Here is a 112016-nt window from a genome sequence, read left to right on the forward strand (position 1 = left end):
GGAATGCCCTGTCCCCAGACAGCCACGTTGCTCAGATGTCACCTCTAGATGAGACATCCTATTGACAAAAGCTGCATCCTTCCAGCCCCTTCTGCCCTATTTCTCCCAGGCACTTCCTGTTTCTAACAGATTATATAACTTCCTGTTCGTGTGGACTGTCTGTCTCCCTCCACTGAGCGCAGTGAGAACAGGGGTTCAGCCCCTCCACTGACTGCATCGGCAAAATGCCTGCACATAAGCAGCGTGGAGTGAGTGTTACATGAGGGAAGGAATATTGCACTTAAGAAAGGAAGTGGAGAACACTGTTTGAAGTATGCTGGCATTACATTAAAAGGCAAATAAATTGTATTTACTTGTATCACTGTAGTGTATCCCTGGAAAGACTCCAGTGGGTCGTACAGATGAGGACAGTCCGTTGGCTGGGGACCAAGGAGCGAAGGAGACAGACTCTCATACGCTTGGGATTTTACTCTATGTGCATATATCATCTATCTGGGAAATAACTCAAATGAAAAAAACATTTGGAACTCAGAGAATACAATAACAGCCTCCATCTGGGCCCTTCGGGTCAGCCGCCTCTCCCAGACACCTCCTCCTCGCCGTAGTCGCGGCTAAGACAGGACTCTCGCTGTACCGCTGCAGCAGAGTGCCCTGCAGGGACAAGGGATGGACACGCCTCCCGTTTCCTGACCTTCATCTGCACAGCTCTGAATCTAATGATGCCTGAATATCACAGGCTGGCTTCTAGAGCTCATGCTACAAAGTTAATTTCCGTAATTAATGGCTGTGTAAAGGCTGACCTGAGTCACGGAGCTTCTGGGAGCTAGTTTCTGTTTGCAGAGAGAGGCAGGCGGGGCTCGACGGGCCTCCAGAGGCGTTCGTGAGATGCTACTCGCAGAAGCGAGAAGGTAGCTTCGGAGAGAAGCACAAAGGAGGGGATGAGGGCACTGGCGGTGTTCTCCTGGTGAATCCACGGGCACTCAGTATATTTTTGGTCTCACAGGTGAACATACCTGCTGCACAGAATGCTGTGTGTATGCTTTCAAAGATAAGAAAAAGGAGATTGAAAATCAGACAATGGAAGGACGATTTTACAAAAAGACTCTGTAACCGAGGCCTGGGAGATGAGCTCCCAGCTTTGAGAACCTGCTTGATTCAGCTCCCTGATTTCACAGGGAAACGAAGGCTCACATGTTCCAAGGATTTGCCTAGAGAGTCGGAACTAGACCTGGAACCCCCAGCCCAGGGCTCTCCACACCACCTTCATAAAACGCTCAGATGCTCTGGGTTAGAGAGACCTTCACGACTTGGTCCCCTGACAGCGGTAGGGGTGGACCTTCATGGCATAATTCGGGGTCCACGGCACAGAGATCGAGGCCAGTTACCTTCGTCTCAGAGCTGAATGTGCTGGAGGCTGACGCTTGGCCCCTTATTAGTGGGTTTCACTGCTAAGGGCCCAGGCCGTGGGGTGAACTTCCCTGAGTTGCTTAGCTTCCTCCTGTGTCTCAGTTTACCCCACTGTAAAACGGACTGTATACTTCAAGGGGTTTTTTCGAGGATCACATGAGATGGTGGAAGTACTTTGATTACGAACCTTGACTCAAACTCATGAACCATGCACTTCTTCTACACTTACGGAAACCTCCTGGTATGTCCCTGGAACTGGCGGGGCTGGGGGCGGGGTGGGGTTGTGCTGTGGAGCACGGGGATGGAGCCAGGCCCGACGTGGGCTCCAGCCTCAGGGCCGTCTGCCAGGGGAAACAGAGAAGTAAGCAGAGAATCAGAAGGGGGAAGCCCGCGCTGGGGTAACAGCTCTAGGATCACTTGCTAATTTGGAGTTGGGGAGACGCTGGGCTTCCTGGAGGAAGAGTACGCCAAGCTGCGTCCTGAAGGACCAAGAGGTGGCTAGCAGAGTGTCACAAGCAGCCCAGCAGCAGCAAAGAGTTGGCGTCTGGGGGAGTAAGAATCCAGCATGGGTGGAGGAGGCCATCACCCAGGGCCTCCAGTGGCAGGCTAGGAGTCTGGACTCTGTCTTGAGACCAGCGGAGAGCCCTGGGAGGGTTTGGCGCAGGTGGCAGCTCAGTCTGGCTCGCTTTCAAGAATTACCGCTCCTGCCAGCACTGCGTTGAGCCCGCCGCAGGGTCCGACCTGCGTCCTCACGAGCCAGTCAGCTTGCTGAGGAAGGAGCCGAGGCTAGGGCTAAGCAGTCCCGGGATCAGGCCTCTGTGATTCCGGGAAAGCTGCAGAACCTCTTTGAGATGCTTGTCCGTAAAATAAGAGAATGCATCACCTCCCAGGCTTACGCTGAGAATTAAAGGCCTGCCAAGTGCTCAGTACAGAGAAAGGCGCACACAGTCACTTGTCTTCCCTCCTGCATTACGAACAAAGCTGAGCCCGCCTTTGTTCCCCCACAGTAACCCCGGAAAAGAGCACCAACCCCACTTTACAGCCAGCCCTGGCCTGGGGCCGTTTGCGCCTGCGCGGTGGGCGGCCCGGTGTGCGGAAAACTGCCCAGCGGACGCCGCCCAGGGTCGCCTGGCAACCGGGTTGCCTGGCAACGGGCGAGTGCTACAGAAACTCACGCGCTGAGGCAGGTGAGCCGGTGGCCGCAGATTGGGGGCCCCTGGGACAGGGGCTCCCCCAGACTCACCCAGGCCCGATCAACAGAGCCCGTGCCCCTTGGAGGGTGACAGGCGCCCAGCGTTTCCTGCCCGGGGAGCCCCGATCCCAAATGGCCGGGTCCCACCTTCTCTTCCATCCCCACCTCCTCGCCTCCTTCCCTAATTATCTGCTGCCAGGAATCCAGGGTCCAGTTCACCACCTCTCTCAGTGGGGTGGATTCGCACAGGGCTGGGGCTTGTCACTGCCAACGAAACGCAGTCACAACCACCATCCGCGTAATAACAATGGCAGCCGAACCATCTATGCCCTGGTGAGCTATGCTCCATTCTCAGCGAATATGCCAACTCTGGGTGGGGGTGGGGGGTGGGGGGATACTATCCTCTCCCTTTCAAGCTGCTTGTTAAGGGCCATCCGTTGGCTCGGGTCTTAACTTCTTAACTTCTCAGCCACACTGCTTACAGTTGCTCCAAGTGTGTGTGTAGTAAGAAGTAAGTCACACTTTACCCTTGATCCCTTCTCTGTGGATGTGCTGGAGGCATCCGACTGTGGGTCCCTGATGGGTGGATGTCCCACACCTGGATTAGGACGCTGGCTCCTAGCCCAGCTCATGACCTCCAAGGCTCCTTGTCCTGAAACCTCGGTTTGCTCCCGGGTCATAGAACTCCCCGCCTCCTCCTGGGGTAGCTGAGCTGCATATTAGGTATTGCTGGCGCAGGATAACCTCTAAATGGAGCTGTTCGATCGGCGTTTGCTTGTTTGACTTAGTGTGTCTTCTTCTTTTTTTTAAATTCATTTTCATTGGAGTTTGCTCAATTTACAACGCTGTGTTCGTCTCTGCTGTACCGCAAAGTGAACCAGTTTTACACAGACCCACTTTTTTTAGATTCTGTTCTCATACAGGCCATTACAGAGCACTGAGTGAGCTCCCCTGTGCCACCCGCCGCGTCCTTATTAGTTCTATAGGGGCGCATGTATGTCAGTGGCAATCTCCCAATTTATCCACTGCCCCCCGCCCCCACCCACCCAGTTACCTTTTTTCCATGCCTTTGTCCTGAGGCCCAATCTATATAGTTATCAGGAGAACACTGAAGTTTGTGGTCTGGGCTGCCACTTACCTCTGCTGTGACCTTGAACAAATTCCTTCACTGCTCCTAGTCTCCGTTTGCTCATCTGTAAAATGGAAGTAAAAAAATGCCAGATCACAGTAGCAGTGACGATGACGTCTGGGTTCTTTTAACCAGCTGTCTGCTTGGAGCTTTGCTCTGAAAGCTCCAGAGTCTCCCCGAGAGGCGCGGGACGATGGCGGACGCCAAGATCTCCACGTACCTTCCCCCCAACGTCAACCCCACTCAGGCTGCCATTGCCTACGGCTGCCGCGCGCTGCCCAAGCTGAACGAGGAGCTGCAGTCGGATGACTTGCTGACGAGGCAGAAAGCCCTCATGGCTCTGTGTGACCTCATGCATGACCCCGAGCACGTCTACACAGCCATTAGCATCGGTGAGCGTGTCGCAGCCCAAGGGACCACGACTGGGGTTGGGGGGACAGACGCAGAGCAGCTGGAGGGTGGGGGGTGGGTAGGTGGGGGGAGCTGACCTGGCCCCTTCACAGCAGCCCTCCCAACCAGTCAGTGGGTCCTCAGCTGGATGCCACCAGTGGTCAGCCCCTCTTGCCAGGACTCAGCCCGGTGGCCACACATTCTCCAAAGAGGCCTGTTCATCTGTCTCGTTCAGAAGGCTGTCACGGAAGCTGGGCGCGAGCCCTGCGGACGCCACACAGAGGTGGGGATCTCTGTCCATTCCCCCCACACTCCTAGCTTCCCGTATACATGGGGCTTCCCCGGCAGCTGCCAGTGTGGGAGATGCAGGTTTGATCCCCGGAGAAGGCGGTGGCACCCACTCCGTGCTCTCGCCTCGGAAGTCCCGTGGGCGGAGGAGCCTGGTGGGCTGCAGTCCATGGGGTCGAGGAAGAGTCGGACACGACTGAGCGACTTCACTTTCACTTTTCACTTTCACTCTTCACTTTCATGCACTGGAGAAGTAAATGGCAACCCACTCCAGTGTTCTTGCCTGGAGAATCCCAGGGACGGGGGAGCCTGGGGGGCTGCCATCTACGGGGTCGCACAGAGTCGGACACGACTGAAGTGGCTCAGCAGCAGCAGCAGCAGTTTGATCCCAGAGGGGGCCTCAGAGGCTGGGTGGAACTTCGGCAATAAAGGCTGTGATTTAATGAGCCCGACTCCGGGCCGGGCCCACGACGAGCATGTGCACGCCCGTGTTTATCTCAGTCCTCGTGGCACTGGCCCGGTGAGGGAAGGCGCCTCCTCAGCCCAACACAAAAGAAACGGAGTCTCAGCAAGAAGGACTGTGAGGCCAGGGGGCGCCCCACAAAAAGGCAGGATTTCTAGGCGCTCGATCTGGCGTGCCACGGTGTAACCCTTGCAAGGGTATGCAACAGCTGATGACAAGATTGGAATCTGACTTCCGGTCTCTCCAAATAAAAGGGGTCTTTTGAACCCCGGGGAGGGCCAGGAGGGCTGGCACCAGCGAGCGGCATGCACAGAAATCGGGGGGCGGTGTGGAGACAGGGTCCCTGGGGTGAGCCTTTCTGGTATCCAGAGGCCCTGACAGTGACTCTGAAGCACTCGGTCGCCCACACGGCGTCCCCACGCCCGCAAGCAGTGGAGCCCTGGTGCTCTTGACCCCAACATCGGCACACCCGTCGACTTCCGGGTCAGCCGTTTCTGAGCCTGGAGGACACTCATCGGTCCCTCTGCCCCGCAGGCTGCCTGGAGAGCCTGAAAGCCTTGCTGAAGGACACCAACGACCTGGTGCGCATCAAGACCACCGAGGTGCTGTGCGTCATGGCTACCCACAACGTGGGCAGGTGAGCCTCGCGCCCGGGCCCCTGCCCACGCTGAAGCTGCCGCCCTCACGAGGGGAGCGGATGGGTGCGGGGGCCTGGCCCCGTCACTGCGGGGAGTTACAGCTTATGGAGCTGACTTACTGTCGGGGAGACTCGGGGTGGGCACCCAGGCGCTGAGAGGAGAGGCCTGGACACCTCACTCGGGGCGCAGGGAAGGGCCGGGCCACCTGGGGGACCCCCGTGACCTCCTCCTCCCAGAACGAGGCTGACCTCAGGCAGAGCACAGCTGGGCACTTCCTGTGTGCCGACCCGGGCCAGGCCTCACACCGAGCTCTCTCTTAGGCCCGACCGCAGCCTGGAGACCCTCACCAGGCATGACCAGGCCCAGCAGTGAGGGGGCTAATCAAATGGAATGGTTAAAAAGCCCGAAGGGGGAGAAAAGCCGGGAAAGAGGGCCTTCTCCAGTGGCCCAGTGTTTCAGCCTTCACCTTCCAATGCAGTGGGCGTGGGTTTGGTCCCTGGTTGGGCGGCTAAGATCACACGTGCCTGGTGTCCAAAAAACGGAGACATAAAGCACAAGTCATAGCGTAACAAATCCAACCAAGATTTTAAAAATGGTCCACATTAAAAAAAAAAAAAAGCCAGGACAGAAACCATATATCCCCTTCAACACTTGGTCTGAGTTTGCCGCCGTGCGAGTTGTGTTCCCTGAAGCAGCAGCGTCACGTGTACACTCCACTGTGTCTGACTCCTGCGACCCCGTGGACGGCAGCCCACCAGGCTCCTCTGCCCGTGGGATTTCCCAGCAAGAACACTGGGGTGGGTTGCCATTTCCCCAAGGGGTCCTCCTGACCCAGGGATCGAACCCGCGTCTCCTGCGTCTCCTGGCAGGCGGGTTCTTTACTGCTGAGCCACCTGGGAAGCCCGACCACCACAGATCAAACCTGTGCCCTCGGCAGTGAAAGCTCGGGGTCCCGACCACTGAACCATCAGGGAATTCCCCACGCAGTTCATCTTAAGCCCAAACCCCTGAATGATTAGGCAGCCGCCAATCCCTGTGCCCAGCAGACCAGGTTTCCCGTCATCTTTTCAGCTTAAACCACGCCTGTACCATCATGAATCAGTAGCTTCGCTTCTTTAAAGTTAACCAAGAACTCAGACATTAATGAAGTAATCTGCAGGCCAGACCCTTCTAGAATCTTTACAGTCATCTCCCTACTGTTTCAGACGCTCATTTTTAAGTATTTCCAAAGCATTCAACTTTGTTTTGACAAGGAAGTTTAAAAAAAAAGAGAAACCCAGAAACTAACAACTCTTCTCTCATAGGATTGGCTCACAAGCATGCTGAGTCCCCTCAGCCATGTCTGACTCTTTGCGACCCCATGGACTGTAGCCCACAGGCTCCTCTGTCCAAGGAGGTTCTCCAGGCAAGACTCCTGGAGAGGGGTGCCATGCCCTCCTCCAGGGAATCTCCCCATCTTCCCCACCCAGGGATCGAGCCCGAGCCTCCTCCGACTCCTGCACTGCATGTGGGTTCTTTGCCGCTGAGCCGCCAGGAAGCCCTCGAATGGGCTTACCTGATAGTTGATGAACGTATGTCATTATAACGACAAGCACAACCGGCTCACGTGGGTTTGGAGGGACGGGCCTGGATGGAGCACAGGTGTGTGTCCGGCAGGTGGAGAGAGCACAGTCAGCCCAGCCCAGTGCTCAGGGAGGTCGGCCTCTGGCTTCTGTCGCCCGGAGTCCTCCACCACAACTCAGGCGGGCTCGATTCCAGGACCACCGCAGCCTCTGCCTTCTCCCCAGAGGCTGCAGGGATGCAGTCTGTCCCAGCCGGCCCGGGCTCAGGCTCCAGCGGGTTGGGGGGGGGTGCGGACCCCCTGCCTCTAGGTTCTTATTGGGTCCTCTCCGGGCACAGCCTTCAGTTCAGTTCAGCTCAGTCGCTAAGTCGTGTCCGACTCTGTGACCCATGGACTGCAGCACACCAGGCCTCCCTGTTCATCACCAACTCCCGGAGTCTACCCAAACTCATGTCCACTGAGTCGGTGATGCCATCCAACCATCTCATCCTCTGTCGTCCCCTTCTCCTCCTGCCTTCAACCTGGCCCAGCATCAGGGTCTTTTCCAGTGAGTCAGCTCTTCACATGAAGTGGCCAAAATATTGGAGTTTCAGCCTCAGCATCAGTCCTTCCAATGAACACCCAGGACTGATCTCCTTTAGGATGGAGTGGTTGGATCTCCTTGCAGTCCATGGGACTCTCAAGAGTCTTCTCCAACACCACAGTTCAAAAGCATCAATTCTTCAGTGCTCACTTTCTTTATAGTCCAAAGCTCACATCCATACATGACTCCTGGAAAACCCACAGCCTTGACTAGACGGACCTTTGTTGGAAAAGTAATGTCTCTGCTTTTTAATATGCTGTCTAGGTTGGTCATAACTTTCCTTCCAAGGAGCAAGCGTCTTTTAATTTCATGCCTTGGCCATGTCTAAATCTGACTTTTCTTCCCCAGAGAGGGCTTTTTGGAGCACAATGTCATCCAAGCCCTGTCCTTCCTGCTGAGTGACCCCCAGCCAGCCTGCCGGGAGAACCTCTACACGGCTTTCAAGCACCTGGCCCAGGTGCCTGCAGGTAAGCTCGCCATGGGCACAGAGGCAGCCCAGGGGCCCTTCCCCCGACGGGCACCTGCTGTGCGGATCACAGTTTACAGCACGTCATGCTTTTATTGAGATGCAACATACCTGTTAAATGGGACTTCCCTGGTGGCTCAGATGGTAAAGCGTCTGCCTACAGTGTGGGAGACCCAGGTTCGATCCCTGGGTCGGGAAGATCCTCTGGAGAAGGCAATGGCAACCCACTCCAGTACTCTTGCCTGGAAAATCCCGTGGATGGAGGAGCCTGGGGGGTTGCAAAGAGTCGGACATGACTGAGGGACTTCACTTCCACTTTTCACCTTCGTACCTGTTAAAAAGGCTGACGTTGTACATGAACGCTTGATTAACTTGTACCAAGTGAGCCTGCCACTTCTGGGCACCGCTGCTGCCCAGATCAAGAAACGTGCCAAGGGTCTACCCCCTGGAAGTCGCCGCCCCTCACCCAAAAGTCGCCGGTTCAGTTTGTCTCTAGTTTATTAGGCCGTAGGTTGGTCTGTGCTTCTTTAAACTTGCATGGGGCTTCCCTGGTGGCTCGGACAGGCAAGAGTCTGCCTGCGGCTTGCAGGAGACCCGGGTTCGACCCCCGGGTCGGGAAGACCTTCTGGAGGAGGGCACGGCCACCCACGCCCGTGCTCTGGCCTGAGCCAGTGGACACAGCCTTAATGTTTTGCCCCTGGCTTCTCTGTCGCTGCTGTGTGGTCGCGTGTGGCTGGTTCTTGCCAATTTGCGGTGCAGCGCGGTACACACGCTGTACGAGGGGACTACAGCTTATTTATCCCTTCTGTTGCCCATGTGGGTTTTCGTTGAGAATGTGTGAATTGTTTCTGGTGTGTGCCAGCCGAGAATACAGCGGCCGCTAACAGTCTAACCTGTCTTTCGCCGGACACGCGTATGCGTTTCTTTTGGGATCCGCCTTGCAGAGAACTGCTGAGCACAGACAACTGTACGTCCCGCTTTAGAAGGTCCTAGGAATGATTTCCTAAAAGAGCTGCGCCAATATGCGTCCCCCCACAGTTGTGCGAGGGAGCCCCGGGCGGCCCATGCCGTGCCGCATGGGGTCTTTCGGCGGCGCTGGTGGGCAGGTGCTCGTGTCTCATTCTGGTTTGCACTGGTGCCTCCCTGGTGACGAGAGCCCTGTAAACACCCTCTTCCGAGAAGCACCGGAGCACGTTTTTAAGGACGGAAGACCCCAGCCCCTGGGTCACCACCCCTCCAGCTGACCACTTCTGCTAATCCGATGAGTCCAGGCCCACCACCACCCGCTGACTGACCGCGACTAGAGGGTGGGGATTTGCGTCAGGGTGACACTCGTCCCGTCCCGTGACGCAGTGAGCGTTTGTAAATGAGAGGCTCGTTCCGAGAGGCAGGAGGCCGGCCTTGGAGGGAGGGCCTTAAGCCTGACCCAGGCCTTAAGATGTCAGGCACAAGGAGTCGGACGGGCTGGGTCCATCTGCTCTCCCCTGGAGCCCCGCGCACCCCGGGACAGGCTGTCTCCTCATCGGGAAGGGAGGCTGATGGGACTGTCCCCACCTCGGACGCCCACAGCGAGGACCGAGTGGGGCGCTGCCTGAACCCGGGCCCAGAGACAAACGGCCAAGGGAACCAGTCAGTACAGAGGGGCCGGCTGAACGGAGCAGAGCCCTGGGGCTGCGACTGCCGCCGTCGGGGACCACACCCTCCCGCAGCTCGGCCAGAGGGCACAACCCCAGGGGGTCTTTTTAAAAAGTCCGCTCTGGGACGACCCTGGGGGTCCAGTGGTTAAGAACCTGCCGTGCAATGCGGGAGACTTTTGTTTCCATTCCTGGTCGGGGAGTTAAGATCCCACGTGCCATGGAGCAGCAAAGTCCACGCGTGTGACTAGATTCTGTACGCCACAACTACCACCCAACACGGCGGAATAAACACACAAATCAAAGACCCCCCGCCCCTGACCCCGGCCCACGTCTTCCTGAAACACCCCTTGCCTAGCTTCTCCTGGGCGACCACGCTCGAGGGCTTCTGGGCGATCGGGGCGTCTCCAGGAGGAACCAGTTCTGGGGCTGAGCTTCACCTTTGCTCACCGTGTCGGGGCACCCCTGCTCGGGGTGTGGCGACAGGGCACTTGCCGTTCTCACCCAGGACTCGTAAAGTTACTGTGACCTCTGTGAGCATTTGGGGGAACAGAGAGGCAATGATAACAAGCATCAGGAACCACCGCCACCTTTGCTGAATCTTAACATTCTACCACCCTTCACATTTGCTTGAGATTTCTGCTGAAAAAGGTACAGTCCCCTGTGAACCGCAACACCGCCCCCCACCCAGCATACTCCCTTCTGCCCTCCCTGGAGCCGAGAGTGGGTTGCTACACCCACAACACACGTCTCTGCATATTACCACAGGCGTAATTATATACACTGAGCTTCCCTCGTGGCTCAGCTGGTAAAGAATCTGCCTGCAGTGCGGGAGACCTGGGCTCGATCCCTGGATTCGGAAGATCCCCTGGAGAAGGGAAAGGCTACTGACGCCAGTATTCTTGGACTTCCCTTGTGGCTCAGCTGGTAAAGAATCCACCTGCAATGTGGGAGACCTGGGTTCGATCCCTGGGTTGGGGAAGGAAATGGCTACCCACTCCAGCATTCTGGCTTGGAGAATCCCATGAACCATACATGGGTCGCAAAGAGTCGGACACGACTGAGCGACTTTCACTATCATGAATTATATACAGATCTTGCCTCACCTGTTGTAAAAGCTGTATATAGGTGGATCTTGTTGTACGTGTCTGCCTGGTACTTTAAACACCAAATGCCACGACTAGGGATGTATCGACGTGTGTCACGGGCTCTGTTTCCTGACTGCAACCTCCACCTGCCCATCCCGTGTTGGAACCTACAGTTATTTTCAGTAAACTCGCCCCAGCCTGGCTGACCTTGCGTGTGCTGGTTTCCCCTGGGGATGGTGTCATGGGGCTGCAGATACAACCCTTCTCAGCGTTCCCGTCCCGGCCAGGAGGGCCGGGCGTGCCCCCTCATTGCACGCTGCTGGCTGCATAGCCTTAGCTGTCGCTGACTGTGGCTCTGCAGAGGTCCCCAGGCTGGCAGAGGGGTGTCTTCTCTCCAGCCAGAGCCTCTTGGGAGCCCGAGTCCATTCTGTCCAGTTGTTTGCTCGGCGTCATCGATTCAAGGGAGTGTTTCATTTCTCCCAGATTCTACCCTTAGCTGGTCACACACAATGCAAACACCATGTGCCAGGCGGTCTGATAGCTTTCCACTGTTTGTTCATTTGAATAAACAGTTACTTTGTATTTAATAAAAAGGGCAGTTATTCACCGGAATGGTAGTGAGCTTCCCTCAATCTTCTCCTTTGTGGCTTTCGCTGGGGGGTGCCATTTAAGACTTTGGTGCTAAGAGCTCATGGAGGCATTCTGTCACGGTTTCTTCTAAAAGTTGAGGGTTTTGCTTTTCACACTCAGCTCGAGAAGGGACCACAGTGGATTTCTGTGTGTTCTGAAGCTAAAAGGCCCTTAACCAGCCCCACACTGTCTTCCCACCTTCAATACAGAGGCGCTCTATGGCCTCCTGCAAATTTTTCTGAAATTCACAGGGGCTAGGCTCACCCAGGGAGCAGGGAGGCCAGAGTTTCGCCCTTTATCTCAGGATTTCCTGGGCGCTCTCATCCTCTGTGACCCGGGGACACTCTGGGGAGGGGTCGGCGGCAAGCGGTGGGCAGCCTGGACGGAGAGAGGGGGGAGGGACAGGGCGCGTGGCGGGCGCCCCGGGAGGACCTTCTGGGGGCCCCGAGCGCCGGCCTGCGGGGCCGTGTCCCGGGGCGTGCCCTCGCTGGGGCCCGTGCCGGGGGGCTGAGCGGGCGAGGGCCGCTGTGTCTGGTACCCCTCCCGCGGCGGCCGGCAGGGGGCGCCGCAGGACCGGCCACCGCCGCGCGGCGGCTCCGCTTCGCGGGGCCCGAGTGACCGGCCGCCGCCCTCCCCGCGCGCGCACAGCCCGGGAAGCGCTCCCGCCCCTTGGGCGCTCTGCCGACAGGGGTCCCGAGCGCGGGGCCGGGCCTTCCTGGAGTCCCTCCTTGGGGCCAGACAGCGATGGGGGCTGCGTCCAGGGGAGCGCGGCGTGGGGTGCGCGGGCGTCCTCAGCCGGACCCTCTCCCCGCTCAGGGCCGCCCTGCTTCAGCTCCAGCCGCCTGTCCCAGCCCCCGCGCTGCTAAGCCTGGGCCTCTCGGCACCGCGGCTCAGCCCGTGCCTTCCCGGGAGGAGGCGGCTCCATCCTCGCCAACGCCCCAGCCCTGCCTGCCCGGCAGAGGGGACTCCCGAGGCCCCGGCCGTGGGTCTTGGGCCCCCTCAGCACAGGGATCAGCTGGTCAGAGGAGGAACTGAGCGAGTAAAAGGCTGTCGCAGGGAATCTTCTCGCCTCCTTGAACGCATCAGGGCAGGAGGCAGACGCCTTCTGTTTCCCTCCAGTTGTGTGCTTTTAGTTAAAGACGCTCACAGTGAGGCTACGGCTCTTATCCCCGCTGGCAGGAAAGCACAGAATAAGCCTCCAACAGCTTAACTCGCAGGTTCTTCTCATACAAAAGCCTCCCCCGGGGTTTCCACTGCTTGGGGATGAGCAGGAGGCCTGCACACACTCTGCGTCCCTCCCTCGGGGCATCGGCCCGGTCCTGGGTTTGGGACGGCGCCCTGGGGTGGCTCTGTGCACCCCCATCCCCGGGCCCCTGCTGCAGCCGTTCGGGGGCAGAGCTGAGCAAAGATCCAGGCCTTGGGAGGCACTGGCCCCCAGCCCCCTCTCTGCCCCTCCTGGAGAGGATGGCTCCGCCGCCCCCACCCCCGACCTTGGGCACGTTCCGTCCTCTTGTCAAATGGGTCACCACTGACACCCCAGAGGACCCCGCGCAATGAGGATGACCTTCCCTGAGGAGCGTTTCCCACCCTCGGCGATGCCGCTCCCCACCCCGCCGAGTCAGCCGGTGCTGGGCTGGGGACCCTGCTCCGCACCGCCAGGCCACCCTGCAGGGATGACTCTGACCCTGGACGTGGTGTCTTCAGGGCAGAGAGAGTCCAGGTGACTGAGCAGCTTGGGCTGGAGCCCCCACTGTCCCCAGCTGCAGCCCCTCGGGGCACGCAGGCGGGCGGGCCTCCATCTCTGTTGGGCTTGTTGGTTCTCGACGTTCATCTCCAGATGGTTTTTCTAAAGGCGTGCAGGAAGCGGGCAGAGGGACCTGGGCACGGCCACCGTCCTCCCTGACCCTGCGCCGCACACAGAGGACTCGGGGACGAGGCCTGGCTCATTCAGGGTATTTTATTTTCATAAAGGAGACAATCTCGGACTTTCGCGCCATCCCCCGGCTCCTCGCGCCCCCTCGACAGTCCTCGGCTGCGACTCTGGGCACCGACCTCGGGCTCAGGGTCCCGGATAAGGGATCAGAGGGGGTCCACCCAGCGAGGGCTCTGTGGGCAGCCCTCGGCCGGGGCCATCCACGTGGCGGGGGGTGGCCCCACGGGCAGGAAGGGCCCCCCTCAGGCGGCCCAGCCTTCACAGGAGGCCGGCTGCCCCTCAGGCCTCCCATCCCTTCACACGCGGAGAAGCCACAGGTCGTTTCCCGTTTTACACACCGAGACACCGAGCTACTGCTCATCCGCTCCCGTGGTGAAGGGCTTTCTGTGAACACAGCACATTTATTTTCTGAAAGAAAAACGAAGCGGAGGCCGCACCAGGGACGAGGGGACGCTGCTCGGGCCTATGTACAGCGCGGCCCCGAGGCCACCGCCGGGCAGACGGACAGATGCGTCCAGTGACGACTTTGACACTCAGCAGCCAGGACACGAGGAGGGCCGCCCGGGGGGGTGGGGGGGAGAAAAAACAGGTTTTGAAACTCTGCGTTTAAAAAAGAATATTCAACTGCATTGGAAATTTTCTGTATCTCTGCGAAACACCACGCGATTTGCCCCCCACTCCGAAAAACAAAGGATATCAGAGGAAAAAAACCAGGGTTCGGTTTTATAAAACGTCCGACTCGTAGGAGAAAAGCGGGAACCCAGCGGGCCGCGCCACGTGGGTCACCGTGCGGCTTGCTGCGTGTCCCCCAGGCGCATCTAAAAGGGTGGTGAGCGGCTGGAGGGCCAGTCAGTGCTGCGGCTGGCCTGGGGCCCGGTGCCCGCGTGTGCCGGTGGGGGCGGCATGGCTCCGGCCCTGGGTCTCCTCCCGGGGAGCCGGCCGCCCCGGCCCTGTGGTCCCCCGCGCGGAGCGGGGCCGCGTCGGGAAGGCAGAGTGACGTGGCAGGAGGGCCTGGGGATTGGGGGGCGGACTTGGCGACAGCTCCTCAAGCCTTCACAGACCTCAGCCGGGCGGGGAGCCTGCCGGTCTGCAGGGAGTGTGTGTGTGTGCGTGTGTGTGTGCACGCGCGCAAGTGTGTCTACCTACCTAGCAACCTATCCGTGTATAGTCGTGTTTGCAGAGCCGCGGGGGCCGAGGGGGCGGGCTGGGGACGCGCTCCGGCCCCGGCCCCCGCCTTCCCCCCCGGGCTGGGCCCCGCCGGCCCCTCAGCAGAGGCCGATGTACTTGAGGTTGTTCTGGATGATGACGTCGGTCACGGCGTCGAACACGAACTGGATGTTGCTGGTGTCCGTGGCGCAGGTGAAGTGTGAGTAGATCTCCTTTGTCTCCTTGTTGCGGTTCAGGTCCTCGAACTGCCGCTGGATGTAGACGGCGGCCTCCTCGTAGGTGTTCTGGCCGCTGTACTCGGGGAAGCACACGGTCAGCGGGGTGCGGCGGATCTTCTGCGCCAGCAGGTCCTTCTTGTTCAGGAAGAGGATGAGGGACGTGCTGACAAACCAGTTGTTGTTGCAGATGGAGTCGAACAGGCGCAGGCTCTCGGCCATCCGGCTCTGGGGGAGGGGCGGGGGCGGTCAGCACAGCCGGCCCGGCAGGCCCCGCACGGCCCCTCAGGGGTCGCGGGCCCACGCACCTCAGGGCCGCCGGCCGGGGACCCCCCACCCCTCCCTCCCACAGGCCAGCCCCCGCCTCCCACGGAAGACTGTCCACGCCACAGCCCCCTGCAGCGAGCACGTGGTCAGCCCCGCCTGCAGAGGGTGGGCCGGTAGGGAGCCTCCATCCCGCCAGGCATCAGGCCTCACAGAGTCTCAACGTGCAGGAGGCCTCTGTTCCTAAAAGGCGCCAGGGCGGAACTGGGCCAGCCCAGCCCCTGGTGGCTGAGTGCTCACCTGGTGCCCCACACACAGGAGCCCTCCGCCGCCCCCGAGGAGGTGAGGACGGCCCCCCGGAGCCCCGGTGACCGCAGTGTGGCCCAGGGGGCCCCTTCCACCTCCCCAAGAGAACCAAGGATGTGCGTGCAGCCTGCGGGCTCTGGAGGAGCCCAGGGCCTTCACCTGCTCCCCCTGCCCCCCCATAACTGATCTCCTTGCTCCTAAAGGGACACCTGCGGGTGGCGAGCTGCCCTGTGTTTTAAGACGCACAAGATGAGTGTCCCAAGGGCAGGGCCAGTCCAGAGCTGAGCTGTTGAGCGAAGGACTGTTCTGAGCATGCGCAATGAGCAGGGACGCCCTGCTGACCGCCCTCGACCTTATCATCCCCATTCTGCAGATGAAGAAACCGAGGCCGGGAGGGGCCAGAAATGTTATCCAAGGCCCCCGGGCTCGCTGACCCTCCGGGGCAGATGTGCAGAGCTGCTGGCCCCAGGGTGGGGGTGCCCGGGGCCGCCCTCATCTCCCAGAGGCCTGGCCCTCTCAGACGTACAGGGTCTGATGGTATCAGGGCTGACAAGGCACCCCTCCCCGCCACCCCCTCACCACGGAGACATAGACTCCAGGCCCTGCGCTCCACCTGGGAGGCTGGTCTCCCAAACCCTTCCTGTGCTTTCGTTAGAAAGAGCCTGGTGTCAGGTCTTGGGGAGGGTGTGTTGGGGGGGGTGATCATGTGTGTTGGGGGGTGATCGTGTGTGTTGGGGGTGATCGTGTGTTGGGGGGTGATCATGTGTGTTGGGTGATCGTGTGTGTGTGTTGGGGGTGATCATGAGTGTTGGGGGGTGATCGTGTGTTGGGGGTGATCGTGTGTGTTGGGGGGTGATCGTGTGTGTGTTGGGGGTGATCGTGTGTTGGGGGTGATCGTGTGTGTTGAGGGGTGATTGTGTGTGTTGAGGGGTGATCGTGTGTTGGGGGGTGATTGTGTGTGTGTTGGGGGTGATTGTGTGTGTTGGGGGGGTGATCCTTCCCCAGACAGAAGCAGGATGCCAGCCCCCAGCGTGTCTGAGAGCAGGATGGAGTCGCCCTCGCCGTAGCTGGTGGTCCAGGAACACAGCCTGCCACTGGGCAACGAACGCTAATGGGTTCCCGGAAGCCGCATGGAAAGGACCAGCGGCGGAGCTGTCTGTCATTTCACGGGAATGATGTCTTAATCAGGGTGCTCCCGACCCCAGATCTCACACGTACAATAAACAACAGATGCGGCCAGGAGCACGTATTCACCAATCACCGAGCACACACTTGCCGAGCACGTCTCTGGTTGCGGGCGGATGCCGGAGCCCAGAGACCGGAGGCCGAGCGGCCGGGGGGCCCTGCGTGTGGCGGGGCTCCAGGGTGGCTGGGCCAGCGCGGGGCAGGGGCAACAGCTGTTGGGATATCCAGGCATCTGGGCCCTGCTGGGTCACCGGGGTGGGGGGAGACAGGCGGCTCCTGCGTCCAGCCCGCCTGCCGAGGGGTCACTTGGGGCTCTGCTGGTTCACCCTGCAGTGGTGGGGGGTGGGACCCCGCTGGCACGAGTGCGGTCTGACCAGCCCCTGGGCAGGAGGGAACGGGGGCCCGCCCCCCCGGGGCCTGCCCACCCCCACAGGGAGGGTACCTCCCTGGCCAGCTCGCGGGGTCTCTGGCCTCTGGGGGGGGAGGTGGAGTGGACATGGAGGGCCAGGGCGTGTGGGCCACTGGCCACCTGTCCGTGGGGGCCCGCAGCACCTCCTCCCACCCCAACAGCCCCTCCAGGGGCCCCGGAAAGCCCGGCCCGTCAGCATCCCCGCACCCTCTGCCACTCAAGCTGGCTCCCCTCACACCTCCCCCGCCTCCCGGAGCAGCCAGCACCCTGCTCTGCCAGCTGTGTGTCAGGCCCGCTGCTCCCCCGGCAAAGGGGGCTCTGTCGGCCGCCCTCCTCCAGAGGTTGGAGGCAGAACGGGACCCCCATGGGAAGCTGAGAGGCCCCGCGCTGGGCACCAGGGCCTGTAGCAGCCATCATGTGCTGACTTGGAGACGCAAGGCCAGATGTCCTGGGGCGGGGGCAGGGGGGAGGGGCGGCACCTGATGGCCAGGAGGGGGCGGCAGGGTGCAGCCCGGTGCTCGCTCGGCTCCTTGGAGCCCAGCACGAGGTCCTGGCCCAGGAGGGCCCCGGTCTGCCTGCTGCAGGACCAGGCTGGGGTGTTTGTTCTCGGGAGCCGTGAACCCAGCTTTTCAGGCGGGGAGACTGGTCTGCAGGCGTGAATGAGCTCCATTCACCACAGTGCCAGGCACTGAGGGCGCCGAGGGCGGGGGCTGCCAGCGGGGACGCCTGGCGGCACCTGGCTCAGTGGGCCGAACGGGGAGGGTCCATCCGGGGCTGGACGTCGAGGCGGCACCGGCGGTCCTCGGGGTGTGAGGGCGCTACTGGCCACAGGACCGTCGGGGGGGCCCATGCTCAGCGTGGCACTGACCGCCCCCTCCCCCACGGCCTGCAAGGCAGCTGAGACCCAGACAGCCCTGTGCCCTGGGTGGGAGGAGCCCCTGGGACCTCCCTGGCCCGCCCTGAGCCCTGCTGCACGGGTCTCCTCCGCTGAGGACAGGGCGAGTGGACCCCGGCCTCACACCCTGTCTGTCCCGAGGTGCTGGCAGGGGCACCGGCGGGGGGGGGGGGGGACCCGTGTCAGCTGCACCTGCAGTTGTGGAGACAGGCTTGTCACCCAAGTCGGGGGCTGCAGCCTATGGCTGAGAGTGGGCTGTGTCGTCTCCATGCAAAGCTGCAGAAAAGTCTAGCACAGCCTGGGGGTGCTGGGGGCCCTGCTGGGAGGCTGCGGGTTAGGGGGGCAGGCAGAGGCTGCCAGCCGCCTGGCCTTGGGCTCCACAGGAAAGGGACCGGGCCCGGATCGCAGGCTGCGCGGCGGTTTGAAGCCCTGGGTTGCCCCCGACCCATCCCCCCCAACCCCGAATCCACTAAAGGTTCTCAGCCTCTGCTGTGAGTTTCCCTTTGGGCTCCAGTTTGTCGTGAGTCAGGGGCGGGGTGTGCTCGGGGGTGCAGGGCCCGGCTTGTGGCTACAGTCCTCAGGCTGAGGGGCGCAGGCAGGAGGGCCCCCTGGGGACAGGGAGGAGGCGGCAAGAGGCAGAGGCTGGAGGCCTGGGGCTGCGACTTAGACTTCCGGTCCCAGGGATCGCGTGCCCCCTGTGGACAAGTCCATGAGCCTGGCTCACCCTGGCCAGCGTGCAGTCACCACCGCCCTGTGCAGACGGGGGGCGGGGCAGGCATGGTCCCGGCTGGCCTGCCCACAGGGGGCCTGGGAACGCCCATGGCCCCTCGGGCCCTTCCCACCTCCAAGTCTGTGCCACCAGGGAGGCTGAGCGCAGTCCTGCCATTTCCACGGCAACTGGGGAGGCAGCCTCCACCCTCAGGCTGGGCCAGGCGGCCCTCTTGGAGGGGCACGGAGGCCCGGGCTGGCTGGCGGCCAGGCGACACTGTCCACCACCATCTACTTGCTGGCAGTGGGGGAGGGCACCTGGGGGTTCAGGAGCCCTCGTGGCCCCCCGGGGCACGGGGCAGGGAAGGGGGCGGTCCTCCTGGGGACCTGCTGCTGGTGGTCGGGGGACGGGGCAGTTACTGCAGGGAGCCCTGAGGCCGTGTTGGCCTCGACGGCCGCCCCGCAGGCTGGGCCTCGCTCCTCTCCACGGCCCCCGTTTACACCACGTGGGGGCTGGGCTGAGGGCCCCTCTGCGCCAGGGAGAGCCTCTGACAGCCAGAGCCACCTGCAGTCCCCGCTGGCCCACACCCTAAACCCTGCTCCCAGCACCTGGGGAAAAAGCTAGACAACTAGGTCGCGCCCAGGCCGATCAAGTCAGCGCTGCCGACGTGTTCCTCCCGCAGGGCCAGGCGCCGGCTGCCCCGGACCCAGGACTGGGTTAGCGAGGCTGATGGGCGCCGGAGCCCTGTGGTGTCCGGGGCTGGTTGGCGGGGGCGGCTGCAAGCCACGGTCGGGGCGGGGGCAGCGGGGCAAGCAGGCCGCCCACCGCGTCTTCTCCTGCCCGGATCCGCGAGCCCTCGGAGCTGCCCTGGCCCTCGACCCCTTGGGGACTCAGGGCCAAGACAGCGCGGTCCTGCCAGGGGTCGGTGCTATGGCCCCAGGACCCGACTCCACGACTCCGTGTGCCCTCTGCCGGGACCCTGACCCTCCCCCAGCGTCTGCTGCCCCCTGCAGACAGGCAGCCCGGTCCGGGTCAGGGGTCAGAGTGGGGGTCAGCGAGCAGCACTGGGATCAGCAGTCGGGGGTGGGGGTGTGCTCGCCCACCGGGCACTCACGGCCCTCGGACCCCCACCCCCAGGGACCAGAAGGGGGCTCCGAAAAGGGCCCGGCCTGCCCCCACCCCAGAGGGTGGCTCCCTGCATCCTGGGCGGGCAGGGGTGGGCGGGGCGGGGGCGCTGGCCCCACAGGCCTGGGGCCATCGACAGATGTGGCTCTGCGGGGGGCGGGGGGGTGTTGTGTTCTGGAGGCCTGTCCCCTGCCCGCCCTCCAGGAACAATCGTGAGGCTCGTGGTAACCGTGTGGGCAGGCCGGCCCCTTCAAACAGCAGGGCTGTTTAAACAAGATAACAGGCTGCGGGGAAGCTGTGCTCAGGCCCTGATGGAGCAGCTCGCCGGCTGCCCCTGCCGCCCCGCCCAGCGCCCCCCGCCCCAGGAGCAGGTCCCGGATCCCCCCCACGGGGAGGCTCCGCGAGCTGGGATGGGCCATCTGCGTAGGGGGCCTTAGAGGTCTGCACGAAGGCGCCCTCAGCCTCCCAGGGAGCCTGGTCCCCGGACAGGAAGGAGCTCGGCCTGGGTCCCACCGGGGCGCCTCAGGACAGGCGAGCTCGACCCTCACAGCCACAGCCACGTTGGCCTGGGGGCGCCCCGCGTCCGCGGGGGCCAGGCGGGGACAGCCCACGGCCACACGGGCAGGCTGCCAGCCCGCTCTCAGGACCAACGCGGGGGCCCTGCCCACCCGTGCAGCAGGAGTCCGCGTGAGTGGCCGGACACACTCATCAGGGACCCCCTCTCACGGAACCTCAAGGGCCGACGGGGTCTCAGAGCCAGAGGTGGCGGCTCCTGAGCCCACGGGCGGCCGCAGGGCCCGGGCAGGGGCCCGGGGACAGCGGGCGGGGAACGAGTTAGGGTCGACCCCCAGAGTCCCAAGGCCACGCGTGGAGCGCTCGCCCTGATGGGCACGGATCCCCCATACGCTGTCCCCGCCCCGCCTGGAGTCGGGCCCAGCAGGGGCGGGCGCTAGCCTCAAGGAGGCCCAGGCTCTGGGTCCCACCTGCCGTCACATCATCTCCCCTCGCCCCCAATGCCCTCACCCTTGCCCTGCAGGGAGCACGCCTCCTTCGAAGGCCCCGTCCTCCTGGCTTTGGCTGAAATGAGACCTGCCTGCCGCTCGTCTTTCTTAAACTTTGCGGGCTTGATCCACATGCCCCTCACCCTCCGAGCGTCTGTCACCGATGAGAAATTAGCCAGTGGCGGGACGCATGTGTGGGCACGCCTGGCCCACGTGCAGACCATTGCCACCACCGCGGGAGGGCCAGCGGGGGGCCAGCAGCCGGCCTGGGACCGGAAGGGGGACCCCAGGGGCCCAGCCTTCTTGCCTGACGCAGCCCAGCAAGCGGGGCTCCTGCAGCCCTGGGCCGCCCCTCCCCGAGCGGAGGCAGTGGGTGAGGAGGCATCCCAGTGGGGAACCTCTGCCCCGGGCCGACAAGACGGTTTCAGAAGTGCTCGCCCTTAGCAGGCACCTGGGTCATGACCGCCCAGCACTGGCTTCTCCATCAGCGGGGGTGCGGGGTGGGGCTGGGCCAGGGCCAGACAGAGCCTCTCCTGGGAAGGACGCCCACGTGTGGCCAAGGGCCTCCCGAGGACCCTGGGGCCAAGGCAGGCCAGGCCTGGGCGGCGGCCGGCGCTCTACCCAGGATGCTGGCACCGTGGCTGACCCCAGCCCCCGCCCTGCAAGGTGCTCCAAGCCCCGCAGCCCCCTGCCCAGGGGAGGCGAGGGGGTGAGGGAGCCGGGCGGGGCCCCGTGTCTGGTTTCCAAGCCACAGTCCCCCTGAGAGAGACAAGACGTGCCCTTCAGAGGTCACCATCTCCCTGGTGGGTCCCTGAAACCTGCCTTCTCCAGCTGGGACTCCCTGGATCACTCCCTGGGCTGAGTCGGCAAACAGGAGTGTGGCAGGAAGCTTCTGGGCTGTGGGGTCACAGTGGCTGTGCCTGGGGCCGGGCTGGAATCGCATGTGGGGGCCCCGCCCAGGCCCTCCACAGCCCTCGGGGACGGTCCGTTATCCCGCCCCCATGGGCTCTCGGCTGTCCAGCAGGGTGCCCTGCCTTCCCTGGAGCCCCACACCACCCCAGCAGGGCTGGGAGGCCCCGGGGGGGACGGGCCCTGTGCCGGGGCCCCTGGCCAGCCTGCTAGGTATGGGCATCAGGGGAGCACCCAGTGACAGCGTAGCCTGGCACCGCCTCCATCCCTGCCCGGGGTGGCCTCTGGCCTTGGCGATGCCACACCGGGGGGCACTTGCAGCCTGACCCTGGCAGGCCTGAGCCAGACTGCGGGGGGCAGGGGAACGGCAGAATGGCCACCAGCGGGCTCCGAGGCTCAGCTCAGTCATGCTGTGATGGGCTGGTCTTGACCTTGATGGCGTCGTGCTGCGTGGGGGCCCAGCCCACCTGTGCATCCAGCTCTCTCGTGTGAGAGAGAGGAAAGGACGTGGCCTGGGGTTCCCATAGCCTTCCTAGCCAGCACACCAGGCCAGGGAAAGGGGTCCGCACTCCACTGCTCGGCGGGGATCTCCATCTGAGCGCCAGCCCCAGAGCCCCAGGCCCCGCGGGTGCCAGAGACAGGCGCCGGGAATGGCAGACGTCAAAACTGGGTCCTGTCCCCGAGTCACAGGCCTGTCGCCAGCTTTGCAGGTGGGAAGGAGGGGCTGGACCCTCATGGCCGAGGCCTGCCCTCCTGCCTCCCGGGGTCCCATCCTCCGGCAGGTGAGCTGGAGGGGGCGGCTGCACTGCAAGCACGGGCCGCCCGGTCGCCGTGCCAGTTTCCTCCGGCTGGCCACAGGAGGCCTGGGCCTCCTCGGTCAGGACTGCTGGCAGGGTCGCTGGAGGGCAGCAGAGGTGCGCAGGGCTGCGGCCTGGGCGAGCCTCAGAGGGAAACTCAGGGCAGGCCCCCGGGGCCCGCTGAGCTCAGCTCCAGATCTGAGGACCCGAGTCCAGTGGGGAGCCAGGTGCGGGGAACGGGGTGGGGCGCCTGCTCTGTGGGGGGGACTCCCTCCGCGTCGCTGACTGTATTCAGACCTTAACCCGAACACTGGGCTGTCAGAGCCGGCGGGGCCTCGGGGGCCGCCCCCCACATTTTGTCAGCACCAAGGCCACCGAGGGGGCCCCCCGGAGGTCTCAGCCTGCTCCCTGCAGCCTGTCCTTGGTAAGCACAGGAGCTGTCTTGCAGCTCTCGGGTCACAGAAACCCTTTGAAAGAATAATAACCTGCGTCTTAAGCCCCAGGGCCGCTCTGATGAGTGTGTGTGTGTCTGTATGTGTGTGTGTGGAGCAGGACAAACATGCTCAGAAAGTTAATTACCCCACTGGCCTGGCGGCTGCGAGCTGGGAGGGTCCTCTGCCCCGAGGTCCCGCTGAGCACAGACACGCTGGGGGGGGACGTGGGCGGACAGAGCTAGGGGCTACGGAGGCCTGGTTGTGACGGCCACCCCAAAGACCAGGCTGTGGGCTGGACTCCCCCGGGAGGCCCCCCAAACCCCTTGGTCCTGCCTCAAGGGGCTGCCCCCGGCGAGCTTGGCAAGGGGGAGCCCCGGCCAGCACCCCCAGCTTCACCCCAGGCCCTGCCCCCAATGTTGGGCCCTTCTGCCCACACGCTGGTCTCTGGGGCAGGAGACCCCCCTGGCTGCTGCTTGGGGCTGCCTCCCTGCCAGGCCCCACGGAAGCCAGTCTCAGTCTCCAGAGGCTGCGCCATGCAGTCCCCGCGTGACCTCAAGGGAGGAATGGGGGCTTGTCCTCGGGCCAGGGCGGGGGAGGACCCCAGGGCTGGCCACGAACACGCTGACGGACGCAGCAGCGCCCCCGGCTCCCGGGCGGCCCATCTGCACACAGCATCGATTTCCCTGCCTGCAGACAGCGTGAACCGCTCTGGCAAAGGGCCGTCCCCCAGCAGGGCAAACGCGAGCAGAAATGACGTGTGTGGCTGCAGGCCCAGAACAGGGCGGCGCTGAGGGGTCAGGGGCGGCTGGCCCAGCTCTACGAGGAGCCGGTGGCGAGCACCATTGTTCACTGAAGACGGAGCCTGCTGGGCAGGGACATGGGGGAACCACTGCCTGGAGGAGGCGGGGGCCGTTTAACATCCACCTGGGGGGGGCGGGTGGCCGTAGCACCTGCGGATGTCCGCGGCATCACCGCTCTCACCTGGCTGATCTCAAGCTGCTAATGTGATGTCCACTGCCTCAGAGGACGGGGCTGCAGCGTAGCGGGGGGCAGCCCTGCCTACAGAGCCCAAGACCTGGCAAGAGGCTGACCCCGACCCGCCTGTGAGGCAGAGGGCCCCAGCCTCAGATCCGAGAACACGTGGACACCCCCCGGCAGAATCCACCAGGTCACATGGCGAAGGCAGAGCGACCTGGGGTGGAGGGAGGGGGTGTATCCCAGCTGCCCTGCTGTGTCCAGTGACGGCCTCGGGGGCAGGCGGGGGGCCTCCAGGGTCATGGCAAGAGGCAACCCCCATGGAGGGGCAAGTCCACAAGGACCCAAAGTGAGCAGTGGGGCTGGAGGAAGGCCCTCTGAGCGGCAGGCATCCTTTCGTCCAGCTGACGGCTGGCGGAGGATGGACTCTGGCAGACGCTGAGCGCCAAGGGAGCAGGAGGCAGGGGCTCTGGGAGCTGAAATGTCAGCGGGCACATGCCCACCACCGGCTGCCTGCAGGCGCTGGGGAGGCTGACCTGCCAGGGGAGGGCCGCTGACCTGCCGGTGGGGGGGGCCGCCGCGGGTGCTGCCTCTCCACCCGCCCTGCCCACCCCCAAGTGAAGCCCAGAGCCTGCGAGCAGAGGACCAGATGCCCCCCGCCACCAAGGGGGGCCGAGACGAGGGCTGGGTGGGGGAGCAGGAGCCCCAGGCGATGCCAGGGCCGGAGGCGCCCAGGTGGAGGCGGCCAGGGCCCATGAGCCCTGGCAGCCGCTCCCGGCAGCGAGCGTGCGACCGGCCCCGCGGGCTCCCTTGGGAGGGGTGACGGGCCACAAAGAGACAGGGCCGGGCCAAGCACGCAGGAACACCTGCGGGGAGGGACAGTGTGGCCAACTGAGCCCTGTGCCTGCTGCAGCTGGGGTGGGAGGCGCCGTCACGGCCCCGCCAGGGACTCAGGGGGTCCTGCTTCCAAAGTCGGTGCTGCTAGGGTGCGCCAACCCCAATAGCCGCTCAAACCCCCCAGGCCCACTCGCTGTCCGCACCCTGGCTCCCAGCCCTGGGCCCACGATGGCGACCTGAGCCTCGGGCTCCCCGTCTGCGGAGCTGGCTGGGTAAGGGCCCTGGAGGCTGCATCCAGGCCCTCCCAGGCTAAGCTGGGCGTCGCCCACGCTGGGCCCCCCCCTTCTGGCCACGTCTGTTGGACAAACACCTCCTGCTCTGCCACCAGCAGATGCTGGCTGCTGGGCCACACTCCCGGCGGCACTGCTCTGCAACGACGGTCTTCTTACGGCAGTGAAACGTGAGCCCTTTCGGGGCTGAATGACAATGCGTGGTGTGCGGGTGGCGGGTCATAGGACTTGCAGGACAGCCTGGAGCGGCCCCCCTCAGCAGCACCTGCAGGGGCTCCCTCTCAGCTGTGCCCTAGAAGCCAGGGCCCCCGACATTGGCTCTTCCCGATCCTGGCCACGTCTATGGCATGCCACTGTGTGCTGGTCCCTGCCAACCATCTGCGGGTAGGGAAAGGCTCCCCAGGACCAGGAGGGACCGCTAAGGCACACACTGACCCCTAAGAAGCATGTCCCTGTGTCCCCTGCCCGAGATCCTCAACCCAGATGACATGGCTGACCGGATACTGCTGGGTAGTGGTGGGGACACCAGGCCTCCTGCAAGGAGCCCTGTGAGAAAGTGAAAACACCCCTGGGAGATGTGCCTGCCAGGTCCCGGAGGAGGGGCAGAGTCCCTAGGCAGCAAGAGGGTCTGCAGACACAACAATCAGCTGTGCCGGGTTGAGTGCCCCCACCTCAAACCCTGTACCCCGGACACTCGGACTCACCATGGCATCTGGCCCCACCTGGGCCTCATACCCACAGCAGGCACATGGCAGGCGTGCAGCAGGCACACAGCAGGGATACAGCAAGTATATAGTAGGCACAAGGCAAACATATACCAGACATATAGTAGACACGCCAGAAGCAAACAGCAGGCACACAGCAGGTATAGAGCAGGCACACAGTAGGTATACAGCAGGTGCACAGCAGGTATACAGCAGGTGCACAGCAGGCGCACAGCAGGCGCACAGCAGGTGCACAGCAGGCACACAGCAGGTATACAGCAGGCGCACAGCAGGTATACAGCAGGCGCACAGCAGGCACAGCAGGGCAGAGCAAGGTATACAGCAGGCGCACAGCAGGCCACAGAGGTATACAGGCACAGGCAGGCCAGCAGCAGCAGGTATACAGCAGGCCAGGCGCAACAGCAGGCACAGCAGGCGCACAGCAGGTATAGAGCAGGCTCACAGCAGGTATACAGCAGGTGCACAGCAGGTACACAGCAGGCACACAGCAGGCGCACAGCAGGTATACAGCAGGCGCACAGCAGGCGCACAGCAGGCACACAGCAGGCACACAGCAGGCGCACAGCAGGTATACAGCAGGCGCACAGCAGGCGCACAGCAGGCACACAGCAGGCACACAGCAGGCGCACAGCAGGTATACAGCAGGCGCACAGCAGGCGCACAGCAGGCACACAGCAGGTATACAGCAGGCGCACAGCAGGCACACAGCAGGTATACAGCAGGTGCACAGCAGGCACACAGCAGGTACACAGCAGGCGCACAACAAGCCTGCTGACAGCCCACAGCCCACAGCATGGCAAGCCACTGAAGGTGCTCCCGTGAGAACTGACACCTCGCGGCTGCCTCGCCTGTCCCTTCTGGGGGCCCCGCCAGCGAGGCTGGAGCAGGCTGACAGCAGGGTGCTGGGGCCCAGTCTGTGGGGCACTCACGGGGGCACCTGGGGGCTGTCCAGGTGGGTGGGCACCCGCGGGGGCCACAGCTGAGCTCCTCATCTTTTCCACCCTGATGGAGGCCGGCAGCCAGGCGGTGGGGGGGGGGTGCGCTCCACAGAGGGTGGGTGGGGTGGGGCGGCCTGGCTCAGGCCGGTGGGCTCGGCCTCTGAGCTGTCCTCATGCCAAGACAGGGACCCGGGCACCAGCGCCGGCCCATGGCGCCCACGGGTGACGCCTGGGCTGAGCTCTGGCAGCCCAGCATGGGGGACGGGGCCGGGGCCGACTCAGGACCCGTGAAATCCTCCTGGGACAAGGGCCCGGCACCACGCCCGAGGCTGGGCGTGGCTTCTGCGACCTGCGGGCTGCCATGGTCCACGGATACCCCGGAATCTGCCCCTGCCCAGGGGCTGCCCTGCACGCGCCTCGAGCCCAGCGGTCTTGACGTCACCCTTGGCAACACGCTGACGCAGAAGCCGGCAGGGGCGGGAGGGGGCCCTGGTGGGGGGAGACAAGGCTGCAGACGCCGAGTGGGGGGCAGGGGTAGCTCCGCCGGGCCGCGTCAGGAGCCTGGCACTGGGTCGCGCCCCCTCTGGTTTCTCGGGGCCACCCGGCCTCCACCGGGGCTCTTGGAAAGGCAATGGCAGGGGCAGGGCAGGGGGCAGCCCTGCAATCCCCCTCCCTGGCAGCCAGCCCCTGTTGTGGACTCAGGGCGGCATTGTCTCCGCCCGGCAGTGTTTGTTTTCCATCGAGATACTGCTGGTGGAGCATGAAAGGTCAGAACCACTTGGAATCCAGTGAATTTCCAGCCCTGCTTGAGTTTCTCATTGAGAATCTCCTTTTCTGGTGAACAGTCACCTCCCCAGGCCTACCGAGCCCAGGCAGGGGGCAGGCTGGGGGTCTCTCGCTCCAGGAGACACCATGACGACCCACGGGCCTCAGAGAAGCCGCCTGTCCACCTGGCCATGCGCTGGGCTCAGCCAGGCGGCTGCTTGCCCACGACGGGGCCCTGGCGTGCAGAGCAGCAGTGTGTGGGCGCCTGCCGGGCGGGAGTGATGCCTGGGCTGAGACCTGATGGGCAGGGTGGGGGGCAGGGGGCAGGGCGGCCGCATGCCTCCATGGAACGCAGGGCGCCCCGGGGCCTGGCCCCCGACACCCCTCTTGACCCAGCACTCCTGCAGGCGCAAGCTCTGTGGCAGGATGCGCCGGCCGACAGCCTGGGCACCCCGCCCAGCGCCCAGGGAATTCACCCTGCCTGTCCTCCAGTCCTGGAGATGACAGAGGAGGTGGCCCGGAGATCCGGGCCTCAGGGTCCAGGGCCATGACCAGCCAGCCCCGGGGGAGCAGAACCAAGCGGTGCAAGAGAGCCGGGGGGCGGAGCCCGGGTGGGCGCACACCCATCTGGGCGGCCCCACGCCCTCGGCCGTGCTCAGCAAGGAGCCTGGCCTCACCCCGCCACTGCCCAAGACCACACGCCACACAGAAGCGGGGGTGGGCAGATGCGGGCACAGTGCTGGGAGTGAGATGGGCTGGCCCCTGGGGCTGTGGGCTGGCCAGGCCCCCCACGCGGGGATCGGAAACCTCTTCCTGCCTGACTCAGACCCTCCCCCGGTCCTGCCTGTCTTAAACCCTCTGCGGGGGGTGGCCCGGCCACACCCACCCCTGTACAGCTGAGCGGCCCCCAGCACTGTGGCTCCTGGCGCCCGGGGCCTCTTGCCCAGCTGGGCCTGCAGGGCACTGCCCAGCCTCCTTGCCGGGGGCTTGCCTCCCATCCTGCCCAGCAGCTCCCGTCAAGCCCCAGTGGCTTCAGCCCCAGGCCCAGCTGTCCCTCGGCAACCTCCTATACTTGCCCACACGCTCAAGGCTGAGCCTACAGGGCAGTCCTCAGCCTGGGCAGAGGGCCTGAGAGAATTCCCAGTCCATCCTCGACCCCAGGGATGACGCCTCAGAGGAGTTCCTTCACCCTGCGGCTGACGGATGCTCAGGACTGGGTCAGGTCGTGGGGCCGAGGTTCCCAGGACCGAGCCTGGTGCTCAGCTGGGGGGAACCGCCGCCCGGGGCCCACGACTGGCCGCCTGCCCCCCTTGGTCCTGCCAGCAGCCAGCCTGGGTCCCGCCTCCTGGGCCCCTCCCCACATACCTGCTGCCCCCGACCTCACCTGCAGCGAAGCCTCTCGGGGTGCCAGCCCCTTTCCTCCCTGCCTCTGAGGGCTGGGGGGCAGGCCCCAGCTGGCCCGCTGCGCCCGAGAACAGCAGGCACGGGGTGTGGCCTGCACGCAGCACCAAGGTGCAGGCCCCCTGGGCACCGGCCCCGCTAGCACCCTGAGGGCACCGTGGCCCAGGGCAGTCTCCCTGCCCGGGGCTGCGGGCATAGTGGTTACTTGGTCAGAGTGGGCCGGGGGTCCTGGAATGGAGTGACCACCGTGCGCCGCGCTCTGGGCGGACGTCCTGGCGGCAGGCGCGACCCTGCGGTCCTCGCGGGGCCGATGGCCGCCGGCTCCCCTTGAAGGGGCCCCCACCCCCGGGGCCGGCGCACGCCGCGGCGCGGAGGAGCCGCGGCGCACTCACCGTCTGGTTGTCCTCGTAGAGCTTCAGGTCGTAGCCGCTGAGCTCCACGCAGAAGATGATGGCGGTGACGCCCTCGAAGCAGTGGATCCACTTCTTGCGCTCCGACCGCTGGCCGCCCACGTCCACCATCTTGAAGGTGAGCTCCTTGAAGGTGAACTTGTTCTCCACGATGCCCGTGGTCATGTCCCGGGAGCGCAGGATGTCCTCCACGGTGGGCACGTAGTCGGGCGCGGCGATGCGCTCCAGGTCGTTCAGGTAGTACGCCGCGTTGTCCTCCAGGTGGTACTCGCTGGAGCGGCCGAAGCAGGCCTGCGCGCCGGGGTCGGCCCACAGCCGCCGCATGACGCCCAGCAGCTCGGGCGTGATCTCGCCCTTGCTCTCGGCCGGGCCCGTGAGCGCGAACAGCTGCACGGCGTCGTAGGCGCGGTCGGGGTTGTGGAAGTCGATCTTGAGCGCGGCCAGGGCGCGCACGATGCGCGTGAGCGAGTCGATGGCGTTGTAGACGATCAGCGGCTTGTACTCGCGGCAGGCCTCCAGGTTGAAGCCTCCGCTGTGCAGGATCTTCATCTGCTTCACCACGGTGCTCTTGCCCGAGTTGCTGGTGCCCAGCAGCAGCAGCTTGATCTCGCGCCGCTGCCGCTGGCTCTCCGAGCGCAGGTGGCGGTCGATGCGCCGCGACCGCCGGGCCGCCTCTTTCTCCTCTGAGCTTTGCCGGCATCCCATGGTCCGGCCGGGCAGCACCGGGGGCCCACCAGCCGCGGGGGGAGCTCGGACGACGACGACGATGCTGAGACGATGCCGAGACGGGAGGCTCGGGCCCGACGCGCGCACGCACGCACGCACGCAAGCACGCGTGCCCCGGCGGTGGGAGCCGGTGCGAGGCGGAGGCGCTCAGCGCGCCTCGGGCGGCGAGGCCATGGCCCGCTGCAGCCCCTGCCCCGGCGCCCCCGCTCCAGTTGGCATGGCGCTCCCGCCGCGGCAGGCGGCCCAGCCCCTCCTCAGGGACACTCCGCCGCCCCCCAGGCCCGCGGGGCCACCTCCGTCATTCCCTGTCCTCCGGATGGTGGGAGGCCGGCTCGGCTGCTGGTGGCTGGGGTGCGGCTCCCACGTGCGTGACTGGAGGGCGGGTCCCCGGTATCGATGCTGACGTCCAGGGCTCTCCCTGCAGCCCCGGAAGCCTCGATCATCCGATCATCCGCCCTTCACCTGCCAACGAGAGAACAGCGTGAGCCTCCTCCCACACAGGCCAGCAGGGCGGGGAGCCCTGGACGGGCCTGGTGGGCGGGGATGAGGAATCAGAGCCCTTCCCTTTCGTGGAGCTCATCCCGCAACCCAGGGCGAGGGGCGCACCTGGAGACACGCCAGAGACGCCTCTGCTGATGGCAGTGACTGTACGATGGGCCAATGGGCGCAGCCCCAGCAAGGCTGGCCGTTTGGCTTAGAGCAGAGACCCCCAGACGATCCCCGCTGGGCATGCAGGGGCCGCACAGAGCGAGTGCTGAGGACGTGAACACTGTGTCGGCAGCAACCACACGCGTGAACCCCGTGTGCACGTGTGCACACACGTGAGCAAGGGCCTGTGAAGTCGCCCCGAGCAGCAGTGAGCTCTAGGCTGTGACAGTTCCAGGGGCTCCTCCATTTGTGCCCTAAGAAAGGTCTGCAGACAGGAGTCCCCCCCGGGGAGCTGGGCGGGCCCAGCGGCTGCTCCCTGGTCCGGGTACTGACTCCGCCCAGCCCTTGGCCAGCGGCTCTGCATGTCTGGTTCCGGCCCAGCAGCCACCCAGGGCTCCCGGGGGCCCAGCCTCCTGAAGGTAATGCCTGCCACATTACCGGGGTGCCTGGTGGCATCAGTTCTGATTTTCTCAATTTGGGGTCATGTGCAGGCCCAAGTGACCGGCTCCCTCAGCTGGTCGGTGACAGGGACAGAGGTCACCCAGGGGGCAGGTCCCTCCCGCTGTCTGGGGCCACCAGAGACACGCAGGCCCCCCGAGGTGACCCCCACACCCCTCAGGACACAGTCCAGCCCAAGCAGGTGACGCGGCCCGGGGTCCAGCGGCCCCTCTGCGTGCAGGGCGGCGTCCGGACAGACAGCACCGACGGCCGTCCTCGCGGTGCTGCGCATAGCCTCTCCCCGGGGGGTCTGGGGGGCCCACCCGCAACCCACCTGCTCCCTCATGGGCCTCCTCAGGCCCCCGTACACCCCCAGTGGGCTCCCCCCTCCCCACCATGCCCACCCCTTCTCAGGCCTCTCCTACGGGGTTGAGACCCCTACCAAACACCACATACACAAAAATTAACCTAAAAGAGCAAAGACCTAAAGCTATAGAACTCGCAGGAAAAAGCAGAGCAAAGGCTGCCTGATCCTGGGTCCTGGCATCCATTTCTGGGGCGCGACACCAAACGCACAGACACCACCACAAACTGGATTTCATCAAAAGTTAAACGTCTTGTGCATCAAAGACGGCGTCAGCAGGCCGAGAGGCAAGCCGCAGAGTGCAGAAAACGTCCGCAAGCGGTGCACCTACTGAGCGACCAGCTTCAAGAGCATGGAGAACTCCTAAAATTCACGAGAACACACAACCTGAGTCAACGCTGGAAACGGACTTGAGGGGACGTTTGCCTAAAGGCATTCGAACGGCCGAAAGCACGTGAAAAGACGCTCAGAGTCGCTGATCATCAGAGAACGTGAATCAAACCCACACGAAGGAACCACCTCGCAAGCTGTGAGGGGAGCTACTCCACGAAGAGGGCGGAATCCCTGCAGACTGCTGCTGGGAAAGCCCGCTGGTGCGGCTGCCGTGGCAAACAGCCCGAAGGGCCCTCAGAACACGAAACACACATCTACTCCACGACCGGGTGAGCCCACTTCCGGGTGCAGGCCCGAAAGCACCAGCAGCCGGGTCTCAGCAAGATGCCCGTTCACCCGTGTTCACAACAGTGCTGTCCATCAACGGCCAAGAGGGGAAGCAGCCCCGCGTCCACCGACGAGCCCGAGGGGCAGGCAGACTGGGAGGGAAACGTTCTTCAGCCTCGAAGAAGACGACGCTCGTGGCGCGGGCCACAGCGGATGGACCTTGGGGCCACGACGCTCAGTGAGGCCAGCCTGGCCTCAAGGGCAAGCGCTGCTGTGTGATTCCCGGCGGTCCCGGCCTGGGTCACAGGCGCAGAGGCCGGAGCTGACGGTGGTGCGGGCTGGGGGCGGGAGGGCCGGGGCTTAAGAGGGAAGGCGTCTCGCTTTAGGGCAGGTTCTGGAGACGATGCCGGTGGTGGTTGCACGACGTGAACATGCTTGATGCTGGGGGACTGCACCTGTTTACACACGGTTAAAGGGGCTTTCCTGGAGGTCCCGCGGCGAGGTATCCACCTGCCAGTTCAGGAGATGTGGGTTCGACCACAGGTTTGAACTGAGAGGGTTCCGTGTGCCGAGGAGGAGCAACTACCACGCCCAGAGCCCGCGTTCCACCAGGACAGGAGCCTCCGCAGGGGGGCCCCTGCGCACCCCAACCTGGGAGGGGCCCCTGCTCCCCGCACAAGAGAAGAGCTCCCCGCGGCCAGAGGACCCAGCACGGCCAAACAGAGATGAGTGAAGACGCGTTTAAAGAATGGTTACGCGGGTAAATCTCGTTACGCCTATTTTAACGCCCCCGTGAGAAAGGTGGGGCTGCTCACGTGGCGCCTGACTGGGGTGGCCACAGGGCACCGCGGGGGTCACAGGGGAATGTGGCCGGGGGCAACCGTGCCCGATGGGTGGGCCGTGCGCGGATTGTCAGAACCAGGCCCAAGGCCCCCGAGAGCCTCCCTGCAGCTCGCGGGGTTCAGCCACAGCCCTGGGGGTCTCCACGGTGGGGCTGGCACTTTGGGTTCGACTGGGCTTCCTGGGACCCCTGAGGGCGCCTCCAGTCAGCCCAGAGGCACAGGCCCGGGGCCGACGCCACGTTCCGCCCTGGCCAGGAGCCGCCCTCCGGTCCCCAGCACCTGACACCTGGGAGTCCCGCTGTGGCGCCGCTGGGTCTGCCTGGATTCCATTGAGGCGTGGGGCTGGGAGAGGCAGGCGGGGGGCGCAGGGGATGGACTGACCAGGGAACTTAAAGAGGGCAGGACCCCGACAGGAGGGGAGAGACGCGGGCGGGCGAGCAGGCTGGCCCAGAGCCCACGGTGCAAGCCGGGGACCGCGTGGTGCGCGTGCCGACATGTGCTATGGCCACACGCACGCAGGTCTGTGCGCCGCGCGTGGTGTGTGATGAGGGCTGCACGTGGACTCAGGGCCCTCACCCACAGTTACTCACTGGGCTGGCCAGCGGGCAGTGGGGGTCTGCTGGAGACCCTCGACTGAGGAGGGCGGGCATTGGACCAGAGGCGGCAGGTGAGCGGTGACGGGGGCCCGGCTTTGGAGCGCAGGCTGGGGTGGGGTGCTGGGCTGCGCGGGGCCGGCCTGGGGGAAGCAGAGGACGCGTGGGGCTGGCCCGACAGCGGGGGGCAGCCTGCTCTCCGGGTCGGGTGGGCCGAGTGCCGCGCTCCGTCTGGGTGTGAACAGCACCCCTGGACGCAGAAGGCTCTGCACGTAGCTGTCCCAGGGCCGGAGGGGACGGCTGCAGCTGGCTGGCAGGCGCCCCGGGGTCTGGTCCAGGCTGGGAGGGGGGACCCTGGTGGGAAACGGGCTCAGTGTTCACAGGTGGACCAGCCCCGGCTCCCCGACCGCTGCGAGGGCAACCGCGTCCTCTGAAGCTCCACCCTGGCCCCCTCAGCGGCCTCACTGACCCGTTTGCCTGTGGACCCGGGGGGCCGCCTGGGCAGGACCCCAAACCCAGAGCCCACTCAGGACCCTGCGGTGGAAGCCGCCCTCGCTCCCACAGCCTTGAGAGAGATGCTTCCCCTTGGAGCCTCCCTGTTCTGACCTCGACCCCCACCCTGGCCCCCTCCCCGGACACGCCCCTCTCAGGCCTCAAGTCACAGGGCACGGGGCCACCGGGGCCAGGGCGGGGTCTCGGGCTCGGTGGGGCCCTGCACATCCAGTGCGCTGCACCCTGGACGCCCCCCGGGGCCTGGCCCGGCCCTCCAGCCCCTTGACTCCCGGTCCTGCGCCGCCCTCCCTGCGGCCGCGTCAAGAGCTGGAGCACGGCTGTGGGACGGCAGCCCCCTACTTCGTGCCCAGCGGCCCCCTGCAGTCCCCACCCCTGGTGCAGGCAGGGAGGCCAGGGCCAAGGTCACCTAGGGTGTCGTGCCCAAGCCGGCCTAAGCCAGAGGGTCTCTGGGACGGAAGACGGCTTATCGGCTTAGGGGGCCGAGGAGCCCTGGACCCAGCGGGCGGGGCGGGCTCGTCCCAGGGCCGGCTTCCTCCAGGGAGGCAGAGATGAGACAGGGGAGCCCCCGCCCCCAGGAAAGCCTGCTCTACACTGAGCCCTGGGCTCCCGGGCAGGGCTGGGCTTGAGGGGGCCTGTGGGATCCGAGCAGAGGTCATTCGCTTGGCCAGCCGTGCGGGGGGGTCAGGGGAGAACCCCAGGGCTGGCGCGGTCAGGCAAGACCGCCCCAGCACTGGGCCGCAAGCCTGACGCTCTAGAGAGCTGCGCCTGGACTGACGCCTCCATGGGGACCTGGGGGCCGTCGGCCTGAGTCCCAGCGCCTGGGGCCTGGCCACGCGCCTCTGGGCCGGGATCTCTCTCACTCGGGGCCCCGGCCCCGCCCTCCTGGACCGCGGTCCCTGCTGGCCCCATCCCCGCCTCCCAGGAAGGCCTCCCTCTGCCCCCCGTGTAGGCCCGCTCAGCTGCACTCCCACGTCCCGCGACGGGTGGATACTCGTGTCCGAGCACCGGGCCCCGTGTGCCCTTGCTGGGCCTGCCGGAGCTCGGCCTAGGCCCATCTGCGGCCCCCGCAGGCCTGTGTCCTTCGCCTGCACCCACTGAGCGCGAGCTGTGGCCCCAGGACGCAGCTTTGACCTCGGGGCTCGTGGCCCCGCCTGGCTGGCCCAGGTCCGCAGACACGTGGGGCGGTCTGCTCGCGTCCTCGAACTCAGGACAGCTGTGGGCTGGGCCTCGGGGACGCTGTGTCGCCGGGAAGCCGGCGCAGTGGGGTCCGAGGGAGGGCCTGGCTGCACCCTTGGTGTCTGGGACCCATAGGGCACGGCCTTCACTGCTGTCCCTTGAGCACGGCTCCCGCGTCCCCCTCGCGGGGTGCCCGGAGCTGGGCATGGCGCCCTGGGTGTAGGACTCAGGTCTGGGAAACGGGCAGCGCCCCCGGGGCGGCCTGTGGGGAGGGGGGCCCTCCGACCCCCCAGGACCCCTGGCGCCAACACAACCAGTCAGCTGTTCTTGTCGTATGTGGCCGCGTCTTCTCTAAGCTGATTGCCTTCTCACTGAGACATCTCTGCTTTAAAATTGCCCTCGACGTTCCTGCCTCGCAGGAAAGCCCGCGTCGCAGCTCTGACAGAAGGACCGAGACCAGCGGGGTCGTAGCTGCCAGTGTGGGGACTGCCGGGGGCAGGCCATGGGCCCGCTCCCGCTGGACAGTGGGGTCAGCAAGACCAGGGGGGGGGAGCACGCAGCTCATGGGCTCCACACGGGGGCTTTCCCCTTAAGGGAAGGGACAGAGGAGGAAGGCAGCCAACTCGGGTGAAGGGTACTTCTCGCAGCTTGGGGTCTCAGGCCCTCTCTGTGGCCCGGCGACCACCCAGCCGCCAGCATGCAGAAGGGCGCACCCAGGCTGAACCCCTCCCTGCTGGACCCCCGGGGCGGGGGTCAGTGCCGTTCCCTCGCCTCGCTGGGCATGGACGCTGTCTCAGAGAACTGCTCCGCCCTGACCCCCTCAGCCCACTTCATCAGACCACAGCCTGAGGCCCTCCCGACGGGCGACCACCCTCACCCGGGCCCGTCTGACCACTGTGGTGCCGTCGGGGGCCTGAGCTGGGTGTCAGGCTCCACTCTGGGCTCAGGGACACGGGTGAGCCTCTGTACCCGGGGCTTGCGTTCTGGTGGGGGAACCGGGGAAGGCAGTGCCATGGAGATGGGAGTAGGGTGTGTGTTGGAGAGCTGCCCCGGGGAGTGTGGCGGGAGGTCCAGGGAGCCGACGCTGGAGGAGACAGACCATCACACGGGGTGGGGGAGGCCAGGCTGGGGACACCTGGGCTGACACTGCCCGAGAGAGGACTCGCAGGGCAGTGGGCACCTGCTGGGCCTGGTTACAGGCAAGCCCGCCCCAGCAGCGTCCCTCCCACGGTTCCCCAGGGGGTGGCTCAGTGTGGGCTCCCTGGCAGGGACCCCCAGGGCCCAGAGGGCAGAAAGTGCACGCTTCCCCCCCGGAGACGCCCATCCTCCAGAGGCGGCGCTGCTGGCGCGGGAGGCGGGGGCCTGGCCGACATCACTGCGGCAGAACCAGACTCTCTGCTGCTCCCGGACACAACAGCACCTTCTGAGATGACCCCTACGTGCCCAGATGCCAGGAGCACTGGACAGGACGGGGCAGGCCACCCTCCCAGCACCTGCCCCCTGGGCAAAGCTGGCCTCCCTCAGTATACTCCCCGCTGCCCACAGCACCCTGCCCGTGCCCCCTCACTGCCCACAGCACCCTGCCCAACCTCCCACCCTGCCCACAGCACCCTGCCCACACCCCCTCAAGGCCAGGGAGACTCTGCCCCTGAGCGCCCAGCCGTAGCAGCACCTTTGAGACCTGACGCCTTTCCCAAGGGACCCTGAACCGAGGTTCTGGGGACTCCCACCCAGCATCGGGTCAGGACCTCCCCCAGGACAGGGCCTTCCTCAGCCTCGCCCGGCCCCCACCCCTCCTTCTTGCAGGCCGAGGCCCCAGGCCCTGCTCTGGACTGCCCCCGACCAGCCAGCAGGCCCCGGCTCCCTGCTCCCCGGGGACACAAGGCAGAGCCGCTCTGAGCTCAGCACCCGCCGCCCCAGCGTTATTTATGACCCCCTCCCATGACACCGTGGCTGCCTAACCTGTGGCTGGATCAGCGTGTGTGGCGGAGCCCTCACGCTTGAAGGACACTGGTTCCGCGGGGCGGGGCGGGGTGGGGCCTGTGGGCAGGTCCTGTCACTAAGGTGTCCCTCGGCCCACAGGTACCCGGCAGGAAGCAGTTGCCAGATGAACGCACCCCGCCCTTTGTACTGAGCAAGGGAGGGGCCCACTCGGGCCAGGGAGCGGCCCTCGGGGACTTCCGGGAAGCCTTCCAGCAAGGCCGGGGCGACCCCCGCCACAATGGACAAGGTGTGTGCCCCGCCACACCCTGACCCAGCCTGCCTGCGAGCCCCCGACCCAGGCTGGCCCTCAGGCTGGTAAGCCTGCAGGCCCCACGCCAATCGCCCCACCCTGAGGCCCAACGCAGGCCCCACACCCCCACCCCCATCCTGGGCACCCAGGTGCCGCGCATGGCCTTCCCTTCCTCCATCTCCTGCCCCAGAAGCGCCCAGGACAGCCAGGAACAGGACTGGCATGCCTCTGCACTTCCAGAGCGGGGGCTGTGCTTCCACCCCTGGCCGGGGGACAAAGACCCCCGCGTCTGCGCAGCAGGGCCGAAAAGCAGCCCAACGCACCTGGAGAGCGGGCCGTGGGGCCGTGTAGGGCAGGGCCCAGCCCGGGATGGGGTGGCTTCCTGGAGGCGGCAGGCCATGCTGGGGAAACCAGGGCAGCCGGCCTGGACCCTCCTCCCGGCCGCCACCCGCCGGGCGAGGCCGGGGATGGGCACGCGTGCGTGGAGGTACCACCGAGGCAACCGATGCCTGGCTCCGGCCCAGCGCTTCCGGGAGACGAGCAGATTTTGGCCGAGGACAAAGAGAGTTTGATTAATCAGAAATTGGATAATGGAGGCAACACTCTAATTATTTTTTCTTCCCGGGTTTTCTGGAGAAGTATGTTTGCACAGCGTGTCGGAGGTAACGGAGAGGGTGAGGGGGCGGCCATGCCGGGGGAGAGCCCCACACCCACACGTGCCGGCCAGGGCTGGGGGGGTGGGCTGGCTCCTGGGGGGTCACTCTGAGGGGCCCCAGGAAGCAAGGGGGGACAGGTGGGCAGGCCGGAGGCACGCACACACCTCGGGTCAGCTGGGCGCTGAGCAGGAGGTCAGGGCACCACAGAACCAGGAGAGGCGGGGGCCGGAGGAGCTGGGGAGGGCACGGGTGGTCAGCGGCTGCCGGCCGCAGGCGGGACCCGACGGTCTGTGACCCCCACCCCCCGCCCGAGCCCGGAGGGTTTTAACAGGCTCCCTCCTTAGCACTTTCACGGATCCTCCAGGGACTTCTCTGCAAGAGAGTGCCACCGTCAATTTAGAAGCAAGTAGCTCCAAACCCTGTGACGTGCAGCAGGTCCCTTTGGAAAAGAGATGAACTCAGGCAAGCCATTGTCTGTGAGGCTGCGCACCACGTGTGCCCGCTCCTGCCAACGGGCGGCCCAGGCCGCCGCCATCTGGCCGTGCCTCCCGCCCGAGGGCCAGGGCCCGTGAACAGAGCGGGAGAAGCGTGGCGGGAGGGCAGGCGGCCCCCGCGGCCGGCTCCGGCCCAGCCGCCCATGGGCCGGGGGTGGGCGCTGGCCCGGGGCACCACCCCACGACGGGCCTTGCTGGGCACGCACACAGGCCCCCCGGCCTGACGCTCTGCCGCCACGGGCCTCACAGATGCTTAATGACCTGTAACTCAGGCCCCGCAGACGGTGCAGCTGGCCCTGCTCTCGGTGCTGAGTCCCCGCGGGGGACGCCACCCCTCCCGCCAACATGCTCCTCCGGGGCCCACCCGTCCTCGACCCTGAGAAGCCTCGCCGGCCCCCGTGCCCCGGCTCCTGGTGTATGGACCCCAGGGCTCCAGCGCCCGCCAGCTCTCCCCTCAGACCACCACAAGCGCCTGGGTCCACCCGTGTCGCTCCTGGCTCCCCGCGTCCCATGCAGCTTCTGCGGCCTCCTCCTCGCCGAGGCCAGCCCCGTCCTTCCTCTGCCCCGTCGGCAGACCCACTTTCAGTTGACCCCTGCATCTGACCCCTTCTCGGCGCCAGGCCCCGCCCTGGGTCAGCAGCCCCTCACCACGAACGCAGCAGTGGGCCCCACGCCGTCCGCCGGGTGGGTCTCTTTTAAAAGGGCGATCCCACCCGCCCGGCTCCCCACAGCGGCTCCCTGACCCCTGGGCCTTTGCAGCGGCCACCCTCCCCCTGGCGCTCTTCCCTGGGGGGCATACAGCTCGACCGTCGCCTCTCCAAGGCGCCGTGTCAACAGCCGCACCACAGAGACGCCCCTCCCAGCCATCGCGCTGGTTTCCTTCACGGCAACTGTCCTGCCTGACGCCGGTCACGGGGTGTCCGTCAGTCCTCGGGGCCTGAGTGTGCCTGCCCCTGCACTGGGCACGGCCCGAGCCCTCCCATAAAGATCAGCCAAAGGAACCCGGGGCTGAGCCGGGCGAGCGGGTGAGGTTCCGCTTCCCCGGGGGGGCGCCCAGGGAGACAGGTGGTCGCTGCGGGCTGGTCCCTGTTAGACAGCTCGCTTGCGGGAAGTGCCCGCCCTGGCCGTGTGGACGCCAGGGAGGACCACGCAGGGGCGGGCAGGGCTCTCCTGAATCTGCCTGCAGCGGGAATGGAGACAGGCTGGGGGGCCGGGGGGTCTGCGCCCGCCCGCCCTGGGGCTTGCCGCGCTCCCCAAGGCTGCACAAGTGTCTCAGGGCCCCCACCAGGGCTGAGCCTCAGTGTCCGCCCCGACGTCTGTGTCCGCTTCCCGGGGCCACCTCCCTGCCAGCCCACAGAACCGGCCCTGGGGCTCGGCCGCCCTAGGCTTCCTTCCTGGGGGTGCGGGGTGGCTAACCCACCTCCTCCAGGGTTCCCGCCAGGCCAGTCGCGGCTGGCAGCCGGGAGCACGCCACACAGAGTCCGGGTTCTTCGAGGGCCGGCGTGGGGCAGTCAGGGAGGCCGTGTCCTCGGGGCTGTGCAGGAGGGCAGGCGTGCGGTCATCGTGTGTGCTCACGGGGCAGCCTTGCAGCCCTGAGTCTGAGGCCAGCCTTCCCTGACACTTGGCTCTGCGTCGCCCCTCCCCAGCCTCCTGCGTGGGCCCTGGGCAGCCCGGCCACGTGCCCCTGGCTACCCAGAAGTTCCTGGGATCGCCGGAGAAGCTCCGGACAGTTAGACCAGGAACCTGTCCTCCTGGGACTCCAGGAGACAGCAGGGCTGAGAAGCAGGGGGGAGGGCAGGGCAGAGAATTCATTCCCTGTGCCGCCATCTGGAGTTGCGTGGCGAGCAGCTCCAGCCCCCTGAGCACAGGCCGCGCCCCACGAGGGCAGGCAGGCGGCCCCGCTCTCCCTGCAGCGAGCTGGGCCTCAGCCAAGAGCGGGTGTGTGTCTGGGGGGGCGCACCACACAGATAGACACACAGCCCCTTCAGGGGGAGGGCAGACACACCCTCGGCAGTGGGCAGGCAAACAGATCCAGAGCGGAAGGTCACCCTGGCCTGCCGAGGGGCACGGAACTGACTCTTCACCTCCCGTCTGAGAAAATCAGTGTTTGTACAACACACGCGCTCTACCCCAGACGCCAGCGTCTCGCCCGTGAAGCGTGAGGCACGCTGAAGGCACAGTGCTGCCTAACCCAGGGCCTCTTGTGCCATCGGCCCCGCCCCGGAGACCCCCACGTCTCCACGGTTACGGCTCAGAAAGGTGTGCACCCCGGAGGAACAAGGCCAGCGGCTCAACACCATCACCCTCCGTGCGGGCCAGGAAGGGGGAGCCGGTTACCCAGGAGCCCAGCCCTGCCTGGAAGGGCCGGCGGGGGCTGCCAGCACCTCGGGGTCTTCCAGGCTCTTCCCCGGTCCGCTGGGCTCTGGGCCACGCCGCTGCTCCTCACTCGGGTGAGGACACTGCAAGCCTCCCCAGAAGCGGCCACCGCTGACGGGCGCAGGGGGTCGGCTGTTCCTCCCATGTTCCAGCCTCGGGCAGCCTCCGCCCTTTCTCGCCTGACCTCTGGTGCCCCTGCCAGACCCAGCTGCCTGAATGGCCCCAACGTCCGTGCCTCAGTCCACGCTCTGCCCTCTGCCCGCCAGGCCCACCCCAGCCGTGCCTGTGTCCTTCAAGCTCCAGTTCAAACGTCACTTTGCCCACAGGGCCCAGCTAAGTCCAGTCCCACCCAGGGGCCCCCTGACGACACCCACCCTCAGGGCTGAGTTCTCTGAGGAGCAGACACTTGTCCCTCCTGGGGCGGTGAGTCAGTCCCGGGAGGGCAGGGCCAGTCCACTCCCACCCCAGCACTGGGGCCTAGGGGAGCAAAGGCTCAGTAAACATTTGCTTAATTGAATTTGGCCAAGGAGCCTCCTCCAGACGGGAGCAGAGGGACACGATCTCCGGTGCGGGGGGGAGAGGGAGAAACCAGCAACCCTCCTAGCAGGTGGGCCCCTGAGTCCCCAGACAGACACAGGGCTCCCAGCCTGGGTGCCGCCCTCCCATCCCCTTTCTCTGCTCACAGAGAACCCCGATTCTCGGCCTAGGCGGATTTCTGCCACCGACGCCCGGGGAGGCTCGGCTGCCACCCTGAAGCCAGAAGAACCCTTCGGGCCCCGGGCAGCAGGGCACTGAGCCCCGGCCCAAGGCCCGCTCCTCCGCCCACCCCCCGCACCCCAGGGCCCCCACCGCCTTTTAAGGGAAAAAGAAATATCGAGCCGGGAACATATCGGAACGGCAGCGGGTCGATATTCGCCTCTCGCTCTAAACGCCTGCGAGGAACCTGCTCGGGTGCGAGAGCGACGACCGAGAGTCGTGCGTCCCCCGGGGGCCCAGGCCTCTGGGGCCCACGCCTTCCGCTTCGGCCCAGGCCACGCGCCGGCCCCTCGCCATCACCATCGCCGCCCCGGGAGGGGGCCCCCGCCGCACCCGCAGCTCGCCGGCCCGCGCCCCGCGCCGGCGGCCGCCCGGGGTCCCCGGCCCGCCGCACCCCCGGGCGCGGGCGCCCCTGGCCGCACCTGCCGGCGCGCGGCGCCCCTGCCCCGCGCCCGGCCCCCGCACCCCGGCGCCCGCCACCCCGGCCCAGGCGGGGCCCCCACCCGCACGAAAGGCCCGGGCGGGGTCCGGGGGCCGCCCGCTCACCTCAGGGCCGCGGCCGAGCTGCTCCGGCGGCGCGGGGCGGCGGCGCCCGCGCGGGGACGTGACCGGGCCGCGGGCGGCGCACACGCTCCGCCGGCCGGGCTCCCTCCGCCCGCTCTCCCGCGCCGCCGCCGCCGCGGGTCCGCCCGCCCGCCCCGCGCCGCGCCGCGCCGCCGGCAGGAGGCGGAGCCGCCAGCGCGCAGTGTTGCCGGGCCAACCGCGGGCGGAGGCCCCCGCGCCCGCCGGCCCGCCGCCCATTGGGCGGGAGCGGCTGACGGACAGGCCCGCGGCCCAGCGACGGCGGGCCGAGGGGGCGGGGCCGGGGCTCCGGGCGCTCCGCGGCCCCGCACGCGCGCGCCGCCCGCTCGGCCGGCACCCGGAGGGGCCCTGCGGTCTCGCTGCGTCGAGGCCGGGCGCCCACCCCGCTCCCCGCCGCTGCCCCCGGGAGGCCGAGTGCGCGAGCGGTGCGTGGCTCCGGCCGCGTCCGCCGGCCCCGGCCCAGATCCCAACCTAGCCTGAGCTCCGCGACCTTGGACACCCGGTTGACCTCTGTGAGGCCTGTTTGCAAAGTGGGGCTAGTGGCACCCGCTGCCCTGACTTGTCGCGACGGTCGCCTAGGACGTGGGAAAGGGCCGTGCGGACCCAGGAGGTTTACGCCAGCGACGTTTTGCCACCATGGAAGGGGGCTTCGTCGTCTTTGCTGCTCGGGCCAGCAGGGTTAGGGCTCATCAGGGTTCCTGGCAATCCTGCCACAGAGCGTTTGCCTTGGAAGGGAGGGTAGGAGAGTGGGAGGGGCCCAGGAGCGGCGCCTCCAGACCAGCGAGGCGGGAGGGAGCCAGTTCTGTTGAGGCCAGGGCCCATGGGCGCCATCGGGAAGCTCACAGACTGCTCGGATGCTCAGCAAAATGCAGCGAAGGGCAGTCTGCCAGCTTCTGCTTTCAGTTTCAGGGGGAGCTCATCTGTGGGCCTCGGAGCCAGGAGCCCCTCGTCCCTGTGCTTAAAAAGACTCAGGCCAGAACCGAGATGTCAGTGCTCCCCCGTCCTCCCGTGCGCGCCGTGCGTCTCAGAGCCCCAGGTACACGCAAATGCTCCTGCAGATGCCCCTCGCTAACCCTTCTTTATCCCCCTACACCTCCTGGTATGGTCACAGTACGAGAGTCAGGCCACTTGTTGGCTGAAGGAGATGGGGTGGTGGGCCAAGCCCAGGGACCAGACAGATGGCGGTGTGGACATCCCGAGGTGGATGACTCACCGAGGGCTAGACTGGGTCTGACGTGTGCTGGCTGCAGGTGGCCCCTGAGGACCAATGGGAAGTGGCCGACCGCCAGGCCGGGTCAGGATGGGCTTCTGCCCAGAGGGCCACTCAGAGACCAGTGGTTGTGACAGACCCTGCTCCGGGGTGGTGCCGGGGAAGCTGGGGGTGAAGCACAGCCCCGACCCCGCCGCTACCCCCTGTACACGCTTGACGAGTTACTTCACCCGGATGAGCCTCAGCCGCTGCTCCTGTCACAGGGAACACGAGCAGGTGGTCGGTCCCGAGAGGGTGATTCCGATGGGAGATGCACGTTGACACGTGTTCAGAGAGGGGCTGGGGCACCTGGGGGGCCAGGGGTCCAAATTCAGCTGTTTGCAGAGGCACGTGTAGCTGTGAGCATGGGGAGACCCCGCAGGGCAGCCAGGTATGAGATGAGGGGCCCGACGAGCCTGGCTGCTGCCCGCCGCCCCCCCAAGCCCCCCAGCCCCCTGACTGCGGAAGTGAGTGTTTCCCCCACCTCGAGCAGCGACCATCATCCTCCTTTCAGCAAAGCGCTCTCTGCACTCAGGATGGAGGGGGCCCACGAGCTGGGGCAGACCGCCGAGCGTGAGCCACGTGCGGCCGGGACGAAGCCAGAGGCCCAGCCCAGCTGGAGCCCCGAGGGTGCCAGCCACCCAGGCTGGGGCGGGTCAGGGGACGGTAGCAGCTGCTGGCGGCCCTTGGATGGGACTGCGCAGCTTGGCCTAAGAACCGCGGGAGAGTTTTGGGTCTCAAAATTTGAGGAGGAGGATGGCGAGGTTCACCTCCATTTCTTTGTACAGCCTTCACGTTTATTTACAGTAGGCCTGGTCCCGCAGTGTGCAGTCAAGTGCAGAATCAAGTATGAAAACGTCAGCAAGTCAGCCCAGGGACAGGAAGAGAGTCCGTCTGTGAGGCTCAGGCCAGGCCGGGAGAAGACGGGTGACTGGCATGTCTGGGAATGGCCCGATGGAGGCTGGGGGCCAAGAGGAGCCAGTGCGGGGAGTGGGGCAGGATGCCAGAACGAGGGGAGGCACTTGTGAAGCCCTCAGAGGAGCCGCTGGAGAGGTGCAAGCTGGGAGGGGGGCGTCCCAGGGCCGTGGCGTGGGGGCATCTTGGGAGGAAGACGTGGTCACCGTGTCAGGCGCTCCTGAGGGGCCGAGGAAGTTGAGGACAGAGCAGGGTCCCCACGAGCCAGGGCAGGTGCGAGGGTGGAACGAGGGCCGCAGGAGGCTGAAAAGACGGACAGGCAGGTGGAGGCCAGGCCTGCTGAGGTCTGGGCACTGGGGCGGATGCCAGGCCCTGGGGCCGGGTCCACACTGCCCGGGAGCACAGGACCAGAGAGCACAGCGCAGGCTCCGTGGGAGAAAGGGGGACGGGGCTCCCTGCTGATTGAGCCCACTCAGCACTCAGGAAGTGGCCGAACCTCCACCCCAGCAGTTCTACGCCTGGGGATCACGACCCTCGGTCCCAGCCATTCCTGGCCCAGCAGCTGCGCTGGACCCGGGTCTCCCTGGCACAGGCAGGGGTCACGCTGTTGCCCCACGAGGCCCAGCTCCCCCGGGGCCTCCGGGGCCCCTAGGACCTGGAATGCCTCATCTATGCGGGTCAGCTCCAGGTGGACGACGGTTCTGCTGACTTTCGCCCTGGCCTCCCCACCGCCCTAGGGCGCCCCCTTCTGGCCAGCTCTTCTCCGAGCCCCACCTGTCCATCCTGCTCACCCCAACCCCGCCGCTGGGTCTCAGGCTGCCGGGGGTCCTGATGGGTTTTTCTGACGGGTTTCTTTGGGGTCTGTGCACCACCACTGCCACCCCCCCCCCAACTAGAACAAGCCAGATCTGGGTTAGTTATAAATAGCCAGGCCTTCGACTCTCCTTTTAGCTGAAAAGCAGCGAAGTGAGCGAGCAGAGAGGCGCACCCCGCACGCGTTTTATTTTTAAATCTCCCGTTTCCAAATGAGCCAGGCCCAGCAATGCTGGGAAGGAAAGCCCTGGGCAGCTGAAGGCCTTGCCTCTCCCTCCCGCGTGACTCTCGCTGCTCACCTGTCCACAACAGCACCTTCCCTGGGCTGGCTTGGGTGCGGAGACCCCACTCAGCCCTGATGGGTGGTGCAGCCCCCAGGCAGGAACCACATCCCTCCGTCGGCCAGCACCGTCCTTCTCGGAGGGTCAGACTGTCACCTCCGCACTGTGGGCTGGGGAGCAGCAGTCCAGACGGCTGTGGCCCAGCGGGACTGGCTGGGAGGCCCGATTGGAAGGCCCCGGGTGTGCTTATCTGGTGGTGGCCGGGCCGGAGAGCGGGGCTGAGGGGGAGAGGGTGCTCAGACCCCCCGAGGGGCGGGCGGGGACCGCCGAGAGGTGTTCCTGCAGGGCGGGAACTGTGCAGCCTTTGATCCCCCTCCCACCCCTCACCCGCATCTACAGGCCCCGGCCTGCAGCTGTAACTCCGTGGGCTCTGAGACCCTTGCTGTGCCAGGCCTGTGTCCGGGCACACGGGGATACTAGTCCCTGACGCTAGCCCCCTCCCACCCCTCCTGCTCTGATACCACACTGCCCCCTGCCAGGTGGGCTTGTGCCAGTAACTACACCAGGCTCCGTGAGGGTGAGCGGCTGTCTAAGATCACACGGCTGGATAGTTAGGAGTCCACCGTGGTTAGCCTTCTGCCTTTAATCTGTGTGTGTCAAACCACGGGACTTCCCTGGCAGTCCAGTGGCTAAGCATCTGCTTTGCCATGCAGGGGACATGGGTTCGAGCCATGCTCAGGGAACTAAGGCCCCACGTGCTGCAGGGCGGATGCTGAGCCCGTGAGCCACGACGGAGACCTAGGGCCGCCAAAAGTAAATATTAAAAAACCCCACAACTTAGAGAAGCCAGTACTCTCGAGGCAACAGGAAAACGCTTTTCCTGAGCTGTGAGTGCCCTGAGCAGAAATGGGCAGCGCTGGTGGCTCCACCTGACGCCCCAGCAGCGCGCCAGCCAGGGGCACCGGGGGCACCGGGGGCCCTGCACGCGCTGCCCTTCCTCTCCGCAGGCCCCTGTCACGCGAGCTCTCGAGGACCCAGGGCGGAAGGCTGTGCGATGTCTTCAAAGGGGAAGTCCCTGGGTGCTAATTGGCACTCAGAGACCTGTAGGCTAATTAACCTGTTTATTTGTCTCTCTGGAGTAAATTAGAGGGTTGAGCCAGGGAGGCAGGAGACAGCGGTGGCAGCTCCAGCGGGGGACTGAGGACGGCTTCACGGCGGGCAGCCTGGGCTGCTGGGGCGGGGTGGGCTGTCGGGCGCCCTCCTTGGGGGCCCACTCCCTGCCCCGTGGGGGCTGCTCTGCCAGCAGCTCTGAGCACTCAGGAGCACCCTGGGGTGCTGCCTGGCCGTCTCTGGGGTCTCCTCTCGGCAACCAGCTGTATGCTGACGCCCCGGGTGGGCAGGCTGGGAGGACTAAGTCAGAAGCTTTCACGGGGGTTGGGCAGGCGGCTCCAGGCAGGGCCCCTCCCTGCTGGGCACTGGGCCCCTTCAGACCCCTCGGCTGGAATCTGTGGACCACCCGCCCACTGTGGTTGGGGGCGCAGCCCTTTTTACGTGAGACGCTGTGCTGTTCACTCTAAACCTTCCTGCTGGCCAGCTTTCTCTCCCATCCCCGGGGCTGGCCGGGTATCCCAGACACATCACGTTGTGGGTGGAAGGAGAGACTGATGCCCCCCACCTCCACCCCAGGCTTCCCTCTGGTTCATGGTGGTTGGGGAGGGTCATGGACCCCCCGTGTGCCTGGGTCCCGCAGGGGCGGCTGCTGCCCCTCAGGCCACTGTTCCAGGTGGGTGCCCCCCAATCCCAGGTGGCCAAGGGCTGGACCTTTTGGGACCCTCCATGACCTCACAGTTCCCACCCCAGCATATCAGCCGTGGTTTCAGGCCCCTGCTTGGCAGCAGGAGAGGATGGGATTTGTAATTTATCTGGTCGAATACTGCAGGCCCCCCTGGCAGTCCTCCGGCTTCCAGCACACGTGACAGGTGGTGGGTGGCCACCGGCCCACGCTCCATACCCGCTCCCACCCCGCAGGGGCCCTGGGCATCGTCAACAGCGGCCTGATCCCCTCACTGGTGTGGAAGCTGCAGCGGGAGGAGGAAGAAATCCAGGCGCTCCTGCTGGACACGCTGGCCGCCTGCCTCACGGAGGATGCCACCGAGGCGCTGGCCAGCCGTGCGGTGCCCTTCCTGAAGGAGAAGCTCCTGAGCGCCAACAGCGGCATCCGCAGCAAAGCCGCCCGCACGCTCATCGCTGTCAGGTGAGGCCCCGGCTGGCCGCCCCCCGCCCCCCGCCTGCTTGTGCCCTGGGGGAGCAGGACCCCTCCACCAGGGCGGCCCGATAGTCCTGTGCCCCAGGAGGCCCCCAGTCCCGCCCCCTCCCGTGAGGAAGGGAGGCCCAGGAGGCGCCATCTGCACAGTCGGGACAGGGAGCCCAGGGTGTTGAGTCCCTCGTGAGCCAGGGTCGCCGTGCTCACCGCCTGTGCCCGGCGCAGTGTCCCCCTGGAGGGCAAGGTCCAGGTGTGGCAGCATGACGTCATCCCCATCCTGGTGCACCTGCTGAAGGACAGGGACGAGGAGGTGCAGGCCAACGCGGCGGGGGCGCTCATGAACGCCGCGGTGACCACCGAAGGTGAGGCGGCCCGGGCGGGGGTCTGCCGCCTGCCCCGGGGTCGCCGTGCCCCTGACTGGCCGGGCGTCGCCCCCTCCGGGGCGGTCCTGGGCTCCGCCCTCTTCTTCCGGGCCCCTCCTTGTCATCCTCTCGTTCCCTGTTTTGGAATTCTGCCTCTGACCCGGCCCTTTGTGAACCAAAATTCTCAACTGACTCGCTTGCCACACCCGTGAGCCAGTCCTCCTGAGGTCCCGGCGGACAGACGGTGGAGCCCCGCAGTGCTCTCCTCAGTGGGCAGGGGCGGGGGGCGAAGAGGAACTGAGGTTACCCCCCACCCTGACTCCCACACTCAAGTCAGCACCCTGGGTGGTCGGAGGGGCCCGGACTGGTTCCCTGCCTGGAGGTGGGGTCCGTGCAGCACCTTCCGCCGCCTGCACCTGCCGGGTCCACCGAGCTTCCTTGCTGTCCCCCCCTGCCGGCTGCCTGGGCCTCTGGTCCTCAGTCAGTGGCAGACCCCCCAGCGCTGGGAGTCCTGCTGCTCCCCATTTGCCCTGAGGAGCGCCCCCGCAGCTCCCCGGCCACCCCCACCCCCGCCCGCTCTGGGCCACGCACAGTGTTTCCCCCGGGCGTCCTGGGTGGGCGCCTGGAGGGCTGGGGGCTCTCAGGGGACCCTGGCGACACGGGAGTTCGGGGACGTGAGGCCACTTTCCCTGAGCTCCCGCGGCAGGCCAGGCCCCGGTGGTGGGGGCGCGGCCAGTGGAGACGCGGATGCCTCGACCTCTGAGGTCTGCGGCTTGGGGGCCTGGGGGCACGAGACAGAGCAGAGGGGCGGGGTGTCTTGGGGGCGGGGGTGTGGGGTGGACCCACAGGATGAGGGGGGCCGCCTGGGCCAAGGGGGCTGGCCAGCCTGACAGCAGCGAGAAGTGATTGATGCAGGAGGGTGAGGGCAAGCGTGGCCTTTCAGCGGGCGGGGCGGGGGCAGCGACTGGAGTTTAACTTTCAAGAGATCCTTCGTGCTGCCTGGCGAGGCACCTGGTGGCTGGGGAGAAGCCAGTGTGGGAGCTGGTGGGGCCCAGGCTGCGGGCAGGGACGGCCAGGGGGCCTGGGAGGTGGGCAGGGCTCCCCCCACCCCAGGACGACTTGGCACTGGTGGCTGGCAGGGAAGTATGCAGCCCTGGACGTGGAGGCCACCCAACCGCTGCTGCAGCTGCTGACCTCGTCTCTGAGCAAGGCGCGCCTGAACGCCATCAAGGCCCTCACCATGCTGGCCGAGGCGCCCGAGGGCCGCAAGCTCCTGCAGTCCCACGTGGCCACCTTCCGGGTGCTCGAGGAGGACCTCAGCCCGGCTGTGCAGCGGGCGGCGCAGATCGCCATCAAAGTCATCGAGTGGAAGCCCTGAGTCTCCTACCACACCCCCGGCCCCGAGACTCCACGCCCGAATAAACGCACGGGGTCTCTCTATCTCGGTCCGAATGGTGGCACCCAGTGGGTCTGGAGTGGGTCACGTGTCTCCTCTCTCTTGCCAAAGGGGAAACGCCCGGCTTGGGAGGACTGGGTCACAGGCTGACATCGGGTCCAGGGGACGGGTGGGAGGCCTCCCTGCACACCCCTGCTGCAGTCGAGGCCCCTGGGAGGGCAGAGAGCAGGGATGAGGCGGAGGAGGGGGCTGGACACTGGGGTGAAAGGGCCCTTGGGGTGCGGCCCTGCTCCCTGGATCAGCCAGCTTCCCACATGGGACGGCAGGAAGGAAGGTCATGGGTACCACCGCTGTTGGGCTCTTGCTGGAGGAGGGTGAGTTGTAAGAGGACCCCCCCTGCACCCCAGGGATGAGTGCTTGGCACAGGGTAGCCCCTTAAGGCCTCCCCCTCAAACAGCTGAGCTCCCCAAAGCCAAGTCCCCTAGGTGAGCCTGGGCCGGCCTCCCCCGCCCTCCCGCTGCTGTCTGCAGGCTAGAGCGTCTGTGTCTGCATCTGCGGGGATGGGAGGTGACGTGGCAAGGGAAGCAGGCTGCTGGGATGGGCTCGTGAGGGGACGAGGAGGCGCGGGCCCCGGGGGCCCCCAGCCCACCCTGGCTGGCGGTCTGGCTCCGTTTCAGGGTTGGACTCTTTTGCCTGGGCTGAACCAGGGCCTTGCTCTCCGGGACTCACACCAGCTTTTTTCCCCTCGTTCCATCCGCAAACAGCAGCCCCACTTCCTGTGGGAAAGAACCTCCCACGAAACTAGCATCCCCGGGGACTGAGCGCCTTCCCCGCGTCCTCCGGGGACTGAGGCCTTCGCTTACCTAGGAGGGACACAGGGACGCCTGCCTCCCGGGGATGAGCCCCAGGCAGGGCCCCTTGTTCCGGGAGGGGCCGGCTGCCGGGCCCAGGGGGCTTTCAGCTTAACTCTCATAAAGCGGCGCTGTGCTCTGAGGGGCCCGTCGGCCGGCCCCGTCGCCCTCCGCCACGGCGCGCTGCCTCCAGCGCGCCACCTCCTGGCCGCCGAGACCCGAGCACGGGGCCCCTCCCTCCCTGCGGCCGCCGTCCTGGCCCTCCGCCCGGGCCCGGTTGCGCCCGCTGGTCTACTCTGCAGAACGATCCTCCTTTCCTAACCTGGCCGCTCTGTCCCGCTCTCCCGCACCGTCTCGCCTGCCTGGCGGGCTTCCTCTACCAGCTTCCCTTCTCAGCTAGAGAGGCCCGCTGTCTTCTTTCCCTGCAATCTGAGTCGCTACCGCCAGCTCCTCTCTCTCCTGGGTTCCGGACCCCTGCAAGCAACTTGATACAGACCCTTAAATGTCTCCCGGTGAGAATTAACACCAACCCTTCACCAACTGCTTTGAAAAAAAGCAAATAGGCAGGGATACTTCCCAGCTCATTCCATGAGGCTAATATCACCCCCGTCCCCAAACCAGGCAAAGACCTCACGAGGAAAGAAAACTAGACCAATGTCCTCTACATGAATAGACACAGGAGCTCAACCAGATGCTAGCAAACCAGACCCAGCCGCGTGGAAAGAGCCTCATATACCACAACCAACGGGCATTTCTCCCAGTGATGCAAGATGGGTTCAACGTGCGACGAGGAACCAAGGGAACAGCGAGCGAAGAGAATAAAGAGGAGAAACCACACGGTCACCGTCACAGGCGCAGGAGAAAGCACTTGGCAGAATCCAACACCCATTTCATTAAAAAAAAAAAAAAAAAAAAAAAAAACCTTAAAACTAAAACAAAATAAAAAACTCTCGACAAAAACATCCCTGGTGCTCCAGGGGCCAAGAACCCGCCTGCCAGGGCAGGGGACACGGGCCCAGGCCCCAGGCTGGGGAGACCCTCCACGCCCCAGAGCAGCTAAAAAGCCAGAAATACTGAGCCCCCCACTGCAAGCACTGAAGCCCGCGTGTCCGAGGGCCTGGACTCTGCACAGGGGAGGCCACCCCAGGGACAGGCCCCCACTCGCTGCAGCTAGAGAGAGCCCAGGCACAGCAGTGAGGGCCCAGCACAGCCAAAAATAAACACGTAAATAAAGCTTGAAAAACAGCAACATAGGGATAGAGGGAATTTCCTCACATGATCACATCTGCAAGAACTCACTGCTAACATCACACTTGACCGTGAGACGCTCAATGCTTTTCCTCCAAGACCGGGAGCAAGACAAGGATGTCCGCTGTCACCGCTCCAAACTCGACACTGTACCGGAGGTTCTAGCCGGGGCCGTTTAGGCAAGAGAATGAAATAAAAGGCATCCGGGTTGGAAAGAAGTTGTCCGTACTTGCAGATTACATGATTTCATGTGTGAAAAAATTCCAAGGAATACACTTTAAAAATGTAAGAATTAACAAATTCCACAAAGTTACAGGTTCCAAGATCAAGATACAGTTTCTGTTTTTCTGCACCTGAGCAATGACCCACCTGAAAATGCAATTAAAATGAAGGGTAGGGGACGAGCAGAATCCATTGTGTATAAAATAAATAAGCTACAAGGATGTACTGTACAACACAGGAAACAAAACCAACCTTTTAATATAGACGGAGTGTGACCTTTAAACATTATGAATCACCGCGTTGCACACCCGTAACTTACCTAGTATTGTACATCAACTATATCTCAACTTTAAAAAAAGCCTCATTCACTGAAGCATCAAAAAGAATAAAATACCCAGGAATCAACTTGGACACGTGAAACTTGAGTGCTGAAGACAGCATGCTGTTGAAAGAAATGGAAGGGGCCCTAAATGCCGGGAGGACGTCCCACGTTCACGAACCAGAAAGACCGGACGCAGTCAAGCTGGCAAAGGGCGTCTTCACGGCACTCGGAGTCCGCGTGCCCCACACGGAGCCCCGCCTCCTCCCGTGCCTGCTCCCGTCCTGCGTGGCCCAGCGCTGGGGCTGCGGCATGTGCTCAAGCTGGAGAGCCATTGCTGGGCCCTCCTTCCAGAAGCCCAGTGACCCACGTCCTGTGACTTCTGCTTGCTGGCTTCCCTTGGTGCTGATTGGTCCCCTTGTCTTTTCTGCTGCTGACTTGCCTGGATTCCTCTAACAGCCTCCTGGTGGGTGTTCTCGCCTCCTTTTCACCTCCCCAGCAGCAGTCAGCAAACCTGGTCCTATCCCCTCATGGCTGAAGCTCCCAGCGACTCAGCATCCCAAAGCATGTGAGGCCTGCAGGCTGGCCCCTGCCCACACTTGCCCTCCCCGCCCTCACAGCTCTGCGCCCGGGCCTGCTCACACCCTCGCCTCACCTGTCCTCCCACACACTGCCACTGTCACCCTGCTGGCTTGGCGACCTCTGCATTAGTCGAGGGAGGCCTCTTCCCCGGGGCGCTCCTGCCGCTGTGAATGTGTGCGGAGGGCCCCCTTTACTGGGTTTCCTGACTGAGCTCAGTCTCCTGCCCTGTGAAGCGTTGGCTGATCTGGTCCTTCCTCCTGGGCTGGTTCCACGGCTTGAAGGTGGTGACGGCCCCGGGCAGGGCACAGCGGGCCCCACACTCGGCGCTGCCCATCACCACCAGCGCTTTGCTCTGCTTCCCGAGACCACGAGTTCTGCCCATGACGGTTTCCCAGCAGTGCTGGGCACAGCAGGCACTCAGACATGTCAGCTGAAGGACTGAACGGGGGGAGATGGGCTGGTTCTGACTGCACCTTCAGAGGGTGAGTTTGCAATGCTTGTGGGCCTCCCCCAAATCCCTTTGACGTATCTGAGACTTTTTCTAAAGACGCGAATCATTTATTCTGGTCTGAGAAGAAGAAAGAGGACGGGGTGGCTGAGGAGGCCCCTGCAAAGACACAGCCCAAGAGTGGCCTCAACCCGACCGCTAAGGGGATCCAGCCCAGGGCTCGACTCCCAGTAGCAGGCAGACTGGGAGGCGCTAGGCAGAGCTCGGCAAGGAGGGCCGCTTCCTCTCCGTCTGTCCCTGAGAGGCGCAGCCAGACAGAAGCGGGCTGCAGGGAGGCCTGGTCCTCAGGCAGGGAGCAGCTCAGCCCACCACCGTCCAGGCAGCTGCCAATGCCTCTATCCGTGGAGGCCCTGGCCTGCGTGACCTTTGGCGGTGGGCTCAGCCCCTGCGGGCGGGCATCTTTGCCAGCAGCCGCACCTTTCCAGAGGAGGAGAGAACACTGCCAATAGAGGTGGGCACGGGAGGGAAATGGCGGCAGCGGACGCAGGCAAGGCTCCCAAGGATATCAAGAGACAAAGCACTGGAATTAGCGTGGAGGCCAGTGTCCGTGCGGCGGGGCGGTCTGTAGGGAGTGGCTCAGCGAGCAGAGGACAGGCGTGCTCACCGGTGCCTGCCCTCGCCGCCCGCGGGCCGCAGCCCTGGGGCTCGGGGCGCGCGCTCAGCGGAGTGGCCCGGCGCCTTGTCCGTGGGCCGCCCCGGGACGTGCCCGCCCCCGTGCTGCGGTCAGTAGAAGTAGACGTGGCAGAGGCCCGTGAGCAGGAGCAGGAGGAGCCCGCAGAGGCCGAGCACCTTGCTCCAGAGGAGCTGCTCCTCCAGTGCCTCCTGCTGCTCCGGCCCTCCCGACGTGGCGCCGTGCGCCGGGCCTTCAAGCACGTCATCCTGCTCCGCCTCAGGCACGACCACCTCTTCCGGGGCCAGCTTGGGGCTGGGCAGCAACTCCAGGCCACAGAACACGTCCCAGGCCTTCCAGAGGCAGCCCCTGTCCTCTACGAACATGTCTGGAACCGAGGGGATGGGCAGGGTCAGGAGGCCGGCACACAGGAGGGGTCTTCCCAGGGTCTGGCGTCTCGTGGGGAGCCCCGAAGGGAGGCCAGTGGCCCGGCTCCCGGTGCGGACAGCACGCCTCAGCCCTGGCTGCTCTGGTAGGAGCGCCTCCCACCAGCCTCGGGGGCATGGAGAGGAGGCCGGGGGGCCACGATCACCTGGCATCAGCAGGGACTTCAGCCAGCCCAGAGCCTGGCTGGCACAGGGCAGGCCTCCCCTGTGGGCCCACACTGAGCCCAGCTCTGCAGGTCCAGGGTGAGAGGCTGCGCCTCGGAGGACAGAAGAGCCCCGCTGCCCTGCTCTCTCTGTTTAGCAGCCCTGGGAGTGTCTTCTCCAGGCAGCACCAGCCTCACGGCCCGACCCGAGGACCTTCTGGGTCCTTGGAAGGGGAATTGGTGGTTTTCTCCAGGAGCGGGGGGGAAGCCCAGGAATTACAGGCAAATTTCCATCCGTATCTCTGGGCCAAATCAGTGAAACGCCTCCCTCTGGGGCTTGGCCTGCCTCCGGCATCTGGCAGTACGGCCCGCCCAGGCCAGCACCACGGCCAGCTCCACGCGCACGTGGCTGGGAACAGTGCCCTCCCTGACGACAAGCAGTGTGTCCAGCAGTGCGTGCGACCTGCTCTGCGTCTCCTCCCCTTGGGCAGCGGCCGCGCCAGATGAGTCCCGAGGCTGAGGCAGCACCTGGGCTTGTGGAACTCACCAGCCACTGCTGCTGGGGCCTGTGTCACGGGGGAGGGGCTGCCGCCGGGGACCCCAGAGACGAGGCCCAGCCTCTCAGATGCCACTGTCAGCTGCCAGGCCCAGAGGGCTGACCCACCATGTGGCCACAGCCCAAGGGCTGTATGAAGGGAGGTGGGACAGGCCAGTGGCCGAGAGTGTGTGCTCTAGAGTCAGCCCGCCTGTGCCCGACCTCCCCGGCCCCACCACTGCTGGGTCGTGTGCGGGCTGGGGCCCCACCACTGCTGGGTCGTGTGCGAGCCGGGGCAGACACTTCCTGGGTGGGGCCGCAGTCTCCCCGTCTCTGAACTGGGATGATAATGGCCCCGTCACACCCAGCGGCTGGCACATCCCCTGTGCACAGCAGGTGTGCACAGCGTCATCATGGTCGTCCACCCACGACTGAGGACAGGACTGCGAGGGGCCCCAAGGACAGGCCCTGCACACTGGCCCTGATGGGCAGCTTCCCCCGTCCAGAGCGTGGCACCCTCCAGAGACCCGGGGCCGCCTGGCTGTGGGTGTCAGGAGAGGGCCCCTGGCGGCAGTGGAGGCGGGGCCCCAGGGCGATGCCCCCAAGCCGTGCCTACCACAGCGCCCTCCGCGCCGCGCCCCGCCCCAGTCCCTTGCTGCAGACTCAGCACTAATCCTGTTACGCTCTAATCCCGCTTGCATCAGAGCTTCGGGAGGTGCAGGCGCCCTCCCCACGGCCCCACGCGCCTCTCTGACCCCCTGCTGAGCGCTTTCCCCTGGGCCTCCTGGAGACCCCGACCCAAGCCTCTCCTGGACACTCTTGCTGCTGGGACTGAAACTCAGGTGTCCATAGAGGCGTCCCTGGCACCCTCGCGGGGGCAGCTGCCCACTGCTCCTTGAGGAAAACGCCTGCCTGCTCCCAGGAGCCTCTGGCTTGAACCACTGTGAGAGGTGCAGTGACCCGCTGTCCCTCCCCGCACCCCGCCCTGGGGCACACGGTAATCCGTGCATCCCTCCCGCCCCACCGCAGACACTTCTAGATTGCCAGATACTTCTGGTTCTCTGCCCTTAGCTTTGGGCCAGACCCTCCCCTCCTCCCCCTGCACGTGCTGACACCTCCCACCTCCATATTCCTGGGCCAGAACCCCAGAGAGGGGTCTCAGAGGCACCACGGGGCCTCCACCTCGAGGCACAGACCGCGGGCTCGGGGGCGGGAGCAGGCCCCTCCGGTCACTGGCTTCCGGCTTCCCTCTCACCTGGCTCTGCCTGGGGCTCGGGGCTCTTCATCTCTGTGTCCTCGTCCAGGTCCACCCTCTCTTCCTGGCTGTTCCGCAAACTCCAACAGAGGCGGTGGAGCTGAGGGGAGACAAGGGGCCTGTCACCACCAGGGCCCTGCCGTCGAGCTTACGGTGTCAGAGCTGGGCCCCAGGGTCTCCAGGGGCTGAAAAGAGGTGTGGTCACTGGTTCCAACAAGGGAGGGAGGAAGGGGTGGGGTGGTGAAAGCGTGGTGCTCGGGAACCCCAGGTCTCAGTCCTGGGCTGGACACTGCGGGTACGAGGCATACCTCAGTACCAGAAGGCAACTGAGGTCCAGGAAGCTGTGCCCTCCAGGCTGGGAGAAGCGGCCCCTCACCCCTGGTCTGCTGCTCCTGGGTCACCCACAGGGCGGACCCAGGGGCTGATTTCCTGCCGGAAGAACCTCCTGGCTGTCAGAGACCAGCGCTCACGCACAGCCCAGGGCAGGCTTGGCCTGCCTCATCTTGGTACCCAGTGACCTGGCCCCGGCAGGGCTCAGCCACTCACACTGAGCAGGTGTCTGCAGGTGCAGAAAGCCGACCCAGCTCTCGTCCAGACCCAGGGGAAGGGGCCTCACAGGCCCCTCCCCCGGAGCGCCTCCTCCCGTTTCTCACCCTGGACACCCAGGACCCTGCCTGCTGGCCTCCAGCTCAGCCAAGCCCTGGGGAGCCCTGCTAGGCCCTCTGGCCAAGCCCATGCGGGTGACGCACCGGCGTCTACTCAGGCCCAGCAGGGCCGCTGGCTGGTCTTGGATTCAGGGACAAGTGACCACACTCCTCTGAGCCCAGGCATTTTATATTCCTACTAGAGTCGCAGACACCTCCTCCTGGGCAGGGCAAGTGGCTGGGGCGTGCAGGCCGCTGGCCACAGCTCTGCGGGCAGTACCGCCCCCCCCACCCCCACCAGCACCCCCACTGGCCAGGCCGGCGGCCAGGATGACCCTGCTTACATTCACTCACAGCAGAGTGAGTGACCTCAGCGCTTCACAGAAAATTTGTGTTTTAAAACTCAAACGTCTCACCCTCGGTGAGTACCTCATCGGAAGATTGCCTTTTAGTTCGGCTCTGTGCTTAAGGCACGGAGGTCACTTGCCCATTTCTGACCCGTATGTCACCCCGACTCCCAGCCCTCCGGCTTCTCTTCAGCTGCTTTTCTCCCAAGCTGCTCCCAGGACGCAGGGGCCGCAGGCCGACCCGGAGCACGCCCGCCGCAGCACTCACGTGTCTGTCTGGGATCGGCTCGGTGAACGCGGAGACGCCCAGGACGGTGAGGAGGCTGATGGTGAAGAGGGTCACGGCGAAGTAGAGGTAGTGCACGCCGCAGACGACCCGGGGGCACCTCCTGTTCACGGAGCAGCTCCAGGGCCCGTAGGCGAACTCGGTCAGCATGCGGACGGAGCCGATCGCCAGGCCGCTGGCCAGCCCCCAGAAGGCGCCCTGGCGGAGGAGGGGCCCCAGTCACCGGGAGCAAGGCGGCACTGAGCCGAGTCGCCCGGTCCCGGAGCTGAACCCGGCACGGCAAGGGCTGCGCGCACCTCGCAGAGCCGTCTCGGCGCCGGGAGACACCACCACCCGGGGCAGAACAAAGACCGAGGGGCGCGCACACTCTACCAAATCCATCGGAGAGCTCAGGGAGTACTGGAGACACGTCTAAGTCAGACGATGAGGACGCGTCCCACACAGTGTCCGAGAAGACCTCAGTCTCGCCTGCTGCGGTGGGGGCACCTCCATCTCCCCCGCTACTCAGGCGCAGACCCCAGGAGTCATCCCTGGCTCCTCCTCCGTCCACCCTGCCCTGCCACCAATCCATCAGCAAGCCAGGCTGTCATTTCCACGGAGACCACCTCTGTCGCGATCGTCCGCTGTCTCTCACACAGGGGGACGGCCTTCTGGTCTCTGCTCGCCCGCAGTCCGCGGAGCCCGTGTGAGCTCTTCGAAGCGCGGGTCAGGGAACGCCCTGCCTCTGCGGAAGCCCTGGTGGCCCTCCTGGCCGCCCTGAGAAGCAAGGCTCGGCGGCTCAGCTGACCTCACCTGGCTCCGCCCTCCCGTCGGCCCCCTCTGGCCACCAGGCGTGCCCTCCCCATCTGCCCGGCCTCTGCACGTGCCCTTCTCTCTGCCCTGGTCTCTCCCCAGACCTTGGTGGTTCCGGCTCACCCTTCAGGACTCCGGCTGCAGGCCACCTTCTTAGGAGAAATCTCCCGCTGCCCTGGCTGGTGCCCTTGTGCCCCACGCCCTGCCCCCAGCGTCTGCCCTGCTCACCTCCATGATACTTCTTTACTTCCCCCCCCTTCTTTACTTTTAAGCAGCACTACTCCACTCCCAGAAATCTTATCTGCTCGCTGGGTATCATCTGTCTCCTCCGCCGAGACACTGCACTCCTCAGCGTGAGGACTTGGACTTGGCCTTGCAGCCAGGCTCAGGGAGGCTGGATGTCGGAGGAGGAGAGGATGCAGTGTGTGGGGGAAGAGTCCTGGAGAAAGAACTGAAACCAAAGGCCGGGTGAGCCGTCCACAGGCCCCATTTATTGAAGGGGACGTGCAGGAAAGGGCAGACCAAGCAACAGATGAGGGTGAGAGAGACTGCCTGGAGAAGTTCTCTAGGCCAAGCAAGGGACCCACAATATGCTGTGACCTTGGACCAGGGTAGCCGGACAGCCACTGACAAGCTCCCCAACCTCCCTCGGTGGCAGGCCCCAACACCCCGAGAGTGACTCAGAGGTGGGAGGCAGGTCGTCCTGGCCGCCTGCTCCTCCTGCCCACACCGCTCCCAAGCAAGCACAGGGAGGAGCATTTCCGGAGCCCAGATGCCCCCTCACCCCATTCTCGGTGCTAAACTGAGTCCTGGTGAGCGGAGCCATGGCTTGGTGGTAAAGAATCCACGCCAACGCACGAGACTCAGGCCTCATGTGGGTTCGATCCCTGGGTTGGGAAGATCTCCTGGAGTAGGAAATGGCAACCTACTGCAGTATTTTTGTCTGGAAAATCCCATGGACAGAGGAGCCTGGTGGGCTACAGTCCAAGGGGGTCACAAAGAATCAGACACGACTGAGCGACTGAGTGTGCACCCACGAGCTGAGCAGAGCAGGAAACACTAGCCAACTGGCCTGGAGGACTGAGCCTGGCCTGAGCCTGCAGGAGCCAGCAGCCAGATGGAGGTGGACAAAGACTCTCATGGCAAAGCAAGGACTCCGTGGGGAAGGAGAGGGGCTGCAGAGGGCAGGGGACAGGCAATCAGCACCGCACATGACCAGCAGCGGCTGGGCCCGGGGGCTGCGTGCGGAGAGGCCAGGGCTGGTGGGCAGGCGGGAGCCAGGTCTCAGGGGCGCTGAGCTCAGAACGTGTGCAAGGCAGGAGAGACAGGTCAGGCTGCGACTCCACTAACCAGCGAAAACGCTCTGGCACACCGTGCTTCCAGTCTTAAGGGTGAGATGGTCAAACGGTTAGCTGGGATCTTTCTTTATCTAGTTCTACGTGTGGTGGAGGAGACGGTCTTCATGCAGGGAAGGTGGTAGGAGCCCGGGACTGAACATCCCCGAGCGTCCGACATCTCTGAGCAGGAAAGCATCCTCCTGCAGAGACCAACAGCAGAGGGCCCTCCTGTGGCCAGACAAGTGTGCAGGAGGGCCCCATGCGTGCTGCCCCACGCATGGCACAGCTAGAGGTGGACGGCCTTGGGAGGGCGGAGGACAGATCAGAAGCTGCCTCCCGCCAGCCCACCCTGCTGTGTGAGCCACCTACCTGCTCAGTGACTCTCTTGCAAAATATGGCCAGCAGGAACACGGCAGCCACGGGGGGCGTCAGGTAGCTCAGCACCGAGTGCATGTACTCAAACAGCTGCTCCCTGTGAGCCACTTGCAGAGCAGGGACCCAGGCGATGGAGACAGCAAGCAAGACTATAACGAAAAACCTGGAAGTTAAACCAAAAGTTTGATGAGTTGTTGTTTTTGTTTTTTAACCTGCCAATAAAATATCTGCAAACCATAAGCTATGAGCTCGTCCTGATTACGCCTCAGGTCAAACTCGGACGCCAGTTCCTGAAGTGGGGCAGAGACAGCCACACCCCTACACTCTGACAGGGCCCGAGGGTTCCTAAAAGCCCTTCAACTTCTGGACTCTGATCGTGGGTAGATTTCCATCACATTTGGAGGGTGTGACCTGAGGTGGTCATGCTTAAAATATACAATACATGGAGAATGTTACTTTCTTGAGGGATAACACATTTCTACACATTTCAAATAGAGCAGTGATGCGCCTGGCTTTACAGATTGGTGTCGGCTCCCTGAAGCCCTCGGCTGCTCACGCCGGAAGACTGCCCAACAGTCCACAACAAGCAACCGAGCAACCGGTGAAAGACAGAAAAGGCTGAGCACAGATTTCATTGCCTGCAGAGGGAACCGCCTAGGGCTTTCCACTGAAACCCCTGAAGAGCCATGCCTTGGAAGCAGAGAGCGTGTCCGGGACTAAGAATTCATGATAGGACTAGAGAAAACTGACACGGAGGCGCTCTAACCAAGCATAAGCCCCAGGCCCTCTGCGTCAGCCCAGAGGGGCGGGGCGGGGACGGAGATGGGAGGGACGCTCACAAGGGAGGGGAGATGCGCACGCCTCTGCCTGATTCATGCTGAGCTTTGACAGAAAACAACAAAATTCTGTAAAGCAATTATCCTTCAATAAGAAATAAATTAATTAAAAAAAACAGGCCTCCTTAAGTTCAAGGGAATCAGCTAGGAATTTACCTGCATACTTGAACAAAAGCCAATATTCTTCAGAGGAACATGATCCAGAATTCCTATTATCTACAATGTTAAGTATATAATAAGCTTTTCTAGGAATGGGGAGAAGTAAGAAAATGTAACCTATAGTCAAGGAAAACAGAGGTCAATAGAAATCAACCCCAAGATGGTTCAGGTATTAAAATGACCAAAGACTTCAAAGCAACTACTACAGTTATCGGAAAGGGTTCAGAGGAAATTAGAGTTACGAGCAGGCAGATGGGAAATCAAGACAGAAAATGGAATACTAGAAAAAAGTTTTAAAACAAACCAAACAGATACTCCAGAACCAGAATTCCAGTTGAAAATACGAAATGAAAAACGCACAGGTTGGCCTTAACAGTACATTGGAAATGGCAGCAGAAAGGGCCAATATCCTCAAGGGGGACTGATGAAAATGGAAACTGAAGAACGCAGAGGAAAAAAAATTTAAAAACAAACAGTGCCTCAGTGAGCTGTGGGACAATATCAAACGGCTAATAGGTGTGTAAGCAGAAGAGGGACGCAGCAGACAGATATGCAGAGAGATAACGGTCAACGATTTCCCAGACCTGGTGAAAAACATTAATTTACAGATTAAGAATTTCAGCAAAACCCAACCAGCACACCCAAAGCAAAACTGTCGAAAACCAAAAATGCAGGGAAAGTTGTAAATGCACAGGAAAGAAGGCGCATTACGTGCACAGAGCAGCGCTAGGAATTACAGACGACCCCTGATCAGAGAGGAGGAGCTCGGCAGCCTCGGCAGCAGTGAGAGCAGGCTTGAAGACGGACAGAGGGCCTGACAGACGCTCTTCCGAAGAAGACGTTCAAATGGCCAACAGGCACACCAAAAGGTGCTCACCACCACTAACCAGGCAAAGGCAAAAAACTGCAACGAGATACCATCTCATACCCGTTAGAACGGCTGCCGTCAAAAAGACAAGAGATGACAAGCGCGGTGAGGAGGTGGAGAAGAGGGGCGCTGCGGACTGCTGCTGGGAGTGAATACTGCTGCAGCCACTATGGGAACCAGGATGGAGGTTCCTCGAGAAACTGAGGACAGAACCACGGCTCAGGTCAGTTCACTCCCTCGCTCAGGCGTGTCTGACTCTGTGCGACCCCACGGACAGCAGCACGCCAGGCCTCCCTGTCCATCACCAGCTCCCAGAGCGCACTCACACTCATGTCCTTCGGGTCGGTGATGCCATCCAACCATCTCAGCCTCTGTCGTCCCCTTCTCCTCCTGCCTTCAATCTTTCCCAGCATCAGGGTCTTTTCCAAGGAGTCAGTTCTTCACATCAGGTGGCCAAAGTACTGGAGTTTCAGCTTCAGCATCAGTCCTTCCAATGAACATTCACAATTTCCTTCAGGACTGACCAGTTTGATCTCCTTGCAGTCCAAGGCATTCTATAGTCTTCTCCAACACCACAGTTCAAAAGCATCCATTCTTTAGCGCTCAGCTTTATTTATAGTCCAACTCTCACATCCATACCCAACTACTAGAAAAACCATAGCCTTGACTAGACGGACCTTTCTCAGCAAACTAATGTCTCTTTTTAATATGCTGTCTAGGTTGGTCATAGCTTTTCTTCCAAGGAGCAAGTGTCTTTTAATTTCAGGGCTGAAGTCACCATCTGCAGTGATTTGGAGCCCCCCAAAATAAACTCTTTCACTGTTTCCACTGTTTCTCATCTATTTGCCATGAAGTGGTGGGACTGGATGCCATATCTTAGTTTTCTGAATGTTGAGTTTTAAGCCAACTTTTTCACTCTCTTCTTTCATTTTCATGAGGAGGCTCTTCTTCACTTTCTGCCAGAAGGGTGGTGTCAGCTGCATATCTGAGGTTGATATTTCTCCCGGCAATCTTGATTCCAGCATGTGTTTCTTCCAGTCCAGCATTTCTCATGACGTCCTCTGCATAGAAGTTAAATAAGCAGGGTGACAATATACAGCTTTGACGTACTCCTTTTCCTATTTGAAACCGGTCTGTTGTTCCATGTCTAGTTCTAACTGTTGCTTCCTGACCTGCATACAGGTTTCTCAAGAGGCAGGTCAGGTGGTCTGGTATTCCCATCTCTCTCAGAATTTTCCACAGTTTATTGTGATCCACACAGTCAAAGGCTTTGGCATAGTCAATAAAGCAAAAATAGATATTTTTCTGGAACTCTCTTCCTTTTTCGATGATCCAACAGATGTTGACAATTTGATCTCTGGTTCCTCTGCCTTGTCTAAATCCCACTTGAACATCTGGAAGTTCATGGTTCACATACTGTTGAAGCCTGGCTTGGAGAATTTTGAGCATTACTTTGCTAGCGTGTGAGATGAGTGCAAATATGTGGGAGTTTGAACGTTCTTTGGCATTGCCCCTCTTTAGGAATGGAATGAAAACTGACCTTTTCCAGTCATGTAGCCATTGCTGACTTTTCCAAAATTTGATGGCACATTGAGTGCAGGACTTTAACAGCATCATCTTTTAGGATCTGAAATAGCTCAACTCGAATTTCATCACCTCCACTAGCTTTGTTCATAGTGATGCTTCCCAAGGCCCACTTGACTTCACATTCCAGGATGTCTGGCTCTGGGTGAGTGATCAGACAACTGTAATTATCTGGGTCATTAAGATCTTTTTTGTATAGTTCCTCTGAGTATTCTTGCCACCTCTTCTTAATATCTTTTGCTTCTGTTAAGTCCATACCATTTCTGTCCTTTATTGTGCCCATCTTTGCATGAAATACCACGTGACCTGGCAATTCCACTTCTGGGTATATATCGAAAGGAAACATGGATCGCTATCTTGAAGAGATTGCTGCACACCTTATCCTGTTTTTAATAGCCAAGACAGAGAAAAGCCTACATGTTCGTTATGGATGGATGAACATAGAATGCGTGGTGCACGTACACAGCCTATTTCTTCTCTTCTTCCCCCCCTCCCCCACCTCAAGCCATGTGAGATCTCAGTTCCCTGACCAGGGACTCAGCGGGAGCCCCCTGCATTGGAACCACAGAGTCTTAACCACTGGACCACGGGAGAAATCACTCTATTACTTGTTTTCTGTTCAACCTACCTTTCACTTAACTTTTATTCTCCTGACTTCTTTTGGGCTAATCAAATATTTTATTGGCTCGTTCGTGTTTTACTGACTTGTTACGCATCCTAGAGCTGTCCTTATGTCGTTCAGTCTGGAGGCCACACACGTACCCTTGGCACGCCTCGGTGTGGTGCCAGAGACCCTGGGACCATCTCCGCTCCATGCAGCCGCTCTCGCTCCCGCTGGGATTCCCAGCGTGTGCGCTGCTCCTCTGGCTTGCTGCTCCCACAGGCCTTTCTCCTTACTGATGTCAGCACCTGCTCTCTTCCATTTCCCATACACTCACACTTGATGGCACTCTCCATCCTTCTCTGAAGGTCAATTCTTCCATCCAGGTTATTTTTCCTGCAGCCTAAGACTCCCCTTTGGTATTTCTTATCATGAAATTCCAGTGGAATACATTCTGTCACCTTGCGTTTATCAGGAAACATGTTTGCTTCACTTTCACTCTGGACACTATCCTGACGGGTACTGAATTTCAGGCGGACAGTTTGCTCCTAGCACTTGAAGATGCCATCCCACCGCCTCCTGGCTTCTGCGGTTTCTGCTGAGAACTCCACTATCTGTGCCCTGGTCGCCGTCTGCAGGCGATGCGAGCCCCTTCCTGCTGGCTGCTCGAGGTCGTCCAGCTCCGTCTCCAGCAGCTCCGCCGCCATGCAGTCTGGGTATGGTCGCCTTTGGATTTATCCCGCCTGAGATTTGTGGGATTTCCTGCATCTCTGGATAGCTGTCCAGATATTTGGAACATTCTTGGTTATCGTTTCAAAATTGCTCCTACAGTTACACATATATAATTCCAATGACATAATATATTATATTCACCTGTGTTCCAGGTGTGTCTTTCTTTCCCTGCATGCTTTATCTTGGAAATTGTCGACTGATCCGTTTTCAAGCCACTTACTGTGTCCTCTGCTTCAGCCAATCACTTGTTAGCCCACCGAGTTGTTTTTTTTTAACTCATCTGTTTGGCTGCCCCAGGTCTTAGCTGCAGTGCACAGGATCTCTGCGTAATGTAGGGCCTTTCAGAGCATGTGGGCTCATGACTCTGAGGCATGTGGGATCTCAGTTCCCTGACCAGGGGTCAAACCTGCCTCCCCTGCACTGCGAGGGGGAATCTTAACCACCGGACAAGCAGGGAAGTCCCCGCCACTGAGTTCTTAATTTCAGATACTTGTTTTTCAGTTCTAGACCTTCTCATTTTTACAAATTCTAACTCTTTGGAAAAATTCCAAATTCTTTCCATCTATTTCCTTGTACATACAAACCATGGGGATTTCACAGTCTCTGTCTGCTAGCTTCACCTGTAGGTCTAGTTCTATATATATGACATGTTTTCTTTCACACGTATGGTAGCATGAATACAGTGGTAGAGAGGGACACCCTTTCCTTGTTTCCCTCTCGCTCCATTAGACATGACTTGATTTTCAGGGTGATACAGATATATTTTACTGGGTTGAAAGGTACCTATTTCACGAGATACTTTTTCATCATCTGGATATATATGACTTTCCTCTTTTGATCTATTAATATGGCAAGGTATATTACCACACTTTCTAATACTGAACCACTCTTGCACTTCTGGAAAATCATCACAGCTGGCAATGAAATGTCATTCTTTTAACATTCTTTCTAGTATTTTGTTGGAGTTGTGTCCACTATTTTATTCACTATTTTTGCACTGGTGTACAACAGTGAGACGAGGCTTTAGGTTTAATTTCTCCTGTGCTGTACTTCTTAGGTTTTGGCATCAATATCTTGAGCTTTATAAAATGAATGTGTCTTCTCTTTCTCCCCATGTGCTATAACAATTCACATAAAACTTGTATCTGTTTCTTAAAGTTTCTCACAAAAGTGCTTTTTAAAGAGTGAAACGCTAATAAAATGTCACAGCAAACTCAACTTGCAGGGGCCACACAGGGAAGGCCGTGAGCAAGGGGCGAGGAGGGAAGAGGGCATCCAAGGTTCGACGCAGGCCAAGCTGAGCGTGTGCGGTTCGAGGTGGACCACCCTATGGTAGCGGTGTCAAGGCCCAGGCCTACACGTTCGTGCCCCCGTCTTGTGCGCAGCATTTGTGGCCTCCTGGTTGACGGTGTAGCCCTGAGACGGGTGAGTTCTGCTTACCATGTGCTCAGGCAGACCAGCTCCCTTTTCTGAGCCACTACACCCGATTTGTATAGTAAGAACAAGAACTAAAATTTACCTTTAAAGGCTGTCCTGAGGACTGAAAGAGACACTGGAATAATGAGCACACACTCGTTCACAAGGACTACCTTGGGGGGTGTTAATAAACTATGCTCATTATCGCTGTACTCGCCACTTAATTTTCTCCCAAGTGGAAACAATTTCCTTTGTGATTATAAAAGCAATACATCTTCATTGCAAAACTGCAACAAAACAGAAGCAGCACCATACCACACGAAAAGATGCTAACCCCACATACAACACTTCGGTCCAGTCGCTCAGGCGGGCCCGACTCTCTGCGACCCCACCATACCACACGTAAAGATGCTAACCCCATATACAACACTTCGGTCCAGTCGCTCAGGCGGGCCCGGCTCTCTGCGACCCCACCATACCACACGTAAAGATGCTAACTCCACATACAACACTTCGGTCCAGTCGCTCAGGCGGGCCCGACTCTCTGCGACCCCACCATACCACACGTAAAGATGCTAACCCCATATACAACACTTCGGTCCAGTCGCTCAGGCGGGCCTGGCTCTCCTGCGACCCCCACCATACCACACGTAAAGATGCTAACTCCACATACAACACCACTTCGGTCCCAGTCCGCTCCAGGCGTGCCCGACTCTCTGCGACCCCATGCACCCCAGCATGCCAGGCCTCCCTGTCCATCACCAACTCCCGAAGTTCACTCAGCCTCACGGCCATCGAGTCAGTGATGCCATCCAGCCATCTCATCCTCGGTTGTCCCCTTCTCCTCCCACCGTCGATCTTTCCCAGCATCAGGGTCTTTTCTATTGAGTCAGTTCTGAGAGCCTAAATGTATGACGTAATGACTTATTGGGGGCATCATTTCACTGACAGCAGAAACTCGTGGGATTAGAGGAATACTCCACCTTCCTGTTATCATGAGCTCCTTCCTCGTGGCTGTCGGCCGGATCCGGGGGTAGATGTCCATGGTGAACACAGCGCTGGCACTACTGAAAACAGCAGTCAGGGAGGACATGAGAGAGGCCCAGAGGGCAGACACCACCAAGCCGCGAATGCCTGCGGGAGAAGAACGCTGCCTGGGCCTCCAGCACCCCGGCCGCCCCAGGAGGTGCCTGAGGCCTGCTGAGGAGCATTCTCACGCACTGAATTTGCTCAGGGTGGCAGTCCCGCCAAGCTGGGTCAGTGCATGAAGCTGTCCTTGCTCTGTGACAAGCCTCGCAGTCTCCTGCTGGGTCCTTGTATAATAACCAGAGTGGTCACTTTGGACATCAGCCTGAGGGCCCCCCTGCAGCCCTGCGGAAAGGAAACCACTGGTGTCCCCCTTTGACAGATGAGACCCAGAGGACCAGAGCATTAAGCAAGTGATGCAGCTCCTGAGCCTCACCGTTCCCATCTGCAAGGTGGGTTTAAAACTACCACACAGGGCTGTTGTTAAGGTGAAGACAACGCCCAACATTGGGCAAGTACTCAACAAATGCTAGCTATAAACACGACAAGCTCAGCTTTTGACCTGAAAGTCTACTCAGTGGCAGGGACTTTGGAGAGCGAGTCCCTCGTGCCACAGGACAGCCTGGGGGGTAACAGGGCCCGTGCAACAGCGCCCCCAGCCCCGATTCATCGGGGACAGGCCAGGCAGCCCTCCCAGTGCCCACGGCCCGGGCCGCAGCCCCAGCGCACAGACAAAGGCTTGGCTGGCGAAGCCAGGTAGCCTCCTTCCTGAGCTGTGGGGCAGCTGGCGCTTCCTTCAGGGGAGCTGTCTACAGCGTATTTTAGGGGAATCGATGTCTCCGTGCTGTTGGCCTGCTGGTACACAAAGCTAATGTGGAATTTAAGAAGACTGTACTCTTGGCTCGGCTCCTCTGGAGGTGGGGAAGCAGGTGAGAGGAAAGCCACCCCTCTGTTGTCCCACTGGCCTGAGCTCCCTGCGAGCGGGATGCCGCCTTGCTCCCCTCTGCGTCTCCATGAACCATCTGTGGTGGCGGGGTGGGGAAGATACAGGCTCAGCGGGGAGGGCCCCCACCCAGAGGGCCACCCCCTACTTGGTGCAAATGCCGGTGAGACCCGAGAGTCCAAGTGAGGAAGCAAGAGGAGGCCCCGAGGCTCCAGCAACGTGGAGGGCCTCTGCCACAGCCTCCGCCTCCCCTGGGACCGTCAGCTCCCGGCCCCAGGCACAGCTCCACTGCTTACCACTAGGCAGCAGCTCCACCATCAGCAGGGGGTAGGCGATGGGGCTGCAGCTGGCTTGGATGCCACAGTACTTCTTACACTCTGAAGGTGCCACACACGCCACCTTATCTGCAGACAGACAGTTGCACCAGCATGGGCCCCCGGCCCACCAGGAGCTCGGGGTGGAGTTTGGGGGAGGCGGGGCTTCTGCCGGTTCACTGCTTAGCCCGCAGCCAGTCCTGTGACCCCAGCAAGCCTCCCGGTGACCCAGTCGGTGTTGGAGAAGCAAACAGTGACTCGGCCTCACACTGACTGGAGGGCCGCTGTTGACCTTACCCCCTTCATCTTGCAGGGGCTGTTGTTTCAGAGGGTTTGGGGAGACATGTGGACAAAGGCAAGTAAATAAGGGAAAGTGATAGGCCACCGAGAGCTTAAACAAGGGAGAAAAAGCTGCCACCTCAGAGAAAAGCAGAAACGAGGAATCCTCGTGGACTAGGAAGAGGCAGGCAGGCCTGGGTTTACTCGGAGAGCAAGCAGTTTCATAAGGGAGGTCAGGGGAGCACATGAAAACCAAGGGGCGGCTTGTCCTCTGCCCGGCCCCACCCCCGGCCAGCAGGCCCCCAGTCCCCCTCCGTGTGGCCCGAGAAGGCCCCACAGGGACTGGCCGTGCCACTCAGGTGGGCTCGCTGAGACTCCCCGGGCATTTATGCCCAGAAAGGAAGCACTCTTCCCGGGGCTTTCTGGGCTGGAGGGTGGAAGCCTGGCGCCACTGGTGGTCAACTCACAACAGAGAGACTGCGAGAACACCAGCCTGAAGGAGCTAAAAGGACATCATTTTCCACCTAGAGCCCTAGCTAACACGGGGACGCCCCAGCAGGCCAGGCTGGCGGACCACCACTTGGGGGCGTGCAAACCCCGGCTCTGGCCGCATGAGACCCAGAATCTAGGCCAGAGACCTTCGCGTTACTGGAAAGCCACGCTCTTCCAGGAAGCGGGTGGAGGCCCAGCTTTTGTGCTGAGCGCCTCTCTGGCTCTGTTCAAACCCCAGGCCTGTGGACACCATCGCAGGGTCTGGCTCTTTCTAGGACTGAGAACAAGTGGTCCCAGGCCCCAGTGCAGTCCCCAGAGCACTCCACCAACTCTCTTCACCTGGTGGGTAGGCAGAGTTGGGGGGGGGGGGGCGGGCACGGGAGGCTGGCTCTTCCTGCGTCCCACCGCCCTCCACCACCCCCTCAGCCACCTCTAGAGTCCAGGAGTCTCAGGATTTCGCCCAGTCTTCCTCCTCAGTAGGTGGGGTGGTCTGTGCTGTGCAGGGGGGCTGCGGAGGCAGGGCTGCCAAGCCCAGGGGACTCTGGGGTCCTGGAGAGCAGAGGGGAGGGGACTATTTTCTCTTTTTACACAGCTTGCAGGCTTCTTTCAATGCGGGTCACTGTTCAAGTCTTTACGGAGCGTGTCTGTCACAATACCGCTTCTGTTTATGGCTTCATTTTCTGGCTGAGAGGCACCGGGGACCTCAGCTCCCTGACCAGGGACCGAACCCACGCTGGAGGGCAGCGTCTTAGCCACTGGGCCACCAGGGACGTCCCATGGGGCCTGTTTTCTACCCTCTGAGGGGGCACCACCGATGAGGCTCCAGAAAGAGCTGCCTGACAGCCAGACAGCAGACCTGGGATGCGGAGATGGAGCATGCCTCTCTGCTGGGACTGCGAGGAGTCAGCAGTAAGAGCGGCACGTCTCCGGGGCAGACTGGCGGCTGGACTACGCTGAGCCACGTCTCCTGCACGTGCCCCTTCGTCTGCCGGGCCTGTCGGGCACTGCGGCAGGAGACCATGGGAGCGGGCCGCTCTGCCCCAGTGGCCGCGCCATCGGAGCACGTGCGCCATAAAGGCGTAGAGCTGTTTGTCCTCAGTCATGTCCAACTCTATGCGACCCTGCGGACTGCAGCCTGCCAGGCTCCTCTGTCCGTGGGATTCTCTGGGCAAGGATACTGCAGTGGGCTGCCATGCCCTTCTCCCCATAAAGGCGTAAGGGATAAACAAATCTAGTACCGAGAGGCAGTACAGCCAGTAAAACAGGGCTGAAATGGGGGTGAGGGACATCACAAAATTACGACGGCTCGCTCAGGGAAGCGGGGACGTCTTTGTAGTGCTGAATGGGAAGAACGTGGGTTGTTTTGGGGGTTTCATACACATGCTGCCCCTGGGCTGTGAGAAGGGTGACGGCACCCGGCACCCAGCACCCGGGAGGGCTCGCACAGTGATGCCCGCGGTGACCTCCCCAAGGCCTGGGCCTCAGCCCCATACAGAGACCCAGCAGCGGCTGCAGGGAGGGTCAGCCTCTTCCCCCTGTCTACTTGCCCCTCTGCCATCCTCTCTTGCCACCTGCCTCTACGGTCCCTGCCAGACTTCCGCTCAGCCATGCCCCTCATCTAAACCCATCCGCCCCCAAGCACGCACCCTGGGGCACCCTGACGCCAGCAGGCTGCCCTCCCGAGGCGGGAGAGCCAGGAAGGCACTCGGTGTGAGTGCGGCAGAGCAGGAGTTACCTGTGTACAGGACCCGGCTGATCATTCCCGGCATGACGATGCTAAACATGGGCAGCAGCTTCAGGAACCCACACAGGACGCAGCCGCCTTTCACGTGGGACAAGTTCTTCCCTGCCAGGCAGCCCTGGACGAAAGTCTGCAGAGGAAACGCAGGTGGGTGGGGGTGGGGGGCTTTCTCAGAGTGGGTGAGCCTGGGCTGCCTCTGCACAGACAGGACAGGACGGGACAGGACAGCCGGGACCTGCAGCAGCAGGGGGTGCCGGCCGCTCACCCCGCTCATCCGGCGCCCCCAGGCACGCAGGGCCTCAGGAGACACGTGGACAGAGCGGCACGCCCTGCTCCGCGCACAGCTGCCCGAGCGGATGGGGGCAGCCTGCCCTTGGCCTCATCGCTAAGGCCGCACGTCCAGCACAGCGGTGCGGTGCTTACCAGCTGCCCCCCGGCAAGGATGAGACTCCCTCCCAGAGGACACAGAGCGCCTCTGCCCGACATCAATCCCAGCGAGGTGTGTCCCTTGCAACAAATGGGCGTTCAGAGCTAGGGCCAACCTCACTCGTCCCAGCGGAAGCCAACCAGTGTAGACCCTGCACGCCAAGTCTCCTGGGGGCACGTCACGGCCCGTGTCACGGGCTCTAAGAGGCGGAGTGCGCGCCGCCCGAGCAGGAGCGCACGCGGGCAGATGGAGAAGCGTGTGAGGAAGAGCATGCAGACGTGCTCCGCTGCACGGAGAGGAGGCAGCATTCTGCAGGCGCGAAGTGACGCGCTCAAGGCATACTGCAATCGTGGGGAGAGCGCTCGGCGCGGGACGGCATGGGGGCAGCAGTCGCGCTGAGGCGACTCTGTGCCTAGAGACAGTCCGCAGGGGTGAACTGGCGCGGCGCCGGCGGCCAATCCTGACGGGCAGGAGTCTCCTGTGTTCCTCTAATGCCCTCTTGCTTTTCCAAATGCGTTACTTTATTAATAGAAGGAAGAACCCCAGAGCGGTCCTGCCTCACGCAGCGGGCACTGCCTCTCAGGGAACCAGGCGGCACCCGGTGCCCTGGGGGCCTCTGCTGAGCAGGTGGGCAGCTGGGCCGCCCTTCCCTTGCCTGCTTAGCCCGGCGCACAGAGGGTATGGGCTCTAAGCGAGGGGCGGGGGGAGGGCTGGGGCCGGAGCCCACTCCTGTTCTGAGGACAGGACGGCCGTGGGGCACGAAGTCGCTGCATGCAGAGGGCCCTCAGCACTTGCATAGGTGGCCATGTGTCACCAAGTGGGGAGATGGACGAGTTCTTGTTTAAAACGGCGGGCACTGTCGTTCAGTCGGGAAGTTGTGTCTGACTTCGTGACCCCGTGGACTGCAGCACACCAGGCTTCCCTGTCCTTCACCACCTCCTAGAGTTTGCTCAAAGTCACAGCCATTGAGTCAATGATGCCCTTCAACCATCTCAGCCTCTGCCATCCCCTTCTCCTCCTGCCCTCAACCTTTCCCAGCATCAGGGTCTTTTCCAATGAGTCAGTTCTTCACATCAGGTGGTCAAAGTAGTGGAGCGTCAGCTTCAGCATCAGTCCTTCCAATCAATGTTCAGGGTTGATTTTCTCTAGGATGGACTGGTTGGATCTCCTTCCTGTCCAAAGGACTCTCCAGAGTCTTCTCCAGCACCACAGTTCGAAAGCATCAATTCTCTGGTGCTCTGCCTTCCTTAGCATTCAACTCTCCTATCTGTACATGCTTACTGGAAAGACCATACCCTTGACTATACAGATCTTTGCTGGCAAAGTGATGTCTCTGCTTTTTAATATACTATCTAGGTTTATCATAGCTTTCCTTCCAAGAAGCAAGAGTCCTCTGATTTCTTGGCTACAGTCACCATCCACAGCGGTAGGCAAAGGAAAAGTTTTCCTTCTGTCCGTTTATTTGCCTCTTTTTAAAAAAAAATTTTTTCTTAAATCATTTTCTTTACTAGTTTGGAAGTTAGAAATTCTACTTTAACGCTCTTAATAATTACCCTTAACATTTTAACATGGATACAACTCCAGATCTAAAGGAAACCAGTATTCGCACACTCCTCAACAATTTCAGGTGCACAGACAGACTGAGCTCCGATTGCGGTCTCCGAGTCTTGCTCTGCTCTGTTTTACTTCCGGTGAGCATAACTGCGATGACCCTCAGGCAGCACTTTAGCTCTGTGTGTGTGCCGGCCAGCATCTCTAACCATCCCTTCTGCCCTCCAGGACCTCCTTTTACCTTACGCACCTCGTTTACTATCTAGGAAAGGTCATTACTTTTATTAATATGTATTTATTTATTTGGCGTCCTGGGTCTTAGTTGCAGCATGTGGGATCCAGTTCCCAGACCAGGGATTGAATCTGGGCCCCCTGCATTGGGAGAGTGGAGTCTCAGCCACTGGACCACCAGGATAGTCCCAGTACGACTTTATTTTGCCCTCACTTCTGAGTAATACTTAGCTGGGCACCTAATGGAAAGCGGGCATCTTCCTCAGTCCTTCAAAAGGTTTCCTCCGCTCCCTTGGGCCATGCTGCTGCTAAGTCTGTTGGGGATACCTGTCTTCCTCCACAAGTGATCTTTTATCTCAGGGGCTTTCAGAGTCTCATCTTTCACGTTCTGAAACTTCACCAAGAGGTGACTCTGTGTAGATTTGCATGGGAGTCACTGTGATTCCTAAATCTGAAAAGTCCTGCTCTTGCAACGACTGTAAAAATTCTCAGTTATTTTCTCCTCAAATATTGCTTCTCCTCTTTCCTCCTGGAATTTGAAGGAAGTATTTCAATTCTGTCATCCACGTCACCTAGTCTCTCGTTCGCGCTTTTCTGTGCGGTTGGGGCAATCGCTTCAGCTCTCTCGTCTAGGTTGCTCTCTCTTTCCTTCAGCTATGTTTAATCTGTTATTTTAACAGTTACTGAATTTTACATTTCAACAAGGATGTTTTGCATTTCCAGGAGTTTGATTTTAACCCTAACTGGTCATTTTTGATGGAATTGTGTGCTCATGTTTTCAGGCCCACTTTTACTTCCTTATATGCCTATTTTGTGTTTGGTATCTAACACCTCAGTTCTGTGAAGTGTGGGGGTTTCTTGCTTGTGGTGCTTAGGTTCGGCCTGTTTTCTACTTTTTACAGAAGGATTTTTCTTGTCTTCGAGGCAAGACAGCATAACGAGACACGTGATAAGCACAAGAGGAGGAATACAGGTAGCAAGGCCGTGCCGCACCGCAGAGCGCGCGGGGCTCCGGCGCTCTTCCGGCCGCCAGCCCTCCTCCTCCGGCCGCCCGGCCCTCCGGTCCACAAAGGTTGGCGCTCCGCCGGTGCTGTTCCGGCACGGCGGCCCCGTGGCTGGCAGCTGCGAAGCAGTCCTCAGTGTTAGCTGCCCCCGCCCCCCAAGCCGGTCTCATCCGCCCACCTCAGTCCAATCAATGCGGTCGTCAGGGCCTCACATGTGGTCCGTTGTGAACCTGGGTGAGGATTTGGGGGTGCATTCTGGGGAACATGACTGCTTGGTCACAGAGCACAGCATGCTAGACTTGAGTCAACACGCAGTCCTCCAGAGCAGGCTAGCCGGGTCTGCACTCTCACCAGAACCACAGGAGGATCCCTATGCATCCACATCCTCCCCGGCGCCTGCATCACCAAGCGTCCTGGTTTCTGCCAGTCTCACGGTGGTTGTAAATTGCGCTCCCCTGATAATGCTGCGGCAAATTTCATCTTCTGAGTTGCTTGCCCCTGTCTTTAGTCCCCGTGGCTGCTGGAGTGCCTTTTTCCTGTGGGTTTGCTATCAGTCCCCTGCTCATTGCAAACATTCCCAATGGTCTCCTCCAGCCCATCGTCTGCCAGCTTTGTCTAGGGCACCTTTGTTAAAAACGCCCCCCGCGCAATGTGGTCAAATCGCTATGACTTACACTCCCCACAACTAAGAAAGTATTCACCAGCGTTACCTTCCCTTATTAGCGTTCGGGCTTCCTTTTCACAGTGAAGGCTTTAATCCACTGGAAGTCTCCCCTGTTGATTGGTGGAGCCCCCAGAACATGCATTAAATCCCTACAAGTGCGTGAGTCTGTCTCTGAGCTCTTGACTCTGCTCCGTTGGTCTGTATGTCTGTTCCTGGGAATTTCAAACTGCTTGCGTGACTGTAACTTTGTCGATGCTTAAATATCTGGTCAGGCAAGGTCTCCCACTTGGTTCTTCATTTTCAACCTCGGGTTGGCTATCTATGACATCTCCTTTCATAAAAGGCTTAAACCCTTTTTATTGTGATATAACACACGGAGGTATGCTATAGCACATCATGGAGCACTGTAGTTCCATTACCGTGGAGCCACCACCCAATTCAAGAGGTGCAACTCTGCGGAACCCCAGAAGCCTCTCTCCATGACCCTTTTTTTAAATATCAAGGTGAAATTCACATAACATATAACTATCCGTTTATCTTTTACTTTTTGGCCATGCTGTGTAGCATGTGGGATCTTAGTTTCCCAACCAGGGATCAACCTAGTGCCCTCTGTGTTGGAAATGAGGAGTCTTAGCCACTGGCCTGTCAGGGACGTCTCTGTAATTAACCATTTTAAAGTGAACAATTCAGGAGTGGTTAGTGCATCCCCGAGGTTGCATGATCTCCAGCTCTTTTCAACATCAAAACCTTCTCATGACCCAGAACACCCAGGCCCACAAAAGTGGTCACTCTCCATTCCTCCTCCACTCCTCCCCTGGGAGGCACTGATTGGACTTTTGTCTCCATGGATTTGCCTGTTCTGAACGTTTCATATACAAGCAATCACAGGACAGGTGAACTGCTGAGCCTGGCTTCTTCCACTGAGCTTAACGTTCTTAGATTCATCAAACAGGCTGCATGTAGCAGAATCTCATTTCTTTTTATGGCTGAATAATATTCCCACACATGGATACACGCTTTGTTCATTCATTCCTTGGTGGATATTTGGGTCATTTCCACTTTTTAACGATGGTCGATAACGCTGTTTCGTGTGCCTCTTTTTAAGCTCAACTCTTCCCCTTGCTTCAGAAATGACTGCTTTAATGACCGTCTTGTTTCCTCCTTGCTTTTCTGTATAATCTTTTGCTACTTGATTGTGTGGACTGAGACATGACGCGGCACTGTCTGTGCTCCGCTCTGCGAGCGTCGTCGCGCGGCCCCGGCCATCCGCGCTGTCTGTGCTCCGCTCCGGAGCGTCGTCCCGCGGCCCCGGCCTCCTGCGTCCGGCTCCTTCCACTCGGCACCGTGCTCTAAAGGCTCCCTCAGGTCTTGCCATGCATCTGTACTCCCTTCTCTTTATTGCCTTTCCACTGGACGAACATTTCACAATGTAGTGACCGACCGCTGATAGAACCATGTCATCTTTAGAACAAGCTCTGAGTCCTGAAAAAAAAATCAAGCTGAAGTACTGGTTGGCAGCACTTGATTTTAGACGCGGTTTGGGAGAACTGACACTGTTCATGAGCAAAAACTGGTGCTTTGCAGACAATGAGAGGGAAGAAGAAGAAATGAAAACAGGTGCTGAGCTACAGATGGGACTGGGGCAGAGACCCCTTTTTTAAAATTTGTTTTATTATTATTTTTTAAACATGCGGCATTTTTTAAAGCTTTTTAAAGTTTTCTGGCCATACCCCACAGCATGTGGGATCTTAGCTCCCCAAACAAGGACGGAACCCGTGTCTCCTGCATTGGCAGGCCGAGTCTCAACCGATGGGCCACCAGGAAGTCCTCCGCCACCACCTTCTTATTTTATACCACATTAAACTTTTCCAAATTGTAGAGGCCTCTTTAGACAGCGTGTGGTGCTGTGGCATCTGGGCACCGCACAAGGCTGGGAGGGAAGCCTGCCTGTGGCTGCAGAGACCTCGAGACCCCTACCCCCCGGCGCAGACCCCTCAGTGCTGCGTGTCTCGTTACCTGGTCGGTGCACCAGTAGTACAAGGAAATGGTGGAGAGGCCAAAGATGACCCCAGGCCAGGGGATGTCTCCAGTGATGGGGTCTCGGAAGATATGGAAGGCGTCCGCGCGTGGCATGAAGCACTCCACTGGGGCAGTCCAGTTCCCTTCCGAGATGAGGGCTGGCTTGGCCTCCGGGTACCTGCTCTCTAGCTCCTGGTATCCACCTATCTCGTTAAAGGCTTGAAAACACCACACAGTCAGTCAGTACCTTCAACTGCACAGGAGCCAAGACAGCAACGTGAGACTCGACAGGATGGCAGATAGCCGACGCTGCGTGCTGAGAGAAGAGACCCTCTCCTCCAAAGCGGGAGCAGGGCAGAGTGGGCGCTGGGGGCCGTGTGCCCGGCTCCCCGTCCTCCTGCTGCTGGGGACAGAGCCCTCTCTCCAGCTGCACTCCACCCTGCATGGCTCAGGGGGGCCTTGTCAAACCGTCCACCATGCATTCTGATCTGGCACGTGACCGAGGCCTGGCCAGTGCTCCTGTCCCCGGGCAGCTGACGTGTCAGGAATGGACTTGAGACCCAGGCCCAACTAATTTAAACAGGACTTGTCCCAGGAACCTTCTGCTGAAGGCACCAAAAATGCCTGCTTCCTTGCTTTGGGGTGCTAAGCAAGAAGGGGAGTGTGAGGTCCTTTTGTCCACCTGGCTCCTGCAGAAGCCTGGGCCAAGCCATGCTCAAAAGTAAGATGCCCTGGAATTTCCAGTCATGTCAGTCAAGGAAGTTCTTAATTTGCTTCAACTAGCTTTGAACTAGAGTTTTATCACAAGTTATCCAAAGAATCTCAACTAAATCAGAAATTAAGATTCATTTTCCTGCAATCCCAGCAAAACATTTGTGAGACTTCACGTTTGGGATTCTCCTCCGTGCTCAAAGCATTTCTTACTCCATGTCCTACTTCCTCCGGTGTAAAACCTTATTCTTAAATGTCTTTAAAAGGCACTAAAACACACACAATCCCACCTACATAACTGAAAAACACCTTGAGAGAGTGAAAGGCACTTAGTCGGGTCTGACTCTTTGCGACTCCAGGGATTAGAGTCCATGGGATTCTCCAGGCCAGAATACTGGAGTGGGTAGCCTTTCCCTTCTCCAGGGGATCTTCCCAACCCAGGGCTTTGGCATAATAAACCAAGTTCCTCTGAATTTTGAAATGGATCCCGAATCATTTGGAGTCAAGACTAGTCAATGAAAGATACTGAGTGACTATGAAGTGAGTAAGACACCTCCCGGCATTTCTAAAAACAATTTCCACGAGGATTTTTAAGAGGTGAGCTACAAAGCCACCTAGATATTAGAAGAAAACAGGAAAAGTATCTTTTATGACCTTGGGTGAGGGAGTAGAACATTCTTAAACAAAGCACAGAAAGAAAAGAGAGGTTGATAAATGTGATGCTAAGTTTTCAAATTTATATAAAGGATGGAAACCAAATAAAAAATTTGTTAGACTGAAACAAGAAATCGGCACCATATATGAAGGATTCACACCTCAAAGGCCAAGGAAAACTGTTGGAAAGAAATACGTCAGTGAACGTGAATGTGAAATTCACAGAGCAGGAAGTACAGATGGCCGTTAAGTGTGTGAAAGGATGCTCAACCTCACCAGTGTCCGGAGAATTCAAATTAAAACAAAAATGAGATACTTTCACGCCCTCTCGCCTATTAGGCCTATTTTTATTATCTTAAACTTCATTCATTTCTTCGGCTGTACTGGGTCTTAGCTGCGGCACGCGTGGTCTTTTTAGCTGCTGTGTGTGGGGTCTAGTTCCCTGACTGGGACTGAGCCCAGGCCCCTGCACTCAGGGTGGAGAGTGTCGGCCCCTGGGCTGCCAGGGAAGTCCCTGGGCCTATTTTCAAGAAGACTGAAGACATCAGGTGTTAGATGGGAGGTTAGGAAACACACATTCTCATACATTTCTGAGAACGTAGTTAAAACTGCCACTTAGGAGAGGAATTGAGGGGTTTCTTGGCAAATCCAGGAATGCAAGGGTAACACTCAAAACCAAGTTAACGTAACGTGCTACGTTAACAGAGAAGGGAAGAAATAACCTGATCACCTAAGCAGATGTGGAAAAAACAAATGTTTTTCCACTGTTCAAAACCTGCTCATTATAATCTTAGCAAGCTAGGAACAGAAGGGAACTTTGTTAGTATGACAAAAAGTATCTACCAAAAAAGTGACAGCGAATATTTAATGGTGGAACAGCCAAAGCTTTACTGCTAAACTGGAAGAGAGACAGGGAGGCTGGGCCCTTCCCTCTGCTACGTATGTCCTCGCCAGTGTAATGAGGCAGGAAAAAGACACAAACGGTATAAAGTTTGGAAAAGAAGGAAAGAAAAAGTCAACTCTCCTCCTGGGGGCTGGATGCAGAGTGCGTTCACTTGGTGATGCTTGCCCTCACTACCTACTTTCATTCGTGCCCTTTTCAACGAGAAGTTAATACCAAACACAGCGCAGACACAGTAGGTCTCTATCTACTGATATGAAAATCCGCCTAAGATAGAGCTCCAGGGGTGAACACACATGCGGATGTTCCCGTTCTGTTGAGATGCGCACCTCCAGACGCGCGCACACACACACACACACACACACACACACACACACACACACACCCACCCCTCACTTTGTGTTTCGCTTCACTGCACTTTGTCCATGTTGCGCTGCTTCTTTGCTTGTGTTTTGCAAGCTGAAGCTCTGGGGCTGCCCTGCAAGGAGCAAGTCCCTCAGCGCCGTCTTTCTAACGGCACTGGTTTTAAATTAAGGCATGCGCCTTGGTTTTAGATATAATACTACTGTACACTTGATACGGTACTGCGCTCCAGTGTCAACGTAACTCTCTTATGTACTGGGAAACCGAAAACCTTGTGTGACTTGCTTTGCGGCGGTATTCGCTTCATCGCTGTAATCTGGAGCCAAACCACTCTCTCTCCAAGGTCTGCCTATACGCTATCTCTGGAAGGATATACACAAAACTTAGGATACTGGCTGGCTCTGGGGAGTCACACCGAGAAAATGAGAGCGACAAACATTTCACCCGGTGCCCTTCTGTTTTGTTTCCCTTGTGTAGGCATGCATACGCGCGTGCTCAACTGCTTCAGGCATGTCTGACTCTTTGCGACCCTATGGACGCTAACCCGCAAGGCTCCTCTGTCCGTGGGATTCTCTAGGCAAGAATGCTGGAGTAGGCTGCCAGGCCCTGCTCCAGGGGATCTTTCCAACCCAGGGACCGAACCTGCGCCTCTTATGTCTCCTACATGGGCAGGCAGATTCTTTGCCATTAGTGCCACCCGGGCCGCCCGCCTTGTGTATACACTGATTAAAAGCGAAAAAAGCTGTATATGCATCAGTTCCCACAGCGACTGGTTTGAAGACAACATTCATTTGTAACTACAAATTTTTGTGTATTTTAAAAAGAAAACAAGCCCCACAACAGTTTACTTATCAGAAGAACTAGCATGGATACCCCAATTAAAAAAAAAAAAAACACACATTACATTTCTCAGAAAATGTCACAGTCTGTTTGGGCTGATGTAACAAAACACCAGATAGTGGGTGGCTTACTTCCCACAGTTCTGGAGGCTGGGACTCCAAGCTCGAGGTGCTGGCCGACTAGGTGCTGCCCATGTCCTCAGGTGGCAGAAAGGATGAGGGAACTCTCTGGGGCCTCTTTCACAGCAGTACTAAAGCCATTCACGCAGGTTCCTCCCTCAAGAACCAGCCACCTCCCAATACCATCACACTGGAGGCTAGGATTTCAACTTATGAATTCTGGGGGGATAGAAAAATTCAGACTGAAACAGTAAATGATACACAATTATTTAGAGATATGACTCCTAACATTAAATGGATTATTCTACCTGCCCCCAAAGTTTAACTGGATATCATTCTCAAGTATTGGGATGGTCCTGGCAGATTTTAATAAAGTTTACATTTAATACTAGCACACAAAGAAACACAGTGACTTAAAGAGTATTTTATGGTTTATAATTCTGTCACTCAAATCGGCCATTCCTTCCCAGATCCTTTTCAGACTCCCTGGACCATGCCTGACGCGTGTTGTGTCCCAGAAGCATGGTGCTGAGTAAACCTCAGGGAGCCCTAATGCTTCCCAAATGGTGAGACTGTGGTTTGTGACTCTGCGGGCCTACATGTTCTCCTCCCATGGGCTCAGTAATCTGCTCTGTGGAACCATAATCCTTCAACTCAAGTATCACTTCAGTAATTTTCCAGTACCTGAGCCCAGAGCTTTTCCTTCTAAGTTTCTGCAAGACAAAGCTACGACCCACCGCCAAGCTCAGTAAGGCTCCCCCAGCCAGTGGGTACAGGCACCGTAAGAGGCTGTTTGTGTATCGGGGGCTTTCGTGCTCGAGGGATGCGGCTCGGAGTTCTACTCTTGGTGTGTTTCATCAGCAAGTTATTAAACTGAGTAACTCGCGTTCCTCATCAGGCAACTAAGGCCGATAAAAACAGCAAGGCCTCCTGGTCCTGTGACGGTTAAACGAGACAGGACAGGCAAACCCCTGCCTGGCACCTGGTTCTCAGCTCGTAGCAGCTGTCACCCTCACCTGTGGCACTAAGCACCTACTGTGGGCATCAAACTACACACTGTGTGGAGGGTATGATGGCTCTGGCTCTCAGAAGCTCTAGACCTGGGGGCGTGACTTATTTCTGTAATGCAATGAACGATCAAGTAAGCACCAGCAAAGCACGTCACGCTGGAAGCAAGCAGGCGCCATGTCGCGGGGTCGTGATGCAAGTCCAGAGAACAAGGGTGCAGAGGTGCGGCAATTGTGGAGCCACAGGTTTGGGGTGGGTTTTCCGCTGACCCTGACAGACGGGTTTAACTCAATGGACAGAAGGAGAGGGGTTTCCGATGGAGAGGAAGGGCATGGCTCAGAGCGGGGCCAAGCGTGCTGGGCCGCTCCCGACTGCTGCTCAGAGCCCGGGGTCTGCAGTCACGCCCTGCTCCTCGACTCCTCTTTCTCCACGAGCAGAAGTTTCCACCCCAGGTGGTCAGCATGACCTCAGACAATGCTCACCCACGGGTCCTGAGGGCCTCAGTCCCCTGTCTGTGAGAGGACGGTGCTGAAATGGCCCCAGGCAGTGGCCAGAGCCCCCCAACCCCACCGTGGTGCCCAGCAGCCTCTAGATTTACTCACCACAGACCATTAAGGAGACAGAGCCCAGAACCATGAAGCTGGCGTGTAAGATGTCAGTGTAAACCACGGCTGCAAAGCCACCTGCATGGGCGAGAGAGGCGCGAGGGAGTCACTGTGCGTGCCGCGCGCACACGCGTGTCCCCGTATCCACACCCAGCTCCTTCCTCGGTTCAGCGGGCCTGGCTGCCCTCTATGCTGAGGCCAGGCGAGTGCTGTTCTCCCCCTTGAACAGCCTCTGTGATCTGCTGCTGGAGTCTTACTCTGCCTAGCTATATCCCAATTTCCTTTTACTCCCATTTTCTGGATGAAAATCTGGTAGTTTTCCTAAGCAAAAAAGTATACAGGTCTTCCCCGCTTTGATGGGGTTACATCATGAGAAACTCATAGTTAAGCTGAAGGGATCACTAGATTGAAAATGCATTTTCTGTGACTCACCCCCCGGACATCACAGCTTAGCCCTGCCCGCCTTGAATGAGCTCAGAACATACGCACTAGCCTACAGCCGGGCAGAGTCACTGCCACACCTACTTTACCATGACATGTTGGCATCTCGGGCGATTTACCGAAGACCATGCTGCAGACTGGGCACAGGACGGTCGCGCCCCCGCCATGGTCTCGTGGTTGACGGGGAGCGGCTGCCACCTAGGACCATGGCCGTATCACGTCACGTGTTGTTAACCCAAGATGGAATCAATATTAAGAATTGAAATGTCCACCTAAAAGGTCTCATCCGATGGCCTGCCCAGGTCACCAGGCAACCAGGACGACCTGAAGCGGGTGCCTCCCTTCTCCCCGCCTGCACCCCTGCCCCGTCATCCCACAGCCGGGTGCATCAGCCGGCCCCACCCCAAACACAGCCACTGCCAGCCCTGCCCAGGCCCCTGGAGAGCCCCTGCCAGCCTGATGAGATTTCCAGGAGCAGGGCACCACTCGGGCAGCCCTGCCTCACTTATTTTCAGTATTCAGCTCTCTCAGGCCTCAGCAATATGACTTGCAGTCTCAGGGAAAGTGCAGAAGCGGGACCCATCTCACTGTCTTCGGGTCTCCACTAAGAAGCAGAGGTTTTGTTCAATACCAACACCTGTGGGGTTCGAGCGACCTCACCTGTGATGGAGTATATGCCGGTAACTGACAGCAAAACCACGGAGGCCAGGTAAACATCCAGGCCCAGCACCAGCCTCATGAACACGGCGCCCGTGCAGATCTCCACCTGAAAGGAGTCCAGAGGCAGTGGCTGCACTTCCGCTGCCCAGGAAGACCCTGATCTCAGAGGCCTTCTCCAGCCATCAGGCCCACTGCCTCCCCAGTGGACACTCGGGGGGCCTCTCCACGTTCCGCTGGGCGGCATGGCTGGTGGCCATGAGTTCAGCCAAGGGCAGCACTTTTAAGGCTTGGGCTAATCCAGTTAATGCAACTTAGCCTCTTCCTGATTGGAGCCCCAGAGTGGGGAGCATGCTCAGAGAGCAGGCTTTTTCCGCAGTTCCACCAGTGGGGCAGGCAGAGTGGACAGCTTACTAGGACTGGCAAGCTTTTTCTGTAAAGGGAAGATGCTGAACGCTGTGGGCTTTGCGAGACGTAGGCTGTTTCTGGTTTTTACGACCATTTTTAGCTCAAGCGCTGTACACAGCAGACCTCTCGGCTGACGGCCTGCGGGTGGCTCTGCTGAGCGTGGGCTGTGCTTTCGCTGACCCTGCAGCGTGTGCACTCCACTTGCTGGCTAACCTGCTGCCCTGCCCCTCTGGTCACCACCCCCAGGGGCACGATCGGCAGAGGTCTTCCCAACATATCCGTGCACACACGGTGGACACTCGGCAGGGTTCAGAGGGCCCTAGGGTTACCGAACTCAGCCAGGCCTCAAGGGGGACTCCCTCCTGAGGAGGGAGGCAGACCACCAGATGGGCAGTTTCCATGCAGTGTGGTGAGCGACACTCATTCAGCCACTCAAAGAGCACTTCTCTCAGTGTTTCTGTGCCAACCGTGTTCTCAGCAAGCTTCCGGCCCCAGAGCTGGCTGGGAAGGCAGGGAGCAAGCCAGGCAAGGCCTAGGGGCTCAAGAAGCTCAGCCTGGAGTGCAGACAGACAGGAAGGAAGGAAACAGACCAATCCTCTGTGGTGGCATGTATTAGGAAACAGAAACAGGACAACGGACGGGGGCCCCAAGGGAGGCCGCTCCAGGGAGGTGGAACTGGAAAGGTCTGGGGGAAGAACATTCCAGACATGGTGCAGAGCAGGTGTCAGGGGCTTCAAGTGGGAATAAGCCCGTAGGATCTGAAAACCAGTACGGGAAGGAGACCACGTCAGAGGCAGGGTCTGGCCCGGAAGGCCTCACAGGTCACGGCTGGGGGTTCCGGTCTCTGTGAGGGTGGACGGACGTGGACTGGTTGAAGGAGGGGAGGGGCGCCTCCGGGTGACATGACGGGAACAAGCCCAAGGTTCTCTGGGGGCACAGGCTCGGGAGGCAGAGGAGGTGCTCTGCCATTTACCTGGTGTATTAGCTATTTTCTCTCTGCTTTAGTTTAGATAGTGGAGGCCGACATGTAACTTAGGCAGCCCCAGAGTAAACTGCTGGGGCACACCTGGTCCTGCCTATCGATTTTTCTGTGTTTCCCTTCCGTGGACTTGCCTTCACGCAACTCACCGAGATCTTACTGAAGATATAGATGAGCAAGTACAGAATGGCGAGGAGGAGCTGGATCCGGCAGCCACCAAACCTCTTCCTCAAGTATCTGGGCAGCGTCACTACCTGAAGAACATAAGGGAAGCCCGCGTGAGGCAGAGGGCTCACAGAGTGCTGGCAGGCACGGAGACACAGCCCAGGAGTCTCAGGTGCTCCACACGAACACCTGCCAAGGCGCGGGTATCAGGGAGGAGAAGGCCATACCGCTGTCTTCAAGAAGCTTGGAATCTAGCTACTGTCCAGTCCTTGGAAAGCGGAAGTAATGACGTTGTCTATGATGACAAATGACCTTCGTGAAATAATCACACAGCAAAATCAAATGTTTTATCAGATACTACAAATATACCACACTGTTGAGAGACACACACGACCTGACTCCACAGCTCTCCCGGCCCTCCGTGCTCGCACTGCTGGTGTGCGTGCGGGTGTTCAGAACCATCCTGCTCATTTCGGCCTCCACCACCTCACGCTGTGCGTGCCCAGGGGCAGCAGCACCCCCCTCGCTCAGCAGACGCCTGGCCCCAAGCACAGAGGCTCACGGAGGTAAAGGCACCCCCGGCAATGAGTGTCCTTCTACGCGCTCACCCCTCTGCTTCACACGGGCGCGTCCCGGCTGCTCCCTGCAGCCCTGGCTGGGGGTGTGACACCCGCAGCTTCTACTCGTTTCCCCTCCGCCTGGTCCTCAATCACGCCTGACGCACTCCGCTGACTTTCCCAGTCAGCCCCAAGCCGCCCCACACCCAGGGCCGCCAGCACAGGTATGGCCCAGCGGCTCCCAGAGAGACACACTGCCGTGCAGCCGCGGGGCTGGAAGCGTGGTGTCAGGGGCCAGTTCCCCTGGGCCACGAGGAAGGACGGGCCCGGCCGCTCCCCTCAGCTGGCGGAGGCGCCTCCCCGCGTCTGCCCAGCCGCCCCTCTGTACGCATCTGTGTCCAACGTCCTCTTCTCATAAAGTCATGCTGAATTAGGACCCACCCTCACGACCTCATTCTAACTCAATTTCTGCTTTAAAGACCCATCTCGAAAGACAGCACAGTCCAGTCGCAATCTAATTTCAAGCGTTAGACTGCAAGGCAAACCAAGCCTTTCACGATTTTCATGCCCTCTCCACAAGTATTTCAAATGCTTAAGTCTTATGAGGCACGGTTTACACACAGTAAAATGATCCCATTTTAAAATCTGAGTTTGGGTAAATGTACACGGTTGTGTGGTCACCACGACACTCAAGATATAAGGCGTTCCCAGTGCCCCTCAAAGCCCCCGAGGGTGTGTGTCTGGGACCCTCTGCACCCCTGATCCTGGATATCCAGCTCACCTTCCCTGGAGCGCAAATCCTGTCCAGCTACTTTCCCCTGCCGCCACGCCCTGTAGGTCAGCGCGCTGGCACCTGACTCCTTAGGGCCACCGAGTACCATGCTGCGGGCTGTCTGTCCGTCCCCCACACAATTCAGGTTATGTCTAGGTTCGGCCATTAGACCAGAACTTCCTGTACAGTCTGGGTGTGGACCTGACCTTCATGTCTCTGGGGTTGGGGGGAAGTGCCACACTCAGGAACAGGGCAGCTGGGTCCTAAGGTGTAACTGGGCAAGAAACTGCCACCCTAGAGTTCTCTCTGGAAAGGCAGGGGGTCCCCGAAGCTCCACAACCTCTTCTGCTCTCGACACGTCAGCCCTCTTTATCTCAGCAGGTCAGTGTGTCTACGTGGGATCCTAAGTAGCATTTCCCTAACAATCAGTGAGCGTGAACGTCCTTTCATGTCATCATCTGTCATTTGTAAGGTGGAATGTATGGTGAAATGCTGTCTTGTTACAAATTATGAGTTTTTTTAAAAAAAATGTGTATATTCAGGACACAAGTGTTTCATTATGAATCATTTCAGTTCAGTTCAGTCGCTCAGTCGTGTCCAACTCTTTGCGACCCCATGAACTGCAGCACGCCAGGCCTCCCTGTCCATCACCAACTCCGGGAGTCCACCCAAACCCATGTCCATCGAGTCGGTGATGCCATCCAGCCATCTCACGCCCTGTAGTCCCCTTCTCCTCCCGCCCCTGATCCCTCGCAGCATCAGGGTCTTTTCCGATGAGTCAGCTCTTCGCACGAGGAACATGTTCTATAAATATTCCTCCGCAGTCATGACTTCTCATTTTCTTAAAAATCTCTTTCAAAGAGTTAAAGTTTAAAATTATTCTTTGAAGTCCAATATATCAATTTCTCCCCTTACGGTTTGTGTAAGAAACCAATAACCTTCATTATTTTCCTTGCAATGTTTTTTTAATTTTTATTTTTACTTTATTTTACAATACTGTATTGGTTTTGCCATACATTGACATGAATCCACCATGGGTGTACATGCGATCCCAAACATGAATCCCCTTCCCGCCTCCCTCCCGACATCCCTCTGGGTCATCCCCGTGCACAAGCCCCAAGCATGCTGTATCCTGCATTAGACATAGACTGGTGATTCGATTCTTACATGATAGTATACATGTTTCAATGCCATTCTCCCAAATCATCCCACCCTCTCCCTCTCCCTCTGAGTCCAAAAGTCCATTATACACATCTGTGTCTTTTTTGTTGTCTTGCATACAGGGTCATCATTGCCATCTTTCTAAATTCCATATATATGTGTTAGTATACTGTATTGGTGTTTTTCTTTCTGGCTTACTTCACACTGTATAATCTAGATTAGACATCTAGGTTGTTTCCATGTCCTGGCTATTATAAACAGTGCTGCGATGAACATCGGGGTACACGTGTCTCTTTCAATTCTGGTTTCCTCAGTGTGTGTGTCCAGCAGTGGGATTGCTGGGTCATATGGCAGTTCTATTTGCAATTTTTTAAGAAATCTCCACACTGTTTTCCATAGTGGTTGTACTAGTTTGCATTCCCACCAACAGTGTAGGAGGGTTCCCTTTTCTCCACACCCTCTCCAGCATTTATTGCTTGCAGATTTTTGGATCGCAGGCATTCTGACTGGTGTGAAGGGGTACCTCATTGTGGTTTTGATTTGCATTTCTCTAATAATGAGTGATGTTGAGCATCTTTTCATCTGTTTGTTAGCCATCCGTATGTCTTCTTTGGAGAAATGTCTATTTAGTTCTTTGGCCCATTTTTTGATTGGGTTGTTCATTTTTCTGGAAAAGACTCTACCAGAAAATTACTAGAGCTAATCAATGAATATAGTAAAGTTGCAGGATATAGAATCAACACACAGAAATCCCTTGCATTCCTATACACTAATAATGAGAGAGTAGAAAAAGAAATTAAGGAAACAATTCCATTCACCATTGCAACGAAAACAATAAAATACTTAGGAGTATATCTACCTAAAGAAACTAAGACCTATATATAGAAAACTATAAAACACTGATGAAAGAAATCAAAGAGGACACTAATAGATGGAGAAATATACCATGTTCATGGATTGGAAGAATCAATATAGTGAAAATGAGTATACTACCCAAAGCAATTTACAAATTCAATGCAATCCCTGTCAAGCTACCAGCCACATTTTTCACAGAACTAGAACAAATCATTTCAAGATTTGTATGGAAATACAAAAAGCCTCGAATAGCCAAAGCAATCTTGAGAAAGAAGAATGGAACTGGAGGAATCAACTTGCCTGACTTCAGGCTCTAGTACAAAGCCACAGTCATCAAGACAGTATGGTACTGGCACAAAGACAGAAATATAGATCAATGGAACAAAATAGAAAGCCCAGAGATAAGTCCACACACATATGGACACCTTATCTTTGACAAAGGAGGCAAGAATATACAATGGAGTAAAGACAATCTCTTTAACAAGTGGTGCTGGGAAAACTGGTCAACCACTTGTAAAAGAATGAAACTAGATCACTTTCTAACACCATACACAAAAATGAACTCAAAATAGATTAAAGATCTAAACGTAAGACCAGAAACTATAAAACTCCTAGAGGAGAACATAGGCAAAACACTCTCCGACATACATCACAGCAGGATTCTCTATGATCCACCTCCCAGAATACTGGAAATAAAAGCAAAAATAAACAAATGGGATCTAATTAAAATTAAAAGCTTCTGCACAACAAAGGAAAATATAAGCAAGGTGAAAAGACAGCCTTCTGAATGGGAGAAAATAGTAGCAAATGAAACAACTGAGAAACAACTAATCTCAAAAATATACAAGCAATGGTTCTTTCTTAAATTGATGTATAAATGACATATAACCTTATATGGGTTTCAAGTGTGCAACATGATATTTCAATATTTGTACATATTTCATCTTCACTTTTACTTTGACCACACAACTTGCAGGGTCTTAGTTCCCAGACTAGGGACTGAACCTGGCCCCTGGGCAAGGAAAGCATGGAGTCCTAACCACTGAAGCTGCTGGGCACAGAATCTGGGGTTGACAGCTTTCTCTTCCTTTCGGCACCTGACTGCGTCACTCTGCTGCGTTCCGGCCTCCGCTGTTCTGAGCAGAAGGGTCCCTCGGGCGTGCCGCTGCCCGCCTGCGTGCCCTGCTGAGGTTTCCCTCACCGGTTTCAGTGTCCCCTTCATCTCTGCCTCAGCATCTTCACTCTGCCGTGCCCCTACGTGTAGTTTCCTTTCTGCTTACTCTATCTGGTGTTGGTTAAGCTGCTGAGTCTGTAGACTAACACTGTCACCAGAGGAGATATTTCCAGGCATTATTTCTTCAAACGATGTTTGGGGTTAAAATTCGGGGGCACCTATGAGCGCCGTGACCTTGGCGAGCCAAGTCTCTGCTCAGGTCCGGGAAGTTCTCGGTCTGCAAGCAGCCTTTCCGCCTGCTTCTGCCTCTCTTCTCCCGGGGCTCCAGGAGCGTGCTGGCGGTTTCTGTGATGGCGCCCCACCGTTCACAGGGGCTTTCTTCAGCTTTCACTCCCTTCCCTTCGCTCTCCTCTGACTGAGTGTGCGTTCTCAGTTGCCAAGTCGTGTCTGACTCTGACCCCAGGGACTGCAGTCTTGCCAGGCTCCTCTGTCCATGGGACTCCCCAGGCAAGAATACTGGCGAGGGTTGCCATTTCCCCCTCCAGGGGATCTTCCCGACCCGGGGATGGAACCCACCCCTCCTGTGTCCCTGGCAGTGGCAGGCAGATTCTTTGCCCCTGGCCTCTTGGGAAGCTGCTTCCCCCTGACTGGATAATTTCAAGTGGCCGGTCGCTGAGCTCACAGAGTCTTTCTTCTGCTTCGCTAAGTCTGCTGCAGATGCTTTCAACTGCAGTTTTCACTTCATTCACTGCAATCTTCAGTCCAGAATTTCCATTTGGTTATTTTTATGATTCTTCTCTCTGTTGAGCGAATTTCCTTTATGTGCTGCTTTCTTGATCCTGCTGAACTGTCTTTCTGTGCTTTCTTGAGGCTCACTGAGTTGCCTTCAGACGACCATCCTGAGCTCTCTATGGGGCAGGTCTCTGGGGTCCGTCAGTGTTAGGCTTTCGGCCTCCTCGGGTGCCGTCACGTGATCCTGACTGCTCCTGTTCCTTGTGGTCTTGGGCTGCTGTCTCTGCACTGAGGCAGCGGTCAGCAGCTCGTTCCCCTGACTGCTTCTGGAGAGAGACACCTCCCATCAGTCCTGCTAGGGCTTCTGAGACTTCCTCAGACCTTGTCTGTGGACGCACTGGCTTCTCACGCCCTGCTTGATCCTACAAAGCCAGGCTGTGTGCTGACAGCCTTCCCGAGGGTGGGCTGAACGCCCCTCTGTGGCTTTCCCAGCTCCACAGGTCAGGCTCGTTTTCTGCACGTGCCACCAGCTTTCCGCCGGGGCTCAGCACACTGCCACTGGGGATAAGCAGAGGGAGCGGGCTGACGGGTGGAGGCATACGCGGGTGATGCACGCAGCACGGTAAGGGTGTCTGTGGGCAGCTGGGGAGGTCTGCAGGTGAGGAGCCCCCAGCAGCTCGCTGGCAGTCTTCCTGGTAAGAGTCCGTGAGGGGGCTTTGGGCTCCTCTGATGCCATCTCAGAGCCCTGGGAGCTGCTCTCCAAGTCACTCCCTGTGCCCTGGGCACACAGCACACTGCGCATTCTGGAGGGAGGGAGAGCCGAGTAGGCCCTCCTGGCAGCGCGCTGCATGGCCAGTGCAGCCGAGCACGTCCACGCGCTCCCTCCCCTCATGGGAGAAGTCTCAGGCTGGGCCGCTCTCTCTCGGCACAGAGCTGTGCCACCTTGGGGTCGGGGGCGGCGACATGGGTAAAGTGGACCTGCCCGTCTCACCCTCTTCAGTGCATCCAGCCTTGGATATTCTTTCCCAAAAGCATGACTCCTGTACTTCCACAAAGGCCCCCGTCTGTGGTTACCGTCTAAAGTGGATTCTCCGACAGAAAGCCCTGCCTACCACGCTGGTGGCATCGCTCCAGGCACCCCTGTGGACGTCGGCCCCGGACCTCTCTTCTCTGTCCCCTCTCAGCCAGGCGCTGACATGGCTTTTTCCCCTTATCTCTGGTGTACACTCCAGAATCAGCCTGTCCAGTTCCTCACACATCCTCTTTTGGATTTATGGAGAACTAAGGAGATCAGCCCTGGGATTTCTTTGGAAGGAATGATGCTAAAGCTGAAACTCCAGTACTCTGGCCACCTCATGCGAAGAGTTGACTTACTGGAAAAGACTCTGATGCTGGGAGGGATTGGGGGCAGGAGGAGAAGGGGATGACAGAGGATGAGATGGCTGGATGGCATCACTGACTCGATGGACCTGAGTCTGAGTGAACTCCGGGAGTTGGTGATGGACAGGGAGGCCTGGCGCACTGCAATTCATGGGGTCGCGAAGAGTCAGACATGACTGAGTGACTGAACTGAACTGAACACTGTTAGTTCTAACAACATTGTTAGACTGCTGTCTTCCAGTTGTTAACAGAGTTGTTCCCTTCATTAATTTACGTCTTATTTTTTTAACAAAGTTTTAAAATGTTTTCTATGAAAGCCTTCAGAGGGGAACCCTTGAATAAGGTCCAGAATGAAACACTAGCAGTTACTGGCTACTGTTTATCCATGTCAGCTGATATTATTCCAGGCATTTCTTAGGATTTAGGGATGTCGGTACAAGAATCAAAAGACTGAGAAGTTTAACTTGTTCTCTAAAATGTTTTTATGTACAACTATAATATTTGTCAGAAAAAATACTGCAGAGCCCAGACTAACTGATCATGGATACTCACCCCAGACTTCATGTAAACAGGGGAAAACACCCAGCCAAGAGCACAGAGGATGAACGCAGCCTGAAACCAAGGAGAGAAGAGTAATCACGTCAGCGTCCCATCTCGACCAGGCTCTTAAAGGGGCGGCAAACTCGGCTACTGACTGTCTTGAGCCCAATAAATGCATCACTACTGGGAACCTTGCAAACAACAGCCCAAGAATAGACCCTCCAGGAGAACAAAATTAACTTACAGGCACTTGAGCTTTGCCTATAAAGGTGCATTCTTAATTTTTTCGGGGTCGGGGGGTTGTGTTTAACTAAGCCAATTTTCAAGGTATTTATTAAAATTTATGTTTCCTTAGCTCTAGATAGGATCAAAGATAATTGATCATTAAACAAAGAAAGATAAGTTGAAAAAAATCAGAATTTAAATCAAAATTTACAGAAGTTATTGAAATTAAGTAATACACTTTGCTTCGGCTTTCTTTACAAAGAAGAGGTAAGCTGAATATAAGGAGATGCTAGTAAATTCTGAGAGCTAAACTGTGGTAAAGACCAGGGCTCCTTCTTAGGTCTGGAGCTGACTCTGTTAGAAGTGTTATTTCTTTTTGTAATCTACCAGGAGAAAGATGAGACCCAGAAAGAGGGAGCTTTCTGATTGATAAAAAAGGTCAGGTGATTTATATAGATATAGGTTAATTAACCCAAAACTTATAAATTCACTTATAATTTAGGTGGACAAACTCTACATCCTACAACAAATATATCCATATCCCACAGATTAAAAATAAATAATCCATTTTATAAGTTTTATAGTTGAAACTGGTATTCACAGATCAGTTAGGAGTTTTATAGTAATCACTTGAAAAAGAACTCAGCTGACCCTATTCTCATGTAACATGTATACTATCATGTAAGAATTGAATCGCCAGTCTATGTCTGACGCAGGATACAGCATGACCCTATTCTCAATGTACAGTTGACCAACTCCCATATAGGGAAAAATCTGCATAATGCTAAATCTGCCTCAAAAACAAACTGAAAAATGACTCACCCAAGGGTGAAGCTGAAAGAGTTTGGACAGAATCAGGACTCAAACCCTAGTTCTTTTGATTCCACATACGGTGATCTCTAATCAAACACAAACTGTCCCCACTTACGTCAATTTAAAGATCTGTGAAATGAAAATACAGGGCCTGTATTTATGGGAAAGAAATGTGTGTAAGGGGACCAGCATAGTTTAAACGTGTGCTGTTCAAGGGTCAATTGTACACTGGAAATGTATATACACAGACAAACACACACACATATGTACACATGCATCTGTGTGTACATACTTGGATGTTTATGTTTGCACATATCTGTTACTATGATCCTACCTGACCAGTCTCCCAACTGTATTCCCATGGTCCCTGGAATAAAAACACTCTCTGTCTCTCTATTACTTTACTAAGGAGAATGAAAACCAGCACAATCTTTTTGAGAAATGAAAGGCTTGGTTCCTCTCTTCCATGACTTCCCAAGGAGTCTTGCACGTTCACTCAGGCCTCACTGAATTTCATCTGGACAGAAGTGGAGGCTCGCTGCCACCAGAGGCACTACTCACGTTCCACTCGAAGGCCCCAACAGCGATCCCTGAAGACACCGCTTTTCCAGCCAGACCCATAAAGTGGCCAGTGCCAATATTTGAGGCAAAAAGAAAGGCACCTATCTGAAAATCAAAAGACAGTTACAGGTCAGAACTCTTATCCAACTCCAAAAACCAATTTTCACAAATGTGACCTCAAACTGAATTTCACAGTTCCTCAAAAGAGATTACACCTTGGGCAGAATTCCCATTTGTATTTTGTCTATACTAAAGCCTCACCATAAATTAGAAGCCAAGTAAAAACAGGGATGAAGTGAAAAAAGCTGCACCGCCCTTCTTATGTTGCCCTAACCCCACTGACTTACTTGCAACTGCAGAAATATTAGCTGGAGTATAATCTCATCACTGTCTGAGGTTAATTTAGAAATACTTAACAACTGACCTGACTATAAGGGAATGGTTAAAATACTAAGGCAGTGAATGTGACGAGATACAGTGTAGCCTACGGACAGACCAAAGGAGCTCTATCCAGTGACGCAAAGAAGGGAAGCAGCATTTATAACGGAATCTTATCCAAACGCACTGTGTGCACAGACACTCGTGCACATGCGTGTTTATATGCAGACGGGTGTGACTCTGGCCACACATGCATAAAGAATACTTTTGGGGGCTGGAATCACTGCTATAGGGATAGAATGGGGAGAAAATGTCAAGTTCTATAGTTGGATTTTGACTTTGTGTGTGTGTGTTTTTTAACAGCCAGCATCTGTTACTTTCAAAATAAAAAATCCCAGAGGCATTTAAAATGAACAAAATCCCTCCTAAACCAATAATAGCTTTTTAGTTGAGTAGAGATGGCCATAAAAATCCAAACCCAAATACTGTGCTGTGTTTGACAGAAGATGACTGAAAACCAAATTATTAAGAGAGGCTGAAAACAACAAGGCCTTTTAGGTAAAAACAAAAAAACAAAGCACTGCCAAAATTACCCAAGATAAAGTGGCGTCCAACACCAAGAGCGTTAACTATGGCAGGGGGCTGTTGGTTTTTTTAAACCACGAAATGTAAAATGCACTAGTTAAGACACAACTGAGAACATACAGGCGCCAAACATCTTAGCAGCAACGAATAGAAGGCAAAACCTTAGAGAGGCACCGAATCACTCAAGCAGTTACTTTCACTTGCTACCTCTATGATAATAATAAAAAGCTACACACGGGTTAAATTGCCCAAAAATATGGTACATGAGTAGTGGACTGTCCATATGGCGTACCACTATGCAACTGTGTATGAAAGTCCGTCTATCTGCCAACAGTTATAAAGACTCAGGGAGACCTTAGTACATTGCTAAATGAAGGTGTTAGCCACACAGTCCTGTCCAACTCTTTGTGACCCCGTGGACTGAAGCTTGCCAGGCTCCTTTGCCCATGGGATTCTCCAGGCAAGAATACTGGAGTGGAGTGGGATGCCATTCCCTTCTCCAGTTAAACGAAAAGGTATGCTAAAAAGTCATCATTTATTAATTAAGTATAAATAAATGTCCACTGCGAACTACGTGCCAGGCAGCATTGCAAGTACCAGACATTAGTGAGTAAACAGCTCCTTGCCCTCATGAAGCTAACAGTCTGTTATACAAGAGTCTAAGCAGAATAAAGTAGGGGATGAGTCTGCAGCACAGCGGCCAGTGGTAAGCAGTAAACTCCTAGAGAAGGAGAAGGCAGGAAGGCAGCCAGGGAGCGCTGAGCAGCGGGGCGGGCGGGGCTGGCCTTCCCGAGGAGGGCTGAGGGCAGCCCAGGACACTGCGAGAGCCGAACCTCCACACAGGAGCAGCAGAGTCAGAGCCCCTGAGGGAGGAGCTCGGCGAGCCTCTCAAGGGCACGGAGGTCAGGAGGTGCGGGCCATCCGTCTGCGGCCTGACAGACCGGCTTCCATCCTGGGGCCACAGGAAACCCCCGAGGGCCGCAAGCAGCGAGGCGGCATGCCCCTACGCCTTGGCTGCCTTGTTGCCGCTGCGTGTGGAGGAGCGTAGGTGGAAGGAGGGGGTCCAGGGAGAAGCTGTTACAATGAACCCGCATGAAGGATGATGAGAAGCGGTCAGATTTCAAATCTGTTTTCTAACCGGAGTTGCAGGACTTCCTGATGGACTAGGAGATGGGGTGAGAGAGAATGGAGAGTCTGACGCGACTCCCCGCGTGTCAGCCTGAGCAGCTAGAGGGCTGACGCTGCCCCTCAGGGGCAAGAGACGGCGCGGCGGGGCGGGGGGCAACTGTGCAGAGGACGTGTCGTGTGCAGTGGCTGGCAGGCCTTTCAAGGGAGGGGCCAGATGGGCAGAGGGACCCAGGACTGGAGTTCTGGCAGCGAGCTGGGGCCTGCCAGCACTCCAGCAAGTGGTCTTGAATGCCACGCCGCCAGGTGGAGTGTACCTGCAGTGTTAAGAAGCCAGGGGGGTGGGAAGGAAGCAGCCAGGGGGCCTCGAATGAGTGGCTGGTGAAGCAGCAGGAAAGGTGGGAAGCCCAGAGGCAACACGGGGCAGGAGGAGCCAGGTAAGAGGAGGCCTGAGCACCAATCCAGGAATAAGCCGCATGGAGGCCCTGATGAGAGCAACGCGTACCCACGGGGCACTCACTGCCTGAGTAGAAGCATGAGAGAAAGAAAGCTGGAGTGGCAAGACTATTCTTTTATTGCAGTGCCTTTTAATAGCGCCATACCACAGTTTATCCATTAGGCAGTAACTCTGAGAATGAAAACAGGAGTCCCATCCAACGCCCACTCTGCTCCATGCACTTCAGAGAGCAAGGCGCGCTCCACCTGCTCTGGGTCCCAGACCAGAGCAAGGCTCCGTACCTCCCAGGCACCTGGAGAGCTAAGGGAGCCCTTATGCAAGAAACTGCCTGGGAGCTAAGGGAACTACTAATGCGCTGACTTTCCTGATTTAGTGACTTTAAATCATGCGGGGTGAAAGGCATCTACAGGAAAGCCATAAACAGATCCACGCGCAGCTCCACAGGGGCCACACGGGGGCTGCTCACCTGCCACCACACCAGGTTCCGTCCAGCCAGGAAGAAGTCCTCTACCGTCCCACGACTGCACGACACGATAACCTTAAAATGGGGTGGGGGAGTCCAAGCAACCAGTGATGACCTTCGCTTACAGGTCAATGTCCTCTGCAGAGATCCCATTCCCCTCTTGCTTTTGCCTGTTCGTTTAGGAACAGAAGTCTGCCCACTGAGCTAGAGGAGGGCCCGTGGTCCCTCCCAGCTGTGAGACTGCACAGGCTTTCCCATTTCTTTACACTCCTGTGAAAACCATATTGCTTTATTCCCCCCCTCCGCCCCACCCCAAATGGTTAACCAGTGCCGTGGTTCCTATCAGAGTCTGGGAGATGAGTGGCGTGCAAATGCCTTAACCGACTGGGAATGGAGAAGGTGAACACAGCCCAGCTTCTTCCAGGAGGGCAGTCACGCTGCCAAGATTACGGTGTCCTCGCCACGTACCCAGAGGCTCTCTTCTCCGATTCCCAGCTCTGATCCTCAGACTCCAATATGATCAAGGGTCAAGCCCAGGCTTTCCTGGATTGCCCAAAGCAGCAGGACCCAAAGATGACCGCTGGCTGACAAAAACGCATTTCCGTGGAAAGAGTGAACTTATGACAGCCATCCAGAGTATCTGCATTATAGCCAAGTCCCCTCACATCACCAAAGAAAAGCTCTCTAAGTCAGGCACTTGAACCCAGTCTCATTCGTCCATCCACTAAGTGCTAATCAAGAGCCTGTGATGCCAGAGCTGGCCTTTCCTAAGGAAGGCCTCAGCAGGGTGCAGGGACACATGCCTTAGAACTTTTAGAAGGAATTTACCAAATGTTCTAAGACGAATAAAATCACTCTCTCTTTCCATTAGAGAAAGAACCAGACAGGAAAAGAGGAGGTCCTGGGAAGAACGTGGTTACACACGACCATGGCCCTTCCTTCCTCCCCGCCCTCCTTCTAGAATGATCCACCAACCATGGCCCCTTCCTTCCTCCCCACCCTCCTTCTAGAATGGTCCACCAACCATGGCCCCTTCCTTCCTCACTGCTCTCCTTCTAGAATGATCCACTGACCACGGCAGGAGGGCGTGGAAGGTGCTGGGGTGGAAGGTGCATTCACCACTTTCTCAAAGATCCCAGGCTGAGACTGATAACAGAGACAAACAAACAAATATGTAAATTTTTCCCCCTTAAGTATCTTAAAGGACCCAAGACACCAGCAACAAAGACAAGCTTTCCCTGTGGGGCTTCATGGACAGAAGCTGATAGATGATTTCAGAAAGGAGCAAATGTGGCCAATTCCTATCACTAAAGAAAAGGGTGGCTTACTTAATAACCAGAAGAAAATAAAGCTCGGGTCTTCCATCACATTATATACAAAAGCAAATTCCAGATGTTCAAGAGATTTAAATACTTGTAAAAATCCAAAAAATATTAGAAGAAATTTAGAATAATATTTGTATATCCTTGGAGTGGGGGAAACTTTCCTGAGCAAGCAGGAACTAAATCAAGACGTAAGAGAAAGGAGAGGTATTTGATTTACCGAAGTGTCAGAAAGATGCCAGTAACAGTCTAGACCAAGGGTTCTCAAGCCCACCCTCCAAGGGACACCCGGCATTGTCTGGAGATATTTCTGGCTGTGAAGGGGTAGGGCTTGGGGTGCCTCTAAGCATCCTATAGTACGCAGGAAAGACCTCCACAACAAGGAGTTATCTGGTCCCACACGTCAGTAGTCCTGAGGCTGAGAACCGCTGGCCTAAAAAATGACAGTTTGGGAAAAACAGATTAGCCAACTCAAAAGACAGACAAGCTGATAAATGCAAGGGCGCATGATCTGGCTATTCACAGAAGAAGAAAGTCAGCAGACAGCAAGCTCGCGAGGAGATGGTCAGCTTCACAGGAGGCGGAGTCTAGAAAGTGCAAGGCAAGGCTGCGGTGCTTATCACCGTCCATCAGCCTGCCCCACCTCCTTCCCAAAATTAAAGCAGAAGCAACGCACCAGGTCAGCGAGGGCTTGGGGCAAGGGTGTGCCCAAACGCTACGCAGCACTCCCGACTTCAGGAATCCATGCTACACGGTTAAAAGCGCAACATGTTAAAGACTACAACCCAGCAATATTCTCAGTGTCAGTGAGTAGGGAAGAGCTGGATCACACACATTTGTCTGGCTATCGTGCAACTGATACAGACACAAGCTAGATCTCTACTTATAGCCCAGAAGCACTTCACAGCGTGTGGTAAGGGGGGGAAGCAAGCTGCAGAGTCCTGTGTGTGACATGACCACATTGTTTGTAAAACCAAAATGCAGAAACCGCCTGTGTGTCTGTGGTGCTGTTTAGGCGCTAAGTCATGTCCAGCTCTTTGGGACGCCATGGACTGTGGCTCGCCAGGCTCCTCTGTCCATGGATTCTCCAGACAATACTAGAGCGGGCTCCCACTTCCCTTTCAGGAGTGTGTCACTGAGAAAGGGGAGGAGGAACACATGGCCCCTGGGGATCTCGGGGGCTGGGGAAGGATGAGGAAAGAGCAGTAACTGCTTCTGACAGCTAATGAATCTTTTTACTTCTTACGATTAACATGTGATTAAAAACAATATATGAATTTTTAAGAGGACCAAAGGAAAAATAACAATACAGAGAAGGAAAAAGATGGAAGCATTCTGCACGACAGCACATGCTTTTGGGCCCCTAGCGGAACAAAAGGAAGAGCAGGTTTCCTTTGGAAGCGTCCAGATGGTTCACAGGTCCTCTGAGCTTGGCCAGACCTCCCCCAGCTGGGCCCAGAAGAAAACTGGGTGGGGCTTCCTAATTAAGGGCAGCTGGGGGAAGGGCCCCAAACAAGTGCCCACTGCCTGGAGCCCAGCCGAGGCTGCCTAGGAGGGTGCTTCTCACGTGCGAGTGCGCTCAGTCATGTCCGACTCTTTGTGACCCCATGGACTGTAGCCCACCAGGCTCCTCTGTCCATGCGAGTTTCCCAGGCAAGAATACTGGAGTGGATTGCCATTTCCTACTCCAGGGGATCTTCCCGACCCAGGGATCGAACCCTCATCTCTCGCATCTCCTGCACAGGCAGGGCAGAATCTTTAGCACTGTGCCACCTGGAATGTTTCTCATAATGGAAGCCAATTTAGAAAAAAAAAAAATCATTCATTTGAATGATCTAGATAAATCTCAGACTTCTTTCCGCTTGGAAGAGATAAAAAACATTCTCTTAAGAAGATGAAGACCATATTTCCATTACTCTGTCTGCCCACTCACACAGCATGGTGAGCCCTCAAGAGACTGCCCAAAGATCCCGCTTGGAAGGGTCAGATTCTGCACACTAAGATCCTGCTCATAACCTCATGAAGCACTCCGCTTAAAGGTCACACGGGCAGGAAAGCTCCAGCTGGGAGGGAGAGGCCCAGAATGAAATCTCCCCCCAGTCAGCAAAGAGTGACATTGCCACCAGGTACTCCCACTCATAAAGCAGGCCAGGGAGAGGCTTCTGATGGCTAACAGCTTAGCCATACCAGGACCAAAGCCAGAGCCTTCTGCCCTGCCCTCTGACCTTTTGCTGTCTGGCTCTGAGGGTATATCTTCGGGACATCTCTGTGAGTGCTTACAAGTTAAGCAAGGAGCCGACTCATCGGAAAAGACTTTGATGGTGGGAAAGGCTGAAGGCAAAAGGAGCAGGGGGCAGCAGAGGATGCGATGGTTAGACAGCAACACTGACTAAATGGACGTGAACTGGAGCAAATTCCGAGGGAGAGGAGCTTGGCGTGCTGTAGTCCACAGCGTCACAAAGAGTCAGACGCGACTTAGTGACTGAACAGGTGAAACGTTAGCAGGCAGATGGCAGTACCACAGACCCGGGACCAACCTATTAAGAGAACTTTACACTCGAGTATGTAAGCGCTCAATTCAAATTCAGTGGAATACTTAGGGCCCTGAAACACACGTGACCTCTGAGGTTTTGCCAGCTAGGGCCTCTTCATGGTTACCCTCATGCCTCAGGAAGGGGCAGCTCTAGGTTCAAAGCTGCACGCCATCATTCCCTGTGGTTACTCAGCCTCCTCAAACCTGTTTTTCCTCATCTGTGACCCACAGCCTGGTTATGCGGATGTGCCACGCTTAAAGCCCTCAATACCCAACCCGGCCCTGCAGGGGCCTGTGGCCACTACTGGGCAGCGGTCACTACTGCGACCGTCACAACAGCAACTCCGTATCACACGCAGCGTGGGTCCCAGGCCGTGCGCACTGGTCCATCTGACCTGTTTATTTGGGCGGGTGGGTAGGGAAGATGGGCTTGGACTTCCTTGGAAGATCGGCTGCACAGGGATGCTGGAGAGTTCCCGGCAAAGGGCTGCGCAGGAGCAGGACAAGAGGGGGGCGAGGGGGGACCAGGTGACAGGCAGGGGAGGGTCGGGAACTGGCCTGGGGTTCACCCCTCCCCTCCCCCCACTCCAGGCCCCACTTACCCACAGCGCGATGCCCAGAACCAACAGGAAGTACAACACTATCACCAGGACGTCCAGGGTACTGATGGAGGTGAAGAGCTGAGCCGTCCAGCCGAAGCCCTGCCAAGCGGATACCATGGTGGTGCCTCCCGGCGAGTGAGCACCACCCGCTGACCGAAGGTTGCAACGGCCTCAGGGGGGCTCTGGCGACTCGGCCGCGGGGCACGCTGGGAAGGGCCGCGGGGCACGCTGGGAAGAGCCGCGGGGCAGCCTGGGCGTTCCGGCAGGCCCCGCGCGGCCCGATTCCTACTTTTTGGAGGCCGGTCTTTGAGGGCAGCCCGTTGACTGCCGGTCCAGGCACAGCGCCGTCCGTCTGGTCCGCCAGGATTGCTCCGCCCTGGACCGAGAGCTGGTCATGGGGTGGGGCTGGCTCAAGGCTACCGAGCCCCATGGAGCCTGGGGTGGTGGAAACCAGCAACACCCCTTCTGTCTTTATTTACCATTTCGATCTTCTGTTCCTTGTGGGTTTGGGACATTGACTTGGATTTATTAAAATATTGCATTTGAATATTATGTATCCAGAGTCCAGAGTTTTCTTGGTTCCCCCCTCTTAAATTCTGCATCGAGGAAACTGCCTTGCTGACCTCTCCCAAATCATGGCCCTGAGCGGACCAGCTGATCACAGAGGGTCCTCAGCTCTCTGCAGTCTGACCTTTTGTGGGTGATATGCGAATTCTCAAGCTGGGCCAAGCCTTACTCTCCTTGGTGTGCTTCTCTGCTCTGAGTTGAAGTTCTAGAAATCTTGGTCAATAATACAAATAACAGTAACAATAATAAGAGCTAACACATAGACTGACTTCTGTGCACTTTATATGTATTAACCGGTTTGTATGCACGCTAAGTCGCTTCAGTCCTGTCTGATTCTTTGCGAGCCCGTGGACTCTAGCCGGCCAGGGTCCTCTGTCCATGGGACTTTCCAGGCAACAATACTGGAGTAGGGTGCCCTGCCCTACCCCGGGGGTCTTCCCCACCCAGGGATGCAGCTGCGTCTCTTAAGTCTCTTGCATTGGCAGGTGGGTTCTTTATCGCTAGCTGCCACCTGGGAAGCCCATTAACCCATTTGATTTTCCCCCCAAACCAGTCAGTCTATGGCTAGGACTGCAGGGCATGAGGTTTGCAGCTGGTCAGAAGTCTATGGCCTCAGCTTCTTGAGCAGAACTCTGTGTCCTAGATCAGCGCTATTCAAAAGATATATAACGTGAAGCATGGATCTTCATTTTTTCCAGCTTGATTGAGGTATGATTTGCAAATAAAAGTACATTTAAGATGTACAATGCAATGTTTGGTATAAGTATACATTGTGAGATAATTACTATAATCAAGCTAATATCAATCACTTTAGCTGCCATTTTTCCTGTGTGTAGTAAAAACGCTTGAGATCCCTCTTAGAAAATTTCAAGTATACAATATGTTATTAACAGCACAGTAACAACGGTCCATCCAGTCAAGGCTGTGGTTTTTCCAGTGGTCATGTATGGATGTGAGAGTTGGACTGTGGAGAAAGCTGAGGTCCGAAGGACTGATGGTTTTGAACTGTGGTGTTGGAGAAGACTCTTGAGTGTCCCTTGGACTGCAAGGAGATCCAACCAGTCCATTCTAAAGGAGATCAGCCCTGGGTGTTCTTTGGAAGGAACAATGCTAAAGCTGAAACTCCAGTACTTTGGCCACCTCATGCTAAGAGTTGACTCATTGGAAAAGACTCTGATGCTGGGAGGGATTGGGGGCAGGAGGAGAAGGGGACGACCGAGGATGAGATGGCTGGATGGCATCATCGACTCAATGGACGTAAGTTTGAGTGAACTCCGGGAGCTGGTGATGGACAGGGAGGCCTGGCGTGCTGCAGTCCATGGGATCGCAAAGAGTCAGACACGACTGAGCGACTGAGCTGAACTGCACTGAGTCACTGTGCTGTACTTTGCTGCTAAGTCGCGTCAGTCCTGTCCGACTCTGTGCGACCCCATAGACGGCAGCCCACCAGGCTCCCCTGTCCCTGGGATTCTCCAGGCAAGGACACTGGAGTGGGTTGCCATTTCCTTCTCCAATGCATGCAAGTGAAAAGTGAAAGTGAAGTCGCTCAGTCGTGTCTGCCTCCTAGCGTACTTTGGGTCTCTAGAATTTTCTCCTCTTATAACTGAAGGTTGGTATCCTTTGATCCATATCTCCCCTTTGCTCCTAGTCAACATCCTATTCTCTGTTACTATGAAGGTTTTGTTTGTTTTGTTTAAGATTTCACATGTAAGATCATGCAATGTTTGTCTTTCTGTCTGGTTTATCTCACTTAGCATAATGTCCTCCAAGTGCCTCTCCGTCATTGCAAATGGCAGGATTTCGCATTTCTTAATCCATTCATCTGTTCATGAACGCTTAGCTCTTTCTGTATCTTGGTTGCTGTAAATAATGCTATAATGAACAAAGGTGTGTAGACATCACTCTGAGATAGTGATTTTATTTTCTTTGGACATATACCCAGAAGTGTGATTATTAGATCATAGGATAGTTCCATTTTTAATATTTTGAGGCAACTCCGTGCTGTACATAGTGGCTGTACCAGTTTACATTCCAATCAGCAGTGTACTGGTATTCCCCTTTTTCCAGTACTTGCCGATACTTGTTATCTTTTGACTTTTTTGCTAGAAGCCATCCTAACAGGCGAGAGGTGATATCTCACTGTGACTTTCACTTATATTTTCTTGGTGATTAGTGATATTGAGCATCTTTTCATATACCTGTTGGCCACTTTTATGTCTTCTTTAGAAAAGTGTCTATTCGGGAGCTTTGCCCAGATTTTAATCTGGGTGTTCTTGTTTTGCTGTTGACTGTGTGAGTCCCTTATGCGTTTTGGATATTGACCCCTTGCTGGATGCATTGCTTGCGAGCATTCTCTCCCATATTCTTTAGGCTGCTTTTCCACTTTGTGTATTGTTTATTTGCTGTAAAAATTAAAAATTTCTAGTAGCTACATTTAAAAAAGTAAGCAGGTGAAAATAATCTAAATAATAAACTTATTTTAGTTAAGCCAATATGTCCAGTAATCCCAAATGTTAACATTTCAATATACAGTCAATGTAAAAGTTGTTGGCCTATTGTATGCCTGTACATTTCCACATTAAGTCTTTGAAACCTGGTGTGTATTTTACACTAATAGCACGCCTCAACTTGCACGCTACCTTTTCATCAGAAATGCTTGATCTGTCTTTAGATTTAACAAAATTCACAGTTGGAAAAGAGAGATTCACTTACTACGTTGCTCTAAACATACTTGAAACTTTTCCAGGAGCTGAATATAGTACCAAAATTTCATTTTCCCTTGTTAATGACAAAAACAGTTCATCTTTTTAGATGAATTGATTTGACTTTGATGCAAAAGCCCATCAGGTTCAAAATTACGTTTTTCCAAATTAAGTAATTCACTAACTCTTGTTGACTGAGTATCATTAACATTGAATTCAGAGGCATGATATAATTTGAAAAGTGTCTCTAAATTGATCAATATCACAAAGCATTCTTCCTTCAAATTTTTCCTTGATTTTTTTGCTATCAATTACATAACCACAGCCAGTTAAAGTTAAAATCTTTAACATATTGATGTGTCAGAAGAATGTGTAAAATAATTATTATAGATTTGTATTATGAAGCTTCCCAAGTAACAATTCATATACTCAAGTAACAATTCATATACTCAAGTAACAATTCATATACTCAAGGATAAATTTTTACACTTGGGTAGCTGGCTTATGGACTTCCCTGGGGGCTCAAATGGTAAAGAATCCACCTGCAGTGCAGGAGACCTGCGGTTTCATCCCTGGGTTGGGAAGACCCCCTAGAGGAGAGCATGGCAACCCACTCCAGTATTCTCACCTGGAGAATCCCATGGACAGAGGAGCCTGGTGACCTACAGTCCAAAGGGTCGCAAAGATTCGGGCACGACTGAAAGACACAGCACAGCACAGCACAGCACATAAGCTTTTCCTGTTCTCAACTATTCAAACTCAGCTGATTCCTGCTGCTGCTGCTGCTAAGTCACGTCAGTCGTGTCCAACTCTGTGCGACCCCATAGACGGCAGCCCACCAGGCTCCCCCGTCCCTGGGATTCTCCAGGCAAGGACACTGGAGTGGGTTGCCATTTCCTTCTCCAATGCTTGCAAGTGAAAAGTGAAAGTGAAGTCGCTCAGTCGTGTCCGACTCTTCACGACCCCATGGACTGCAGCCCACCAGGCTCCTCCGTCCATGGGGTTTTCCAGGCAAGAGTAGTGGAGTGGGGTGCCATCGAGCATAAGTATGGATAAATACAGACTGCCATTTTTGGAGCTTCGATTATTGAATATTCAACAAACATTCCTTTCATTTCTAGAAAATCTTGAATTGAAATTGACATTACAGTAATTCTTTGTAAAACTTCCAAGATTTGGCCAATGAGCATTGGCAAAATCACATCGACAAATCCATAGCCTTCTATTTCTCTCAACAGCTCTGTAAGATAGCGATGGTTTGTATTAGCTGCAAATCTACACTGAGTGATTTAAACAACTGTGCCTGTCTGTGATGCTTTTCAGAAAGTCTGCTATAAAAACTAAGCACAAAATTTTTAAATATATATCACAAATTTGAATAAAGCAGTTTCCCTTTTGTATTTTATAATCCCATTAAATCTGGAGTTTTAACCTGAACGCTGGTAGAACAGTGTCTGTCATGATAAAAAAACAAACAATACAGCAACTATTTTCCCTTCGGATTTAGCTAAAATTCTTCTTTGACAATGTCACTGGTTTAAAAGATCCAAGCCACAAATTCAATCTTTTTTTTCCGCTCTGCAGCTTGTGGGATCTTAGTTCCCCAAACAAGGATCAACCCCAGGTCCCCTGGCAGTGAAGCAGGGAGACCGAACCGCTGGGCCCCCAGGGAACTCCCCAAGTTCAGTCTGCTTGGTCAGTGACTGGCAACATTTCCTCCTGGGTCTGGCTGTGCTCTGAGACGAAAGGCATTCAGAGGATTCACTGGGCAGGGTCTCATGTCACACGGCTCGGCTAAAACTAGAGAGAAACACTTGCAACGTTCCAAAGTTTGAACCCATTTTTGCTGTTATCGGAAAGACCTTGTATTCCAAGGGCAATTGTTTTGAGGCTTTCATTGAAAAATCTCCCACTTTCTGCAAAATATCTTTTGAATAGTATTTTCCTCATAATTTCCTAACACATTTCCACAACCGAAACAACTCCCTTTGTCATCTGGCCATCTAAATTGTTTTTCCTGTTGGTGCAAGATTCCAAGCTATTTTAAACCTGGCCAAAGTTACAAACTCAAATTCTGTTAAAAATCATCACGATGTGTTTTGGACGTTTGTTTCTGATTCCAGGCAACTAACTTTATATATATATATATATATATATATATATATTTTGCCACAGAGCAAACATTTTAAAAACTCAAATCCACTTTGCAGTTGTTAAAATTCCATGTTAGTGTTCACTGTCTCACCTTTATTTTTCACACACCCACTAAATCTGCCTGCCATGAAGAGTGAAAGTGAGCATGTTAATTACTCAGCTGTGTCCAGCTCTTTGCGACCCCAAGGACTATAGCCCGCCAGGCTCCTCCGTCCATGGGATTCTCCAGGCAAGAATGCTGCAGTGGGGAGCCATTCCCTTCTCCAGGGGATCTTCCCCACCCAGGATCAAACCAAGGCCTCCCGCACGGCAGGCAGATTCTTTTCTACTGCACCACCAGGGAAGCCCAGGTCTTCGACGCGTAAACATGGTGTCCTTCAGATGAACTGATTCCTTACTGTTACGAAATGACCCCTCTTGTACCTGGCGATGTTCTTTGCTCTGAAGCCAGTGACGTTACTATAACCCCCTTGAGCTTTCTTTTGTTTAGAGTTGCATGGTATAGCTTTTGCTGTCATTTCATTTTCAACCTATTTGTACTGTTGTATTTAAAGCAGATTTCTTGCAGCAAGTGTCAACTGGGTCCTGCTTTTTATGTAACCAGAAACCTAGACTCTAATCAGCGCATTTAGGCCGCTTGCGTTTGTTGTGGCTGCTGGTGGTGGTTTCAACATCGTGTGGTTCTCTGTTCGGCCCATGTTTTCGGTCTTTTTTTTTTCCACTAATGGACGTATGTGTGTGCGTGTGTATGTGTGTGCATACACTCACACATGTGTGTGTTTCCATTCCACTTCCTTTGCCAGTTCACTAGCTGTAACCCCTCGTTGTGTTTTCAATGGTTGCCTTAGGGCTTATGTTATACACACATCTTCACCCTAAGCAAGCTCACCTTCAAGTGATACTTACTCCACGTCGGCTACAGAGTAAGGGCTTTATAACAGTGTACTTCCGTCTCTCCCCTCCTAGGCTTTGCAGTGTTTCTGTCATCTATTGTTATGCCTTTTGCATTTTTATTTATAAATGGTACTATCTCTCTTCATAGCTTCTTATCCTTCAACAAGATGTAAATAACTTTAGAAGTCTCTGCATTTGCCCACTTTGTTACCATTTCTAGCTAATGGGAATGCTCTGGACACAAGTCCCTTGTTGGACATAAGAGCTGGAAACAAGCTTCACTGATTGCAGCTGATTGCTCTAGTATCTCAACCAGACCCTGGGGCCTGAGTTATTCCCAGACGGATCCAGTTCAGTCTGGGCTCGTTTGCAAGGATCGTTTCTGAGGTCAGTGTCTGAGATTCGTTCTGACCTCTTTTGAGTTGTCCCCTTTCTCTGGTAGATTAGCAGCCTGTGGTTCAACTTACACCTAAAGACACTACAGTCTCCTTTTATTCGCTCTTGACCTCAAACTCAGTTGTTTTGAACTTCCTCATACTCTGCTGCAAATAAAGTCAGCTCGTTTATGGAAGGGCTTAGAACAAATAAAGTCAGCTCGTTTATGGAAGGGCTTAGAACAGGGCTCTTTCCTCTCTTCCCGGAAAAAGCCTCCGAGCTAGCCCTCTGAGGCTGGGGCAGGGGCCGTGGTGTCGTCTCTCGGAATGACAATCCTGTTTTAGGAGGTGGCCGTCACCCGGGCACCTTTGATCTGCGTGACTCACTTCTTCCAGCATGGAACGCACGCTGTACAAGCGAGTCGGGCTAGGCTGATGGATGTCCTGGTGTTTTCCGTGTGCAGAACCTCCGTGTCGCAGACTTCACTCACCTGGAATGGAGCCTCTGCAGCAGGTGGCTCGGGGAGGCAGGGTGGGATGGAAGCCACTGAAGACCACTGCTCTCAGGAAGATGTCACTTTGGTCTGGAGCTGGGTGGGGAGGGTGCCCTGAATTGCCTGCACCCAGGGAGAGTGGGGGTACCATCACATGGGACTGGTGGGGGGAAGAAGGAAACAGGTCGTGGCTGTGATGCCCCAGACTTTCGCTGCCTTTGCCAAGCTTTAGTAGATTTTCTTGAATAAATATTTCATTTTCTGTATGCCTTTAGGCTGATTTCCAGAGACATTAAATATATAGAGACTTTACATGTATATAAAGATGGTATATATTTATATAGAAATAATATACTATTTCTTAAAGTGTATATGTATAGATTTAAAATGTATAAATAATAAACACAAATAAATATACTTGTATATTATATCTATATGGTATATATTTGGTATTTATAGGATATATATTTATATAGAAATAACCTGCTGTCCCTGCTGCTAAGTCGCTTCAGTCGTGTCCAACTCTGTGCGACCCGAGAGACGGCAGCCCGCCAGGCTCCCCGTCCCTGGGATTCTCTAGGCAAGAGTACTGGAGTGGGTTGCCATTTCCTTCTCCAACGCATGAAAGTGAAAAGTGAAAGGGAAGTCACTCAGTCGTGTCCGACTCTTCGTGACCCCATGGACTGAAACCCACCAGGCTCCTCCATCCATGGGATTTTCCAGGCAAGAGTACTGGAGTGGGTTGCCATTTCCTTCTCCATACAGAAATAACATATTATTTCTTAAAATTCATATGTATAGATTTTAAATAATAAATAATAAACACAAATATATAATGTTATACAGACATAACTATAAACCTATATTTATACGTTATGTAAATATGTAACTAAACAAATGTATTTATGTAGTATTATAAACATTTATTTGTATATATAAATGTAATTCTAAATATAGAAATAAATATATTTAAACACCATAATAAATTTAAAAATACTTTTCACGACTTTCTCTGGGGAGTGTGTCTGTGGTTCACTTCATGCTGTTTCAGAATGGGAACTGTCCACCTCCCAAATGGGCTTTTGAGATTCCAAAAGTGGACACTTAACTGGATGCTTAGAGGACTATTGGGAAGGAAGGAACAGGGAGACTTGAGGTTAGACATTCCTAGTGAGTCAAACCTATCTTTTTAATTAAAAAAAATTTTTTTTTTTTTTTTGCTGGTCACACGTTAGTTGATAGACTAACACTCTTGTTACCGTGAAGTTTAACTTTCTGAGCCCTTTGGGGGTGAAGAACACTCATAACCTCATGCCACCTCCCATTCCCATCTCCCACTTCCCTCTGGAAGGTGTCCTCTGTTTGGTTTTGGCAAATATATACATATATTTAATTTTTATTTCGAATCCACATCCCTCTGTCGCAGAAGCTGAAGTCTTAACCACTGGGCAACCAAGAAGTCCCAGTTCTGGTTTTTAGATCCGAGGCAGCAACAGTCTGGAGATGACCCCTGTTTCTAGGGCGACTTTTGATGCTGGGTCGTGTCAATCAGGGTCGCCTCAGGAAACAAACCACACTAGTAATGTGAGACCCAAACGTTCAGATCGCGGGTAGATAACGCCTGGAAGGGTAACAGAGGGTGCTGAGGGGCCTACCATGCCCTCCGCAGCCCTGCCAGGGAGAGGAAGGCTGGACGGTGAGGAAAGCGACTCACACAGGCTGAGGCTGCCCCCTTTCCAGAGGCAAAGCCACTGTCCACGGGGCAGGGCCAGACCTGGACCCTGGAAGTGTCACCGCTGCGGGGGTGGGGTGGGGGCGATCGGCGGGCAGGAGCGGCTCTGGGGTGGGGACACGTGGCCTGAGGACGCAGCGGCAGCAGGAAGACAGAAATGGCAGCCGGGGATTTACGTGTGGATTAATAACCTTTTCCCCCGACTGCCCGTCCAGAATCTGGAAAACGGAGGCCGGGGCCTTCTGGAAGATTCTCTATTGCAGACAGTCAAAGACAAACCTTTGGTGGTCAGCAGTCTGTGGGGCGGTTGGGAGTACGGAGTGCTATGTAATAACGGTTTTACATTTGTTACGGAACCTGGGTTTATCTTTTTTTCCCCATGGGCAGCCGGCCCAAACACTGAAACACCAGAGGTTTGCAGCAAAGAGCGGGTTCATCCACAAGGCAACCAGGCAAGGAGACCAGACCACGCTCTGGAATCTGCCTCCCTGCGGGCACGGGGCTGGGGCTCACGGATGAAGACCAAGCAGCAGGTGGCGCGGGGCGCGGGGAGCCTGCGGAAAGCGATGGACAAGGTGCGGGGACCGCGGCCCGCGCGGTGGACCCAAGCTCCGCCTCTGCGCTCTGGGGGCGGAGCTTCCAGGGACACGAGCCACGCCCAGTGGGAGGGTCAGCGGTCCCTCCAGTCCTAAGCTCAGCTCCAGCTAGACGCCGCTGAGTCCGGCTTTCTAGACAGCAACCCGGGCGGGTATTTTATGGTTTTGGCTTCGTGACTGGAGGACATGCGTGTCTTAAAACGCCCTTGATTAGAGCGGGCAGGCGGAATGGATTTGACTGATCACGACCCGCAGTGTCACCATCTCAGGGGCCGCCCTCACCCCCACCTATCCTGCCACGGGGGGTGCCTCGGTGCTGAGATCGGGGCCACACGTGTCCTAGACAGTCGGTCAGCGCTGCTGCTGAGCGGACCCGGGGCCATCCTCACACCGTCACTGGCCCTTGTGCTAAATAAATGGAAGGAAAGCGGGAAAAGCGCTTTCTGGCCGCGGTGGCCTTGCGCGTTCCTCCATCACCATCTGCTGGCAGCGCCCGGCATGACACTAGCTGCACAGAAACCTCGGTGTCCGTTTGGGTGCCCCATCCTTGACCCCGAGATAGCACCCTCCGTCCAAAATGAAGAACACCTGCCTCCAAGGGTCTTTATAATCACAATCAATTAACTGTTAATTCTTCCTCAAGTCCACTCACAGTTCCACGGAGTAAGTGTGCTAGCCTCCAACAACTCTATATAAAATAATACTGAGAAGAAGATAACGTGGTTAATAAACGCAAATAATACACCTGCAAAGGGGCAAAGAGAAAAGACGGTCTCCGCAGTTCTCCCTTTTTCACAGCTCATGAATAGGGCTGCAGACAAAACACAGGATGCCCAGCTCAGCTCAGTCGCTCAGGCGTGTCCGACTCTCTGCGACCCCATGAATCGCAGCACGCCAGGCCTCCCTGTCCATCACCAGCTCCCGGAGTTCACTCAGACTCACATCCATCGAGTCCGTGATGCCATCCAGCCATCTCATCCTCTGTCGTCCCCATCTCCTCCTGCCCCTAATCCCTCCCAGCATCAGAGTCTTTTCCAATGAGTCAACTCTTCGCATGAGGTGGCCAAAGTACTGGAGTTTCAGCTTTAGCATCATTCCTTCCAAAGAAATCCTAGGGCTGATCTCCTTCAGAATGGACTGGTTGGATCTCCTTGCAGTCCAAGGGACTCTCAAGAGTCTTCTGCAACACCTCAGTTCAAAAGCATCAATTCTTCGGCGCTCAGCCTTCTTCACAGTCCAACTCTCACATCCGTACATGACCACAGGAAAAACCATAGCCTTGACTAGACGGACCTTAGTCGGCAAAGTAATGTCTCTGCTTTTCAATATGCTATCTAGGTTGGTCATAACTTTTCTTCCAAGGAGTAAGCCTCTTTTAATTTCATGGCTGCAGTCACCATCTGCAGTGATTTTGGAGCCCCTCAAAATAAAGTCTGACACTGTTTCCACTGTTTCCCCATCTATTTCCCATGAAGTGGTGGGACCGGATGCCATGATCTTCGTTTTCTGAATGTTGAGTTTTAAGCCAACTTTTT

General features: G+C 58.0%; 4 protein-coding genes across 7 annotated transcripts; 2 read left to right on the forward strand and 2 right to left on the reverse strand.

The window, feature by feature from the left end:
* The first annotated feature begins 3863 nt into the window (after window positions 1–3863).
* LOC108633255 (radial spoke head 14 homolog) lies at window positions 3864–12087 on the forward strand. The gene is made up of 4 exons (XM_018044369.1): window positions 3864–4120; window positions 5404–5506; window positions 8000–8200; window positions 11823–12087. The coding sequence occupies exons 1-4, from the start codon at window positions 3922–3924 to the stop codon at window positions 12085–12087; spliced, it is 768 nt and encodes a 255-aa protein (XP_017899858.1). The 5' UTR covers window positions 3864–3921.
* Window positions 12088–13408: 1321 nt separating this feature from the next.
* Window positions 13409–42272, reverse strand: GNAZ (G protein subunit alpha z). Of its 2 annotated transcripts, none has more exons than XM_018044404.1 (3): window positions 42181–42272; window positions 29142–30347; window positions 13409–15012 (listed from the first exon to the last, which is right to left on the reverse strand). In XM_018044404.1, exons 2-3 carry the CDS (start codon window positions 29862–29864, stop codon window positions 14668–14670), a joined length of 1068 nt encoding a protein of 355 aa, XP_017899893.1. In that variant the 5' UTR covers window positions 29865–30347; window positions 42181–42272; the 3' UTR covers window positions 13409–14667. The 2 variants fall into 2 exon arrangements, with proteins under 2 accessions (XP_017899893.1, XP_017899894.1); XM_018044405.1 differs by lacking the exon at window positions 42181–42272 and adding an exon at window positions 33428–33729.
* A 281-nt stretch (window positions 42273–42553) lies between these two features.
* LOC102184932 (radial spoke head 14 homolog) lies at window positions 42554–49539 on the forward strand. Of its 3 annotated transcripts, none has more exons than XM_018044407.1 (5): window positions 42554–42894; window positions 43120–43252; window positions 47503–47728; window positions 47963–48099; window positions 49239–49539. In XM_018044407.1, the coding sequence occupies exons 1-5, from the start codon at window positions 42853–42855 to the stop codon at window positions 49475–49477; spliced, it is 777 nt and encodes a 258-aa protein (XP_017899896.1). In that variant the 5' UTR covers window positions 42554–42852; the 3' UTR covers window positions 49478–49539. The 3 variants fall into 3 exon arrangements, with proteins under 3 accessions (XP_017899896.1, XP_017899897.1, XP_017899895.1); XM_018044408.1 differs by having other exon boundaries at window positions 42554–42826; XM_018044406.1 differs by having other exon boundaries at window positions 42554–43252.
* Window positions 49540–53948: 4409 nt separating this feature from the next.
* Window positions 53949–101120, reverse strand: LOC102185208 (sodium/glucose cotransporter 1). The gene is made up of 15 exons (XM_018044370.1): window positions 100969–101120; window positions 96515–96586; window positions 93504–93608; window positions 91917–91976; window positions 84718–84822; window positions 83185–83290; window positions 82081–82161; window positions 76880–77100; window positions 70981–71116; window positions 68457–68564; window positions 67175–67325; window positions 59990–60158; window positions 57474–57689; window positions 56215–56314; window positions 53949–54223 (listed from the first exon to the last, which is right to left on the reverse strand). Exons 1-15 carry the CDS (start codon window positions 101083–101085, stop codon window positions 53949–53951), a joined length of 2022 nt encoding a protein of 673 aa, XP_017899859.1. The 5' UTR covers window positions 101086–101120.
* Between the last annotated feature and the right edge of the window lie 10896 nt (window positions 101121–112016).

The sequence above is a fragment of the Capra hircus genome, unplaced genomic scaffold (assembly GCF_001704415.2).
Source record: "Capra hircus breed San Clemente unplaced genomic scaffold, ASM170441v1, whole genome shotgun sequence".
Taxonomy (NCBI): Eukaryota; Metazoa; Chordata; class Mammalia; order Artiodactyla; family Bovidae; genus Capra; species Capra hircus.

Coding starts and splice junctions, on each gene's coding strand:
- LOC108633255 (XM_018044369.1), top strand. CDS start 3,922: ATGGCGGACGCCAAGATCTCCACGTACCTTCCCCCCAACGTCAACCCC. Junction 4,121..5,403: donor CTACACAGCCATTAGCATCG/GTGAGCGTGTCG, acceptor TCTGCCCCGCAG/GCTGCCTGGAGAGCCTGAAA. Junction 8,201..11,822: donor CGGATCACAGTTTACAGCAC/GTCATGCTTTTA, acceptor CACTCTGGGGAG/GGGTCGGCGGCAAGCGGTGG.
- GNAZ (XM_018044404.1), bottom strand. CDS start 29,864: ATGGGATGCCGGCAAAGCTCAGAGGAGAAAGAGGCGGCCCGGCGGTCG. Junction 15,013..29,141: donor TCTACGAGGACAACCAGACG/GTGAGTGCGCCG, acceptor CCCCTCCCCCAG/AGCCGGATGGCCGAGAGCCT.
- LOC102184932 (XM_018044406.1), top strand. CDS start 42,853: ATGGAAGGGGGCTTCGTCGTCTTTGCTGCTCGGGCCAGCAGGGTTAGG. Junction 47,729..47,962: donor CGCACGCTCATCGCTGTCAG/GTGAGGCCCCGG, acceptor TGCCCGGCGCAG/TGTCCCCCTGGAGGGCAAGG. Junction 48,100..49,238: donor CGCCGCGGTGACCACCGAAG/GTGAGGCGGCCC, acceptor GGTGGCTGGCAG/GGAAGTATGCAGCCCTGGAC.
- LOC102185208 (XM_018044370.1), bottom strand. CDS start 101,085: ATGGTATCCGCTTGGCAGGGCTTCGGCTGGACGGCTCAGCTCTTCACC. Junction 93,609..96,514: donor GGAACCTGGTGTGGTGGCAG/GTGAGCAGCCCC, acceptor TTTGATTTTCAG/ATAGGTGCCTTTCTTTTTGC. Junction 83,291..84,717: donor ATATCTTCAGTAAGATCTCG/GTGAGTTGCGTG, acceptor GACTCCTTTCAG/GTGGAGATCTGCACGGGCGC.